General features: G+C 43.6%; 1 protein-coding gene across 6 annotated transcripts; it reads left to right on the top strand.

Annotated features, from left to right (window-relative positions):
• Positions 1 to 18422: 18422 nt before the first annotated feature.
• Positions 18423 to 95945, top strand: LOC130360590 (beta-galactoside alpha-2,6-sialyltransferase 1-like). Of its 6 annotated transcripts, none has more exons than XM_056563125.1 (6): positions 18423 to 18524; positions 63371 to 64008; positions 66879 to 66976; positions 85629 to 85730; positions 91266 to 91440; positions 95043 to 95945. In XM_056563125.1, exons 2-6 carry the CDS (start codon positions 63414 to 63416, stop codon positions 95291 to 95293), a joined length of 1221 nt encoding a protein of 406 aa, XP_056419100.1. In that variant the 5' UTR covers positions 18423 to 18524; positions 63371 to 63413; the 3' UTR covers positions 95294 to 95945. The 6 variants fall into 6 exon arrangements, with proteins under 6 accessions (XP_056419100.1, XP_056419097.1, XP_056419101.1 ...); XM_056563122.1 differs by lacking the exon at positions 18423 to 18524 and adding an exon at positions 38517 to 38851; XM_056563126.1 differs by lacking the exon at positions 18423 to 18524 and adding an exon at positions 58399 to 58489.
• The last annotated feature ends 28435 nt before the right edge of the window (positions 95946 to 124380 follow it).

The following is a 124380-nucleotide window of genomic DNA, read 5'->3' as shown; positions in this document are numbered from 1 at the left end:
TCTGTCTCTGTGCTAAATTCAGTGTTATACCACACGTTATACACCTGCCGGTGTATTAAAGAAAATAAATTTTTTCCTGAGTAAAAATATGCTTAACAGTGGCCTTATCATTGCAAAGGGCCTAAATACAAGCAAATAGCGTATCATATACTACCTTTTTTTTTGGCTCTGTGCTAAATTAAGTGTTATACCACACGTTATATACCTGCCGGTGTATTAAAGAAAAAAAGGTTTTCCTGCGTAAAAATACGCTTAACAGCGGCCTTATCATTGCAAAGGGCCTACATACAAGCAAATAGCGTACCATTTAGTACCTGTATTTTTGTTTTATACCACACGTTTTACACCTGCCGGTGTATTAAAGAAAAAAGGTTTTCCTGCGTAAAAATATGCTTTTTCAGTGTCCTTATCATTGCAAAGGGCCTAAATTCAAGCAAATAGTGTACCAAATACCACCTTTTTTCTGTCTCTGTGCTAAATTCAGTGTTATACCACATGTTATACACCTGCCGGTGTATTAAAGAAAAAAAAAGTTTTTCCTGCGTACAAATACGCTTAACAGTGCGCTCATCATTGCAAAGGGCATACATACAACCAAGTAGTGTACTATTTAGTACCTGTATTTCTGTCTCGGTGCTAAATTCAGTGCTATTCCACACATTAGTATACACTGGCTGGTGTATACAACAAAAAAATAGTTTTTTCTGCGTATAAATACGCTTAACAGTGCGCTCATCATTGCAAAGGGCATACATACGACAAAGGAGTGTACTATTTAGTAACTGTTATTCTGTCTAGGGCCTATATACTTTGAAAGGACAGCCGTAAGTAATCGCCTGCTGCTGTTCTATACCCTCATAAACGCACTAAGTATGTTAGGCAGGGAAGTGCCAGGACGTGCACAGAGAAGGCTAGAGGCCTACATATGTCAGGCAGAGTTGGCAGCAGACGTGGCAGCAGGAGTCGCAGCAATAGGCCTGAGCTCCCGTTAACACCCAGCGGTCGTGTCGTCGACCCATCTCTCCTCGTCAATTGGTTTGCACACTCATCCCCATCATCACAAGCGACATCTGACAACCCCAGTCAAGAGTCGGTGGGTTCCTCAGACACAACCCTCAATTGGCATGGCCCGAGAGCAGTTCCCGTAATCCCATTGCCTTTGTCCTATGCTGTTCCCGCTCCCAAAGAAGTATCTCATGCTTTGGGTTCAGCTTCACTATTTAGCGAGGACGATGTAATAGAGGACAATTAGCATCTAATGGGCAGCCAAGAATGTGAGGAAACATGCGTCCCTTGCTCCGCAATGCGGCCAAGTAGTGATGCGGAGAGTGACGCGGGAGGCGGTGTTTCAGTTGCTCAGAGTCCTGAGGCACACACTGTTGTGGAACACGAGGAGGACATCAGTGACGTGCACACATCTTTTGATGATGATGAAGCCGATCGCAATTGGGAGCCGGGTGCAGAAGCCGGGGCTTCATCATCATCAGGAGAAGAGATTTGCTCTTTGTCTATGAGGCAGCAAGGTGGTAGCACGGTTGGCAATCAGCGTGGTGGTGGCAGTAGTGGAAATTCAGGAGCCAAACGTGCCAGGGGGAGACCACCTGCTTTTCGGCAAGCTACCATTCAGGGAGTTAGTGGAACAGGGGTTCCTGGAGACGGCGCCAATAGCAGTGAAATAGTGCGAACTACGGGCGGAAAAATCAGCTACTCTGCGGTGTGGTTGTTCTTCATAAAGAATCTGGAGGACCTTAGCATAGTCACATGCAAAATCTGTGGGCAGAAAGTGAAGCGTGGCCAGGGTCCCAATCTCGACACCACGGCCCTGCGTCAACACATGATTCGCCACCATAAAGCGGCCTGGGATAACCGTGGCTCCGAGGTGGATGAGATGGCTGGTGTTTCTGGTCATTGGACAGGAGGGGAGGAGCAGGAGCAGTCAGAGGAACTGGAGGGTTATTACGAGGGAGGCAAGACAGAGGACCCAGACACACCGTGGCAGTATGCAGTGGAGATGGAGGCAGGTAGTCCCAGTGAGTCACTGTCACAAATGGCATGATGCATGCTGAGTTGCTTGCGTAGTGACCCCCGAATTGTCAAAATTTGTCAGCGCGATGACTTCTGGATCTCCACCTTATTAGACCCTCGCTACCGACCCAGAATGGGGGCATTTTTTACACTCACTGAGAGGGAGGACAAACTGACCTACTTCAGGGAGCTTCTACGTAGTCGGTTGGCCGATGCCTATCGCCCACATGGTCCATCCATTCGCATGTCTGACTCGGGGGGCCCTCTGCGCTCACCTTCCCCTGCCATGGCTGCTGGGGAGGGGAGGGGTGGCAGGAGCAGTACCGGCTCAATCAGCAGCAGCCTGAGTCTACAGTCGCTGATGAGTAGCTTCCTTCAGCCGCATAGTGAAGCTACTCATCAGCATCAGGTGGACATGGAGCAGGACCTGAACAAGCAGGTGATGGCTAACCTCGACATGACCCTGCCAACAACCGTTGAAGACTGGACTTCTGGGCAGCCAAACTCGATTTATGGCCGCAACTAGCGGAGTTTGCCCTGGAAAAGCTGTCCTGCCCGGCCAGTAGTGTGCCATCAGAGCGGGTGTTTAGTGCGGCCGGGAAAATAGTCACCCCAAGGCGAACTCGTCTGTCCACTAAAAATGTGGAGAGACTGACGTTTGTCAAGATGAATCAGGGATGGATCAGCCAGGATTTCCAGCCACCAATAACAGAGGGGTCTGAGTAGATTGACCATGCTCCTACAACAAAATTTTCTCTATTGTGGTTGGTTATGAAACCCTCTGGGGCAGACCTGGGGATTGTATTGCCCGCTTGACACATATGGCCCTTTGATTGGCTCTGACCGGCTGATTGGGGGACATCTATGCTGCCTAATCTGGGGGACATCTATGCTGCCTAATCTGGGGCACAACTATGGTCCTAATCTGGGGGACATCTATGCTGCCTAATCTGGGGGACAACTATGCTCCTAATATGGGGAAAACTGAAGCTTTGGCTTTGGGCCTATAATTTTTTGAAGTTTAGCAGTAGCTAAATACATGCTTAATGCAAATGTCAACATTGATCTTTAAATGTAAGGGGTTATGAAACCCTCTTGGGTATTGCGAATGACTGCTCCAGACTCATTATGTGTCTTTCACAAACTACTTGCCTCCCTGGTGCCTCAGGCCTCGGGCCTATAATTTTTTGAAGTTTAGCAGTAGCTAAATACATGCTTAATGCAAATGTCAACATTGATCTTTAAATGTAAGGGGTTATGAAACCCTCTTGGGTACTGCAAATGCATGCTCCAGACTCATTCTGTCTCTTTCAGGAACTACTTTCCTCCCTGGTGCCTCTGGCGTTGGGCCTTAAATTTTTGGATGTTTAGCAGTAGCTAAATACATGCTTAATGCAAATTTCAACAATGATCATTAAATTCTCGGCGCTCTGTCAGGGCCTTCTCCTACCCCGCCTGGGCCGATCTGAGGACCTCACTAACCAACTCACTAACTAATCCAATTGCTTATAGCGACGGGCGGTGTGTACAAAGGGCAGGGACTTAATAAACGCCAGATTATGACCCTCACTTACTGGTAATTCCTCGTTTTAAGATTAAATAATTGCAATCACAGATCCCTATCACGAACTGGTTTCAGAGTACAACACGCACCTGTCCTTGAAAGATAGAGAGACGCTAATCCGTTCAGTGGAGCGCTAGTGCAGCCCAGGACATCTGAGGCCATAACACACCTGTTATTGCTCGATCTCGCAATTGATCGGGCAAGGTAAGGGGTTATTAAAGCCTCTTGGGTACTGCTGAGGCCTACTCCTGACTGCTCCAGGCGCAATGTATGGGGTAATTAAACACTATTGGGTACTGTTATTGCTAAATTTACTGGTAATTTTATCAGTAATAAAATTGAATTTTGCAGAATGATAACCGTTACACAACGGAACGCTTGTTGCGTGTGATTTTTTAATGAAAAAATAAAAAAAATAGATGGAGAGGGATTAACTCTGCTTAATAATTTTTGGCGAATAGAATCCTTTTGCCATCTGATTTTTTGGAGACAGATGCACTTACACACATGTAATTATTTTTTTAACAAATTTCAAACATGGTGTGGTTTATTACTTTTGAGAAGAATGCCTTTGGGTGGTCCACCATCCTGCATTATAGAGTCTTCTGAACTGCTGTATATGCGCTTGTTTTTTTTTAAAAAAAAGGTATTTTGTCCGACAATTTCGATAAAATGTTGTGTTTTTTTGGGGTGGATTGTGAAGCCCGGGTGACGGGTGTGTAGTGTGTACTCGTGCATCAGTCAACTCCAGTCTGTGTCCGTTAGGCAATATATGGGTTACTGATGAAGCAGAGGTGGGGCCTTGGTCTTGGAATTTCAATTATTTAACCCCTTAAGGACCCAGCCATTTTACACCTTAGGACCCGGCCATTTTTTGCACATCTGACCACTGTCACTTTAAACATTAATAACTCTGGAATGCTTTTAGTTATCATTCTGATTCCGAGATTGTTTTTTCGTGACATATTCTACTTTAACTTAGTGGTAACATTTTTTGGTAACTTGCATCCTTTCTTGGTGAAAAATCCCAAAATTTGATGAAAAATTTGAAAATTTTGCATTTTTCTAACTTTGAAGCTCTCTGCTTGTAATGAAAATGGATATTCCAAATATTATTTTACTTTATTCACATATACAATATGTCTACTTTATATTTGCATCATAAAATTGACGAGTTTTTACTTTTGGAAGACACCAGAGGGCTTCAAAGTTCAGCAGCAATTTTCCAATTTTTCAGCAAATTTCCAAAATCGCTATTTTTCATGGACCAGTTCAGGTTTGAAGTGGATTTGAAGGGTCTTCATCTTAGAAATACCCCACAAATGACCCCATTATAAAAACTGCACCCCCCAAAGTATTTAAAATGACATTCAGTCAGCATTTTAACCCTTTAGGTGTTTCACAGGAATAGCAGCAAAGTGAAGGAGAAAATTCACAATCTTCATTTTTTACACTCTTGTAGACCCAATTTTTGAATTTTTACAAGGGGTAAAAGGAGAAAATGTATACTTATATCTGTAGCCCAATTTCTCTTGAGTAAGCACATACCTCATATGTCTATGTAAAGTGTTCGGCGGGCACAGTAGAGGGCTCAGAAGGGAAGGAGCGACAAGGGGATTTTGGAGCGTACGTTTTTCTGAAATGATTTTTGGGGGGCATGTTGCATTAAGAAAGCCCCTATGGTGCCAGAACAGGAAAAAAAAACCACATGGCATACCATTTTGGAAGCTAGACCCCTTGAGGAACGTAACAAGGAATAAAGTGAGCCTTAATACCCCACAGGTGTTTCACGACTTTTGCATGTGTAAAAAAAATTGTTAAAAAAATGTCAATAAAATGTGTGTTTCCCCCCAAATTTCACATTTTTGCAAGGGTTAATAGCAGAAAATACCCCCAAAAATTTGTAACCCCATCTCTTCTGAGTATGGAGGTACCCCATAAGTTGACATGAAGTGCACTATGGGCGAACTACAATGCTCAGAAGAGAAGGAGTCATATTTGGCTTTTTGAGAGGAAATTTTGCTCGGGGCATGTCGCATTTAGGAAGCCCCTATGGTGCATGGAGAGCAAAAAATACCCACATGCCATACCATTTTGGAAACTAGACCCCTTGAGGAACGTAACAAGGAATAAAGTGAGCCTTAATACCTCACAGGGGTTTCACGACTTTTGCATACATAAAAAAAAAATAATAATTTCACTAAAATGTGTGTTTCCCCCCCAAATTTCACATTTTTGCAAGGGTTAATAGCAGAAAATACCCCCCATAATTTGTAACCCCATCTCTTCCGAGTATGGAGGTACCCCATAAGTTGACCTGAAGCGCACTACGGGCGAACTACAATGCTCAGAAGAGAAGGAGTCATATTTGGCTTTTTGAGAGCAAATTTTGCTCGGGGGGCTTGTCGCATTTAGGAAGCACCAATGGTGCCAGAACAGCAAAATAACCCCCACATGGCATACAATTTTGGAAACTAGACCCCTTGAGGAACTGGTGTCTGTCAGATCTTTGGAACAGTGAGCTGTACAAAATTTTTTATTTGCACAGCCCACTGTTCCAAAGATCTGTCAGACACCAGTGGGGTGTAAATTCTCACTGCACCCCTCATTACATTCCATGAGGGGTGTAGTTTCCGCAATGGGGTCACATGTGTTTTTTTTTGCGTTTGTCAAAACCGCTGTAACAATCAGCCACCCCTGTGCAAATCACCTCAAATGTACATGGTGCACTCTCCCTTCTGAGCCTTGTTGTGCGCCCCCAGAGCACTTTGCGCCCACATATGGGGTATCTCCGTAGTCGGGAGAAGTTGCATTACAAATTTTGGGGGGCCTTTTTCCCTTTTACCTCTTGTCAAAATGAAAAGTATAGGGCAACACCAGCATGTTAGTGTAAAAAAATAATTTTTTTACACTAACATGCTGGTGTAGACCCCAACTTCACCTTTTCATAAGGGGTGAAAGGAGAAAAAGCCCCCCAAAATTTGTAAGGCAATTTCTCCCGAGTACGGCGATACCCCATATGTGGCCCTAAACTGTTGCCTTGAAATACGACAGGGCTCCGAAGTGAGAGAGCGCCATGCGCATTTGAGGCCTGAATTAGGGACTTGCATAGGGGTGGACATAGGGGTATTCTACGCCAGTGATTCCCAAACAGGGTGCCTCCAGCTGTTGCAAAACTCCCAGCATGCTTGGACAGTCAACGGCTGTCCGGCAATACTGGGAGTTGTTGTTTTGCAACAGCTGGAGGCTCCATTTTGAAAACAGTGGCGTACCAGACATTTTTCATTTTTATTGGGGAGGGGAGGGGGGCTGTGTAGGGGTATGTGTATATGTAGTGTTTTTTACTTTTTATTTTTTTTTGTGTTAGTGCAGTGTAGTGTTTTTAGGGTACAGTCACATGGGCAGGGGGGGTTACAGCGATTTTCCCACTGCGAGTTTGAGCTGCCGCGCAATATTTGCTGCATCGCAAACTTGCAGCCTGATTCTCACTGTAAGCCCCCTGCCCATGTGAATGTACCCTGTACATTCACAGGGGGGGACCTCCAGCTGTTGCAAAACTACAACTCCCAGCATGCACAGTCTATCAGTGCAAGCTGGTAGTTATAGTTTTGCAACAGCTGGAGGCACACGGGTTGGGAAACACTGAGTTAGGAAACAGACAATGTTTCCCAACCAGTGTGCCTCCTGTTGTTGCAAAACCACAACTCCCAAACATTCTCAGGCATGCTGGGAGTAGTAGTTCGGCAACATCTTTAGAGCCAGATGTTGCCGAACTACAACTCCCAGCATGCTTGGAGTTGTAGTTTGCAACATCTGGAGGACTACAGTTTGCAGACCACTAATACAGTGGTTCCCAATCTGTGCCCTTCCAGATGTTGCAAAACTACAACTCCCAGTATGCCAAAACTGTCCAGGCATGCTGGGAGTTGTAGTTCTGCAACATCTGAAGGGCCAGATGTTACAGAACTACAACTCCCAGCATGCCTGGACAGTAATGGCATGCTGAGGATGTGTAGTTTTGCAACATCTGGAAGGGCACAGATTGGGAACCACTGTATCAGTGGTCTCCAAACTGTGGACCTCCAGATGTTGCAAAACTGCAACTCCCAGCATGCCCAGATGCCAAGGGCTGTCTGGGCATGCTGGGAGTTGTAGTATACAGGGTCCCAATACAGCAATGCATGTCGCTTTACGGCGACGTGCATTGCTGTAGAGGGCCCGACCGCGGCTGAAGATCTACTCACCTGTCGCCGCCGCCGCCATCTTCCTCGCCAGGATCCGGGTCTTCAGGGACGAGGTAAGTACCGGGGCCGATCCCCAGCACTCCCCCGTCCCCCGCCGCGTCCTCCGGTCTTCCTCCTGTCCTCTCCAGACTTTCGGGGGCCGGGCAGGATGGGAGGAAGTAACCGCCCCCCCTCCTGCGATTGGTCGGTTAACTAACCGACAGATCGCAGGGTATAGGAGGAGGTGGCAGGTTTGCCACCTCGCTCCTAGTCTTCAGCATGGTCCTGGCTGTCTGTGACAGCCGGGATCATGTGAAATTACCGGGCGGTCGGGTCCCAGAGACCCGATCAGCCCGGTATCGCCGCAGATCGCAAGGGCGATTTCCCTTGCGATTTGCGGCGATCGCCGACATGGGGGGCCTACATGGCCCCCCTTGGCATTTGCCCTGGATCCCTGCTGAAGGATTTCAGCAGGGATCCGCTTCCGATCTCCGCCGGGTGAGCGGCGGAGACCAGGAAAAGACATGACGTATGCATACGTCATGGGTCCTTAAGACCCAGGGTGTTATGACGTATGCATACGTCATGGGTCCTCAAGAGGTTAAAAAAATTTAACATATTTTGTGGTTTATTATATTATAGAAGAATGTCTTTGGGTGGTCCACCGTCCTGCATTATAGAGTCTTCTGAACTGCTGTATATGCGCTTGTTTTAACAAAAAGGTATTTTGTCACACAATTTTAAAAAAAAAAGCGTTTTTTTGGGGTGGATTGTGAAGCCCGGGTGTGTACTCGTGCATCATCCAACTCCAGTCTGTGTCTTTCAGGCAATCTATGGGTTACGGATGCAGCTGAGGTGGGGCCTGGGTCTAGGAATTTCAATTTTAAAAAAAAAATTCAACAATTGTGTGGTTCATTATTTTTGAGAACAAAGTCTTTGGGTGGTGCACCGTCCTGCCTTATAGAGTCTTCTGAAATGTTGGATATGCGCTTGTGCTTACACAAAGTTGTAAATAAAAAAAATAAAAAATTATACAATTTTGTTGATTTTGGGGTGGATTGTGAAGCCCTGTGTGTACTGGTGCATCAGCCAACTCCAGGCTTTGTCCTTCAGGCAATAAATGGGTTCCTGATGCCGCAGAGGTCGGGCCTGGGTCTGGGAATTAAAAATTTTTGGATTGCGGGTGCTACAAAAAAAGATGGACACACCCTAATCCGTTCAGTGGAGCGCACCTGCGGCCCCGGACATCTGAGGGCATAACACACCTGTTATTGCTCGATCTCAGGAGAAGGGGATTCATCATCGGGAGAAGAGAGTTGCAGGTTGCCCTTGAGTCAGCAAGGCGGTAGAACGGTTGGCAGTCAGCGTGATGTGGCAGTAGTGGCAATTCTGGAGCTAAACGTGCCCGGGGGAGACCACCTGCTTCGCGGCAGCTTACCTTTCCGGGAGTTAGCGGGTTACCAGCACCGGTCGATGAAAGATAGAGACACGCTAATCCGTTCAGTGGAGCGCGCCTGTGGCCCCGGAAATCAGAGGGCATAACACACCTGGTATTGCTCGAATTGATCGTGCAAAGGTAGGGGGTTATTAAAGACTTTTGGGTACAGCTGAGGCCTACTCTTGACTGCTCCTGGTGCAATGTATGGGGTAATTAAACACTCTTGGGTAGTGTTTTTTTTATTTATTTACTGATAATTTTATCAGTAATAAAATAGAATTTTCCAGAATGCTAATCGTTACACAACGGAACGCTTGTTGCGTGTGATTTTTTAATGAAAAATAAATAAATAAATAAATACGGACAGGGATTAACTCTGCTTCATCATTTTGGGCGAAAAAAGTCCTTTGGTGGTCTGATCTTTTGGAGACAGATGCGCTTACACTCATATTGAATTAGTTTTTGTAAAATAATTTAAAACATTGTGTGGTTTATTATTTTTGAGAAGAATGTCTTGTTCTTACACAAAGGTATTTCTTTAAAAAATTTCTAAAATGTTGTTGTTTTTTGGAATGGATTGTGAAGCCCGGGTGTGTACTGGTGCATCAGCCAACTCCAGGCTGTTTCCTTCAGGCAATATATAGGTTCCTGATGCCGCAGAGGTGGGGCCTGGGTCTTGAAATTTCAAATTTCTGGATAGCGGGTGCTACCAATGAGAAATCTTTGACAAAACTTTCATATATTGTGTTGGTTTTTGGAATGGATTGTGAAGCCCTGGTGTGTACTCTTGCATCAACCAACTCCAGGCTGTGTCATGCAGGCAATATATGGGTTACTGATGCCGCAGGGGTGGGGCCTGGTTCTGGAAATTTCAAATGTTTGGATAGCGGGTGCTACCAATGAGAAATCTTTGACAAAAAATTCTCATTGTGTTGATTTTGGAGGGGGGATTGTGAAGCCCTGGTGTGTACTGGTGCATCAGCCAACTCCAGGCTGTGTCCTACAGGCAATATATGGGTTCCTGATGCCGCAGAGGTGGGGCCTGGGTCTTGAAATGTCAAATTTTTGGATAGCGGGTGCTACCAATGAGAAATCTTTGACAAAAATTTCATATATTGTGTTTTTTTTTTTTTTTTTTTTTTGCGGGGGGGGGGGGGGGGGGGGATTGTGAAGCCCTGGTGTGTACTCTTGCATCAGCCAACTCCAGGATGTGTCATGCAGGCAAAATATGCGTTACTGATGCCACAGGGGTGGGGCCTGGTTCTGGAAATTTCAAATTTTTGGATAGCGGGTGCTACCAATGAGAAATCTTTGACAAAAATTTCTCATTGTGTTGATTTTGGAGGGGGGATTGTGAAGCCCTGGTGTGTACTGGTGCATCAGCCAACTCCAGTCTGTGTCCTACAGGCAATATATGGGTTACTGATGCCGCAGAGGTGGGGCCTGGGTCTGAGAATTTCTAATTTTTGGATAGCGGGTGCTACCAATGAGAAATCTTTGTCAAAAATTTCATATATTGTGTTGTTTTTTTGGGGGGGATTGTGAAGCCCTGGTGTGTAGTGTACTAGTGCATCAGCCAACTCCACGCTGTGCCATTCAGCCACTAAATGGTCTCCTCTGGTCACGCTATGTCCACGCTATGTCATTCAGTCACTATATGGTCTCCTGACACTGATGTCACCACCAGTCTCTGTCATTGTGTTGCTGTGCGGCAGTGATTCTAAGAGCGATGCCGGTAATCTGCATGCTATTCTGAATAACAGTATTATTTCACTACCCCAGCACACTCCATATGCGTTTTAGGACACATCAAAGTGTTCTATACCCCTATAGAGGCTGTATGTAGGCTAGAAATAGCCTTTTTTTACATCGATTCGCCGCAAATAAATTCGGATCGAAACAAACTTTTCTGGAAAATCCGGTGAATCGGCCGCATCAAATTTTTGAAAAGTTCGCTCATCTCTAATTGAGAGCACAGGGTTTGGGGTTGGCATATTTTTTTTGTTTTGGCTATGCTCTGGGTCATCATTCTGGGAACATAACCTGTTTTATAATTTTATGTCCCACTGTACCCCTTGTCAGTAATTTACCCCATGTAACTGTTCTGTTCTGGCTCCATAGGCAGCTATGTAGAAGCTCAAGGCCCCTGACTGCGCTCCTGCTCTTCCGAGACTGGTGTGCACCCACAGAGCAGTTTACACCCAGATATGAGGTATGTCCTTACTCCAAAGAAATGTATTGACAAATTTATGGTGACATTTTCTCCTAATACCACTTATAACCATGGCATTTTAGTATACAAAATCTAATTTTTCCTTTTCACATCCCATTTTAATGAACATTTATCAAACACCTGTGGGGTGTTAAGACTCACTGTACCCCTTGTTACGTTCCTTGAGGGGTGTAGTTTCCAAAATAGTAGTGTGTTTTTTTTTGCTGTCCTGGCACTATAGGGGCTTCCTAAATGTGACATGTCCCCCAAAAACCATTTCAGCTAAATTTGCTTTCCAAAAGCCAAATGTGACTCCTTCTCTTCTGAGCACTGTAGTGTGCCTGCAGTGCACTTGACGTCCACACATGGGGTATTTCCATAGAAGAGATGGAGTTACCCCTTGTAAAAAAAAGTTACATTTGGGGGGGGGGGGGGGGAAAGCAGCATTTTAGTGAAAAAAATCATTTACACATCCAACTTTAAGGAAAAGTTGTCAAACACCTGTGGGGTGTTAAGGCTCACAGTACTCCTTTTTACATTCCTTGAGGGGTGTAGTTTCCAAAATAGTATGCCATGTGTGTTTTTTTTTTTTTTTTTGCTGTCCTGGCACCATAGAGGATTCTTAAATGTGACATGCCCCCCAAAAACCATTTCAGAAAAACTCACTCTTCAAAATCTTATTGTCGCTCCTTCCCTTCTGAGCGCTCTACTGCGCCTGCCAAACAATTGACATACACACTCGAGAGAAATTGGGTTACAAATTTTGAGAGGATTTTTCTCCTTCTACCCCTTGTAAAAATTCAAAAACTGGGTCTACAAGAACATGCGAGTGTAAAAAATGAAGAATTTGAATTTTCTCCTTCACTTTGCTGCTATTCCTGTGAAACACCTAAAGGGTAATACACTTACTGAATGTCATTTTGAATACTTTGAGGGTACAGTTTTTATAATGGGGTAATTTATGGGGTATTTCTAATAAGAAAGCCCTTCAAATCAACTTTAAACCTAAACTGGTCCATGAAAAATTCTGATTTTGTAAATTTTGTAAAAAATTGGCAAATTGGTGCTGAACTTTGAAGCCCTCTGATGTCTTCCAAAAGTAGAAACATGTAAACTTTATGATTCAAACATAAAGCAGACATATTGTATTTATGAATCAAAATTTTTTTTATTTGGAATGTCTATTTTCTTACAAGCAGAGAGCTTCAAAGTTAGAAAAATGCAAAATTTTCAATGTTCTCCCAAATTTTTTTTATTTTTTACCAAGAAATGATCCAAGTATCGACAACATTTTACCACTATTTTAAAGTAGAATATGTCATGAAAAAACATTCTCGGAATCAGAATGAAAAGTAAAAGCATCCCAGAGTTATTAATGCTAAAAGTGACAGTGGTCAGATGTGGAAAAAACGCTCTGGTCCTTAAGGTGAAAATGGGCTTGGTCCTTAAGGGGTTAAACTCCATTTAGTGTGGTTCTGGCCCCAGGGCATCTAAAATGGTGGATCCACATGTGAGGACATGGGACAAGGAAATCTGGGAAGGCGGGTAGGCGGGATGACCCTTAATGACATGCAGCATGCACATGCAGCCTATCAGCAGCCATCCACCCTGTGATGTCACAGCCCTATATAAAGAGAAAGAGAGGTTTTGGGTGTAATGCACAGCGACTCTAAAGCTTATAGGAGCCAATTAGGCTATGCACTAAAAGCCATTGTCACCTGCTATTAGTGCATAATAATACTGTACTGGGCCCTACTACACATAGATTCTGTACTGCTACAGTGGGGTGTACAGCAACTCTAAAGCTTATAGGGGCCAGTTAGGCTGAGCACTAAAAGCTATTGTCACCTGCTATTAGTGCCTAATAATACTGTACTGGGCTGTACTACACAGCGATTCTGTACTGCTGTAGTTGGGTGTACAATAACTCTAAAGCTAATAGGGGCCAGTTAGAATGAGCACGAAAAGCAATAGTCATCTGATTACAGTGCCTAATACAGGTTGCGAAGTGAAGCATATTGTTCTCTCATAAGTGTAACCTGTGCGTACATAGGTGGTGTAGGTTTTTTCCCCCGGTCAAATTAATTTTGGCCTACTTACTGTGAAAGGCCAGCCAAAGCTACACACTTGTTTTTGTAGCCTTATACAGTTTGTAGTGGAGCGCATAGTCCTCCTCTCATATGTTTAAACTGTATGTACACCTACGTGGTGTCCTTTATATATTTTCCTGTAAAACTAATTTGGGCCTAGTTACTGTGAAAGGCGAGCCAAAGCAACCCACTTGTTTCTGTAGTCTATGCGTAGTGGAGTGCATAGTCGTCTTCTCATCAATGTAAACTGTACATACACCTACGTGGTGTCCTTTATATATTTTCCTGTTAAACTAATTTAGGCCTAGTTACTGTGAAAGGCCCACCAAAGCTACACACTTGTTTTTGTAGCCTTATACAGTTTGTAGTGGAGTGCATAGTCCTCCTCTCACAATTGTAAACTGTACGTACACCTATATAGCACTGAAGAATTGCGAGGCATATTATGATACTATTTCAAATTTTATTCCAAAATTACGTTGCATGAAAGACCACGGCCGCCACAACGTGTTTCTCGCTGTAGACGATGATCAGGAATCGTATGGATACAGTGCATGATGTTTCAAAATATTTTCTTTAGGCTCCCTTTGTAGCATGGTGCCAATACAGCACTGATAGCGGCCATATACTTGAGTTGCATGGCAATCTGACCTTTAACATGATTAAATCCCACCTTCTTTCATTACGTCATCTCCCTACCAGTCAGGACTCACACACCTGTGAAGGTAATCTGCGGATAGGAGAGGGAGAGATCGTGTCTGTCTACCTCGATTTGTAAAAAAAACTGTTGGACGCTAGGCAGATAGGTTCCTTGCCGTCACCACTAGTAAGTAATTCTTATTAATGCCAAACTCAGGCGATATTGATGTACATAAAAGTCTAGTATAACCAAGAGGAAATATATATATATATATATATATATATATATATATATATATATATATATATATATATATATAAATTATTTATCATAATCGGTTGCCTACTATGGGAACAACAGTTTTATTTTTTATTTTTTCAAATTCAAAGTTTATTGAAGGTTTTCCAATAAGAAATTAAGACAATACAAACAATGTCAAATAGTACAAAGTAACAAGATAAATGATTGCATAAGTCTGCAAAGTAACAACGTGACAGAGGATGAATACATCAGTTCGTATGTTCTCAGGTCAACAGGTCTAGGTTGGACGCCAGAACAGTAGCAGAACAAATAGAGTCCTGTAAGATCTCTGTCAGTAACTCGTTAGCAATCACAAAAATGTCTGACAAAACAGAACAAAACAAAGCGGAGTAGGGTAGAGACAGGTAAAAGGGAGGCGGGGAGAATGGCTGGAAAGGGGGTGTCTGGGGGGGAGGGGGGGAAAGAGGCGTGTGGAGGGAGAGGGTAGAAGGGAGGATTAGAGAAGAAGGAGAGGAGAGGAAAGGTAGGAGAGAAGAGAGCACAGGAAGATGCGAGTATTGTTGGGATCCTAGGAGGAAAGGCCAGTTTACCTCGCGAGCAGGTGAGACTCCAGTCCGCCACGACACCCAGGCAAGGACCTTGGTTGAGTGGAAAAGGCGAGCCAGGTCACGGTGTGTGTGGGATGGGTGTTTCAGAAAGTGACTAGGGGTTTCAAGGGTTGGTGTGGAAAAAGTGCTACCTCGTGAGGTGTAGGGTGGTGTAACCAGGTGAAGCCTGGAAGGCAATCCAGGGTTGCCAGGTTGTTATGTAGCCGAACAGGTCATTGCGCAAGGCGGCTGTGAGTTCCTCCATACTGTGAACCTAAGACACTTCTTTAAGCCAATCCGTTACGGTAGGCGCTGCTATGGATTTCCATAAGCGTGGAATGACTGTTCCGGCAGCCAAAAGTAAGTAGGAAATCAGCCTTTAAGTGAATCTGGGCATAGTGGGGGGGGGGGGGAGTATGGAGAGAAGAGTGATTTCTGGGGTAGCAGCTAAGCATATTGAGGTGATGTGTCCTATAATGTCCATTGTTTGTGTCCAAAAGTCAGCAAGAGAGGGGCAGGTAAGCCAGATATGGAGCATGGACCCCCTATCCGAGTTACAAAGACAACATCTGTCTGACACTTCCTGGTAGAATCTCGCCAGTAAGGTGGGGACTCTGTACCATCTTGTCAGTACCTTATTGTTGGTTTCTTGCGCTTTGCAGGATATGGTTGATCGTGACAATTTCTGATGGCTGTTGTCCAATCACTATCAGTGATGAAGTGTCCCAATTCCTTTTCCCAGACCATTTTAAAAGGGAGAGGCCGGTCTGAGGTTTCATCTATGAGGAGGTTGTATAAAAAGCTAATCCTGTGGGGTATAAGGTGTGTGGTGATGCAGAGGCATTCAAATTTAGTTAGAGGGCGGTGTAAATGGAGTTGGTCTTTCATGGACTGGTTGTAATGGTGTAGTTGTGCATATTGGAAGTATCGCTCGGGGGTAGGGATTGTGTCAGGAAGAAGTTCCATCAGGGGTTTTAATGAGTTCCGATTTAAGAGGTGAAAGAGTATGGTTCCTTGACCCCGTCGGTAGTTCAGGTAATGGCTCGCGGAAAGACATGGTGGGAAGGTGGGGTAGTCAAATAGAGGGGTCAGGGGGTCGTCAAGAGGGAAAAGAGTGAATTTGGTTAGGTACTGTTTACAAGCACGGCATGTAGAGTACAGGAGGGAGGGCAGTGGCTGGAATATAGGCGGAAGGAGGGCGCCACAACAATGCCATCGGATCACCGTTTAGTGTCAGGCTTTCCAGAGCAACCCATTGCTTGTCAGCACGGTGGTGGCAGCAATCCAGTACTCTAGTCAATATCCCCGCTATGTAGTAGAATAGGTAGTCTGGGAGTGCCAAGCCCCCTTCACATTTCTTTCTTACTAAGACATATTTGGCAAGCCTGGGGTGAGATTATGCCCATACAAAGTTTGATTGGAGTGATGTTAGTTCCCTGAAGAAGGAACGGGGCAGATGAACAGGAGTACAGGAAAAAAGGTATAGTAACCGGGGTAGAGCATTCATCTTCATGATGTTCACCCTGCCGAACCAGGAGAAGTCCTTCCGTTCCCATCTGGTCAGGTCCCTCCGCAGGGAGTGCAGTATGGGGGAAAGTTCAGTCTATAAGTGTCTGACAGATTGGCCGGGACCTGGACCCCTAAATATTGGAGGGAGGAGGAGCACCAATGGAAGGTAAATGCGGTCTGCAGGTGCTGCATCAAGGACATAGGTAGTGTCACATTTAGTATGGTACAATTTGTAATTGCTAAACTGTGAGAAAAGACGTATCGTGGACAGGAGGGACAGAAGGGAGGTTATAGGGGAAGATCAGTACAGAATGAGATCATTTGCAAAGGCTGAACATTTGTAATGACTCGCGCCCACTCCCAGACCTTTTATGTCGGGGTTTTGGCAGATATAATTTAAGAGGTGTTCCATACAGAGTTCATATAGAAGGGGAGAGAGGTGGCAACCTTGGCGCGTGCCGTTACACATGTTGAGAGGCTGAGACAGATGACCGTTGATTCTAACCTGGGCTTGGGGGCGGGAGTAGAGGTCCAGGATCGGTTAGAGCATACCCCTGCCCAGGCCTATTTGGGAGAGGGTGGCAGACATGAATCCCCAATTCACTCTGTCAAAGGCCTTTTCGGCATCAAGGGAGAGCAGGAAGAGTGGAGAGTTAGTTTTGTTAGCATAATGTATAACGGAGAATGTACGAAGAGTATTGTCCCTTGCCTCTCTACCTCTTATGAAGCCGACCTGGTCAGGGTAGATTGGGGTGGGCATGTGTGACGAAAGACTGGTGGCTATCAATTTGGCAAACAATTTGGTGTCAGTTTTCAATAGGGAGATTGGACGATAACTGGGGCAGAGCAGCGGATCCTTGCCCTCTTTGTGGATTACCGTGATGTATGCTCGCAGGCGGGTGGGGGAGAGTCAGTTGAGATGGAGTTGAAAGCCCACCAGCAGGAGAGGAGAAAGGGCCGGATGTAGAATTTTATAGAATTTAGACACAATAACCATCTGGTCCCGGGCTCTTGATGGATGTCATAGAGTAGATGGCGGTCTCCAACTCCTCCCAAGTGAATGGTCTTTCTAGTTCCTGCACAACTGAGGGATCAAGGCGAGGGAGGGCTGTACATTCTATATATCGCTGCAGGGGGGTCAGCATGTCCCCTGGGGTAGATTGATTGGGTGGGGATGGCAAGTTATACAGGGTTGTATAATATTAGGGGTTAGGGAGTAGGGGGGATATCAGGGGTTAGGGAGCAGGGGAGGTTTAATGGAGTGGATAAATAGTGAGGATTTTTTTATCCCTTAAGGGCGGAGGCGAGCAGTCTGCCTGGTTTGTTGCCCCATTCATAAAATAGGCGACCAGTGTGTTGCATGTAGTATCTATGTTTGGAGGATAGAAGTGTGAGGATTTCACTGCGGACTTGAACAATTTCCCTCATGGTAACATCCAGTTGAGTCTGTTTATGCTGTGCTTCCAATGTTTGCAAAGTCTGCTAGAGATGAAGCAGTTTCACTGATGTCTCCCTCTTTAGGCGATAGCCATGTTTGATCAGGACACCCCTGAGGACACATTTCAAGGCCTCCCACTAAATCATGGGGGAAAAGTCGTCTGAGACGTGGTCCCAAAGAAAATTATCTATTGTGTCTCTGAGGTCCTGCATGCAGACAGAGTCTTGAAGCAAGAACTCATTTGAGTGCCAAGAGGATTGTGGTTTGGAGAAAGAGGGAAGCGTCAGCGAACAGCTAACAGGAGCATGATCTGACTGTATCTGCGAGCCAATCGCCGTATGAGTGACTGAAGGAAGTAGAAAGTGGGGACAGAAGATATAGTCTATTCGACTATAAGATTGTCTCAGGGCAGAAAAGAAGGTGAAGTCCTTGTCTTGAGGATGGAACACCCTCCACACATCGCTCAGCTGCATGGAGTGTAGCCTCATCCTCAGGGCACGCAGCTTATTATGGGGAAGGACCGAGGAGCCGATAGAGGTATCGATCTGTAGGAACAGGGGGAGGTTAAAATCTCCAATGCAAAGTTTTTCTGCGTCGTCAGGGTTTTAAGTAGGAATGGCATTTGGTCCCTGTTAGGGGCGTAAATAGAGGCAATAGTAAAGGCTTGGTTGGAAATCTTGCAGTTAACAAACACAAATCTGGCATGTGGGTCAAGGAGGGATGATGTAATTGTGATTGGAAGGGATTTATGAAAAGCTAGGGATACCCCTTTGGATCTGGATTTGTGGTTTGTGCTGTGAAGCCACGAGGTGTAGTATTTGGTGGGAATAGTGGGCACATGATCAGTTTTAAAATGTGTTTCCTGGAGCAAGAAGGTATGAGCTCTTTGCTTGTGGAATGCATAAAGCATTTTAGCACGCTTTTCAGCCATGTTAAACCCTTGTACATTCAGGGTGATCAGTTTAATGTCAGCTGCCATGGTGGGTGCATGTCGATGTAGTCTGCTTACCAGTGCGGTCGTGGCGGCCCGGTCTCCTCAGTCCACGGCGAGGAGAAGGTAGTATCTGAAGGATTCTAGGCAAAAAGGAGAAATAGAAGAGGATTAGTAGAGAAGGGGAAGAGCAGGGCAGAGATAGGAGTAAATTATTATATAAGGACAACACACTGGGGTAAAGACAACTGGGTAGATTTATATATCTATGTAGAAATGTACCCCAGGATAAGTATATGGGCCATTAAATTGTGAACTCCAAAATTAAATACAAAACAAGGAAGAACCAACGGAGTCACTTATACAAACAAGTACAGTGTCCAATGGACACAAATTTTATTGAAATGACAACAACAATACAAGTGAAGTAAAAAACATTTTTAAAAAGAGGAATACAGCAAAAAAGGGTGATATCACCGGTTCTGCCCACTAAACTGGGTATGAGTTCCTTAATTATGTAGATAACATATGGATTGTATCTAGAGGCAACCAGAGACAATAGTCAGGTTGCAATATGTAAACATACACAATGTATAGTATATGTATTGCACCTATATATTCATAGCAGCAATGGAGACTCCCAGACGAAGGTGACGTACCGAAACCTACGTTGGAGTGGTGCTATCCTGGTGCCTGCCCACTTGCTGCTCTCATTTGGTAATATTTTTATGGTTTTCTGTATCTGGCATCTGTTCCCACTACTGTATGTCTATGCACATGACACTTTGTCTTTTGTAGCACATTTTTACCTCATTGTGAGGTGTGCTGCCATTGCTGCTATGAATATATAGGTGCAATACATATACTATACATTGTGTATGTATACATATTGCAACCTGACTATTGTCTGTGGTTGCCTCTAGATACAATCCATATGTTATCTACATAATTAAGGAACTCGTACCCAGTTTAGTGGGCAGAACCAGTGATATCACCCTTTTTTGCTGTATTCCTCTTTTTAAAAATGTTTTTTACTTCACTTGTATTGTTGCTGTCATTTCAATAAAATTTGTGTCCATTGGACACTGTACTTGTTTGTATAAGTGACCCCGTTGGTTCTTCCTTGTTTAGAGATAGGAGTAACCATAAGTAGATGGATACAGGGGGTCTAAGGCGAAAAGTCAAGGAGGCCAAATGTAGGATTGGGTCCAGCCCAATCAGTGTACTAGTGGGGGTCAGCATGGAAGGTGTACTGAGGAAAAGGGCTGTACGGCAAAGGTGGAAGTTAAGTCAAAAAATTAGTAGTTGGGCTAGCAGCTCACATTGAAAGGGCTAAACTGAGGGTCAGGGTAGACGGATCCCGTCTGCAGAACTGAGGGAATAGAATCGGTAGTTGGGGAGCCAGTTAAATGGAAGGGCATAATGGGTTGGATAGAAACAACAACTGTCTCAGTGATCAAACTAAGTGTGGGGGGCAACATGGGCAGTGTAATGCTAGTGGCATATGGTCAGGGCAGAGGCCTGGGATGTGTGAGTCACAAAAAGATGCTAAAGAATAATAGTTAAAGGCATGAGATACAGTCACTTGGTTCAGGTCTTGCTGCTCTGGTTCGTGAAGCAGTGGGTCAGCTGCAGTAGGTTGGCTTTGTCATGCCTCTGTTGCAGGCACTCAGGAATCTTCACTCTTGGCCAGGTTGAAGGTAAGAAAAGTCTGTTCCAGTCAGGCAGGGGGACTTGGGGGAGTTTGAAGTTGGCCAGGAAGGCCGGCAAGTCCTCCGGTTTATGGATCGTTGCGGTGGTGTGTCCGTGTCGCACTGTCTGTGAGAAAGGGAATCCCCATCTGTAGTTGATCTGGGGATTCTATAGCATTAGGAGGAGAGGCTTGAGTGAGGCCCTGAGTTTGAGAGTGCGCATGGACAAGTCAGGGTAAAGATAGATCTGTGAGCCATTGTAGGTTAGGTGTTTCAAATCTTTGGCTTTGCGCATAATGTCCTCTTTGATAGTGAAGTGGTGTACTCTGCATATTACGTCTCTCGGCTTGGCAGGGTCAGGACTTTATGCCTTCAGGGGTCTATGAGCCCTATCTAGTTCTGTTGGGATATCAGGCAGTTTTTTTATGATCTCATTTGGAGAGTCCCAGCTAAATCTTGTGGGAGGACTGATTCAGGCAGTCCTTTCAGCCTGATATTGTTGCGACTGTTTCTGTTATCGATGTCATCAAGTTGGTTGATTAGTGCAGCTTGCTGGATAGATGTAGATTTCGCATGATCATGCAGGGCATGTAGTTGCGAGGACACTGATGTGCGGAACTCTTCCAGGTCCCGGACTCTGTTAGTCAGGTTGGAGACCTCCTCCTTGACAGGCTTGAGATCTCTTCTCCAGGCGACTTTGAGGTCAGAGGCCAGGGTTTGCATGTCCGCCTTAGTGGGTAGGAGGGCCAGCAATGCTTGCAGCTCCGGGAAGCGTTTTAGTGTGTTTGTAGCTGCTTCAGGTGAAGGCAAATCAGGTTCCAGGGTGGAGCGCAGGGGTTCACGGAGACGGTCAGGGGTGCGATAATGGTGGGTTGGACATCTCTAATCCGTGAGTGTGTCATCTGAAGATGAGTGGCCCGAGATGAAAGGGTCAGTTAGAGGAGCTTTCAGAGGTGTCCTGAAGAGGGTCTTCTTCGCGGGGGGGCTGGCGCCCCAGTAGTCTGGAGTGTCACTCTCAGCTGCGGAGTCATGGGAGTCATCAGTGGAGTCAGAGTCCATAGCTGTAGACCAATCAGTCACGTCTCGGGCAGGGGGGCCCAGGGCTAGGAGATGTGGGACATCATGGGGGTCTCTAGGTCTCTTTTCAGCTGGTGGTGTAGAGGCAGAGGTAGCTGAGGATTGTGCTCCCTGGGTTGGAGCTTTGGCAGAGCTTGCAGTGAGGTACCTGGATGAGATGCTGCTGCAATTGTGGCTGTGCAGGAGTGCGGTTGTGCTGCTGTACATACCCCTCTTGTATTTCTGAGGGGCCTCTACTCCCTTGCTGCGGTGGCAGGGGCAGGGAGGAGGCCGCGCTCGGTGCTGCCATTTCAGACGTCTGGGCACTCTGTATCATGGGGTGCCCATCTCCTGTAGCTGGTCCGTGCAGCTCATTTCGGATGGTCAGGTCCGCAGGAGCTGCAGCCGGTAGTGAGCGGTGCGGCACTCCTTCAGCATGTGAGTTCACAGCCATCTCTGTCCGCGGAGATGGTGTGTGCGCAAGCACCGGAAATGAAGGGGTCTGTGCTGCTGGTGATGGCGGCTGCTCGTAAGGGAGAGCAGGCTGCGTCGCTGTGGTGTGTCTCGACGGCACTTTGAAGAAGGCTGCTATTCCCCCTGGGTGTTCTCCAGACTGTGGGTGGTTGGATTTTCGGCTTCTGCCCTTGCTTTTGCCTCCCATAGCCCAGTTTTTTGCCCGATAGTGTTCAGCCCTGATCGAGCTCTCACGCTGCACGTCTCATCCTCAGTGCGCCAAGCCACGCCCCCCAGGAACAACTGTTTTATACATCGGATGAGCGGGGACCAAAAATGAGTATTGATATAATGGGGGAAGTCACAGTACAGCATGCACAAATGCCTAGATGTTACATATTATTTAGATACTTTGACCAGATAAAGTCCCTTGACGTGGAGGCCCTCTATTCCTCAATCCCTCATGAACAAGGATGTGCGACGATTGAATTCTTTTTAAGGACAAGTGGCCTTCAGTACAGCATGCACAACGGATTTATACGTGATCTTTTGGGTTCATTTTGACTAGGAACTATTTCATGTTTGAGGGAACTACGTATCTTCCAAAATGAGGCATGGCTATGGGGAGCCCATGTGCCCCCAGCTACGCAAACCTGTATCTAGGCTATTGGGAGGACCAGATAGTTTTTTCTGAGGATATGTCATCATGGACCGGATCCATTAATTTATGGATCCTGTACATAGACAACATTTTCCTCATCTGGTCATCCTCGGAACAGAGGTTCAAGGAATTTGTAGAGGTCCTGAACCATAACAATCTAGGTCTCAGGTTTACACAGACAATCCACAAAGAACAACTTACCTTTCTAGATTTGACCATCTATCATATCAGTAGATAGACAGATAGTCACTACTCTTTACCGTAAAAATACTGCTACCAATACGTTACTACAATGGGAGAGTTGTTATCCCTCTCCCTTAAAATTTGGGATCCCAATAAGTCAGTATATTCAGGTGAGACGTAATTGCTCAACTTTGGATGAATTTAAGAGAAGAGCTAACAAATTACGTATTAGATTAAAGAATAGGGGGTACCCCAACAAAGCCCTCAAAAAAGCATACCACAGAGCCCTCTTAATTAATTGTACTGAATTATTAACACAAAAAAAACGAGAAACTAAGACAGAGCCCCTCAGAATTGTAGGTACATTTGACCAAAAAGCGGCAGAGGTAAAACAAACGATTTCTAGTTTTTGGGAAATCCTGATATAAGACAAGATAATAGCAGATCTAATACCTGAGTTTCCATCTATAACATACAGGAGGGGGAAAAATCTCAAGGATCACCTAACACAAAGCTACCTGGCCCCAATCACTAGAGAAACCTGGTTGACAAATAGAACAAATAGAACTAGTGGAACGTACCCATGTGGTCGCTGTATTAGAAGTAAATCATTCAGAAGACATTTTGCTAATTGCAATACATTGGGAGTGGTGTACCTACTGAGATGTCCATGTCCAAAAAATGTAGGGAAGCCGTTTCGCCCATTCAAAAAAAGATTGCAGGAACATTTAAGCGATATAACACACGAGCGTAACACCCCTGTAGCAAATCACTTTAAACAATACCACCACAATAGATGGACAGATTTTAAAGCTCAGATTATCGAAGTAGTTAAACCCCCACAAAGAGGAGGGAAATGGGATCACCTGCTTCTACAAAGGGAAGCTGAATGGACGTATCGTTTGCAATCGGTTCGACCACAGGGGCTAAAGGATTTTATTTTGTACGCCTGTTTCCTGGAAGAGGGATACCAATAGCTTGTGTTTAATATTCTTATTATTTTTTCATTATTAATGTGTTTGTATATATTTTTGCTAACATTTTTACATATTAATAATCATTTTGTCTGATAGGGATTTTTCTAAAAGCCACTCTGCTACTTTATATGGTCAAAGGATCTAAATAATATGTAACATCTAGGCGTTTGTGCATGCTGTATTGTGACCACCATTATATCAATACTCAATTTTTGGTCCTGGTCCTGGTCATCCGATAAAACAGTTGCTCCCATAGCAGGCAACTGATTATGATAAATAATTAATATATCTATCTAATTTCCTTGTGGTTATACTAGACTTTTTATGTAAATCAATATCGCCTGAGTTTGGCATTAATAAGAATTACTCCTTTAAAATACAGTTACTAGTGGTAACGGCAAGGAACCTATCTGCCTAGCGTCTGGCAGTTTTTTTTTTACAAATCGAGGTAGAAAGACACGATCCCTCCCTCTCCATTCCGCAGATTATCTTCACAGGTGTGTGAGTCCTGACGGGTAGGGAGATGACGTAATGAAAGAAGGTGGGATTTAATCATGTTAAAGGTCAGATAGCCATGCAATTCAAGTATATGGCCGCCATCAGTGCTGTATCGGCACCACGCTTCTTGCACTGTATCCATACGATTCCTGATGATCGTCTAAAGCGAGAAACGCATTGTGGCGGCTGTGGTCTTTCATACAATGTAATTGAGAAATAAAATTTGAAATAGTATCATAATATGCTTCACAATTCTTCAGTGCTATATAATTAAATAAGTGAGTCAAAAACTATAATTTATCTACTATGTTGATACACATATAAGTGCGATATATGTATGTACACCTACGTGGTGTCCTTTATATTTTCCTGTAAAACTAATTTGGGCCTAGTTACTGTGAAAGGCCAGCCAAAGCTACACACTTGTTTCTGTAGTCTAATACAGTTTTAAGCGTAGTGGAGTGCATAGTCCTCCTCTATAAGTGTAACATATAAACACTCAGCTGGTGTATAAGTATGTCAGGCAGAGAAGTGCCAGAACCTGCACAGAGAAGTGACAGAGGCCTAAATTCATCAGGTGCAGGCAGAGGTCTGAGCTCCCGGTGTCAGCTAGCAGTCGTGTCTTGACCAGCAACCCAGCAGCCGTGATTGATTGGTTCACTCAGTCATCCACTTCATCCCAAGTGACATCCGACACCCCCTGTCAACAATCAGTTCCTCAGACTCAACCCTCAGTTGGCATGGCCCTCAGTTGCTGCTGCCACCTCCAGGCTCTCTCATTGTGCCGCCATATGGTCTCCTTATGCTAATGCTGCCACCTCCAGGCTCTCTCATTGTGCCGCCATATGGTCTCCTCATTCTAATGCTGCCACCTCCAGGCTCTGTCATTGTGCCGCCATATGGTCTCCTCATGCTGATGCTGCCACCTCCAGGCTCTCTCATTGTGCTGCCACATGGACTCCTCATGCTTATACTGCCACCTCCAGGCTCTGTCATTGTGTCACCATATGGTCTCCTCATGCTGATGCTGCCACCTCCAGGCTCTCTCATTGTGCTGCCATATGGTCTCCTCATGCTGATGCTGCCACCTCCAGGCTCTTTCATTGTGTCGCCATATGGTCTCCTCATGCTAATGCTGCCACCTCCAGGTTCTCTCATTGTGCTGCCATGGATACTGCAAAACATAATTAAGGGGCTGGTCCCCAGTTACAGAAATTTCTCCGCATCAGACCACAAGTAAGTATTGAGGATATGCATTTGCTGAAACCTAATTTTTCTTAGGATAAAATATATAGACCCAGAAATGTTTTGAAATCTAACAAGAGGAAAGGTGGGCAAAAAACACCATGTGCCACCTACACCACCAAGTATTGATGCGATGCAAAGACCTCTAAAAGGGGGAAGGGAACAACCTATGGTCCATTGTAACAGGTGGTCGTAAAAAGTTCCCCTGTAAGGCCCTAATCCCGCACTATTAATTCCCTTCTTTGTAAGTGTTACTCGCCCTAAAAAGGGCGGCCCCACACAGGAACCTCTCCCTATTTCCACCTAAAAACCCTCTCTATTTCCACCTAAAAACTCTTTCAAATGGCAGAGCTTTCTATGTGGCGCTGCCCTTTTTAGGGTGAGTGACACTTGCCAAGAAGGGAATTAATAGGGCGAGAGTAGGGCCTAACAGGGGAAATTTTACCCCCACCTGCTACAATGGACAATATGTTGTTCCCTTCCACCTTTTGGAGGATAGTTTTACTCGTACGAAAAAGGGTTGCCCCACACAAGAACCTTTCCCTATTTCCAACTAGGGAGAGGTTCCTGTGTAGGGCCGCCCTTTTTAGGGCGAGTAACATTTGCCAAGAAGGGAATTAATGGTGTGAGAGTAGGGCCTTACAGGGGAACTAGGGAGAGGTTCCTGTGTAGGGCCACCCTTTTTAGGGCGAGTAACATTTGCCAAGAAGGGAATTAATGGTGTGAGAGTAGGGCCTTACAGGGGAAGTTTTTACCCCCACCTGTTACAATGGACCGTACGTTGTTCCCTTCCACCTTTTAGAGGTCTTGGTGGTGTAGGTGGCACATGGTGTTTTTTTGCCTACCTTTTCTCTTATTAGATTTAAAAAACTCTCTGGGTCCATGTATTTTATCCTAAGAATAATACTAAAAGTCAAGTTTTATGTAATTAATATCCTCAATATTTACTAGTGCACACCAACACTTTGATAAATGAGACCGTTTTCTTCTGCCTACCTGCCTCAGCTACTATTCTGATCCTGCCACCCGCCTGATGCCACACATCTGATGCCCAGTTCTCCTTCTTTCACGCACTTTTGTCACCGGGTACTGGTATTAACACCCACCACCCCACTCTACCAAAGTGTGCCAAAATGCACGGCAGCGACGATAGTGGAGCTGTAACTATCGTCAGGGACAATACATGTCCTTTACGGCCCACTGGGTGAATGTGGTTCCTGCACAGCCACAACAGCAACTTGGACAGGTCACACAGCTTCCGCCTCCATGCTCTCAGGCGATTGGTCTTGTAACTGTGTGCAACTCCGCCTATTCGTCTTTCACCGTGTCTTCAACATCCAATGCACGGACAAGTCTCAGTGCCCCTCCAGCATACCATGTGTGCAGGGCACAGCAGTGTCACGCTGTTCTTCACATGGTTTGCCTTGGTGAACGAAGTCACACAGGGGAGGAACTGCTAAAAGTCATTCATCAAGAAATCGAATCATGGCTTACTCATGAAAACTGAGAATGGGAATCATGGTGACTGACAACGAGAAGAACATCTTGTATGCCCTTGCTTAATGGAAGCCTGAGCCATGCTCCCTGCATGGCACACGTGTTCAATATGGTTGTCAAGCAGTTCCTGAAGTGTTCCCCCCATCTGCAAGACATCCTAACAATGGGAAGGAAACTTTGCATGCACTTCAGCCACTCGTACACTGCAAAGCACACCCTCCTTGAGCTGCAGTGTCAGAACGGCATCCCCCAACATAGTCTGATTTGCGACGTTTCCACACGTTGGAATTCCACTCTCCATATGTTGGACCGACTATATGAACAGAGAAAAGCCATCACTGATTTCTTGATGATCCAAGCAGATAGGGGTACTCCCCTGTGTAACTTCAATGTGAACCAGTGGCAGCTCACATGTGACACCTGCCGTTTGCTCAGGCCCTTTGAGGAAGCCACATTATTAGTCATTTGCCAGGATTACGGGATGAACAACATCATTCCACTGCTTCATTTCCTGCAACACGTGTTGGAAACGATGGCTGGTCAGGGCACTTGGCGCCTACATCTCATGGCCACATGAGCCCTGTAGGGGCTGAACTGGAAGAGGAGGAGGAGAGGAACAGTGGAGCAAAGGCAAGGTTTTGCAAAATGGGTGGTTTTTATAGTCATCTGACAGGAGAAGATGAGCAGGAGCAGGCTGTGGAGCTTCAGGGTGATGAGGAAGACGAGACAGAGGACCCAGACACACAATGGCCATGTGGTCTCCTCATGCTGCTGGCACATTAAATAAAACAATTTATGTTAATCTATTTGAAATCTTTAATTTAAATTTTAAAAAATATCTTTAATCTTTTCAATTGTGAGGCCCTATGGTCTCGTCAGGCTGTTGTCACCTCCAGGCTGGGTCATTCTGCCACTATATGGTTTCCTCCTTCTGCTGCCACCTCCAGGCTGTGTCATTGTGCTGCCATGTGGTCTTCTCATGCTGCTGGCACATTAAATGAAACTTTTTAGGTTCATTTATTTGAAAGCTTCAATTTAAAAAAAAATATATATATATATCTTTAATCTTTTCAATTGTGAGGCCCTATGGTCTTTTCAGGCGGTTGCCACCTCCAGGCTGGTTCATTCTGCCACTATATGGTCTCCTCTTGCTGCCGCCAACTCCAGGCTGTGTAATTCTGCCATATTATAGTCTCCTCATGCTGCTGCCACCTCCAGGCTGTGTCACTGTACCGCCATGTGGTCTCCTCATGCTACTGGCACATTAAATAAAAGTTTTTAGGTTCATCTATTTGAAATCTTCAATTTAAATGTTAAAAAATATCTTTAATCTTTTCAATTATGAGGCCCTATGGTCTCGTCAGGCTGTTGCCACCTCCAGGCTGGTTCATTCTGCCACTATATGGTCTCCTCTTGCTGCCGCCAACTCCAGGCTGTGTCATTCAGCCACTATATAGTCTCCTCATGCTTTCGCCACCTCCAGGCTGTGTCACTGTACCGCCATGTGGTCTCCTCATGCTACTGGCACATTAAATAAAAGTTTTTAGGTTCATCTATTTGAAATCTTCAATTTAAATGTTAAAAAATATCTTCAATCTTTTCAATTATGAGGCCCTATGGTCTCGTCAGGCTGTTGCCACCTCCAGGCTGATTCATTTAGCCACTCTATGGTCTCCTCATGCTGCCGCCACCTCCACGCTGTGTCATTCAGCCACTATATGGTCTCCTCATGCTGCCGCCACCTCTATGCTGTGTCATTCAGGCACTATATGGTCTCCTCATGCTGCCGCCCTCTCCACGCTGTGTCATTCATCCACTATATGGTCTCCTCATACTGATGCTACCTCCAAGCTCTGTCATTGTGCCACCCTGCAACAGTGATTCTAATAGCGACACCTCTAATCTGCATGTCATACTGAATTATCTCACAGTATTATCTCAATAACCCATCACACACCCTATGTGTGTTACAACAAGGCAAAGTGTTATATACCCCTATTGAGGCTCTCTGTATGTCAGAAATAGTAATTTTTAATACAGATTCACCGCAAATAAATTTGGACCCAACCAAGTTTTTTCGGAAAGCTAGACGAATCGACAAATTTTTCAAAAATTCGCTCATCTCTAGTCCTGACCTTAATCAAATTTAAATGTTATGGAAGGACCTGAAGCAAGTGGTTTATAGGAAGTGAAGGTGAAGCTGTTTTTTGTGGAAGCATATGCTAGAATTCCTTCAAGCTGATGTGTAGGACTAATGTAGATTTACCTGAAACATTTAGATAACTGGTGATACCCTATACTAGAAGAAAAGGTTCACAAATTTTGGCCGCTCACAAATATAAGATATTGGATCATTCACTCCATTAAAGGGGTATGCTGGTGAAATATATATTTTTTTATCAACTGGTGCCAGAACCTTAAACAGATTTGTAAATTACTTCTATTTAAAAATCGTCATCCTTCCAGTACTTATTAGCTGCTGTATTCTACAGAGGAAGTTCTTTTCTTTTTAAATTTATTTTCTGTCTGACCACAGTGCTCTCTGCTGACACCTATGTCTGTCTCAGGAACTGCCAAGAGCAGGAGCAAATCCCCATAGCAAAGTTATTCTGCTCTTGACAGTTCCTGAGACAGACAGAGGTGTCAGCAGAGAGCACTGTGGTTAGACAAAAAAGAAATGTAAAAAGAAAATAACTTTCTCTGTAGCATACAGCAGCTGATAAGTACTAGAAGGGTTAAGATTTTTAAATAGAAGTAATTTTTAAATTGGTTTAACTTTCTGGCACCAGTTGATTTTAAAAAAAATTAAATAAATGTTTTATACAGAGTACCCTTTAACTCCTTATGCACAAAGCCCATTTTCACCTTAAAGGGGTACTCCGGTGAAAAACTTTTTTATTTTTTTAAATCAACTTGTGCCAGAAAGTTAAACAGATTTTAAATTACTTCTATTAAAAAATCTTAATCCTTCCTGTACTTATTAGCTGCTGAATACTACAGTTCTGGACAGTTCATAAAATGGACAGAGATGTCAGCAGAGAGCACTGTGCTTGTGATGTCAGCAGACAGTTCTGTGTTTAAAAAATAAAAGAATTTCCGCTGTAGTATTCAGCAGCTAATAAGTACAGGAAGGATTAAGATTGTTTAATAGAAGTAATTTACAAATTTGTTTAACTTTCTGGCACCAGCTGATTTTAAAAAAAAGTTTTTCACCGGAGTACCCCTTTAAGCAGAGCATTTTTTGCACATCTGACCACTGTCACTTTAAGCATTAATAACTCTGGGATGCCTTTAATTATGAATTTGATTCCGAGATTGTTTTTTTGTAACATATTCTACTTTAACATAGTGGTACACTTTCGTCAATACTTGCATCATTTCTTGAAAAATTGCCAAATTTCATGACATTTTTTTTTTTTTTACTTTGAAGCTCTCTGCTTGTAAGGAAATAGACATACCAAAATAAATTATATATTGATTCACATATACAATATGTCTACTTTATGTTTGCATCATAAAGTTGACATGTTTTTACTTTTGGAAGACATCAGAGGGATTCAAAGTTTAGCAGCAATTTTCCAATTTTTCACAAAATTTTCAAAATCAGAATTTTTCAGGGACCAGTTCAGTTTTGAAGTGGATTTGAAGGGCCTTCATATTAGAAATACCCATAAATTACCCCAATATAAAAACTGCACCCCTCAAAATATTCAAAATGACATTCAGAAAGTGTTTTAACCCTTTAGGTGTTTCACAGGAATAGCAGCAAAAAGAAGAAGAAAATGCAAAATCTTCATTTTTTTTTACACTTGCATGTTTTTGTAGACAAAAGTTTTAGAATTTTTACAAGGGATAAAATGAGAGAAAAATCCCCCCATCATTTGTAACCAAATTTCTCTCGAGTATGGAAATACTTCATATATGTATGTAAAGTGCTCTGCGGGCGCAGGAGAGGGCTCAGAAGGGAAGAGCGACAATGGGATTTTGGTGTGAGTTTTTCTGAAATGGTTTTTGGGGGGCATGTCACATTTAGGAAGCCCCTATGGTGCCAGAACAGCAAAACTCCCCCCACATGGCATACTATTTTGGAAACTACACCCCTCAAGGAACGTAACAAGTGGTACTTTCGTTAAAGTTGGATGTGTAAATCATTTTTTTTCACTAAAATGCTGGTTTTTCCCCAAATTTTACATTTTTAAAAGGGGTAATAGGAGAAAAGGCCCCCCAAAATGTGTAAAGCCATTTCTTCTTAGTATGGAAATACCTCATGTGTGGACGTAAAGTTCTCTGAAGGCGCACTACAATGCTCGGAAGAGAAGGAGTCGCTTTTGGAAAGCGAATTTTGCTGAAATGGTTTTTGGGGGGCATGTTACATTTAGGATGCCCCTATGGTGCCAGAACAGAAAAAATAAATAAATAAATAAAAAAAAAAACAACAACACATGGCATGCTATTTTGGAAACTACACCCCTCAAGGAACATAATAAGGGGTACAGTGAGCCTTAACAACCCACAGGTGTTTGACGAAGTCGGATGTAAAAATGAAAAATTTTATTTTTTTCACTAAAATGCTGGTGTTACCCCAAATTTTTCATTTTCATAAGGGGTAATAGGAGAAAAAGCCTCCCAAAATTTGTAACCCCATTTCTTCTGAGTGTGGAAATACCCCATATGTGGATATAAAGTGCTCTGCGGGCGAACTACAACGCTCGGAAGAGAAGGAGCTCCATTGAGCTTTTTGAGAGAGAATTTGGTTGGAATAGAAGTCGGGGGCCATGTTCATTTACAAAGCCCCCGTGGTGCCAAAACGTCTACATGTGACCCCATTTTGGAAACTACACACCTCAAAGAATGTAATAAGGAGTGCAGTGAGCATTTATAGCCCACTGGCGTTTGACAGATCTTTGGAACAGTGGGCAGTGCAAATGAAAAATTAAATTTTTCATTTTCACGGACCACTGTTCTAAAAATCTGTCAGACACCTGTGGGGTGTAAATGCTCACTGTACCTCTTATTACATTATGTTGCATGTGGCGGGGTCCACTGTTCTGGCACCATGGGGGCTTTGTTAACTCACATGGCTTTCAATTTCTGACACATTCTCTCTCCAAAAGCCCAATGGCGCTCCTTCTTTTCTGAGCATTGTAGTTTGCCCACAAAGCACTTTACATCCACATATGTGGTATCTCCATACTCAGAAGAAATAGGGCTACAAATTTTGGGGGGATTTTTTCCCTGGACCCCCCAGAATGATTTCAGCAGGCATCCCGGTCTGGTCCCCGCCTGGTGAGCGGCGGGGACCATAATTCCCACAGCCGTACAGGTATTCCCTTGGTCCTTAAGTACCAGGACGTCAGGGCGTACCTGTACACCCTGTGTCCTTAAGTAGTTAACCCCTTAAGGACTTAGTCCAGTTTCACCTTAAAGGGGTATTCCGCCCCTAGACATCTTATCCCCTATCCGGGGATCCCCGCTGCGGCACAGCGCTATCATTACTGCGCAGAGCGAGTTCGCTCTGCACGTAATGATGGGCAGAACAGGGGCCGGAGCATCGTTACATCATGGCTCCGCCCCTCGTGACGTCACGGTCCGCCCCTTTCAATACAAGTCTATGGGAGGGGGCGTGGCGGTCGTCACGCCCCCTCCCATAGACTTGCATTAAGGGGACGGGACGTGATGTCACGAGGGGCGGAGCCATGACGTCACGCTGCTCCGTCCCCCGTATCGCCCGTCATTACGCACAGAGCGAACCCTGGGATCCCCGCTGCGGCACCGGATAGGGGATAAGATGTCTAGGGGCGAAGTACCCCTTTAAGAACTCAGACCTTTTTTGCAATTCTGACCACTGTCACTTTATGCATTAATTACTCTGGGATGCTTTTACCTTTTATTCTGAGTCCAAGAATTTTTTTTTGATGACATATTCTAGTGTAACATATTGGTAAAATTTCATCGTTACTTGCATCCTTTCTTGGTAAAAAATTTTTTTGACATTTTGCATTTTTCTACCTTTGAAACTCTCTGCTTGTAAGGAAAATGGACATTCAAAATGAATTATATATTGATTCACAAATATGTCTACTTTATGTTGGCATCATGAAGTTGACATGTTTTTACTTTTTGAAGACATTAGTGGGCTTCAAAAGTATAGCAGCAATTTTAAAAATTTTCACGAAAATTTCATAATCTGAAGTGGAGATTTGGAACACACGGGTGTTCCCTAAATTTATTTTCCAGAAATGGATAAAGTGTAGTTTGGGGAAAATGAAAATTGCTATTTTAATACTGATATGCCAATTATTTTCCCAGAATGATAACCCAGAGTATAGCCAAAAGTAAAAATGATGCCTGCCCCAAACCCTATGCTCTGAATCATCATTCTGGGAATGTGATGTGTGTGGCCGTCGCTATTCTGTTACCTCAAATGGGCATCCCGCTCAGGTGGGGAGAGAGCGCTGCACATTTGAGGCAACTTGCAAATCCCCAATGCTGTTGACTCTTTGTCCTATGACCCATTTTTTTTAGGGGGAAAAAAGATATTATCAGGGGTCTTGGGAAAGAGTTTTTTTTTCTTTTTTTTGGGGGGGGGGGGGGGATGTTTGGTTTTAAAATTTGGAAGACAATGTACTCTGGACTGGTACAATGGAGAGGAATTAAAATTAGGGAAAAGGATTTAAAATGTTGTGCTCCATGGAAGTGTGATACTCCCTGAAGCCGTTTTTAATGCAGAGGATGATCGGGGAAAGTGTCACACTGAGTCGTGGTGTCCTTCCGAATCCCCCTCCTGTGACACACTCTGCATTTTTGCTGGATCGTCCCTTCTTTCCAGTGTGGTGGACCTCACCTGGAAAGTGTTGCCAGGGACGATCTGGGGAACCACAGTTCCAGAGGTGCTCTGACCCGCTCTTTGGCGGTCACCAAAGATGAGGGCCTTCAGAACCTTCTCTTGAAACTGTAGGAATGTCCCTGTGTTGCCAGCGTACTAGGACAGTACAAAAAAAGTTGTACGTGGCAACCTGTACCAAGTAGACCGTAACTTTTTTGTACCATGTCCGTGTTTTCCCCATGGCATCATATGGCTTGAAGACTTGATCAGAGAGATCAAAAAACCCCATATACTGATTGTAGTTAAGAATACAATCAGGCGGACCTTCCTACATGTTTGGTGGACATGCAGTGCCTTAACGCTTTTCTGGTCTAGAGTTCACCACCTACTCCATGATGTTCTGGACGTTGCTATCCAATGGGGCCCAGACCTTGCTCTGCTCTCCAATCACCTTACTGACCTTCCTATCCAATGCAAAACTATCGCATTTCACATTCTTGCAGCTGCTCGTCTTCTTATTGCATCTTCATGGAAGTCCAAACATGCTCCGGACTTTGCCCAGTTGCGGGCCAAGATAACATATGCCTGTGAAATGGAGAGAATGATAGCACGCAGACAGGGCAAGGAACAGTCCTTTATTCATTTGTGGGACAGTTGGCTGCGATATATTGCCCGTAACCAATCAGCAGCTCAATGAAGAAATACCCAATTTCCGCCTTGCTTTATGATTTTATTTTGTTTACTTTGTTCCTTTTATCCCTATTTTTCTTTTACTAGGTCGTGTTCTCTTACTAAGGACCCGCTCAATTAGTTGATCACTAAACATGCTCCTGGGTTCTATATTGTCAGCTACCACTTACCTACGGTTCGTGTGACATTTGTGACAAAACATTTAATCTAAGGGTTGCGCTCCTTCTCCTCCCTCCTCCCTTCCTCCCCATGTCGGTATCCCCTGTTTGTTTCTTTCCTCTCCCTCTCTCCCTTACCCAAATTTGATAGGTTGTACTGTAATCTGTGAGGTCACCCGACCGCATGCTATGCTTACTTGTGCCTTATATACCTGTAAAACCTGATAAATAAAGTTTTGAAAAAAAAAGAAAAAAAAAAGAATACAATCAGGCTTGAGGACTGGTCCCACGGTACCTCGCACAGGGACACGGGTGCTACCGTTCCCATGAATTGCGGTGAGCATAAGGACATACGTCTTGTCCTTATACCTGACCAGCAAAAGGTTTTCATGGGAAAAGGCACAGGACTCACCCTGGGGGATAGGTGTGTGTAGCGGATAGGTCGGAAGGCCTCTTTGACTCTTAGATCGTGGATCTGGTGGCGAGGGATGTGAAGAGAGGGATACTAGTGTATCCACGTAAAGGTGGTAACCCTTATCTAGCAATGGGTGCAAAAAGCCCCAAACGATTTTTCCGCTAACACCCAGAGTGGGGGGACATTCTGGGGGTTCAACACGGGAATCTCGTCCCTCATATACCATAAACCATATACCATAAACTTGCAAGTGTACCCTGAGGTACTCTCAAAGTTTATACATGTTCACGCCATACCGCGCCCGCTTGGTTGGGATGTATTGCCGGAAGCTGAGTCTCCCCTCCGCTCATGAGAGACTCATCAATAGTGACCTCCCACCCAGGGACATAGGCCTCCCAAAATTTGGCCCGAAGTGGTTGATGACCGGCCTGATTTTATACAGGCGGTAATACGCGGGATGACTTCAGGGAGGACATGCCGCGGGATAATGCAAACATTTCCGAATGGCCTCGAACCCGGGATGTGTCATGGCCATATTGTAGAGCAGGGTCTGGTAGAGGACGTCCCCACTCCAGTACTGGCTGACCTTTGTTTTTTTTAATTAGGCCCATATACAGCACGAGGCCCCAAAAGGTCCTCATTTTGGCTGCATTGATGGTGTACCATCCATTGGGTCAAGCTAAAAATGAGCCCGGGTTTGCAGCAACGAACTTTTGGGGGCATGCAGGTTCGTCTGGTCAACCATCAGATTGACAAAGTCGATCAGATTGACAAAGTCGAGAATAAAATAAAAAAGCGCTAAAACACGAAAAAAAGCACCTGCCTGGACCCCAAAAAACCATTGATCAGTGATAAATCACTGACAGCGGTGGGGCAGGCCGCAAACAGAGGTACGGTCCGTCCACACAGCACTGGCCTGCTACTGGTGGCACAGACTGACTATAGGTGCAAAAAATGTAATAAAAAAAAGATGCTTTAATCCCCGAAAAAGTGCCTGCACCATAAAAAAATGCTGATCAGTACTACGGGACTGATCAGCGGTGGGTGGGCTTTAGCTAATGGTGGTGGGCCGCTCATTTATACAGAAGAGAGCCTGGCCACACGATTAGCAAAAAAGAAAAAATAGGTCTGTGCCCAAAAAATGCTAGGGGAAGACCGCAGCGACCCTGTAGGGCTAAAGGTGCTACGGACCCACGGACACCTACAGTAATGGTACGCCACAAAAAAAAAAAAAAAAAAAAAAAAAAAGTACATATTTTTTAACCACCTAAAAAGTCTCCCCGCCTAACCTAAAGCTGTCCCTAATTGCTAAAAGTAGTGTTGCTCGCGAATATTCGCACTGCAAATTTTATTCACGAATATTGCATATTCGTGAATTTGCGAATATTCACGAATATAGCACTATATATTCGTAATTACGTTTTTTTTTTCACAGTACACATCACAGTGATCATCCCTCTCTGCTTTTTGTGTATGCAAATTTTCGCATATGCTAAATTTCGCATATGCGAAAATAAACCGCGAATATTACGAATATGCTAATTTAGCAAATATATGATGAATATTCGTCCATATATTCGCAAAATATCGCAAATTCGAATATGGCCTATGCCGCTCAACACTAGCTAAAAGTGCCGGATGGCACAGAAATAGCACTGAGGGGAGAAGATGGCTGCACAGGGCTCCGTCCTGCTCACCATCTCACAGAAGTGTGGTGGGCAGATTGGAGCAACATGCTCCTTCACCCACCTCCGCCCTCCCCATACTGCCATGATTGGTGCAGTCACTACGACCACCCAATCATAGCTGTCCTGGGGGGTGCCAACTCCCAGTACAATATGGAGAGTGATTGGCGGTGTATATTACACCACTGGTCATTCTCCTTTACCGCGTCATCGGGTCACGTGTGACCCGAATTACCTGGAATCACCACAGATCTTTGGTTTGTATTTACCGGTGACCTCCAATATGGGGGTTCTCAGGACCCCCCTCGGCGATATGCCGGGATGCCTGCTGAACGATCTCAGCAGGCATCCCGGCCCGATGCCTACATGCTAGGAGTTGTACTTTTGCAACAGCTGGAGGCACACTGTTTGGAAAACCTTCAGTTAGGTTCTGTCACCTAACTAAGTATTTTCCAACCAGTGTGCCTCCAGCTGTTGCAAAACTACAACTCCCAGCATGTACTGATCACCGAAGGGCATGCTGGGAGATGCAGTTATGCAACAGCTGTAGGTACTCAACTACAACTCCCAGCATGGCGAGACAGCCGTTTGCTGTTCGTGCATGCTGGGAGTTGTAGTTTTGCAAGATTTAGAGGACCACAGTTTAGAAACCACCACACAGTTTAGAGACCACTGCACAATGATCTCCAAACTGTACCCCTTTAAATCTTGCAAAACTACAAATCCCAGCATGCCCAAATAGCAAACAGCTGTCTGAGAATGCTGGTAGTTGTAGTTTTGCGACATCTGGAGGGCTACAGTTTAGAGACCAGCATCAGCCCTCCAGATGTTGCTAGGCAACAACTCACCGGCTTCCCTAGTCTGCACGGGAGAGCCGCACTAGGGAGACGCACCTCATAGCCGCCCGCTGCTGCTGATCGCCGCCGATAAGTGCCCGCTGGTCACATCACAGTTCCCCCGTTCTGCCCGGATTACCGTGGGTGGACAGAACGGGGGAACCGAACTTTAACCCCCCGCCCCCGATCTGCTATTGGTCAGTCGCTTCTGACCGACCAATAGCAGGACAGGAGGGGTGGCACCCCTGCCACCTCACTTTTATCCCTTCAGGGGGATCGGGGTGTCTTGGACAGCCCGATCCCCCTTATTTTCCGGGCCACCGGAGACCCGTATGACCCGGAATTGCCGCAGCTCGCCTTTCTGAATCGCCGACATGGGGGTGGGTCTCAGGACCCCCCCAGGGGTTTGCACGGGGCCCCTGCTGAATGATTTCAGCAGGCATCCCGGTCGGGTCCCTGCCCGTTGTGTGGCGGGGACCGGAATTCCCATGGGTGTACAGGTATGCCCTGGGTCCTTAAGTACCAGGGAGCCAGGGCGTACCCATACGCCCTGGGTCCCAAAGTAGTTAAGGACTCAGGAACGGGGGCGTACGGGTACGCCCTACGTCCTTATGGTGTTAAAGAAATGACCAAGTCTAATAACTTTCAGTCATTTGTATGCTGCTGTTCTTTTAGCTAACCTTATGTAGTGTTAGGTCGAATTTATGCAGAAATATAGAAGTAAATAAAATTTCAAGCACCACTGCAGGTCTATACAAAGTAACTTTACTTAAAATTTTCATTTTTATATGAAGTGAAAGTGCTCTGTACCTCCCAGTTCCTGCCCAGCCTCTCTTTATCAACTTGCAAATGTATGTTTTAGTCACTTATGGGTTCCTTGTTGCATCCCTAGCACTCCCTAAATGCTTTACACTTTATATGTTTATATAAGAGAAGAACGTTTCGTAATGGGTTAATACCTTAATTTTTTTGGTCTTCAGCCATGAAAGCTGTTGCGAAAGTAAACAAAAAAAAAAAAAAAATAGATCAGAGTACATCTGCAAAGAAGACACACTGAGCCCGGTAAGCATGTATATGTTGTCTCTTAGCTTCTCTTTTGCTTTATATACTGTAACTCATGTGCAACCTGTAGATATCTGTCTATTTAAGAACTGCAAGACCCACCAGCATTAATTGTGCAAAAATAAAAGTTTTCAATAACAATTTACTGTAAATATCAACACCTAACATTATTGTTCATAATATTTTGTACTATTATTACTATTGCTAATATGGTGTATTTGATGTATAAACAACATGTGCTGTTTGGTGTGAAATTACAAAGCATTGTTAACCTCTAAGGTTCCTTGGCTTAAGTATTGGTGAGTGTTCGCATGTGGCAGATTTATTTCTTAAGGGTAGGGTCACCCATGCGGTATTTTGCACTGAAGTCAATGGGTGGGAAAATGCGCAGCAGCAAATATGCAGCAAAATATGGCAGGTGTTACTCCACCCTACATGGTCACGGTTTTACGATATGGTTACTGGCCGCACATTTCTCGCATTTTAAAAACACGATAAAAAGAAAAAAATTCATGTGTTATAATAATGGCACGATGTCTACATGTAAACAAGTGCAGATTGTGTGTAGTTTTTTTTTCTTTTTCAAGCAAAGCTTCGAGCGTATCATAGTCAAAAAAATGTTTTTAATGACACAAAAAATTGTCCCCTCTTTTATGTTCTCCATGATACCGTTTTTTGGGGGGCTTTTCCCAAAATAGTGGGAATTAATGTATGGTTTTGTGGCATTTTTCCCCTGTATTTTTTTCATTCTTTGATCAAGTATTAATGTTCCCCACCCAAAGTGCCTCCAGCTGTTGCAAAACTACAACACCCAGCATGCCCGGACAGCTGTTGGCTGTCCGGGCATGCTGGGAGTTGTAGTTTTGCAACAGCTGGAGGTACCCTAGTCGGGAATCACTGTCTATATGTTGTCCCTTTTTAATCCACTTCTATGTTTAGCTAAAAAAAAAAACAGCATGAGTGAATCCGGCAGTATGTATGTACAATGAAGGGCGGCAATGGGGCTTTAAAGGGGTTACCCAGGATTAGAAAAATAGCTTTTTCTTTCAAAAACAGCACCACACCTGTCCTTAGGATGTATGTGGTATTACAACTGGGCTCCATTCAGTTGAATTAAACTGAGCTGTAATACCACACACAACCTGAGGACAGGTGTGGTGCTCCTTTTGAAAGAAATTAAGTAATGTTTTTCTAGTCTTGTCTTTGTGTTTAGTGCAACACTGAGCTAGAGGACTTCACGGTAAATATTTTTTAAGGGTACAGTGACACATAAAACATCTGATGCGGGTTTCCTGCAGCTGAATTTACGCTTGTGGGTTTTAGGCTGTGGAATTCTGCAAGCAGAATTTCAGCTGCAGGAAACCCCAGCTTTTACTAGTCATAGGGGACGCCATCAGGGGGGTATAGCCAGTACTCCAGTAAGGGGCCCAAGCTTTTTTTTACTAAACGCAGCACACCAAACAGGTATATCCGTGCAATGGGGATTTATTCCATAGTGTATAGAAGAAATACTAGGGTATACATAGTGTACAGAATAAATCATATTTCTTCTATACACAATGGAATAAATTGCACGGATATACTTGTTTGGTGTGCTGCATTTATCCAAGAAATATTGCTCTGGATTGATTTACCACAATCCTATACCTGCGTTTACCCGCTACTGATTAAATACTCTGGATGTGCTTCTTCTATCTATCTATCTCTCTCATATATATCTATCTCATATCTATCTATCTATCTATCTATCTATCATATCTATCTATCTATCTATCATCTATTTATCTATATATATCTATCCCACATCTATCTATCTCATATTTATCTATATTATATGCAGGGGCAGACTGCCAACCTATTAGGATGTTGTGCCGGGATGGAAAGAGGACCTGTAGCCAGCCCCTAACTCCAAGTTTACCCCCCTTTCACCAGTGCCCCAATTCATTTAAATGATGGGACGGGCTGCGGGCCCTATAAACTCAGCACAGTGGATGCCAGATGTAGCCACTACCTACTGGGGTATTACCCACCTGAGGGAACAATCTACTTGAGGCACTATCAACTGGGGGAATTATTTACCTGGGGGAACTACCTATGGCCTACCTTGGGGCATTACCTACTGGGGGCACCACCTTCAACCTACCTACTTCTTACCTACTGGGGGCATTAACTAATGCTTACCTACGTGGGGCATTACGTACCTGGGAGCATTTTTGTGGGAATTATTTGCTTTGTACATACTGGGGGCATTACCAACCTACTGGGGAATTCTATCTTATAGGGAAATTCCTTACTCCCTCATACTATGCAGTTCAGAGGGTTCAGAGATTTTCCGGGATTTTCTCCTGCTCTGGACAGTTCCTGACATGGACAGAGGTGTCAGCAGAGAGTACTATGGTCATGACAGAAAAGAAAATCCAAAAAAGAAAAGAATTTCCTCTGTAGTATACAGCTGCTAATAAGTACTGGAAGGAATAAGATTTTATAATAGAAGTAATTTACAAATCTGTTTAACTTTCTGGCACCAGTTGATTAAGAAAAAGTATTCCACCAGAGTACCCGTTTAAAGGGGTACTACGCCCCTGGCATCTTATCCCCTATCCAGAGGATAGGGGATAAAATGTTAGATCGCCGTGGTCCCGCTGCTGGGGACCCCCGGGATAGCCACTGCGGCACCCCGCCATCATTACTGCACAGAGCGAGTTCGCTCTGTGCGTAATGACGGGCGATACAGGGGCCGGAGCAGTGTGACATCATGGCTCCGCCCCTCATGACATCACGGCCCATCCCCTTAATGCAAGTCTATGGCAGACTTGTATTGACGGGGGCGTGCCGTGATGTCACGAGGGGCGGAGCCGTGACGTAACGATGCTCCGGCCCCTGTATTGCCCGTCATTACGTGCAGAGCGATCTCGATCTGCGCAGTAATGATAGTGGGGTGCTGCAGCGGCAATCCCCGGGGTCCCCAGCAGCGGGACCCCGGCGATCTGACATCTTATCCCCTATCCTTTGGATAGGGGATAAGATGTCTAGGGGCGGAGTACCCCTTTAAGGCTGGGTTCACATATCCGGCATAGGTGAACTCAGCCTAAATGTCGACACAACTGATGCCACAACTGATGACAACTTGTTATCAGTTGTATGGCATGCGGCGTCCATTGTTTTTGGGCAACGGACAGGGGAATGCAGCAAGCTGTGTTCCCCTGTCCGGTGCCCTGAGGCATGTCCAACCATCCGGCGTCAAAATTGAGACACTGGATCATTGTGAACTGTCCCATTCAAATAAGTGGGATCAGTTCTAGCATCAGTTTCCCTCCGGTGCATGCCGGAGGGAAACTTTGCCGGACGACTGATATATGTGAACCCAGCCTAACTGCATCCGATTCATCATGGTCTTCATTTGAATCCTATTACACAATAATAATTTGTTCTTCATATAAAATTTTACAACAATGATGTCATTGTTATTTTATAGTAACAAAGCAAACAAATATCCAATAGTAAATAATGAAACAAATGATAGTAAAAAAAAAAAAAGTATAGGTCTTCTTAGCTGTGTTGTGCTATGAGCTGCTTCTGAGCTGTGAATGTGCCATATGGAATAAGAAGTTAATTTAAATGACAGTAATGCTTTAGTTTTGCATTAAATAGCTAAAAATAGACAGCACCATGTATTCTGGCTGGCATTGTATGCTATTGTATCAGTTGTATGCAGAGCTATTATGTACATAGGTCAGTGTTACCCAACCAGGGAGCCTCGAGCTGTTGCAAAACTACAACTCCCAGCATGCTGGGAGTTGTAGTTTTGCAACAGCTGGAGGCACCCTGTTTGGGAAGCACTGGCATAGGTGATACATTTTCATTCTAGACTCCTATAATGACCACTGATATCCCTTTTTACCGTGGTCATTATTGGACCTTATTCCAGAGCCGTGGTCTCCAAACGGTTGACCTCCAGATGTTGCAAAACTACAACTCCCGGCATGTCTGGACAGACAATGGCTATCCGGACATGTTGGGAGTTGTAGTTTTGCAAAATCTGGAGGTCCACAGTTTGGAGAGCACTGTTGTAGAATGTCATGTTTTTACAGTATTCTTGGATAATGGCTGCACGGAAGATCATGCAGCTATAGGTTGGCACAGTTGGCACTTGTCAATGCTGTTTTGTCCTGTACCTGGAGATGTTCAGTCAGCACCAATTATAGGGAAAGAGTAATTTAAAAAAATCTTTAAAACAATGGAGCCCCCTTCATATGCCGACCTCATATGCCGACCTCCTATCCCGACCTCATATCCTGACCTCCTATCCCGACCTCCTATTCCGTCCTCCTATCCCGTCCTCCTATCCCGACCTCCTATCCTGACCTCCTATCCCGACCTCCTATCCCGACCTCATATCCCGACCTCCTATTCCGTCCTCCTCTCTCGACCTCCTATCCCGACCTCCTATCGCGTCCTCATATCCCGACCAGTAATATGTGTACCAGGTATTGAAATATCTCCAGCCATACGGAAGTTATGTGGGAACATACATTTCCCATTGATTTGCATGGGACTTTAAACAAAAACCCAACCCTCACAAATGGGGATAGTTAAGGGTTAAGTTAACTATCCTATATTTTAAGTGGACATATAAGTAACATGTGACCAAGTATTATCGAAATATCTCCAGCCGTTTGGAAGTTATGTGGTAACATATATTTCCCATTGACTTGTATGGGACTTTACACAAAAACCCCGACCCTGGCAAATGGGGGGTGAGTAAGGGTTAAATCACCTATCCTATGTTTGTTGTTGAGATATAAGTAACATGTGTGCCAAGTTTCATGTTAATATCTTTAGCCGTTTGGACGTGATGCTGGAACATACACACATACATACATATATACATACATACACACACACATACACACACACACACACACATACACACATACATACACATATATACAAACACACATTGGCCCTCATTTACTAAAGTCCAACCGACTTTTCTCGGTTATTGCGCCTAAATTTTATTTGCAACGTATGTGCGACTATTTATGTGACCAAATTTTAGTCGCACAACCGACACTTTAGAAAACACTCAGAGTGTTTTCTTTTCACTCTGAAATGGGCTTGTTTTATGCAAAAAATGGGTGTTTTACTGACAAAAACAAAAAACACTCGGAGTACTTCCAAAATCACTCGAGAAAAAGTATGAATTTGCCTCACACAATAACCGACAGCCAAGAGGCCGAGTGAAATTCCCAAAATGGAGTGATTTCTAACAAGGGACTGTTCACCATTGTGTTTTGTGTGAAAGTAACTTGTTTTCTAACCTGAAAACATTTTGTACAGTTCAACACTTTTATGAATAAAATATTGAATGCTTTTGTGAATGCTTTTCTTTTTAACACATTTGAAATATTAGGTTTAAATCAATTTAACACCCAAGCTGATAAACAAGGAGAATTGTTGTAATAGTTTGAAAAATTATAACACATGAATACTTTTGATTCATGGAAACATTTTTAAACAAACAAGTCTAAACCATTTTGACTCACACAACTAATTTCTTTAGCTCGGAGTTTGTGCGGCACAATTGACTAGTGCGACACAAAAAAACGTGCGACAGAAAAATAACCGACATGTGCGACAGAATAGTAAATAAGCCTGAAAAAAAAAGACGAGTGATATTGAAATCACTCCAGAGTAAACACTCCACTCATGGTAAATCAGGGCAATTGAGTTCTATATATATATATTTGTGGAAGATGTATTGCATGCATAATACGTAGGTGTTGGCTGCTTTGCATCCTTATGTTGGAATATCTCAGATGCTGATCAAATAACTCATTGTTTGAATGATTAATATGTCACCTAATATTTATTTTGGCTGAAGAGTTTATTTATGTAAACCTCATTATCATTGCTGCCTACATAATCTAATAGACTTCTCTGTATAAATAATGTACTTAGACTATTGACCCTGATGTCTGGATTTATAAGGATAAGATTTGTTGTAGCGGCTTAGGTGAATCTGCAGATCCACTGGTGTGGGTGAAAAAATTTACTCTGTCTGTCCTACAATACCTGGTCAGTTACTATTATTTAGGTTATTTGCAATAAGAGGCAATAGAAAAATATCACTATGTCTGGTGTTATTTTATTGACACTATGTCTGGTACTGTTCTATTGGTACTATGTTGTATTCTATATTATCTGAGTACTTTGACTGGCACTATTTTACAATTCTACTATACTATTCTAAATATCGGCTCCAGTGAAAGTAAATGGAACTGTACTATTCTATTTTATGTGTGATACTATTTTATTATTGTACTATGTCTTTATCTTTGGAGATTTTTTAAAACTCTTTTGTGTGGAGCCAGAGGATTATTGTTTCATATTAATACATATTTTATTGTACTATGTCTGGTACTGTTTCTACATGTACTGTGTTAACAAATAATTTTTGGCACTATGACTAATGTACAATTCTATTGATACCAATTTATATCTGGTAATATTCTACTGCAACTATGGCACTATTTATGGGCACTTTTTCTAGTAATATTCTATTGCACTATTTAGAGATGAGCGAAGTTACAGTGATTCGATTTGTCACGAACCTTGCGGCTCGGCAGTTGCTGACTTCAGCCTGCATAAATTAGTTAAACTTGTAGAATCGAAGGACTATATCTTCGCTCATCTCTAGCACTATTGTAACTTATGCAATTCTACTGGTATCTTGTCTGGTAATATGTTAATAGTACTTTGTCTGGAACTACTAATGTTGATACATGTGCTATTCTATTGGTACTGCTGTATGTCTGGGAATATTCTATTGGAACTGTCTGGTGCTATTGTATTGGCTGTAGCACTATGTCCCGTGAACTTTTATACTATTTAAAGTGGCATTCCAATGACAAATTAACTTATCCCCCATCCACAGGATAGAGGATAAGTATCTGATCCTGAGGGTTCCAACTCCTGGGACCTCCCTAATCTCAATTAGTGTTGCTCTCGAATATTCGCAATGCAAATTTTATTCGCGAATATTTTCTATTCACAGTATACATCACAGTGATCATTCCTCTCTGCTTCCAGCTTGTGTGGTTTAAAGAAGGCTCTAATACTACTGTGTGAGACTGGCGTGCGAATTTTCGCTTATGCTAATTTTTGTATATGCTAATTTTCGCATATGCTAATTTTCACATACGCGAATTTTCGTATATGCGAAAATAAAACGCGAATATTACGAATATGCGAATTTAGAGAATATATGACGAATATTCGTCCATATATTCGCGAAATATTGTGAATTCGAATATGGCCTATGCCGCTCAACACTAATCTCAATAAGAGAGTCCGACTCTCAGAGATAGTGCGCACTGTTGACAGCATGCTCTACATCTCATTTATACAGTGCATGCTGCAGTTAAAGAGTACCTTTCACCAAATAAAACGTTTAATATAATGTTCCTTGTGTAATTAGCAGAGACTTTCCCATTCACTTGCTTTTAAAATTATCAACATAAATATGTTTAAAATGTAATATAAAAAAACAGCCACTGGGTAGCTTGATTGTCAGCTGCACAGAAAGTGAAAGCTCCACAGTTCCTCACAGAAAGCCACACAGACTGAAAGCTGCAGGAGAGCCTCACTGATAGCAACACAGACTGAAACATGTACAGAGCTTGAGGTCTTCTATTCATCACAATGCTGCAACAATGTGAGGGAGGAAATGGTCCCCCAGCATTCTTCAGTGATGTCATGCCTGCTTCAAAACGCCCATTTTCTCCTGCTGGAAAATTGCACTATGCAAGCAAGAAGAAAGGTATGATACAGAGCTTTTTAAAGCTCTGAATTTGTTTTTAATGGCTGGATGGGTGTTAGGAGAAGTTAGGGAACATATCCTGAGTTAGTTTAGAAAAGTTTATTTGGTGACAGGTACTTTTTAAGAACTCTCACTGAGGGCCGGGGCCTCAATCTGAAAATTGCTAGGAAGTCCAGTGGTTGGACCCCCCCTTGATCACATACTTATTTCCCTTTCTGTGGATAGGGGAAACATTTTTTTTCTTTTTACCAGATACCCCCTTTAACTACAGGAGTTTAATATTTATTTTATGCATTTGTATAAAAGTTCAAGCATAGCGAAGAAATAAAGACTACCAAAATAAAAACAAAAAACTTTGGCTCAAGGATACTCAGTTTCATAATTAATTACAGTCTGTAATTTGAAAGGGGACCTGTCATCACTTTCATGCTGCAGAAACATCAGGGTGGTCTGCGGTGGCTTCTGTCGGCCTCGCTGACCTTGACTAATAGATTAATTCCTATACCCAAACAGGGAGAAATCTATCAATTAAAGCTGGTAGGGCGAGAAGAAGCTGCCAGGGACCACCCCAAACATATGGTTCAGGCTGCATGAAAGTGAAAACATGTTCCCTTTAGAGCTTATGGCACATAATAAGCTAACATTTATTTTGCATCCAAATAACATTTTAGATTTTGTTGTTGTTAAACCCAAACAGAAAAAAATAACTTTTGATATATTATAGATTAATCAACAAAAGAAGAAGGTCCGGCACGTTAGGTGATGGATAAAATAAGCTTTCCTTTATTCACAAATCTTTACACGATTCACATACAGAAAAGGTCTGACGCGTTTCACCTACGTTGAGGCTTAATCGTAGACTACGATTAAGCCTCAACGTAGGTGAAACGCATCAGACCTTTTCTGTATGTGAATCGTGTCAAGATTTGTGACCTTCTTCTTTTGTTGATTGGACTTTTGGCCGAGGGCGGTACCGGCCAGTCCCGGGCACAGGTGAGCAATCTGGATGTTCAGTGAGAGCGGTCTCCACAGTCTCCATTATAGATTAATGTATGCAGAATGACTTTCCAATTGCATGTTATTAAAAAAAATATGCTTCTTTATATTTAATTTTCCACTTTGAAAAAATGACCACTAGGGGTCTCCCTACCAGTCCTGGCCGCAAGCCCTTTTTTTATTTTTATTTTTTATAGATTTCAGACTCATACTGGAATCCGAAATCTCAGCTGTAAACTGCAGCTGGGACACAGACAAGCTCAGCGATGATTCCAGCCTGTCAATCGGACAGGCAGGAGCCAGCATTGTGCTCATAACACAGCATATCTGAGCTCCAATCTTTCTTCTCTCTGCATGTGCAGTTGTAAACAGAGAGGAGAAGACTCAGAGCTTTGTGATCACAGTCACACCTCCCTTCCTCCCTCACACTAGGACAGCTGAATGAGCAGCCAAGAAGACAATAAATCAGGTAGAAAGAGGGGATTTTGAATGAAAAGAAACACAGGAATAGTGTCAGTGACAGTCAGAGACAGATGAAGGGAGGGGGGATTAGGGAGAGTTTAAATCATGATTTGTACTGTTAAAAAGAAAAAATAGTTTCCATTTTATTCACAATAAAAGATAACAACTGGCACTGTCCCTAGCACAGGACATACTTCCCTTGAAGTAGCTGTGATGATGAGCTGTGAAGAGTGTTATAGTGGTACACTGTAGGCATAGCAACAAGGCTTCTAAATATAGAAGATCTGCGGCACTCACCAAGCTTGCACAAAGGTTCTTTATTTTTCTCTTTATTGTAAAGTTGGGGTAACAGGGTGAAGATGATAAGTAGGTGTGGACTGCTTTGCATCCATACGTTGGAAGGATCAATTAAGCTAATTGTTTGAATGATTAATATAGCTCATAATATTCATTTCAAGAAGATTGATGAGTCTATTTCTGTAAACCCCATTATCATTGCTGCCTACATAATCTAATAGACTTCTCTGTATAAATAATATACTTAGACTACTGACCCTGATATCTGGATTTATAAGGATACAAATTGTTATAGCAACTAAGGTAAATCTGCAGATCCAGTGGTTTGGGTGAAAAAAATCAAATAAAACTACTCTGTCTGTCCTACAATACCTGGTCAGTTTACTATGTAACTATCACTATGTCTGGTGTAATTTTATTGACACTATGTCTGGTACTGTTTATTGGTCCTATGTTGTATTCTTCTATATTATCTGAGTACTTTCACTGGTACTATTTTACAATTCTACTATACTATTCTAAATGTCTGCTCTAGTGAAATTCAATGGAACTGTACTATTCTATTGGCACTATGTGTGATACTATTTTATTATTGTACCATGTCTTTATGTTCTGAGATTTTTTTTAAACTCTTTTGTGTAGAGACAGAGGATTATTGTTTCCTATTAATACATATTTTATTGTACTACTTTTACTGGTACTGTGTTAACAAATATTTTTTTGGCATTGTGACTAATGTACTATTCTATTGATACCAATTTTTATCTGATAATAATCTATTGAGACTATGATACTATTTATGGACACTTTTTCTAGTACAATTCTATTGCACTATTGTTACTTATGCAATTCTACTGGTATCTTCTTTGGTAATATGTTAATAGTACTGTACTTTGTCTGGTACTACTTATGTTGGTACATGTGATATTCTATTGATACTGCTGTATGTCTGGGAATATTCTATTAGAACTGTCTGTTACTAATGTATTGGCTGTGGCACCAGGTCCTGTGAACTTTTATACTATTTAAAGTGGTTGTCCAGTGACAAATTAACGTATCCCCTATCCACAAGATAGAGGATAAGTATCTGATGCTGGGGGGGGGGTCCAACTCCTGGGACCTCCCTAATCTCAATAAGAGAGCCTGACTCTCAGAGATAGTGCGCACTGTTGACAACATGCTCTACATTCATTTCTATAGGATCATTAGAGATGCCTGAGTGCTGTATTATAGTATCTTCGGCGTGCTGTATAAAGCTTATAATCTCTCTATAAACCAGGCCCAGGTTAGGAGATTGCAAGGGATAAGGAATAAGTTGTTTTTTTAATGGCCGTTCTCTTAAATGGCACTTATATTTTAAATGGGCACTGTCATAAAAAAAAAATGAAGTTTTCTATGTTTTATTTGTGTTTAAACAAGCTGCCACTAGGTGTCTCCCTACTTGTCCAGAGCACATTTCCCTCCATCTCTTACACAGACTTTGGACTTCTGCTGGTCTGGCAGAAGTAAAAAATGAGGAAATGCAGTTGGAATGCTGAGGATATATATATATATATATATATATATATATATATATATATATATATATATATAAATACCTCCAAAAAAGAAAAGCAGCACTCCAATGGCAAAAAAAAAGGTGTATTTATTCACCCATCAAGTCAATGCGACGTTTCAGCCTCACAATGAAGCCTTTCTCAAGCTTGAGAAAGGCTTCATTGTGAGGCTGAAACATCGCATTGACTTCGTGGGTGAATAAATACACCTTTTTTTTTGCCATTGGAGTGCCGCTTTTCTTTTTTGGAGGTGTTTGAAGAAGGGTTTGGAGTTTGAACCTGTGAAAGCTGAGCACCCTATTTGGACTTTAAGTCCTATTTTACAGTGCCGGTTCCCTTATTCTTTCCTATATATATATATATATATATATATATATATATATATATATATATATATATTAGATAATATGATGAAGGAGCACCGTGACAAGGCTTCAAGCCTATAAGGTATCAAAGCGGGTGCTCAGCCAGCTCCAACCTTGACCACAGGTATATGAAAAACAGAAAATCCAATGGGAAGCAAACAGCGGCACTCCAGCAGTTTCAAGAAGAAGAAGAAATTCCTTTATTCACCCATATGGTGCTACGTTTTGACCCACTCAATGGAGTCTTTATCAAGCATATTCCATTGGGTATGCTTGATAAAGACTCCATTGAGTGGGTCGAAACGTAGCACCATATGGGTGAATAAAGGAATTTCTTCTTCTCCTTGAAACTGCTGGAGTGCCGCTGTTTGCTTCCCATTGGATTTTCTGATATATATATATATATATATATATATATATATATATTAACATAGTTAAGACACATGTACCTCAAAATAAATCATATAGTCACCAAATAATGCCAGTATATAAGGAGAAAATATTCTCACCCTACATATTGATATTATACTATTACTGACCAAATCCTGTATCTCCTGTATACTGAGATTAATATTACCAACAATACCAGTATAATAGGAGGAAATATTATCACAATACATATTACCATCATACTGTTACGGACCAAATCCTGTATACTTAGACCAATATTATAGAACCAATAGACAGTCAATTATAAATTGGTAACCATATAACAATATCACTGCATGTGCAACTATCTATTTATAACTACTGGGCCCAATGTATACTCCAAAACACAACTAATTACAAAAACGAAAAGACTGAGTCACTTATTACCATATAACATTTATAATTTTATTGATATACATTAAAATTGCATGAAGAGCATGTAAAAAGAAAGGAAGAATCTCCACTAGATTAGAAAAAACAGCGTCACTCCGGCTAATACACATAAAATAGATATCACTGTTAACATCATAGCATGCTCCCATATTGTGCCAATGTCCAGGTTGAATTCTCATACCACTGAATGTACTGTGCAACAAACAAAGAACATATAGAGACCAAACAAAAGAGTAATATACCATATGTTTTTAAAAGCTGGAGTAAAGCCACCCCAACGTTACAGGATGTCCTTCGCCCTGGGGACATCCTGTAACGTGCATTGGGGTGGCTTCACTCCAGCTTTGTACAAACATATGGTGTATTACTCTTTTGTTTGGTATGTAAATGTTCTTTGTTTATTGCACAGTACATTCGGTGGTATGAGGATTCAACCCGGACATTGGCACAATATGGGAGCATGCTATGATGCTTGCCACTATAATTATATTATTAATTATATTATATATTTATATGTAGCAAGAGCATCGAAGTTTCAGGGCAAGCTGGACAGCAGTGAATTTATAAGGCTTCAGAGGCGGCTCTAGACTTTTTGAAGCCTTAGGCCAAATTCTATCATGAAGCCCCTAAGCCACAACTTGTCTCCACAGAACCTGCCAGACAAACATTTTAGTAATAACAACCCCCTTAGATGCCCTGAGTAGGTAGGTGTCACCTGTAGGTAGCTATTCCCTGTAGATAGCTGCTCCCTGTAAGTAGTAGCTGCCTCTTATAAGAAGGGGTTACTCCCCTGTAGGTGGTTGCAGCCCCCCGCATATATTAGTAGAAGCCCCCCAATAGACAGTAGTAGCAGCAGCCACCTTTATGTAGTAGGAGTAACTCCTTTTAAGTAGCAATAGCAGTCCCCTTTAATACCTATCTTTAGATAGTAATAGCAGTCCCCTTTAGTAACCCCCTTTGGGTGGTAATAGCACCTCCCTTTAGGAAGTAGGGGCAAACCCCTTTAGGTAGGTTTAGTGGGGGCCCCCACTGTCAGAAATAAATAAATAAAAAATGCTTACCAGGCTCCCCTGTAGCATGTCCTCTCTTCTCTTCTCTCCTCCAGTCTGTGCTCTGGCGCGTGATGTCATTCATGTGCCGGAGCACAGACCGGAGCGCAGAGTTCACTTTTCTCTCCCAGCTCTACAACTACAGTATATATGGCCTACAACTATATATTAGGGCAGTATAGATGCCTAACACTATAAATATGGGGCAGTATTGGGGACAGAAAAGGAGTCTACAACTAAGTATGGGAACAGTATAGTAGCCTACATTTATATATCGGGGGGGGGGGGGGGGGGGAGTACAGTGGCCTAGAACTATATATGGGGACAGTATATGGCCTACATTCATATGGGGACCTTCTTTTACATATGGGGGCAGTATGGGGGCCTACAACTATATAAATAAACCCTGTCCCTTTTTCGTTATCTTAAAGGGGTAGTCCAGGAATTTTTTTTTTTATATCAACTGGCTCCAGAAAGTTAAACAGATTTGTAAATGACTTCTATTAAAAAATCTTAATCCTTTCAATAATTATCAGCTGCTGAAGTTAAGTTGTTGTTTTCTGTCTGGCAACAGTGCTCTCTGCTGACATCTCTGCTTGTCTCGGGAACTGCACAGAGTAGAAGAGGTTTGCTATGGGGATTTGCTTCTAAACTGGGCGGTTCCCGAGACACGTGTCATCAGAGAGCACTTAGACAGAAAAGAACAACTCAACTTCATCAGCTCATAAGTACTGAAAGGAATAAGATTTTTTTTAAAGAAGTAATTTACAAATCTGTTTAACTTTCTGGAGCCAGTTGATATATAAACATTTTTTTTCCCCCAGTATAACCCCTTTAATGTCCCAATTGCTTTTCTACACACAAACCAAGCCTTGATAACTTAATATGGTACCTGTTTAGATCTGGAGAAGTTTGTGGTGTGCAAACACATTCAGTGCTGCTTGCTCTATTTTATATCTGAGGGGTGTTAAAACAGTGTTCCCTTGTTGCTTCACATCTGTTGCAAACTTACAACTTCCATCTGATGTCAGGATTGATGGGGGTTGTAGTTTTGCAGCAGCTTTGGGAACATTGCTTCAGAATGATCAGGTAATGTGGATTGTAACTGAGGAATAATGTGCAGCATCACTCTGACCTTAAATCACAACTCGATGTGTTATGTGCTATGTATAGCTGCAAATCAGTAGATGGCATGTGCGTTATTCTCGATACTCATGTTACGTACACATATCACTTTCTGAAGAGGCTGTGTACTGTCCACCAGGATCAATAAAGGTAAACTAGGTTTTAGAATGTTCATTGAAGTATGTGAATATTCTTGGACATTATTATAGAGATTGTAATAAAAACACATTCAACACCACCTCTCTGCAACTAAGAACACAAGACCAGACTAAAACTACATAGTTGTGCTATACTGCAATAGGTTACATGTGTGTTTGTGCATTATCACTTCATCCTTTATGTGTCAGAATAAACACATGTTCTAAATCGTATCTTCCGTTTAGACCAATTAGCATTACTATTACTATTATTGTTATCATTATTAACAGTAAATACAGGATATTTTTCAGATACAATAAAATAAACATTTTTAGAAAATGTTAACTTATAAAGTTAAAATAAGTACTGACAATGGGGGGAACATAGAAAAATGGCAGGGACCAGGCAATCCTTATTTTTAGTTTTCTAAGTATAAACCCAGGTTGTTTTCATACAAAATATTTAGTGATAAGGATATTGAAGGGTAAACATTCACCTTAATATGTCATCTGAAATTGACCTATTGTGTCAGCTTTTTCTGTTAAAGAGTACCTGTTAACCATATTTTCTAAACTAACTCATATTTTCTAAACTAACTCAGATTATATTCCCTAACTACTCCTAACACCCTCCTGCCCTTTAAAAAGCTGTATATCATACCTTCCCCTTGCTCACATTATGTAAGCTTCTGGCAGGAGAAAGTGGGCATTCCCTGGCAGGCACGACGTCACTGAAGCCAGCGAGAGCTGAGCCTCGCCATGCCCCGCACACACTTCCTGAGTTTAGTCTCCTGCCAGGCCAGGAGGAGACCAAACTAACTGTTTTGACTTGTGCAAGGAACAGAACAGAGCCACCTAGTGGCCATTTTTTTCAATCACATTAAAAACATATAAAGGTTGAGAATTTTAACAGCAAGTAAATAGCAAAGTGTCTTATAATTACATAAAGAACAATATATTCAAAGTTTAGTTTGGTGACAGGTGCTCTTTAAAGCCAGGTTTTCTGACCACTGTGCGGCCAGTTGCTGCACAGATACAACAGAATGTTGAGAATTGTAGTTTTTCCACAGCTGTGGGCACAGTGGTGGGATAACACTGTGTTAAAGGAGTACTCCGGTGGAAAACAAGTGGAAAACAAATGTTTTTAAATCAACTGGCTCCAGAATGTTAAACAGATTTCTAAATTACTTCTATTTAAAAATCTTAACCCTTAACCCAGTACTTATGAGCTTCTGTATACTACAGAGAAGGTTGTTTAGTTCTTTCAAGTCTGAACACAGTGCTCTCTGCTGCCACCTCTGTGCGTGTCAGGAACTTTCCAGAGTAGAAGCAAATCCACATAGCAAAGCTCTCCTGGTCTGGACAGTTCCTGACAAAGACAGAGGTGCCATCATAGAGCACTGTGGTCAGACTGGAAAGAACTAGACAACTTCCACTGGAGCATACAGTGTGTTCTATCCCTGTTGTTTAACAAAATGTTTAACATGTCATAAAGCACCCCTCCCAACTTTTCCTGAGAGCAAACAGGGGCACAAATGGTGACGAGCAAACTTGCCCTGGCAAACTCTTAATTAAAGGGGTATTCCGGGAAAAAACATTTCATCCCCTATCCAAAGGATAGGGGATAAGGTATCTGATCACAGGAGGCCCCCTGCTGAGACCTCCCGCGATCTCCCTGCAGCACCCACATTCTGTGCGGGGACTGCGTCTCCAGTTTCGGAAACCTCCAGGTTTCCGGTACTGGGGACGTGACGTCACGCCACTCCCCCCTCCACTCATATCTATGGGACGGGGCGTGACTGCTGTCATGCACCCTCCCATAGACATGAATGGAGGGGGCGTGGCATGACATCACGTCCCCAGTCCTGGAACAAATTAATTATTTAAGCAGAATAAAGCCAGTGCATTGCCAGCTATGGGGACCTGCAATGTCCATGCATTCCTAGCCAGCCGCCCTTAGGATCTCGGCCCGAAGTTTATCTGAGTGGAGATCCTGTAGTGTGCATGGACCCTATGGCTGACATTTATCATTGTCTTTAGACTGTTTTTTGTGTCTACAAAAGGCACAAAAAGGCGCAAGCAGGGTTTATTTGCGCCTTTTTTGCTCCTTTTTGTTTACACATTTCTGCTGATTTGAGTTGCAATCCACTGATTTTGGCAATGCACATCATATAGAAGGGATTTATGAACTGCGCCTTTTTGTAAAAAGGCGCAAAAAAGGCGCAAAGCCACTGAAAAGTCTCTAAAACTAAACCGGCCCAGACCTGGCATAGCTTTTTGGTGTATGTGAAGAGAGATATTTCAGAAAATGTGACCTGCACAAAATTTATCAAATGCTGTGTGAACATTTAATAAATCTGGTGCTCCTACACATCACCAGCACACAAAAAAAGGTGTAAAAAAAATACTTCACTTTCACCGACAATGATAAATGCTTCACATACACCTACAATGATAAATGTGGGCCTATGAGTCTGTTTACAGTGAGGATGACCGATCATGTTAAATCTAATCCACCACAATCCTGCAGCTCAGTTTACATCTCAGAAGTTTCGTAGCAGAACTTTCGAAATGTGAACTGAGCAAAAGAATTTACATTGACATTAATGGGAGATGCTGCAAGGTGGGATTTCCATAGTGTGACCAGGACCTTATAAATACTTATATACATATTCACTATGTTCATTCCCTTTTTTCCCATGCAAAAATTTGTAATGAAATTCGCATAGTACACATGCGCCATTACATCTTTCACCTAAAAGAAGGGAGGGATCAGTGTCCTCTGACTGGTAGTGCTGATATTTGCATATATTCGCATATTTGCGAAAAAGAATATTGGTCATTACGAATAGAGATGAGCTAACTTACAGTTCAGTGACCCCTCGACCTACGATGGCCCCGACATACGATAATTTCAACATTCGATGGCCTCTCAGAGGCAGCATCAACATACGATGCTTTTGTATGTTGGGACCATCGCATAAACGGCTGTTCGGCAGCGCTGACTGCTTCAGCTGCCACCGGATAGCCGTTTATGGTGCCCCGTGTGATCCGGTGATGTCTCTTACCTGTCCTTGGGGCTCCGACATCGTCAGCGCTCTCCATCGTCGTCATCACGTCATCCAATAGGTGGGGCGTGCGTAGCGACATGATGGTGGCGATGGAGCGTGCGGATGCCGGGGAAGCAGAGGCCTTACCGGAGCGTCGGGGACACCTCGGGGACGCGGCAACAGCGATGGGTGGCGACATCCCGGGCAGCGGTGACGAGCGGACACAGTCCGGAGCAGCGGGGACAGGTGCGTACAACTTCCTCTAACAGTGGTCTTCAACCTGCGGACCTCCAGATGTTGCAAAACTACAGTTTTCCAACATCTGGAGGTCCGCAGGTTGTAGACCACTGTTCTATACTTTACATTGCACGGATCCCTCAACATGCGATGGTTTCAACAAACGATGGTCAGTTTGGAACGGATTACCACCGTATGTTGAGGGACCACTGTAAATTCGATTCGTCGCAAACTTCTCGGCTCGGCAGTTGATGACTTTTCCTGCATAAATTAGCTCAACTTTCAGGTATTCCAGTGGGCTGAGAAAGGTGGATACAGTCCTAGGAAAGAGTCTCCAGCCCACCGGAGGCACCTGAAGGCTGAACTCATTTATGCAGGATAAGTCACCAACTGCCGAGCCGAGAAGTTTGTGACGAATCAAATTTACTGTAAGTTCACTCATCTCTGATTACGAACATAAATCACTATATTCTAAATATTAGCAAAATCGGGAAGTGCCGATATTCGCGGTAAAAAATCACATTTCTATTATTCGCACGCAACACTATTCACATCTATTCCACATAAGTAATCCAGGAGATACATTTAAAACATATCTAAATACATGCTGAAGGCATAGCAGCTTTGCTGCAGTGAGGAGTGCAGGGAGGATGAGCAGCCTATTACTGTTGTGGCTTCAGGAGACTAGAAAAGCTGGGTGGCAAACAGTTTATGTGCCATTCAACTTTCTCAGTCTACTGAAGAGCTCCAATATGGCTGCTTCTCCATAAGTTATTCTCTTCATGAGACTGGGAAAGCTGGGTGGCAGCCAGTGCAGGGCTCTCAGTACTCCACCAGCTTTCCTAGTTTCCTGAAGAGATAATCTTTCTGGTGAAGCAGCCACATTGCAGACATGAAGAGAAGTAGCAGATGTCACTGAATTTCCTGAATAATTGTTTTCATTATTGATTAGTTAATTATTGATTGATTATATTGAGTCAAAATGGCTCCAACAAAATGCTAAAGCTATAGACAAAGTATAAAAGGCAAAAAAAAGCTGAAATGACTGCAATGCTTTTCCTCTCCCACAAGGATTAGGTAGATTGGGCAACGTTGGGTACTTAGCTAGTAATGTACTAAAAATGAAACTGGCCGCTGATATGAGATGCCATGGTGAGGGATGACTCCTCAAAGATTTTTAAAAAGATTTCTGAGGCTGAAATATTGGAAATATGAATATTTGATGGCCTATCTTTGCTGGAATGAGCAGCAACTCTTCCTTATATTTAAGGGGAAATTAGGAATCTGAAAATAAATACAATGCTATATAAGCAACATTGATGCATAAAAACTGTCACTGTAAAAAACAAGAAAATCTCTGTAAATGCACAATCCACAGCACTTACGGGCCAATGTTAATCTATATTACTAATAGTCCTACCAAATATAACCCCTTACAGCAGACAAATAAACACATAGGCCTAAATGACTGTGAACCCAACTATCGGCAACTTGGCCCATATTGTGATGTCACAGGGCGCAGAAGCTCTGCACAGGGATCAGTAAGCAACGTGTGCAGGATGCTACCAGCTGGGGCGCACTCACATGAGTATATGAATCTCTACTGAGCTACTTAATCATTCCGAAATGGACACTTTCAACATTGGGCAAATTCTGCATTTACATGCCTCTGAACACTAAATTACTTCTACTATATCTACAGAAGACTCATTCATTTGAAGTAATCACTAGTGTTTTTCAATGTACAGTTATTAGTGTCCTATGTGTTTACTTGTCTGCTGTAAGCGGTTATGTTTGGTTAAACTATTGGTAAAATACAGTAACATTGGCCCACAAGTGCTGTGGATTGTGCATATACAGGGGTTTTCAATATTGCTCATATAAGGGGTTTACTGGTACTACACATTGTGGATAGCATTAAAGCACGGTAGCATTTTATTTATGTTCATTTGCATCGAGGGGATTTTTCGGGTATCTTAAATTGCCAGTTGCCCCCATTTTTTTTGTAGCAAATTCCTGTATGGATTGTTTCCCTTGTTTTTTCCTATGTGCATCGGCCACTATTTCTACATTTATTATCTTGCTCCGGTGTAGTATCCTAATTTGCTGAATATATTTGTTATACTAGTGTGGTGAGCCATGGTGGTGAATGGCGGGACCACGGGGTGTAGTGGTGTAGGTGGATGGGCAGATGGTATTAACCCCAGGGGCAAGGTGTTATTAACCCCTAATGTTCGTGATGCCAGAGTGGTTTTTGGGTATCAGGAACCACCCAAACAATATCTCCGCTATCCCAATGACTAGACAGTGAAATGAGAGTCCACAACCAGATTATGGTTTAATGGAGGCTTTACTGAGGTCAGACTCTACAGCTCGGCCCAGAGACTCGACCAGTAACAAGGAAAGGGCCTTGCAGCTTGCTGGGACTTGTAGTACTTTTGGGTCAGATTTCAATACAGCCACTCTGACTCTAATTGACTTGGCTTTGCTAGAGACAGCAGACATAGATAAGTTGACTTACTGACAATGTGGCTGGTGTGCAGGCTTTGTGGCCTCCAGGTGTAATGGACACATGATCTGTGATGTCTGTGCTTTGCTGTTTCTCAGCAGAAAGAAAGAGATTGTAATGGCTGCCCCTCTTATAAAGGGGGGCTGACCCAGAAGCCCATAGGTTAAGCTGCAGGTCATGTGTTTTACTGGTGCTCTCTGGGTAACATGTGATAACATAACATGTGATAACTCAAAGGTCCTTTAGACAATTACATTAGTCCTCCAAAGGTCCTTTATACTGTCTACACATTAGCATACTGACTATATACCTATTACAATAAATAATATTGTACTAACACCAGGGGAGACACTGCAGGAGAGCCCCTAGATCACTGAGGGACTCAACCTGACAAGGTCTAAATGTAGTACAGGACTATGTTCTGTACTGGGACATTACACTAGTGATTAGGAGTCTGTTCTTCCATTCATTATAATGAAACATGACGGTGTATAGCACAAGGGACTTAACGGGGTCAGGGTAGTGCAAAAATAATGGCAAGCATATTGCGCTATAAAATGTAGCAATCAAAAACTGTATTTTTAGGTTACAGTATAATAGTCCAACTGGCCTACACAGCCACATAGGCAACACAGGAACATCCATCTTTACATATTTACTGTCTCTAATTCCCAAGGGGGACCTCTATTCTAGAAGGTCAAGGTCGGCCCCCTCTTCATCCTGTTTCTTTTTGTGGCCTTGCAGTTGCTCTCTCTCCCTGGTACATGGTGCTCAGCCTCCAGTCCGCAGCCCTGCTAGATGAGCACTGGTCCCAAATACCAACAAACACTGCTCCCGCTCATAGGAGGAGATTCTTCAAAATCTGTCCAGAGGAAAATTAGGGAAGCTGCCCATAGCAACCAATCAGATTGCTTCTTTATTTTTTAGGGGCCTTTTAAAAAAAATTAAAGAAACAGTCTAACTCGTTGCTATACAACAGAACCCCTTTTCCTCAGCATATGTTTTAATAAATCTCCCCCATGGTGCCCGCAGCTTTTCTTCTGTAGCTTCAAGTACCACAGTTCCTCTCTCTTTTTTTCGAGGTGGCTTCCTGAGAAGATTGGATCATATAGTCAGTTACTTCTTTCTGGCTTATCTGGGAAGGAGACTGCCTCTTCTGTCATGTGCATAGCTTCATGGCTAGTCCCATCTGCAGCCATGTTCCTCATTGGCACTCCTCTCAGCCGCTCATGTTCTAACCCAGCACTCCTCCAGTGGTGCCATGTTCCACTATCTATCCACTATCCACTATATACCACTATCTGCCCCCAGATGAGATCTGCAGATTCTCTCTCCTGCAGTTTATCTGGTACCATTCAGAGGATTCATGCCATTCTTGCTAGTTTTCTGTCTTCCAAAGGACTCCTTCTTGCCTCCAGGGGCCAATTGTTCTCTTGCTTCTAGGGGCCACCTGGCACAGTCTTTGCAATTCCTCCTTGGTCATTGTGAGCTGCTTCCACTGCAATGGTCTGGAGACTGGTACTCCTGGCAGGGTACCTTCTTCCCACAGCTTTTGAAGCTCTCTAACCCAATAGAGCCCACCTAGCACTTAACTAGGACCTCCTCCTCTTTCTTCCTATCTGAGTAGCCACATAGCCCTTTTGTGTTCTCCAGGTAATGGGCCTTCTCCCTAATCTTTAAAATCAGTAGCTGTATGATTAGGGCAGGTTTGGGAGCAGTAACGCTCTTAACTTCTCCCACGCCTTGCTCCTGCTTACAAACAGATGATTCAGGAGCCATAATCTTGGGATCTCCACCAATTAAACATTTATGGCAGATCTTGTCCCTCTGCCCTCAGTGTATAATGAGAGATCTCCTTACTAGTGATACCTAGTTCAAACAAGGCCAATCAAGATCGATCATTAGTCATTATGAAGGTAGCACTGTAAAGTTCTTTATGTATACACTGCTGCCCCTTTCACTGCTCTGTCTTGTATATATAAACAGATCTGAGTCACATAAAGGTGTATGCCGTAGTGAAAATGCATTACATGTATATCTACAGAGTACACAGAATTAATGCACAATGAAATGGGAAGTTTTTACCACAAAACCCCAGGATATTGTGCAACAGTATGGTGACAGAAATCGTTTAAACGGAAGTAAACATGTAATGTAATGAATGTACCCATAGAAAGAAATTCCAGTAAAACCCTCTGAGATTTCCATTGTAATTTCGACTAAGAAGTGGTTAATACAATTTATGATCAGTTTAGCTTTTAATGTAAAAATGAGCATTATGTATGTGTTAATTATGATTTCAAAGAACCCTGCCTGGGACTCATAATGATAGTATGAATGAAAGGTCGAGTAAGGAGACACAAGTTCAATACAGGGCTCGGCATCCTGATATTACTGTCTCTTTTTAGTATACATGTGGTACATTTGGTAAAAAGAAGGAGCTGAATAGAAGGAAGTATGACTACACAGGCTTTGTTTGTTGTTTGTAACCATTAAAGGGGTACTCCGCTGCTTAGCGTTTGAAACAACCTGTTCCAAACCCTGGAGCCAGGGGCTCGTGATGCCAAAGACCCACCCCCTCATGACATCAAGCCCGGTCCCCTCAATGCAAGTCTATGGGAGAGGGCATGATGCCTGTCATGTCCCCTCCCATAGACTTGCATTGAGGGGACGAGGCGTGACTTCATGAGGGGGCGGGTCACAAGCTCCCGGTGCCAGCTCCAGCGTTCAGAACAGTTTGTTCCAAATGCTGAGCAGCGGAGTACCCCTTTAAGTCAACTTTTTCAGAACCTCTAAAAACTCATTTACAGATGTGCCTGCATATGTGCACAGAGGCTTGCAGATTAAAGATATGACCTTAAACTATTTAGACATCTTCAAATCAGAATATATGTACAATATTATAACAAAGTTAATCAATGGAGCAGATTTATTGCACGCAGAGATTGTCATTTTATATCTGACACATTTATCATGTTTTTAAGACACTTTTTATGACTTATGCATCAAGAACATGGCCTCTTGGAAAGGCATGACTTCTTAAGAAGGACATGGCTTAAAGGGGTACTCCACTGCTCAGCGTTTGGAACAAAATATTCCGAATGCTTACAGCCTGCGCCAGGAGATTGTGACGCCAAAGCCCCACCCCCTCGTGATGTCACGCCCCATCCCCTCAATGCAAGTCTATGGGAGGGGGCGTGGCAGCCATCACACCCCCTCCCATAGACTTGCATTGAGGGGGCAGAGTGTGACGTCATGAGGGGGCCGGGCTATGACGTCAAGAGCTCCCAGCGTCGACATTTTGTCATTTTGTCATTTTGTCAGGTTCCCTTTGAGACACAATGTCACAAATGTATGAGAATATCTTCTTATCATGGTGCCATCATCTTTCAACCTTCATAGCATGTAACTAAAGTTGTACTGAGACCTGTTATAGAGATTTCCTTCAGGAATTCTATCCCTTTTGAGGGTGAGAATAGTACAGCATCCACTATAAGTCACTGGGGCCCATCGGTTATCATTTGCATCAGTCATACCATAGATCATTCACACCACTATGACATAATTTATAAATGGAAGCCACAGACCCGTGTGAGAAGAGTTTTTAAACCATAGCTAGACTCGATACAGTAGGTCAGAGGGTCCTGCCCATTGGAGGATGGATTTCATTTACCTGGATGAATCGTTCACCCAAACCATAAGAATTTATAGATAATGGACCAGAACAGCTCTGTTGTCTCTGCCTGTAATAGAAGTAGACGTTTTGCCATACCTTCTCAGGTATGAACTTCCAGATCCAACTTGACAAACTAGATCCAACTAGTCCTCTTCACACCGCCCAAGAGAAGTAATTTACAGTATACTATAATCATTGCGTTATTATTTACACCAAGATTGAATTCCAAGATGCTCATGGAGAATGGCCCTCAATATACAGCACTCGGTATAGTGGAGAGAAGAGATTCTTTAGTGAACCATCCTCTGCTACTCTGATGTTACTATACATCATGTTACTATACATATTGTACATTTTATATGAAAATATTAATAGTTCAATCTAAATACTAAAACGTTTTATCTTTTTTATTTAAGGTATTAAAGAACAGCTTATTTAATCTTCTCTGACCCTGTTACCATGTCTCGTGTCATAAAAAAAATAAGCCTCATCTGTTTAATGATCATTTGCGTTTCATTTTTCTTTTTCGGTGTTTTCTTTGAACGCCCAAAAAATGTTGTAAAGGATCAGAGTCCTGTAAAGAATCAGCCTACCTTTGTCTGGGGACATGAGACATTAAATGTTTCATTATCTGAAAAAAGCACAATAAAGGTCAATGAGGCCACACAAAAGAAGGCACAGAAAAATGACTTACCAACAGTAAAAAAATCCATAAAAAACAATGAAGACAAATTGTGGAATAAGCAGCTGACTTCCAATGACCTTATTTGGAGACTACAGAGACAGAGGACACATTACCAAGGACTGAACAGATACAAGGTGAAATTCCTGGGCACAATCAACCAGCAGCATAGCCCACATGACCTTCTGTGCCAGCTTAAACAAAGGGTGAACATGACAACACTGAAGACTTCTGACCTGCCTGAGAATGTTAGTTCCTGGAGTCAGTATCTACCCAATAAGGACATTCATGAGGCAGTGGGGAAACTAAAGCGGTGTGCTGTAGTGTCTTCAGCAGCATCTATGAAAGGTTCAAAGCTCGGAGAAGAGATAGGTGAGTGGAACAGTCCTTTTTTTTTATTTTATTTTTTTATTCCTTCTTTTTATTTGTTTTCCATTTCAAAGAACATTAATACAACTTAATAAGAGTACATAGAAACATTTATACCCCTATCCCATACCTTCCCCCTATGCATTCTCCCTTCCCCAAGCCAGCTACGTTATCTCCTCCCATTTACTCCATTCATTATAGATCTTACTGGCTACTTTATTTCCTCTATAATAGAAAGTCTTGTATGTTTTTATCTGTTCAACTGCATTTTCCCATTCTTTTACTGTTGGGCCCTCCGGAGCGGACCATCTTCTTAAAATTAATATTTTTGCAATCCCAAAGCTTTTTAAAATAACATTGTTTCTTACTCTATCCATCAAAATCTATTTTAGTTCTTAACTTCCTCTTAGCAGTTTTATACACCGTTGTCCAGAATGTATTAATCTTAGAGCATCCCCAAGCCATATGTATAAGATCCGCTTCATCTGCCTGGCACTTGGGACAATTTGGGCTAGTTCTTTTTCCTATATTATAGAGAAACTTTGGAGAATACGGGATCCTATGTACCAATTTAATCAGTGAGATTTTATGGTTCATATTTGAAGAGAGATATTTTTAAATACCTCCCCCATTCTTCTTCCTCTGTCCTTCCCGCTTCCAATGTCCATTTTTGTCTACTCTTAGGTCCTCCCCTATCCAAAGAAGCTTTTGTAAGACCTTTTTATATCTTGCCCAGTATTTTTTTTTTTTTATGTTACCTGTATACTAAATATATAATCCATTAACTTGAGTTTGTATATTTCCCATCTAGGATTACTCCTATCTTTCTCAAAGGCACTCCTCACATGATTATATAAGAAAAAACTACTCTGTTTAAAATTAAATTCCCTAACAAGTACATTCCAATCTACTATCTTATTATCTACTATTAAATTAATTAAATAAATAACAGTCCTTTAAATAGTCCTTTAAATTCAAAGTTGACAGCTGTATTCAAATGCATGTTAGAGGTACTACTGTCAGTGGTGCAGTGGGCCTGGCAGGAGATCCGTTGTCCCAAGAGCCAGAGGGCTTAGCTGAGCCTATGTGACTGCCAATCTGATCCTATTGATTATTATGGAATAATGCAGTACATAGGCAGTGCATTGATTTGTATGACCCATTTACACTAATGAAGTGTAAATAACAAAAAAATAAAAGTGTTATCCACTATATAAGTGAAGCCCTTCCATAATAAAATTTAAAACCCCTCCTTTCCCATTTTTCACATAAAAAAAGTGTAAACATAAAAAACTTGAACTTATTTTGTATCGCCTAATGCGGAAATGTCCAAACTATTTAAATATAACATTAACAAAATAGCACAGTGAATGGCCTAAATGCAATACCAAATTAGCAAAATTGCATATATATATATATATATATATATATATATATATATATATATATATACAGCATATATATATATATATATATATATATATATATATATATATATATATACATATATTTTTTTATATATATATATTTTTTCCTCACAAATAATTATTTCCAGTTTAGAAGTATATCTTATAGAAAAATTAAGGAAGTATTACAAAGTCCAATTGGTCCCACAAAAAACAAGATGGGTGTGTAAATGAAACCATAAAAGAACTATAACTAATAAAAGACAAGAAAGAAAAACAAAAGTGCAAACATTTTAATTTGCCCAGTCCTAAGAAGAGTTCAGTAAAGTATCTACAACTTCTAATATTTATTTGTTCATATCTGTTATAGATGTGTCATTTCCTAACATATTTCAAAATGTATGGGGAGATTGATTTACTAAGGGCAGTGTTTTCATACACCACATACAGATTTCATGCATATAAAGCTCTGCCTATTTTCACCCCTCTCTGTAAGTCCAGTAGATCTGAGGTTGCCCAGGTGTCAGTCCCATGGCTCAGTTGGCTAAGATTTCTGCAACATTGGCTGCCACAGATCAGGCCTACAGTCACATGTTAAGAGGGAAGCACCCCCTCTTGGCTAGCCTCGCCATTTGGCGGGATTGGCTTATTTTTTGGAAAGTCGCACATGTTTTGCACAAAAAAACACAACACATTTTTGCACACAATCTGCAATTTTTCAAAAGTCACGCCTCTCTTGGTTAATCTCCCGAAATATGTTCTGAGATGTTTGGTGTGGTGTGAGGTCACTAGCTTTTCACAACACCAATTCATGACTGTATGTACACTTTGCTTGAGTGTGCACTTTGCTTGTCTACCTGTGGCCACCCAGTGATTTCTATGTAAATAAAGCCTTTTGAGTGCTTTCATACCATGTTGTATTATAATGTTGCACTGGTTTCATGAGAAATTGGAATCATTAAAGGGGTGCAGCCACACCCCTTGTGATGTCACACCATGCCTCCCTCAATGCAAGTCTATGGAAGGGGACGTGGTGGCGGTCAACGCCCCCTTCCATAGACTTGCATTGAGGGGGCGTGGCGTGACATCATGAGAAGCATGGCCATGATGTCACGACCCCGCCACCTGCACCCATCGTTCTAAACGAATACCGGGTGCAGCACAGAGATTGCGAGGTTCCCAGCAGCAGGACCCCTGTGATCAGACATCTTATCCCCTATCCTTTGGATAGGGATAAGATGTCTATGGGCGGAGTACCCCTTTACATAAACTAAAGAAAAGGTAGAGGTGTATATATCTGTGTAGTGTAGATCTGTATCTCAAGTACGGTATATAACTGCTGAATGTAGACACATCTACCAATAGCATGAAATTGATTATAGCAGCAGCCCGTCCCATGTAAACAAAGACCTATGAATGAATGAATGAATTGCAAATTTACTACCAGGTGTCTTTTTGCATTTACAGACTCCCATGATGCTGTTCTTAGGTTTAATGCTGCACCTACTAAAGGGTATGAGACTGATGTGGGATCGAAAACTACATTCCGTCTGATAAATTCACAGGTAAATCTAAAGATGATTGACAAGGACAGAGCGACCTGACATACATAAAACTGTATGCTAAAATATGCCATGCTTCAGCACAGTTAGCTTTAGTTGCAGCGGCTCTAGTTAAAATGGGCACAGGCTCATGTTTTCTGTTGTAGCCTTCCAGCACTGCAGGCACCCAGTGTATGTTGAACTATGAGGTGTAACTTGTAGCTTCTGGGCTCTGATGCAAAATCTGCAACAGGGCGCCATGTGGCAATTATAATACTGGTCCCATATGGGTCCCAGGTGTGCCCTGTGCAATTGCTACCTCTGCATCCCCTATAGCTACATCCCTCACTAATTAGCACCTGAAGTTTTTCATGTTAGGCTCCTTTCACACTACCGTTTGTGCCCAGTAAATGACGACCTTGCGCTGTCCTTTTCTCCCGCTATCTTCGGCTGCAATAACAGAAGTCATAACGGACATTAGAGGAATCCCATTCAAGTGAATGGGATCCTTTTTGCCCGTTATGACTCCCGTTAGTCTCCGTTACAATAACGGACATTAATTGTGGTCAAAGTGGGGAAAAAAAAGAGCCCTTAACGTCTGTTTGTAATGGAGCCTCTAGTGTAGTGTGAAAGTAGCCTTAGATATATTAATATGGGAAAGTATAAACACCCAGGAAGATGGTGCTTGCTAAGTGATGCAACAACAGTACCTGTGAGTATTTGTAGTTTAATAGTCTAGGGCACAGAGTTCCAGTCCTGGAAACGAAAGAGAGAGAGGATGTTGGAGGACAATAGTAAAAAGGCCCTGGGAGTGTAAGCCTTTATAATTCACTTATAATAAACTTTTAACTAGAACTAACAACCGTTTATTAACCTTTATAATAATTTTAACATAAATACTCTAATAAATAAATAATCCATACTAATAATTTAATAATAAATATAATAAATTACTAAAACCCATTTAATCAAAAATATTACTAAAACCAACAGCTTATACAAGGTATCTATCCACCCAGATGGATGACCACCCCTCTAATAGACAACTGTGACAAAGAAAATGGGGGGGGGGGGGGGGGGGGGTAGAACTTTCTTCTGCTTACACCGGTCTGATGGGAACACCTGCAATGAGTCTGCTTATGTGGCTCCAAAATTCCAACTGTTCTCCTTATGGACCAATACTACTGGTAAGAAAAATCTAGAAAGGTAAAAAAAACAACCGGACCCCTACCTGGGAGGGGGGCAGTTTGGAACATACCGCTAGCTTAATTACCAGAAATAGGGACTTAAATACACTGATTATAATTAAATATGGAGGTACCTCCAATGTAGCCCCTCCACTAACCCTATGGGCCCTGAAACACTGGCTATACAAAGAGTATGTGTGATTTGGTAGATGGGGAGGAATGGCGATAAATGGTGGTGCTGCATAGTTTAGACCAGTGTCTCCTAACCAGGGGCACACTGATTGGGATATGCTGGTCTAGACTAATAAGAAAGCTTTGCATATACTTCTTCAAGACCCAGATAACCAGTGTGAATCCATTGAGTAGAAGCAGTAGTCTGACCATTGCAAAGATCAATCTGATGTCTGCATTTATAAAGGGTTGATGCATTTAATGATGGATGATCATTCTATATAAGGAGACAGGATAGACATCAGTCAATCCTACTTACTCCTTCCTTGCCAGAATGAGGGGGGGGGGGATGGGTACAGGTGTCGGTCCCTATTATCCATCCTTGATACCCTGGTGTATGTAAATTGCCCTTCCTGTACTATAAGTGTGGACAGAGAAAACGGGGGATACCACTAGTGCATAGCACTGGGATACCTCTTGTTAATAGTCATAAAGGTTGTCAAAGAAATGAGTATCAGCAAGTCAAATCTCATACTTCTATTTCCTATGCGTTTCTCTCATAATAGTGGTTAAATTCACAGGCATCCAAAATGATCAAAAGCCAAGTAAGAGATAATGTCTACATGTTTAGGAGGCATTAGACAGATAACACACAGCCTGACGAGGTGCAACATAACTCCGGGTGCTCGTGGATAATGTTGAGCAGCATAGGCCATATTCGAATTCGCGATATTTCGAATATACGATATTCGTGAATAAAATTTGCATTGCGAATATTCGCGAGCAACACTACTCGTGGAGTTATATCACACCTCATCAGGCTGTGTGTTATCTGTCTAATGCTGTGTAGACATTGACCCTCATTTACTAACAGCATTCCGACTCTTTTTGTTGGGTTGTGCTCCTAAATTTTGTGTAAAATTTGAATGTGCAACAAAACAACCCCGACAGAATCAGAAACACTCAGACTGAAAAGAAAACTACAAAATGGGCGTGGTTTTCGGGAAAAAAGGTGTGTTCCCTACATTTCATCCAAAATCACTCATCTTTTTTGAAAACCACTCTGAAAATCATGTGAATTTTCCGGGAGGAAAACCCAACACTTTAAAGCATGTATAAAGTTTCCGAAAGCAGCGTAAATGAGTAAATACCATGGAAAAAAAAGGTCGAAACAGCAAAAAACTCAACAAAACTTACACTCCACTCTTAGTACAGAGAGCATAGGCATGTGTAGCCTATTGCATTAGGGTGTACACCCTAAAGCACAAACTCACGCTGCGAGCATGCATATATATATATATATATATATATATTTATATTTATACACACACACACACACAAATATACTCTTGCTTGCATGCACACATACATAAACATAAAAGTCCCTGCACATTAGGTTGGCAGTATAGTTCCCCCACATTAGGTTGGCAGTATAGTTCCCCCACATTAGGTTGGCAGTACAGTTCCCCCAAATTAGGTTGCCAGTACAGTTCCCCCACATTAGGTTGGCAGTACAGTTCCCCCACATTAGGTTGGCAGTACAGTTCCCCAACATTAGGTGCAGTACAGTTCCCCATATTAGGTGCAGTGCAGTTCCCCCACATTAGGTGCAGTACAGTTCCCCCACATTAGGTGCAGTGCAGTTCCCCCACATTAGGTGGAGTGCAGTTCCCCCCACATTAGGTGCAGTGCAGTTCCCCCACATTAGGTGTAGTACAATTCCCCCACATTAGGTGCAGTACAGTTCCCCCACATTAGGTGCAGCACATTTCCCCCACATTAGGTGCAGTATAGTTCCCCCACATTAGGTGCAGTACAGTTCCCCCACATAAGATGCAGTGGTTCTCCACATTAGGTTGGCAGTATAGTTCCCCACATTAGGTGCAGTATAGTACCCCCACATTAGGTGCAGTATAGTTCCCCCACATTAGGTGCAGTATAGTTCCCCCACATTAGGTGCAGTATAGTTCCCCCACATTAGGTGCAGTATAGTTCCCCCACATTAGGTGCAGTATACTTCCCCCACATTAGGTTCAGTATACTTCCCCCACATTAGGTGCAGTACAGTTCCCCCACATTAGGTGCAGTATAGTTCCCCCAAATTAGGTGCAGTATAGTTTCTCCACATTAGGTGCAGTACAGTTCCCCCACATTAGGTGCAGTACAGTTCCCCCACATTAGGTGCAGTATAGTTCCCCCACATTAGGTGCAGTATAGTTTCCCACATTAGGTGCAGTATAGTTTCCCCACAGACATACAGCCTTCAGCCATATACAGTGTATGGCTGGAGGCTGTATGCTGGAGGATGTACTGCCCCACTTCAGTGTTCCGACCACCGCTCCTCCGGTCCAGCCTATAGACCATAGCAGTAAGTCCCGGGACTGGAGGAGCGGTGGTCAGAACACTGAAGGTGAGGTGCTGCCAGCTCGTTCTCCTCGTCGATGCTCCGCTCCTCCATTGCTATGGGCGCATGCACGGGACGTCAGTGACATCCCTGCGTGCACTACCTCCTGGCGGCCCCTGCGTTTTTAAAGTTAACGCTGGGGTCGGCGCAGAAAGGTAACAGGGAAAATCCTTGTGTCCCGAAAATATCTTTGTAACAGGGGAATGTGACGACATAACATAAATATAGCTTTCTTTAATTAAGTTTTAACTGAAAACATCCGAATAGGAAACTTATCCCCACATACCATACACAAAATGCATTAAACAAAAATAAATATGGTTACCTGCCATAAAAATAATAAGGAAATAAATAAAATAATTAAAATAATTCCATCTTGGAAATACCATTAATTTTAACCACGACACCTTATGCACATACAACAACCAATACTCACAATACATATTATATCATAACAATGAGAAAAAAAAAAAAAGGGGGCTTATTGCCTTAACTAAAAATAATTCCAACTTGTAAAAACTTTTTTTTTTTCTTTCCCTTTCTCTTTAAACTATATTAACACACACATACATGGATATATTACCATAAGGAAAAAATCCACTATAATATCAACTAAAAGCTGGTCCGACTGCCTTTACCCTACAATGAGATATAATACTATACAAAAATACATAAAACTATTTATACTTAGGAAATACATATAAACAAGAATAGAACCTAAAGAAAAAGAACCTACACTATGAACTCTCCCATCACCCACACCACCCTCACTGGACATGGTTAGAGTTCGTAGATCACAGTTTTAACTGAAACAGTCATTGTCCATAAACTGACCCAAGTCAGACCCAAAACATCACCCCCTCCCCCCAACAACCCCCACCCAACCTAAAATTAATCCCCCCCACTATTATTAACTAACTCAACAATGTACTAACTCACTACAACCACAGAAATAATATGAAAAACAAAGTAATACAGTACTACAAACCCCCACCAGGCCCAAGATTGGTTGACTGCAAGCCCTTTACATTCAAATTACAGAAAACAAAACAAAAAGCTAGAGTGACATGCATAGCCCACCACCAGGAAGAAGGATGGCAATCCTGAGAAAACTCAGTTTCAAAATGTTTTCCCTATGAACCTTACTTCTAACCCTATTGCTATCCCTTCATAAAACTGACCCTATACTCACCCTAACATCTATATACTGTCCCTAACCAAAATTAAGGTACATCAAAAGAAAATCCTCTCCATAGGAGAGAAGCCCTACTGGTACCAAGACTGCCATACTCCAAAGACCTGATCTTCCCGAGGTCACCAGTGATGTTCCTACACACCTCCACCTCGGAGAGGACTTTCTGTTGGGTCGATACTAAGCACCGTGCATTCCACGTGTAGTACCTAACCACTAAGCTAACTAAGAATAAAGTGCCCCAATCTCGGCCACCCAGGTTCCTGAATGCCCCATAAGCCCACTCCGGATAGGAAAGGCCGGCAAGTTGACTCCAGCTGATGGAAGCACCCACCCGGTTGTAGACCCCTATATTAAAGGGACAATGAAGCAGGAAGTGTTCCATGCTTTCCAGCGTGTCCCCGCACTCTTCTCGGGGACATCCCCGGTCATAAGAGTTCCTGTACTTCAGGTTGTCCCTCACATATAGCTTCCCCTGAAAGCAGCACCAGGCCAAGTCCCAAAACTTCTGGGGGATCCTTTTCATGTTTAAAAGATAACACCCCACCCTCTAGGTTCAACCTGTTCCCCCATAACAGTTGGAAAAACAGGCTGTAGACCCTAGTGTAGTAAGCCTCTGGTAAAATACATACACTGCTCAGATAGATAAACAAGGGGAGTACGATTTGATCAGGTGTACCCTTTCCCTGAGGGTCATAGACCAACCCTTCCACTGGTCCACCCTCTGAGTGGCATCCTGGAGCTGACCATCCCAGTTTTTGGTGGGATAATCATCCTGGCCGAATGTGATGCTCAAAACTTTTGCTGACTCTTGGGGACCTGGAAGGGTGTCCGGGAGATCAAACGTGGGGTCTCCCCCTCCCAGCAAGAGACTCTCACACTTATCCCGGTTGATCTTAGACCCGGATGCCTCCGAGTAGCGTTCCACCTCCTCTCTCTCTAGGACACGAAAATGGTGACATCATCAGCGTACGCCACCACTCTCTGGAGCGACACCCGGCTCCGCCAGAATCATCCTGACTCCTGCCAATGGTCCGCAACTCACCCTCCTAAGGAAGGGATCGATCGCGAACACATATAAGAGCGGGCTCAAAGGACAACCCTGACGGACTCCGGACCCCACCTCAAAAGAGCGGCCAGACCAACCGTTCACAAGCGGGAAACTCTCTGCCCCTGCATACAAGATCTTAAGGAAATTAACAAAAGTACTCGGTAAGCCATATCTCAGGAGGACCGACCAGAGGTACTCGTGGTTCACCCGATCAAATGCTTTGGCCTGATCCAAGGACAGTAAGTACCCCTTCCAGAGACCCGCGCTACTCCGCTCCACTGCCTCCCTGACACTGAGGACAGCACTTAAGGTGCTTCGGCCTGGAACAGTACAGTGCTGGGCCTCCGAAAGAAGCCGTGGTGCAAACTTCACCAGCCGATTAAACAGTATCTTGGCCAGAAGCTTCCTGTCCGTATTGAGAAGAGCTATGGGCCTTCAATTCTCAATCCGGCTAGGATCTTTACCCTTTGAGAGAAGAATCAGGGCTGACCTCCTCATTGACCTTGGCAGAGTGCCCGAGGAGAGACACTCATTGAATACCTCAGTCAAGAGGGGAGCTAAAGACTCCTTAAAGGTCTTGTACCACTCGGATGTTAAGCCATCTGGACCTGGCGACTTCTTGGGGGCAAGCCCCTCGATCGCCGGTCTCACTTCCTTTTCCCTGATTTCTTCTGCCAAAATGCCAAGAGAGGGGTCTACCCTTGGCTCAGGAATGGTTTCAGCCAGGAAAGCCGACATCCCGTCTCGATCTAGATCCTTCCTTTCCAAGAGGTGCGAGTAGAAGGATCTGACGACCTCCAGGATCCCTGATCTGGACTGATTCAGAGATCCCGTACTATCAATCAGCCCTGAGACTACTTTACTACTCACTGACATCTTACAGCTCCTGTAAGGGATTACAGCTCCTGTAATCCCTCTCAAAAACCAAAGATGTGTGCCTATCATACTGACACTTCATCAGCAGGGACTTCACTCTGGAGATATCCTCTCGGCTACCTCCAGTCGAGACAAGGAGCTCGAGTTTCCTCCTCAGACCCTGATACAAGCGATACCTGTTCAGGGACCTGAGGCTCGAGAGCTGGCGGAAGAACCCCGCAACCCGCTTCTTGAATATCTCCCACCACTCTGACTTACTACTAAAAAAAGGTCCAGTAAAGGTACCTGACTCTGAAGAAAATCCTCAAAGGACTGTCTTATCTCCGCTTCCTCCAGGAGGGACAAATTCAGCTTCCAATAACCTTTTCCCATCCGGGGGGTCTCTGAAACATTAAGGGAAAACAAAATCATACAATGGTCGGAGAACTCCACCTCAACCACGGACACTGCGGAAGAGACGGCTTCCTCCTTTAAATAAAACCTGCCTATCCTAGACCTGCTGCTACCTCGATGAAAGGTGAAACCCGCGTGGCCTGAGGGGCTCCGGATGTGGGCATCCTCTAGGCGAGCTTCCCTGACTATATTACTAAGGGCCACACAGTCATAAGCCAGCCGATCATTGGAATCTCTCCTATCTTGGGACCTCGTGACATTATTGAAGTCCACTCCAAAGATCACTTGTCGGCTAGTAAAAAGAAAGGGCTTAATCCTCATAAAGAGATCCTTACGGCCCCACTTTGTTTGTGGGGCATAGATGTTAATGAGCCGGAGCTCTTGTCCCTTCATGAAGACATCTAAGATCAGGCACCTCCCCATTTCTAACTCAATGACCCGTCTGCATTCGACCGGAGGGGTAAAAAGGACCCCCACCCCACTATACGGCTCAGCCGCAAGAGACCAGTGGGAGGGCCCGCGCCTCCACTCTCTTCTGGCTTTAACCAGAGAGGCTAGATCTGACAACCTGGTCTCCTGTAAAAAGAAAATGTCGGCTTCAACACGGCCGAGAAAATCAAAGGCTGCAAATCTAGCCGTATCAGACTTTATACTGGCACAATTAATAGATGACAGTGTCAGTGGGGTGAGTGCCGCCATCCTGGGTAATTGAGTTAGACGGCCTTACCCATTATTTTTTCTTGCCCTTCTTCTTCACCACCTCATCCCCTGAAGAAGAAGGAGCATTCTTACTTACTTATTCTTACTTACAAAAAATATCTCTTTTTTGACTCAGACTGATCCATCTGGCTCCCATCTCCATCTGACCCTGAGTTAGCCCTGGCCTCTGAGGAAGATGCCTCAACAGGACAGGACCCAGTTCCCCCCGGAGGCTCCAATCTCTCACACACCCCATCCTCGCCACCCCCCTCCAATGAGGGGGAGGAGATGGTATCAAGGACAAGGTACCTGTTCGATAGGTCAATCAGAGGGGGGGCAGGTAAGCTTCCTTTTAGGACCTGGCCTTTAGCACCTGAAATAGAGGACTGAGACTTCCTCTTTACAACTTTTTTGCCCTTGTCTTTTTTCGGCCTTTCCCTCCCCTCCTCATCCACACTTTCATAGAGGGAGGAATCAGAAAGATCAGCCTCTTTGCTTTCCTCTCCGCGAATCCTCCTAATCTCCTCATCCAACACATCATCCCCCAGGGTCTCAGCAACATCTGGGCACGCGACAGGAGCAGGGCCAGGAGCTACCCCCGCCACCTGAGAACTCTCCAGCTCCCTGCTCCTTCTGCGGTTTTCCTCTCGCTTAGTTTAGCAGGCCCCTTCTTGCTCTTCATTAACCCTGTTGCTCCTTCACCCATGCCCGTACCCTCCCCAGCTGGTGCAACCCTAAAGCTCTCCCCAGCTGGAGCGGCCACCACACGGGAAAAGGCACTGGGGCAACGGCTGAAAGGGTGTCCTAGGACACCACACAGATGACACCGGATCTGCCCACAGGATGCAGCCAGATGACCAGCCCCACCACACAAAGCGCAAACCTGCACAGTGCAGGCTGCGCTAAAATGGGTAGGACTACCACACCTGTGGCAGACATTAGGCTGCCCCTGGTAGAAGACTTGGATTCTGTCACGTCCGAGGAAGGCTGCCGATGGGATGTGGGCAACTGTGCTCCCTGAACGCTTAAGTTTGACGGAAAACGTCCAGGCCCCAGACCAGATCCCGTGCTCATCAAGATTTTTCTTGGGCATATCCATCACAACCCCATAACGACCAAGCCAGGTCATGATGTTGTAGCATGAGAGCGACTCGTTACGGGTCAAAACGGTCACTCTCTTGGTTTGGTTCTGCCGGGATATCGCTTTTACAGCGAAATCCCGCCAGCCGGGCTCGTTCTTCACCATCTCGTAATTCGACCAGAAAAGTTCAAGACCCTCTGGCCGAACAAAGCTGATGACGAACTCAGAAGAACCATAGGGGTGAATCAGAGCAAAAATGTCACTCGCCCTGAACTCCATCTGAAGGAGGAGCTCAACCACCCTTGCCCGGGGCGGGCACGCATCTTTACCCCTCCAAATCAGACGGGCCACATTCCTACGGTTACTATCCTGCCCGGGTGTCGAGATGGACCACATCACCTCCCCATTCTGTTCTCGAAAGGCACCCAGACCATGCCTCTCTATCCAGAAAGACAGGTCAACCAAACCCCTCCCTTCTACCTCAATTGACCTATCACCCTTACGAAGAGCCTCCAGGAGGCACCGCTGCAAGTGACCCCAAGAACCAGATGGAGACGGGGACGCTCTTGATTCCCCGGGAGCGACGCTGGCATAGCTTCTAGCAATCACCACCGGGGGGGGGGGCAGCCGAACCAGCCCCTACTTCGTCAGTACTCTTTACTGATCCAGTGACATCCTTTGGCCCACCTCCAGCAATCTTCTCTTGCACACCGCTAGCATCCCTCTCTTGCACACCGCTAGCACCCCTCTCTCACACCTCTAGCATCCCTCTCTTGCACACCGCTGACACCCCTCTCTTGCACAACACTATCACCCCTGTCTTGCACACCGCTAGCACCCCTCTCTTGCACACTGCTAGCACCCCTCTCTCGCACACCGCTAGCACCCCTCTCTTGCACACTGCTAGCACCCCTCTCTTGCACACCGCTAGCACCCCTCTCTTGTACTCCTCTAATTCCCCACTCTTGCACACTGCTAACATTTTCATGCAACATACCATCACCAAAATTTTCACTCTCTTTTACACTCTTCCCTTTCACACTATTTTCCTGGCTAAACTTTCCTGAGCTGGCCGGGTTATTTGTGTATGCCACGGGGGTTTGTGCTGCTGGTCCCGCCCCCGATGACCGCTTTTTCGGTTCTGGCGATGTTACTTCCAGTTCCAGTGATGTCACTTCCTTCAACGCCGATGATGTTCCCAGTGAGAACTGCTTCACACTGGGTGGGAGCTGTCCCTCCGGACGCACCCCCACCCCTCCTACAGCAGCCGACGTGCAGGGATTCCCACAGGGTCAGAGCAACCTTCAGGAGCCACCTCACCCGACCGCCCGGGCTTTTCTGCCAATCCAGACGCATGGACACTCCCCCTCCCTCACAGAGGAGGGCCCTGCTACGCCCAGATCACTCGGGGGACCGCCCCCCGAGCAGACAGCAACATCACCAAGCTCCGGCACTAGGACACGCCTCCCGCCCACCTGGGGTGGTCCTGCAGCACCACTCCGGTGCCCACCTTAAGCCTGCCCTTCCCTAGCAGCAGGACAGGTGGGCTCCTTGGCGTCTGCAGCCATCTTAGAAACCTTATCCACCATGTACCCCCCATGCACAGCAAAAGCGGGGTCGGGCAGACTGCGGGGCCCACCAGCCTGAACCACCTTTTCAGATGGCCCAGACTGCTGGAGAGAAGAATAAACAAGTCTGGTGACCTTTCCTTTTTTCCTTTTCTTAATAACACCTATTTACAATGGATGTCATATTTAACCCCTTAAGGACTCAGCGTTTTCAGTTTTTGCATTTTCGTTTTTTCCTCCTTACCTTTTAAAAATCATAACCCTTTCAATTTTCCACCTAAAAATCCATATTGTGGCTTATTTTTGGTGCCACCAATTCTACTTTGCAATGAAATTAGTCATTTTATCCAAAAATCCATAGCAAAATGGAAAAAAAAAATCATTGTGCGACAAAATTGAAGAAAAAATGCCATTTTGTAACTTTTGGGGGCTTCCATTTCTACGCAGTGCATTTTTCGGTACAAATTACACCTTATCTTTATTCTGTAGGTCCATAGGTTTAAAATGATACCCTACTTATATAGGTTTCATTTTGTCGTACTTCTTGAAAAAATCATAACTACATGCAGGAAAATGTATACGTTTAAAATTGTCATCTTCTGACCCCTTCTGACCCCACATCAAGGCAGTACGGCATCCTTGACACTACAGGGGTTAGAGCGGGTTACACCCCCAGTAAGGGGTGGGAATATAAGACAGAAGATTATGGACCCTGAGGTCTATTGGATTTTAAGATTAGATAGTCGCATTCCAAGGGGACCTAATAAGAGAATGGATACCATTTTACATTACTAGTCTGTTGATATAATTTGTAATGTGTGGAATTATTCCACTTTCTTATCAATATGCCCCTCAATTTAATAGCCACACTCTATTTTACACCTCTTGGCTACCTCACATTAATAATAAATTACATGTTTTTCTTTTTCATTTGTTTTTACAAGCCAGCTGAGTGGGCTGTGGCTTTTGCATGAATAGGGATTTTTATGTATAGTCCCTTTATGCCCCTCCTATTTTCAGTAAACAACAAAACCCCAAAAGGAGGTACTAGGGTCAATTTACTCACAACAATTTTAGGGGAACCCCCCTAGGGGAAACATAAACTAAGTACCCCCCAATTTAAAATGTACCTTTTATTATTCCATTTAAAATATAAACTGTGATGCACATAATTGTGTGATTCTGCAAGTGGATGTAATGACACCACCACTAACTTTTAAAACCACAGTTGCCACCAGACTCCTTGACTCCTGTACTTGTCTTTTATAAGCTCCTGAATGCTACAGAGTGAGCGTTTGGATAGCTCAATCTCCTACCTATTGGGAGCCGGTGGCTACTGCTTATTAAAATCACCAAAAATTAGCCAGCCCTTCCAACGTTTCACTGGCACCCCAGCTTCGTCAGGAAAGTATTTGTTTTTACAAGCCAGCTGAGTGGGCTGTGGCTTTTGCATGAATAGGGATTTTTATGTATAGTCCCTTTATGCCCCTCCTATTTTCAGCTCATGACATCATGGCCATGGTTTTTATAACAACTACATGTCATGATTTCCATATATTTCTTCAGTTGTGATTTGTTAGGATTAATAAAACACAATGTTTGTATACATGTTTTATTATATGTGTTTTGCTACATGGTCATGATGCCCTATGAATTTTTGTATGATTTGTGTTATCCCTTCTTTGCAAGGAAATATTGTGGCTGTTTATTTTCAGCCTAGATTCACCTGTGCAAATGGGGAGGAGGACATACACCGGGATCCACCTCCCTCATAGGGAGGTCCAGGTATGTGTTGTCCCCCATAAAAGGCTTGTATTTTGAGATGTAAGTTGTATGACTAAGGCCCAGTTGGTGGGCCAAAACACGTCACCATTGTCTACTATGTCCTTCTACTGAGATGATACTCGGCAAACAAATACTTTGTTCTGTACCTGTTTGCACTGGACATTCCACTCTTTACTGATTACAGTCACCCCTGTGATGCCACAGCCCTACAGTAGAGTATAGGATGAGTTTGTAACAAAGATAAGAAGGAACAAACAATTCACACTATTGTTGTCCTAGAAAATTTCATAAATCTATATATCAATATAATCCCAAAATAAAGCAGCACTACTTATCCAGTCCAACCAAAAAATTGGTGCCAGCGTCCCAAAGGACTTGATCAGAGTCCATCCAAGTTGTAATGCTGACATGAGATATTAAATCACTTTTTTGTTGGAGTGCTGCTCCTGTATCTGGTTCTTATATAAATATATATATATATATATATATATATATATATATATATACATACCGTATATACTCGAGTATAAGCCGACCCGAGTATAAGCCGAGACCCCTAATTTCAACCCAAAATCCCAGGAAAAAGTTATTGACTCGAGTATAAGCCTAGGGTGGGAAATACCTCATCCCCCCCGTCATCATCCAGACCCGTCATTAACATCCTCATCATCCCCTTGTCATCATCCCACACATCCCCCCTTCATCATCCCCTTGTCATCATCCCACACATCCCCTTATCATCCCACACATCCCCCCTTCATCATCCCCTTGTCATCATCCCACACATCCCCTTATCATCCCACACATCCCCCCTTCATCATCCCCTTGTCATCATCCCACACATCCCCCCTTCATCATCCCCTTGTCATCATCCCACACATCCCCTTATCCCACACATCCCCCCTTCATCATCCCCTTGTCATCATCCCACACATCCCCCCTTCATCATCCCCTTGTCATCATCCCACACATCCCCTTATCATCCCACACATCCCCCCTTCATCATCCCCTTGTAATCATCCCACACCCCCCCCCCTTCATCATCCCCACCCCCCTTCATCATCCCCACACCCCCCCCCTTCATCATCCTCTTCTCATCATTCGCCCTCAGTGGTCTTCAACCTGCGGACCTCCAGAGGTTTCAAAACTACAACTCCCAGCAAGCCCGGGCAGCCATCGGCTGTCCGGGCTTGCTGGGAGTTGTAGTTTTGAAACCTCCGGAGGTCCGCAGGTTGAAGACCACTGCGGCCTTCAACATGCGGACCTCCAGAGGTTTCAAAACTACAACTCCCAGCAAGCCCGGGCAGCCATCGGCTGTCCGGGCTTGCTGGGAGTTGTAGTTTTGAAACCTCCGGAGGTCCGCAGGTTGAAGACCACTGCGGCCTTCAACATCATCCAGCCCCCTCTCACCCCCTTTAGTTCTGAGTACTCACCTCCGCTCGGCGCTGGTCCGGTCCTGCAGGGCTGTCCGGTAAGGAGGTGGTCCGGTGAGGAGGTGGTCCGGGCTGCTATCTTCACCGGGGGCGCCTCTTCTCCGCGCTTCCGGCCCGGAATAGAGCCGTTGCCTTGACAACGACGCATCTGCGTCGTTGTCAAGGCAACGTGACTATTCTGAGGCCGGGCCCGAAGCGCTTAGAAGAGGCCTCCCCGGTGAAGATAGCAGCCCGGACCACCTCCTCACCGGACCACCTCCTTACCGGACAGCCCTGCAGGACCGGACCAGCGCCGAGCGGAGGTGAGTAAAAAAAAAAAATAAATTAAATTTCACCGGAGTACCCCTTTTAAGGATCTTTTTCTTTGGAGGTGGAGCCACTTGCCCCTATTTTGCTCAGAGGGAGTGGTGACATAAATAGATTGAGCAGAGGCTAGGTTCGTGACTCCCTTTCAAGAAAAGACCGTCAAAACTTAGCTCCTCCCACTCCAAATGCCCCTCTGATCACCATCTTATACACATCTCACTTTTAAAGGGGGTCACAATGAGTGGCATCAAAATCTCAGTAATTATAATTTTGCATCATTGGAGGGGGATGTGTTATAATATTAGACTTAATAGGTAGTAGTATCTTTAAAGATGTCTGAAGACAAAGGAATAATAGGTCATTTTATTCATTAATACCTGTTATATCCTCAGTCTATAGTCTTTTAGACAAATTACACTTTATGTGCAAACATGAAGATGTAATTTAATTTACATGTTAATATGTGCAATGCAAAATGTACTTTCACATCCATCAATCTTTTCCGGTATTAATTATATAAGGAAGTAAAATAACAAAGTATGGTTGAAAACACATGTCGATTAAGTTCAAGCAAGGAAGAAACATATACAGTGTGTTATGCAATGAAGTCTGGTGAAGTAATATGGTTTGTTACGAAATATATATTTCTACATGTTCCTTTTAAGATTTTTCTTATTATTTTATTAGCTTATATAAAAAAAAATAAAAAAAGAGATATACACTACTCAAAAAAAAAAAAATCACAGGAAAAAGGCCACACTAATTTGTAATTGATACAAGGGCAGATTAGGCACCTCTTCCCATTATGATGCAGATCAGCCACAATGCTATGTAAGGGCAGGTCACAAAGGTGCAAAATACTGATGAACAACCACTCACACGCCTTCTATTTAATACTAGCTGCTTAGTGCTATAGTTGTACCTAGATAAGGCATACACAGGGTGCCAGTAACATAATAATAATAACAACGTGTAGTGCACCATGCAGGCTTAGAACCTATTAGTGACGGCCATATTATTCAATCTGGCGGGCTGCCCACCATCTTTTATGTGCACCCTGTATATGCCTGATCTGTGTGCAACTATAATACTAAGCAGCTCCCCCCACGTGTGAATGGTTGTTCGTATGTATTTTGCACCTGTGGGATCTCCCCTTATATAACATTGTAGCTCATCTGCATCATAATGGGAATAAGTGCCTAACCTGCCCTTACATCAATAACCAGTAAGTGTGGCCTTTTTTCTGTGTAAGATACTGAGGCGAAAATATCAACTAATACCTCATGTTTTTCGTATGAGTATATATCGTTTTTGTGATGTGGTCTGGCCGTGTGATGCTGGGGGAGCCCGGGGTGTCAGTGCATTTGTGGGGTGCACAAACAGTATATTACCAGTCTGCTAGAGTTCAGATAGTATCAATCATTATATTGTGCATTGTGTTGGCACTTAGCAGCACTGATGTACCTGGGTGTGTGGACTGTTTGTGGTACATGTTGTGTAAGTGTGAGATTGAATTGTGTGTGAGGAGGGTAGAACAGGGTAATAAGGAACTGTAAAAGAACCCCTTGAGACCTCCAGACACCTTTCTTAAAAAAAAAATAGGGTTCATTGTGAATTGTTTTATCAGTGTTAACCAGTTACAGAAGATGCACAGGTGACTGTGTTGTGCACTGTTTTCTTCTTTGAAAATATGTTAAGGTTGTTTGCTGCGGTGTCTGTATGACTTTGGCAACAAGGTAACAGGGAATGTCACCCCTGAATGCCATGTGGCCATGAGAACCTAGCAGGAGTTACCATGGGGAGCCTGCTGTGTAATTGTGGTGAGGGTGTTGGAAGGGCAGATGTTATTAACCCTTAGGGCAGATGTTGTTGACCCTTAGTGTTCGTGATGCCAGGGCATGGTTATCCTCTACACCACCTGAGGTATAAACGCTGGTTCCTAGGCCAGGCGCGGGGCAAATAATCACTCCGATGCAAGGTTATAAAACAACAGCACTTTACTGAAGCAGACAGATGTTAAAGCCTTTCCAGCTCAGTTCAGGCCCAAGGAGATGACCTGTGAGCTTTAGGAAGCTTGTTGGCTCGCTGGGACTTGTAATAGACTAGAACTGACTTGTGCAACCCACGCTGACTTTAGTAAATGACAATTAACTATCTTGACTAGACTTCACCCCTGTATTTGGGCTTACCAGGCTTTGACTTTCACCTGCAGGGGTTACTGGTAGTAGATGCGTGGATGCGTGTTTAGGCCTTGGTCTCCCTCAGGAACCCCAGACAACTCTCAGGTCTTCACTTGACTGTACCTCAGCTAACAACAGGCTGGGCTAGCTCCTCCCTGCTATATAAGGGAGCAATTTGAGGGAATCCCATAGGTCACCAACAATTCACCTGTTCACTTGCATCTTCCTTGGTAACAGAGGTCTTAGCAACACAATTTAAAGGCACAAGTACCTCAAAAGAGTAACCAGCATATAACATAAGACATTATTAACACTTTAGAGTCTGTAGGAGGGATGTGGACCCAGGGGAACACTGAAAGGGAATCTGCCACACAGGACTGACAGGTGTACAGGAGGACAACTCCTGTACTGGGCCACCACATTATGGTAATGGTGCAGATGAGACCGTGCTACTGTTTTGTGGGTAAGTCCTCATGCTTGCATAAAAACAGGTGGGTACTGTAGTATAAGAGAGAAGCTTGGTAAGGCAGCAGGACTTAGCATTAGAGACTTTTCCACACAGAATCACAAACTGCAAATGTTAATCAAATGTGCGTCTCTAACTGAGAGCCGCCAAGCTTTGTAAGCACACACACACATATATATTTTTGTCTTCCCCAGTGAAAACGCCTTTGTGAAAACTAGAATTGACTGCTGGAGACAGTTTGAACTTAGTCAGTTTTGTTTAAACTAGTTTTCTCTACTTTAAACCAGTTTCAATTGACATTCAGTGTTTTGATTAGTAGTAAATTCTAGTTTGTACGAAGGCATTCGGAAAAATATTCTGGTTTGTAAGAAGGCGTTTAGTAAAAACTGGTGTCACTGGGGAAAAGCAGTCAATCCTAGTTTTCACAAAGGTATTTAGTCAAAACTAGTTTTCACCAGGGAAAAGGAAAATCTTACGATATAAAGTATATATATATATATATATATATATATATATATATATATATATATATATATGCCAAGCCTAAAGGGGTACTTCGCTCCTAGACATCTTATTCCCTTTCCACAGGAGATGGGATAAGTGTCTGATTGCAGGGGGTCCGGCTCCAGGTCCGATCCATACCAGGTCCGATCTTACTGGTGACCACAGCCCAAAGCTCTGGCCGACACGCCCCCTCCATATATCTCCATGGGAGATACAGGGATATGCGAATGCTGTATCTGCACCTCTTCCATAGACATGAATGGAGGGGTGCTTGAAAGCCTAGCACTGCCGCCATTCTAAACATAAATGTTGGATGGGCAAGCTGTGCATAACTAGCTTGCCCCCTGACTGGTGAGCAGTTAAGGGGTTAAGAAATATACAGGCAAGGTTTTTAGCCCCCTCCCCCGCCTGTAAAAACTTGTTGGTAACTATAGTGGTATGTCCCATGGGTGGGGGGGAAGGAGTGCACCAATCAGGGGTTTAATAGTTTCCTGGGCTTTCAGGGGCCCTCCCCTGGGTATTTATAGCTGTGGTGCCTCCCTTCCCCCCCTCAATCTGCCCAGGACCCGGAGTTTTGCCCTCCCTCCCTCTCTTTTTTGTATCTCTGTTTATTGTAAGTCACAGCTTGGCGGTAAGAAGACGGTGAAAGCGGGGTCAACCCGGGCTAGACCTCCACACAGGACAGCGTGGCAGCACCTCTCAGGTTGGCAAGAAGCCAATCGGTGTCTTTGTTACAGTTAAATTGTTATTTATATAAGTAATTTTATAAATAAAGCTGTAGCCGATCCCCACCCATAAAAAAGTTGAATTGTTGTTGTGTCAGTTATTATTTAATTAATTATTGTAATAAGGGGGAGGGGTAGTTATAGCCTGCTAGGAGCTAATTGGGTCTCAACAGTCATAGAATGATGGCGTGCCGGTCTGAAAATCACGGGGGTGCCAGCAGTGGGATCCCCCAACCCTGTCCCCCTCCACCATCAGACATTGTATCCCCTATTCTTTGGAGCGGAGTACCCCTTTCAAGAGTTTGCCAGCAAAGAATTATGTTTGTCATTTTATTGCTGCTACATCTCCTCAGCAGGGAGGTTACTTTCAGGTCCCTTTTAACACTTCTGCCAGCCCATAAAGTCATCATCCTCTATATTGAAGGGGTTACCTAAGGCCACTTTTCATGTTTAACCTCTCATACAAATTTGTAGCTTGAATGAGAGGATAGTGTGAGATGGAGCAGTAAATCCAAGTACTTTATGTAGAAGATGTGAACTGTAAAATGATGATTGATCTAGGATATAAAGTAACAAAAACCACAGGAACCAATTTTCTGATTTCTTGTAATGATTTCATACATGTCATCATAAAGTTTTTTTTTTTTTCCCACAGATTGTTACCCAGAAAGAGTTTAAATTTCTAGAAAACTCCATATATAAAGATGTGGTATTGATCTTGTGGGATCCAGCCCCGTACAAAGCTGATGTATATCAGGTAACAAGACATAATTGACTGATTTGACAGTTCAGTGCTGGTAGCAAAGTTAAGTCATGTAGGTGCATTGTGTTTGTCGCCACAGCAGTGCTGACCTTGACATTTTGTCCAAATATGTTTAAAGGGGTACTCTGGTAGAATTATTTTTTATTTTTATTTTTTTCAAATCAACTGGTGCCAGAAAGTTATAAAGATTTATACATTACTTCTATTTAAAAATCTTAATCCTTCCAGTAATTATGAGCTGCTGTATGCACCAGATGAAGTCTAGTTCTTTTCTGTCTGACCACCGGTCTCTCTGCTGACACTTCTGTCCATGTCAGGAACTGTCCAGAGCGGGAGGAGAGGTTTGCTATGGGAATTTGCTCCTGCTCTGGACAGTTCCTGACATGGACAGAGGTGTCAGTAGAAAGCACTGTGGTCAGACAGAAAATGAATTAAAAAAGAAAAGAACTTCCTCTGTTCCATACAGCAGCTGATAAGTACTGGAAGGATTAAGATTTTTAAATAGAAGTAATTAACAAATCTGTTTAACTTTCTGGCACCAGCTGATTTAAAAAAAGTTTTCCACCACATCACCCCTTTAACCCCTTAAGCACATGCACCGTAAATGTATGGTGCTGCATAACACCTCTTAGCGCAAAGCGCCGTACATTTACGGTGCGGCTGTGATACGAGCGCAGGAGCTGAACTCGCTTCATTCCCGGTGGGTCCCGACAGCTGTCAGCAGCCGCGGACCCGCCGGCAGTGGCAGACATCAGTGATCGCGCTGATGTCTGCCATTAACCCCTCAGGTGCTATGAGAAATACAGATCTCGGCATCTGCGGCAGTGCGGCACTTATAATGGCTGATCTGATGGCCCGCGGCACTGCCGTGGGGATCAGATCAGACAAGATGGCGGATGGAGGTCCTCCATCCGTCTCCCGGGGTCTTCTGCACTGGTCTGCCTTCCAGCAGAACAGAGCAGAAGATTGCCGAAAATACTGATCAGTGCTATGCCCTATGCATACCACTGAACAGTATTAGCAATCTAATGATTGCTATAAATAGTGCCCTATGGGGACTTAAAAAAAAGTTTAAAATAAATGTAAAAAAAGTTTAAAACATTTTTAAAAATCCCCTCCCTCAATAAAATTTTAAATCACCCTTTTTCCCCATACTAACCCCTTCCCGCTATAGGACGTATGCATATGTCCAATCATCTGACATGTTCGCGCATTTGGACCTACGCATACGTCCTAGCGATCTCCGGCACTGCCGCAAGCAGCCCAGGAGATCGGGGACAGGACCCGGTTGTTAATCACAGCCGGAGTCCCGCCGCAGCTGTCAGAGCCGCGATCGCGCTGGTCCCGGCAGCATTAACCACTAGGTGCCGTGATCAATCCTGATCACGGCATCTATGGTGTTTACAGGGGGAGCGCTCTCCCCCTGTTCTCCAACAGCGGCGCAGCGATATGATCGCAATATGATTTATTGCTATTGCAGCATGATGTCAGATCATGACCTCCTGTCTGCCTGCTACGGAAGCCTGTGATCGCACAGGCTGTAGTGTCTGCAGCTCATCAGGTTATACTGTGCTGCAGTACAAATGTATTACAGCATAGTATAACCTGTAAAAAGTGTAAAAAAAAAAAAAAAAGTTCTTCAATAAAAGTATGAAGTGTAAAAAAAAAAAAAAAAAAAGCCCCTTTCCCAATAAAAGCCCTGTAATATTGCCAAAAAAGATCAAAAACACAAATCATATACATAATTGGTATTGCCACATCCATAATGACGTGTACTATAAAACTATCATGTAAATTATCCTGCACGGTGAATGCCGTAAAAAAAACCTCCAAAAAAGCGCAAAATTCGCCAATTTTGGTACAAATAGCGGAATAAAAAAGATCAAAAGGTAGCACATATTGCAAAAATTATACCAATGAAAAGTAAAGCTCATCTCGCAAAAAATAAGCCCTTACTCAATGGCGTCGGACAAAAAATAAAAAAGTTACGGCTGTTGGAAATTGAATGGCAGAAAAAGAATTTTGCTCAGAAAAGGAAAAAGAACATAGAAAGCTATATAAAATGGGTATCGCCATAATCGTACTGACCCACAGAATAAATATAACATCACTTTTACCGCACAGTGAACACTATAAAAAAAATGAAAAAATGTTTCACAATATTTTGAAGTTTTTCACAAAAAATGTGTCAACAAAAATGGGTGCACCACCCATATAAAGTACAATATGTCACGAAAAAACAATCTCAGAATCGCTCCGCTCAGAAAAAACATTCTAAAGTTATTACCATTTAAAGAGATACATGTCAAATTTTTAAAAAAGAGCCTGGTCATAGAGGTAAAAAATGGGTCCGCACTTAAGGGGTTAATACATAAAAGATTTTAAAAAAAAGATAAATAATATACATATTTGATATTGTTGTGTGCGTAAATGTCCGAACTATAAAAATATAATGTTAATAATCCCCTACGGCGAACGGCGTAAACATAAAAAAAAGTTAATAATTTCAGTTTTTTGGCACATCAAACAGCAAAAATGTTTTATAAAAAGCGATCAAAAAGTCACATATTCGCAAATCTGGTGCCATAGCAAACTACAGTTGATGGCGCAAAAAAATAGCCCTCATAGATCCCTGAATATGGAAAAATAAGATAGTTATAGGTGGTCAAAGTAGGGAAATTTTAAACATATTGATTTTGTAAAAAAAAGTTTGAGATTTCTTAAAAGCAGTACAATAATATAAATGTATGTAACCATGGGTATCATTTTAATCATATTGACCCAGAGAATAAAGAAAACATGTATTTTTTACTATAAATGTGCAGCGCGAAAACGATACCCCCCAAATTTGCAAAATTATGATTTTTGTTTAAATTTCCTTACACAAAAAATATTTTTTGGGGTTTACCATACATTTTAGGGTAAAATGAGTGATGTCATTACAAAGTACAACTGGTCACGCAAAAAACAAGCCTTCAGATGGGTCTGGGAATGGAAATATGGAGGAAAAAACTAAAACGCAAAAATAAAATTGGCTGCGTACTTAAGGTGAAAATGGTTGTTAAGGGGTTAATACTCTGCGTTCTACTTACCAGAATTTCTGGTAAATCTAGTTATGTAATTTTGGTTATCACAGTTTTAACTATTGAGTCAAATATTAAACCCAACTCTCTGCATCATGCACAGTGGGCATAAAAAGCAGTGTGTTGAATGGATCATACTATATTTTTGTAGAACCCTGGAGTTCTGCGCCATTTTTTGCATATATATCTGTGGGTGTGTGTGTGTGTGCGTATATTTGTGTGAGTGTGAAGTCTTACAGTTTCATTGTAGTAAATAAAAATATATACGACCAAATTTTGCCCTAGAATCACTGATTTCATTGGGGGACATACTCAAAAACATGCTTTTACTTAGACTATGCCATCTAAAATTGCACCAGATTTTTAACAGTGACTGTTTGAAAATCTTGCAGATCTGTGCTAAGTCTACACTGATTAACCCTTAGAGGACACAGATATTTTTTTATTTTTGTTGTTTCCTCCCTGCCATAAATAGCTATTAGTCTATTCATGTTTTTTTTTTTTTTACCTACAATATAAGGGCTTGTTTTATGCTTGACCAATTGTGCTATGTAATGACATGACTCATTTTACCACAAGATCTATGAGGATGGCAAAAAATATATATATTTGTAGGACAACGTAAAATAAACCCCGAAATGTAGCAAATTTGGGAGGTTTTTCATTTCTACCTATTGAGCTTTATGTTTAAATTGACACCTAATCTTTACTGTGTAGGTGTGATTTCAATAATACCCAATTTATTTAGGTTTGTTTTATTTTACTATAAAAAAAAAAAAAAGACTTTATGTAAGAAAATTAGTATATGCCTAAATTGTCCTCTTCTGACCTCCATAACACATTTATTCTTTGGTATACGAGGATGGATGAGGGTAATTTTTTTGTGCAATGATCTATGGTTTTTATTGGTAGTTTTGATGGGTGTAACGGCTGTGGTAATTGGATCCACTAACCTGTGAGGAAGATGGCATGGGCAGTACCAGAGAGCGGAGTCTTAGGTGCTGCTGGTTTTCACTAGAGCCCACCACAAAGAGGGATGGACTTGCGGCAGGCGGCACCCAGGTCGCTACCCCTGATACAACTCGTCCCCACAGGCAGCCGAGGTATAACGAGGGACAGGAAGGATGAGGCACAGACTAAGTCAGGAAAGGCAGGAGGTCAGGGCTGGCGGCAATGAAGCATGGTCAGGTCACGTAGCAAGAGGTCAGAAGGCAGGCGGCACAGGAGCAAGGTCAGGATACGAAGAAAGCTTTCTCTTAGGCAACAAGGAAACAAAGATCCGGCAGGGAACAGTAGGAAGTACCAGAACTAAATAGGGTTGGTTTGAGACAAGCACCAATTATTGGTGCACTGGCCCTTTAAAATTAGAAGAGCCGACACTCGCGCTCCCTAGGAGGCAGGGACGTGCACACCAGCAGAGAGGAGGAGAAGAACAGAGCGGGGCTCGCAAGCGAGCGCCCAGCAACATGAGGAAAAGGTCCAGCGGGGACAGAAGAGGACAGGGCAGAAAGTAAGCAGCAGTCCATGGTTCGCATGCGGGCGCGTCCCACAATGCGAACCGTGGCACTGTCGGGAGCAGAGGGCAGAGCCCTAACAATGGGTCTTTTTAATTGCTTTATTTTTCTGGTATATGAACTGACCAAGAAACAGCAATTCTGCACTTTGGCATTTTTTTTACGTTTATGCTTTGCATTGTAAAGTTTTATTAATATTGTATTTTAATAGTTCTGACACGTTGACACACAGTGATTGTAAATATGTTAAAGGGGTAAAACTATTTTTTTTTTTTAAATCAACTGGTACCAAAAAGTTAAACAGATTTGTAAATTACTTCTATTTAAAAATCTTAATCCTTCCAGTAATTCAGCTGTTGTATGTTCCAGAGGAAGTTGTGTAGTTCCTTTCTGTCTGACCACAGTGCTCTCTGCTTCCACCTATCTCTGTATCATGAACTGTCCAGAGCAGGAGAGGTTTTCTATGGGGATTTGCTCCTACTCTGGACAGTTCCTGACACAGACAGAGGTGTCAGCAGGGAGCACTGTAATCAGAGTGGAAAGAAATTCAATAGGAAAATAACTTCCTGTGGAGCATACAACAGCTGATAAGTACTGGAAGGATTAAGATTTTTAAATAGATTTAATTTACAAATTTGTTTAACTTTTTGGCACCAGTTGATATTAAAAGATTTGTTTTACACCGGGGTACCCCTTTAATGCATATTTTGTTTACATTATTTTATTTGATAAAGGGGAAAAGGGGGGTGATTTAAACTTTTATTAGTGAAGGATTGTATTCAAATGTATTAACACTTCTTTTTAGCCCATTTACAGGGAACTTTTACCTGCAATAGTGTGAATCTAGCTGTAGAGTTACCGAGCTTTGAACTACAGTCTATTAGATCATGTAATATCATATAATATCTGTGTTGTCTCATATTTCTTCTCAGTGGTTTAAAAAGCCAGAATATAAATTTGGTGAACCGTATCAGAAATATCAAGTTGCGAACCCCGGCCAGCTGTTTTATATCATGAAGCCACAATCTCTGTGGCAGATTTGGAACATAATTCAGGAGAACGCACCAGAACGAATCCATCCAAATCCTCCATCATCTGGGACAATTGGTGGGTATATACTATAGATAGCATTATATGTGTGTGGGATTATAGCTTTTTATGGTTGGATTCACATATGCAGTTTTTAAAGGCAAACAAACCAGTGAATACGAAGAAGAGATGTGCATCTCTTTCCTTTGCGTTTTCTATGCATGGGGTCTTTATTGTACCTCTATCTGCCTTTGGTTTTATATGGAGGCATCTGGAAGAGACTCTGTATGGATACGACATCTTATCATATTTGTGTGAAGCAATTCTGCTCTAGAATTGCTCATGTGGGAGAATATCTCTGTACATAAGACAGCCATACTATGACTACACAGCCTCTGGGCACTGCCATAAAGGTGCATGGGGCCTTATGGTGTCTATTTAAAGAGGACCTATGGTCAGTCCAAAAATATGTATGTTTTTTTACATCACTTTATAGCCTTGGGTGCCCTGATTCCAACTATTTTGCAATAAAGTTTCTGCCCATCTTACAACAGGTGTTAACCAAAGTACAGATAGGCGACCAAATAATAAAACTGCTATATCTCAGGAATGGGCAAGTAAAAATACTGTTTGAATCAGGACATAAAGTAATATATATATAGGTCTTTGCACAAGATGGTGTAAAAGTGCTTCCCCTGTTGTCTTATAAAAGACTCTCAGAGGCTACTTTTAAGTTGTGTAACTCTTGGTCAGAGATTGTTGACTACTAGACATGCCTTTATAACACACTCAAAGACATTTTGCCCAGTTGACAGATTTTGGGAGAATTCCCGTTACCCTCCTGAAGATGTTGCTTTAGCAACGAAACACGTAGATGGGGCATTGATAATGTTTTAAAAAGCAAATCTCCTTGGTGTGCTGTACTAACCAGTGGTTCTGCAGGACACTCGTTGCTGATAGTGACTTATACATGTAGTGACACTACTCGAGTGATGTACTAAACACATTTAATACTATCAAACTGGGAGTTTGTGTTTTTAAAGTGATGCTTCCAATTGAATATTTATGATTGCTTAATAAAAGCTACATTTTAGGGGGTGGGAAATAAACAAGAGTATTATTGACCCAGGGCTTCTCCCTTGGTCAAAGGTGTGGAGATTTTGGAAGGAGGCGCATCATTGAGAGAAGTAGAGTGGTTGTTAAAATAAATTGCCTGCCATCCAGGCCATCTCACATGACAGCTGTTCAATGATCTGAGAGACATTAAAGGGGTACTCCAGTGAAAACCTTTTTTCTTTTAAATCAACTGGTGGCAGAAAGTTAAACATATTTGTAAATTACTTCTATTAAAAAATCTTAATCCTTCCAGTACTTATTAGCTGCTGAATGCTACAGAGGAAATTCCTTTCTTTTTGGAACACTGATGACATCACGAGCACAGTGCTCTCTGCTGACATCTCTGTCCATTTTAGCAACCATGCATAGCAGATGTATGCTAAGGGCATCATGGTGGCTCAGTAGTTAGCGCTGCTGCCTTGCAGTGCTCTGGGGACTTGGGTTCAAATCCCACTAAGAACAATAATAAATAAAGCGTTATTATTATTATAATAATGTCAGCAGAGAGCACTGTGCTTGTGATGTCATCAGAGAGCATTCCAAAAAGATAAGAATTTCCTCTGTAGTATTCAGCAGCTAATAAGTACAAGAAGGATTAAGATTTTTTAATAGAAGTCCTTTACAAATATGTTTAACTTTCTGCCACCAGTTGATTTAAAAGAAAAAAGAGTACCCCTTTAAGAGCGCAGCAATATGTTCAGGCCATCCTATGGCCATGGCTTCCAACTGGCATTGTTCAGCAACGTCTGTGGGCAAATGTTGTGCAGAATACCATATGGAACCTTAATACAGTGACCCCTCGACCTACGATGGCCCCGACACTACGATCCTTTCAACATGCGATGGCCTCTCAGAGGCAGCATTAACATACAATGCTTTTTTATGTCGGGGCCATCGCATAAACGGCTATCGGGCAGCGCTGACTGCTTCAGCTGCCGCCGGATAGCCGTTTACGGTGCCCCGTGAGCTCTGGTGATGGCCACTCACCTGTCCTCGGGACTCCGGCGCGTCCTCTTCGGGATCCTCTGCATCGTCGGTGCTCTCCATCGACGTCATCACGTTGCTATGCACGCCGTTCCATCATCCAATAGGAGCGGCGTCCGGAGCGTCGGGGACATCTCGGGGACGTGGCAACAGCGATGGAGGGCGACATCCCGGGCAGCGGTGACGGTCCAGAGCGGCAGGGACAGGTGAGTACAACTTCCTCTAACAGTGGTCTACAACCTGCGGACCTCCAGATGTTGCAAAACTACAACACCCAGCATGCCCGGACAGCCATTGGCTATCCGGGCATGCTGGGTGTTGTAGTTTTGCAACATCTGGAGGTCCGCAGGTTGCAGACCACTGTCCTATACTTTACAGTGCACGGATCCCTCAACATGCGATGGTTTCAACAAACGATGGTCTATTTGGAACGGATTACCATCGTATGTTGAGGGACCACTGTACCTCTATTCCCACTGTATCTTACCATGTATCCAGGCTAGTATTTGTTGGTCACGACTATTGCACAATTTAAGGCTGGTGTATAAAATCAAATAAATCTCCCTCATAGAGTCTGGACATTCCTCCATCCACCCATTTATGTAAAAGGTATAGGAAATAGACTGACTTGGTACAGCAACCAATCAATTCCAACCTAATATAATAAAGATATAATAAAAATATTTTGGGAAAAATAGAAAAACAAGATAGTCCCCCAGCACCCCTGATAGGAATGTAAAATAGTAGCAAAATAGTAGTCCGTGAGGACTGTGAATTTATGGAACGGTCTACCTCAGGAACTGGTCACAGCAGGAACAATTAACAGCTTTAAAACAGGATTAGATACATTCCTGGAACAAAATAAGATTAATGCTTATGAAGAAATATAAAATCTCATCCCTTCCCCAATATCGCGCCACACCCCTACCCCTTAATTCCCTGGTTGAACTTGATGGACATATGTCTTTTTTCGACCGTACTAACTATGTAACTATGTAACTATATATATATATAACTGCTTCCATTTCTATCCATAGATAAAGTGCATTAGTGAAGTGCACAGAAGTAAAAATACAAAAAGAATAACCGAAATATCCATTATGATGTTTACACCTAACAAACAACTACAAGTATATAGTAAATAGGAGGAATCACTCACTATATCCTAGCTAGGTAACTTAAATATCAAGGATACTAATCTGTTGTGTCAGTATAAATGCTGACATATTAAAGCTAATGAGCAACAAATTATTCCCTTTAAGAAACAGTGTTCTTGCACTTGAGTGTACCCCTCAACCTAAAAAGCTATAATTATGCCCATGTCCCCTAGGTTGTGTTCACACAGTCAGGTATTTTATTTCATTTATTAAATAAAAAGCCAGTGACAGATCAGAAATAAAAGATGCATATAGGGAGCCTTCTCCGCTTTCTATTTCTGGTTTTGTATTCACTAATTGCAATCAAAAGCCTGAACATGTGAACACCGTCTCAGATTGCAGTAAGTACGTTTTAACTAATATACACAGGAGACGACTATTTGCAACCTGGTTCCAATAAAAATTATTTATCTTTCTGCACAGGGATCCTATGGATGATGAATATTTGCGATGAAGTAAATGTGTATGAATTTCTGCCATCTTCACGTCAGTCGGACCAGTGTTATTATTTCCGGAAATATTCTGACACAGCTTGTACGTACGGAGCCTACCATCCACTTATATATGAGAAAAACTTGATAGGAAAACTCAACCAGGGACCAGAGGATGATATCTACAAGAAGGGGAAAATAACCTTGCCTGGACTTAAAAATATAGAGTGCTCGATGGGATAACAGATAACAGAAAATAAAGACTGTCATGACTTTAATCTCAATCATAACCATGAGAACACTGGAGAGTATTGGTTGTGCCGACTACCAGAGTCCTTACAAGGAATATTCTTGCTATGTCTCAAGTGAAGGGACTTACATTTTATTTATTTCCAGATGCTCATAAAGCACCAGCTTATTCCGCAGCGCTGTACAAAGATTATCACCACCCACAACAGACTGTAACTTATTTATTTAAATGTACTTGTATTTAAGAAAAAAATCATTATTTATATTTTATTGAAAATGGTGAGAATGGTAGGATGGGGTGCATGAAGAATTTAGTCATATAGGATTCATGTAATTCATATGTGGCACACACTTGCATAGACTGTTGATACACATGCACTCTTGCTAAACACAATGGGGGCCCATAATCAAATTTCATTTTCTTTTAAGGCTGGGTTCACACTACGTTTTTCAACTACGGTTCCCGCATACGTTTTCTATCAAAATCCGTATGGGGAAAAAACTGATGGAACAGTATGGGAAAAAGTAAACCGTATACGTTTTTAAACAGTATACTGTTTTTAAAAGTGCATACTGTTCCGTCCGTTTTTATAAAAAAAAAAAAAACACATAAGTTTTTGAAAATTCTGTCCATTTTTAATGGGAGGGGTCTTGGGTGGGGACTTTAGGATGCAAATGCGCATGTGCAAAGAAAAAACGCATACAGTTTTGCCGTATGGAACCGTATACATGTGCGTTTCCCATTGAGGTCCATGTTAAAAAAAAGGTATTCGGTTGCAATACGGTTTTAAAACTGGAGTCAAAACCGTGGTTGAACACGGTTTGGAGTAGTGTTAAAAACCGTATTGCAAGCAAACCGTGCGCAACCGTAGGCATCAGGGTGCATATGGTTTGCAATGCTTTGCCTATGTATACGGTTTTCAATACCGTTCCATACGTTTTCTCTAATGAAAACGTATGCGGGATCAGTAGTTGAAAAACGTAGTGTGAACCCAGCCTAAGCCATTATGCAGTTCGTCTGTTCTGTTTTATGTGCCATGTTATCAAGCAAGGTGAATGGATATTTGATAATGTGGTACATTATAGGTGGCTCTTTATAGATGTTCATCTTCTTTATGTGCCAAATATTAGTTCAAATTTACAAATTAGTGCCTATTTACAGTGCCAACATAATGCCACTGACACATAATCATTGAAGTGATTGCCAACTGCTGAAAGTAGCATAAAACAAAAGCATAAGCATGGAGGGATAGAGGGACACACTTTTGCCTGCTAAATCATTTGTAATATTGGTCCATAGTGAAATACTGTAATCAATGCTTTTGTTTTATTACAGCTACAAAGAGATACTTTGTCACCGTGGAACATTAGCCCGATCTGTGGGGATCTTGTTCAATAAAGTGGTCAATGGATCCCACCACATTTAGTGTGTTTAATTGATTAATGTACATGGCTAGCCAAAAGTTTAATTCGGAATATGTGGTGTAGCTATAGGGGTTGAAGCAGTCTCAATTGCGTTTGGATTACACTCCCCCCCCCCCCCCCAATCCAGGGGGCCCAAATGCCTTTTTGTAAGACATGTACACTGTTTGGGCCTGCTAACCACTAACCACTTGCACCAGACCTCTGCAACAGGAGCAGAACCAGGAGAAGACTGCTATAGGAGAGTGTTTGAGCCACATCAAATGCCTCACAAACTTACCATCAAGAAAATGGACATTGCCACTTTAAGAGAAGCCCAACATGGCCACTTTTCCCTACCATCTACTTCACCATTCATTACATCTGTCAGCATTGCTCCTCCACAGCAGCAGTATTCCTGTAGGTATAAGGGTACGTTCACACGTAAATATTTTCTGCTGCAGATTTGCTTAGCAGATTTTGCAACCCATTGAAGTCAAAGAACAGAAAAATCTGCAGCAGAAAATCTGCAGAAGAGAATATGGACGTGTGAACATACGCTAATAAGGCAGTGGGGAGTTAAAGTGTTACTTTCATTTAGAAAAACTTTTACTTGTTATGCAAACATCAAAAGGTTTGATCAGTTAGAGTCTTAGGGTATGTTCACACTGAGGAATTGGAGAGGAATTTCCACCAGTAATTCTGCTCGCTTTTTCCTCTCCAATTCATTCAGCAGTGAAAACCCCCAAGGAGTTGTGCAGAATTTCTGCCCCTCAGTTCACACTGAGGAATTTCCTCAAGCAGAATTCTGACGAGGAAGTCTGTTCCGCTTGAAGAAAGAACATGTTCTTTCTTTCAGGCGGAAGCAGCATCTTGGGCTAGGTTCAGACTACGGAATCTCCGGACAGAAAATTTCCGCCCGGAGATTCTGAGTTCTGCCTGCGCCGACTGAATAAGTCGGCGCTAGGACCGCGCGGACACTGCAGTCTCCCATAGATTGCAATGTGTTCCGCGAGGAATTCCGCCTGAAGAAAGAGCACCGCCTTTCTTCAGGCGGAAATTTCTAAGCGGATTTACTAAGCGGATTTTCCGCTTCACAAATTCCGAAGTGTGAATTTGTGAACGGAAAACCATTCACTACACTAGACATTTTAGCGGAATTTCTGACGAAAATTTTACGACTGAATTTCTGTCGGAAATTCCGTAGTCTGAACCTAGCCTCCCATAGAGATCAATGTTAATTTTTTTTTTCAGTCAGAATCATTTCCGCGCGGAATTGGTGCAGAATTGGCATGGAAACGGCGCGGAATTGGATAAGAGGATTACATATATATATATATATATATATATATATATATATATATATATATAATACTCTTCTCCTCCTCCGCTCCGCTTCATTTCCGCGTGTGGAATTCCGCTCGAATTCCGCTCCAATTCTGTGCAAAATCTCTGTGAGTTCTTGTGGAAAAGTAACAATATTTTGAGGCAGAAAATTTCTGCTTGATTTCTGCCCCAATTCCTCAGTGTGAACATACCCCTAGAACTGAGACCCCCACCGATCGTTAGATACAGAGGGGTGGCAGTGAGTTTCACTCCCCAACCATTGCCAGGAGATGAACGTAATAGACTATGATGGAGCCTGTCTCTTGCACTGAGTCGGAGAGAGTCCCGAGTCAGGAAGTAAAGCTCACTACCACTTGGCTATATCTAGAGATTTGTGGGGGGTCTAAGCACTGAGACCCTGACTGATTAAATCTTTGGACATGTCTACATCACATTTTAAAAGTTTTTCTAAATGACAGTAAACCTTTTAAACCCACACCGGATGTGACACACTCCACTTAACTGACTCAACTCTCACAGGCGTAACCAAGGAATTTCTCGTGACTTGGCAGACAGGCTGGCATTGATCCACTAATTTAGGTTCTTCTCTTTCCCCAGGAGAGGAAGGTGTATCAGGGACTTTTTTCTAAATTATTGGTCAGGATCTGACATGTAACCAGATGGAACCAGTCATTCAGGTTAGCAATGTTAACCCTTTGCACTCTTTAAAGCCTCAGCATATGCATGAAATAAAGCACAATGCAAAGACATACATTCCCAAACTTCTCCTGTATCTGAAATACACAATTTGCATCCAGCAAATCTTTATATGTTCAGCCACCCGAAAACTCTCCAGTGAGTAGCAGCCAGAACAACTGTACTGGGACAATACACAATTATTACCGTATTTTTCGCCCTATAGGTTGCAATTTTAAAGGTCCAATATCTAGAAAAAAAAAGGTTCTGAACCCAACAGTGATCTTCAACCTGCGGACCTCCAGATGTTGCAAAACTACAACTCCCAGCATGCCCGGACAGCCAAAGGCCAAATGCTGGGAGTTGTAGTTTTGCAACATCTGGAGGTCCGCAGGTTGAAGACCACTGGTATAGGAGGTAATACTCACGCATCCCCGCCGCTCCGGACCCGTCACCGCCCGTCACCGCTGCCCTGGATGTTGCTCCATCGCTGTCGCCGCGTCCCCGTGGTGTCCCCGACACTCCAGACGTCTTTTTCCTCGGGATCCACGCTCTCCGTCGCCGTCATCACGTCGCTACGCACGCTGCTCCTATTGGATGACGGGACGGCGTGCGTGATGACGTCGAAGAAGAGCGCCAGCCATGCAGGGGATCCCGGCACGGAGCAGACACCGAGGAGGCAGGTAAGGTCCCTCCCGGTGTCTTGTAAGCTGTTCACGAACAGCCCCGACTGAGCAGCCGGGTTAGTGTCACTTTAGCTTCAGACGCGGCAATCAGCTTTGATCTCCGCGTCTGAAGGGTTAATACAGGGCATCACCGCGATCGGTGATGTCCTGTATTAGCCGTGGGTCCCGGCCGTTGATGGCCGCAGGGACCGCCGCGATAGGTTTGTATTCACCGTATAAGACGCACCAACTCCCCCCCCCCCCAGTTTTGGGGAAGAAAAAGTATACAGCGAAAAATACGGTACACATCTGGCTGCAGGCAGTACAGTATTGCTAGTATGATATACATTGTACATTATACAGTATATTCCTCATACAGTACAAGTCAATGACATGAGTAAAATGTCGATATTTGCTCTAATTCTCTGAGGTCCTTGTCCATTCACATTGACTACTTTTAGTTGACATTGTTGTGAAGGAGCAGGAGTGTTGGGATTTTACAGACTGTAAGCTGCAATGAACCACATTTACTAATGGAGTACAGTGCATAATAAAATGCTTAAAGGGGTATTCCTGCTTTATACATCTTATCCCCTATCCAAAGGAGGTCCCCAGCGGTGGGACCTCTGCAATCATACATCTTATCCCCTATCCTTTTGTGGTAGCCCTTGGGGGGATATAATACAATGGGGGTGTTGCTTCGGTATATGAGGGGTTAATTTAACCCCGGTCACTCGTGATGCCAGGGTGAGGGTTAATACGCTGAGGTAAATCTTCCCAGAAACGATAGGTGCGTGCTTAAATGAATGAAGGTCCACAATAAGGATGAACTTGAACTTGCGAAAACTTTACTGAAGTACTTGCGGTACATCCAATTAACGGCAACAGTCTCAGTAATACAGTCTCTATACAGCTCAGCAATGATTGCTAGATGCTGTTGACCATTGACTTATCCAAGGATTAATAAAATTAGGATTTGTGCAGAGATCCGTCCGGATTTAGGGGTCTGTTTAGTTCCGGTGATCTTGCGAAGTTAACAGGGATTGAGATAACTCACAGTTTTGTATGAATGGCCGTTGGCGCAAGGCTTAGGCCTAGTCACTGCTGAAGATAGCTGTGCAGATCCTCCTCCATCAGCAGCCCACGAGGAAAGAGAGTGAGTAATGGCCGCCGCTCCCTTATATGGGCAGGGGCAAGGCCGTTTTGGAATGGTCCATGTCAGCTGTCACTCACCGTTACAATGCATGGTGGATGCATAAGTCACGGGAACCTCCTAAGGTCCTAAAGCAAAAAAAACATAGAGTTTCTACCTGATCACATGACCCGCAGGTGCTGCTACGCTGCGAACAGGTACATAACTAAATATATACATAGTTATACCCATAGTTATATAAATATCAAATAGAAGTATTATATATGTACTGACTAAGTGAGAGGTGACAAGGGGAAAACTAGACAAGGGGGGCCCCGATGTCCTAGGGACTCTGACTATGGGGACCTCTATACAGGTAACATATAGGATACGGTACCGGGACACCACACTTTGGATAGGGAATAAGATGTATAAATCCGGAATACCCTTTAATCGTGAGCATGAGAGACAAATAGAGAGTTGTCTGGCTAGACTCCAGGGAGTAATACACTGACACCCAGGGACTGTCACCAGACCAAGTGGCATGTAAATGAGCTGCTCTAGGCTAGAATTCCACAGTGGTTTTGTTCTGACATGTGTTTTTTTTTTTGTTAATAATGCCAGAAAAAAAATGCATGAAAAACTGTAACTGATTTTTTTTTGTATTTTTGTTTTTTTTCTGGTGTTTTTACCATTCTTTAGAAAAACTGCATTTGTGGTCCCTTTGGCAGTTTCCCTACGGCCCTTTTTTTGGAATTTCATAGTTTACCATTATCCCTTACAGGACAGGGCCTTTTTTTTTATTTTTATTTTTTAAAAGGTTTTGTGTTTTCCTCCTTGCCTTCTATTAGACATAACTCTTTTATTTTGCCATCTAAAGACCAGTATGAGGGTCACCAATTGTACTTGGTAATGACATCACTCATTTTCCCTCCAAATATATAGTGAAACAAACAAAAAATTATTTGTAGGGCAAAATTGGAAAGAAATTATGCAACTTTTGGGGGAAATATCTCATATGTGTATGACAAGTGCTTTGTGGGTGCACTAGAGGGCTCAGAAGGGAAGGAGCGACATTGGGATTTTGAAGAGTAAGTTTTTCTGAAATGGTATTTGGGAGGCATGCCGCATTTAGGAAGCCCCTATGGTGCCAGAACAGCAAAAAAGCAAACAAACACATGGCATACTATTTTGGAAACTACACCCCTCAGGGGACGTAACAAGGGGTACAGTAAGCCTTAACACTCCACAGGTGTTTGATAACTTTTCGTTAAAGTTGGATGCATAAATGAAAAAAAAATTCACTAAAATGCATTTTCCCCCCCCCCCCAAATTTTACATTTTTATAAGGGGTAAAAGGAGAAAATGCCCCCCAAAATTTGTAACCCCATTTCTTCTGAGTATGGAAATACCCGTCAAGTGCTCTGCTGGCAAACTACAATGCACAGAAGCGGAGGAGCGCCATTGAGCTTTTGGGGAGAGAATTTGGTTGGAGTCGGGGGCCTTGTGCGTTTACAAAGCCCCCCGTGGTGCCAGAACAGTGGATCCCCCACATGTGATTCCATTTTGGAAATTACATCCCTCACAGAATTTAATAAGGGGTGCAGTGAGTATTTACACCCCACTGGCGTTTGACAGATCTTTGGAACAGTGGGCTGAGCAAATGAAAAAAATGTTTTTTAATTTTTTTTTATGGACCACTGTTCCATAAATCTGTCAGACACCTGTGGGGTGTTAAGGCTCACTATACCCTTTGTTACATTCCATGAGAGGTGTAGTTTCCAAAATGGGGTCACATGTGGGTGATAATTTTTTAATGTTTATGTCAGAACCGCTGTAAAATCAGCCACCCCTGTGCAAATCACCAATTTAGGCCTCAAATGTACATAATGCACTCTCACTCTTGAGCCTTTTTGTGCGCCTGCAGAGCATTTTACGCCCACATATGGGGTATCTCCGTACTCAGGAGAAATTGCATTACTTTTTATTTTCACAAGCGGTAAAAGGAAAAAAAGCCCCCCAAAATTTGTATGGGGCAACACCAGCATGTTAGTGTAAAAAAAATAAAAATATATTGCACTAACATGCTGGTGTAGCCCCCAGCTTTTCCTTTTCATAAGGGGTAAAAGGAGAAAAAGCCCCCCCAACATTTGTAACACAATTTCTCCCGAGTACAGAAATACCCCATATGTGGCCCTTAACTGTTTCCTTGAAATTCGACAAGGCTCCGAAATGAGAGAGCTCAATGCACATTTGAGGGCTAAATTTACATAGGGGTGGACATAGGGGTAGTCTACCACAATGATTCCCAAACAGGGTGCTTCCAGCTGTTGCTAAACTCCCAACATGCCTGGACAGTCAGTGGAGGCTCCGTCTCCGAAACACTTCCGTACGATATGTTCTTCATTCTTATTGCGCTGCAGTGGAAAATTTTCTGCAGCTCAAACTTGAAGCAGGAAACTTACTGTAAACCCACCCGTGTGAACGTACCCTGTACATTTACATGTGGGGGGGCAAACCTCCAGCTGTTGCAAAACTTCAACTCCCAACATGTATTGACAGACCGTGCATGCTGGGAGTTGTACTTTTGCAACAGCTTGAGGCACACTGATTCGAAGGAGGGCATGCTGGGAGATGTAGTTATACAACAGCTGGAGGTACGCAACTACAACTCCCAGCATGGTGAGACAGCCGTTTGCAAGTTTTGCAAGATTTAGAGGGACACGGTTTAGAAACCACCGCACAGTGATCTCTAAACTGTGGCCCTCCAGATGTTGCAAAACTACAAATACCAGCATGCCAGACAGCAAACTGCTGTGTGGGCATGATGGGAGTTGTAGTTTTGCAAGATCTAGAGGGCCACACTTTAGAGATCACTGCACAGTGATCTCCAAACTGTATCCCTCCAGCTGTTACAAAACTACAAATTCCAGCATGCCCAAACAGCTGTCTCAGCATGCTGAGAGTTGTACTTTTGAAACATCTGGAGGGCTACAGTATAGAGACCACTGTATAGTCACCGGCTTCCATAGTCTAAACAAGGTTGGTCGTTTCTGAATAACCGATAGCAGGGATAGGAGGGGTGGCACCCCACCCACCTAACTCCTATCCTTCAGGCGGATCGTGGGTGTCTTGGACACTCCCGATCCCCCTTATTTTCTGGGTCACCAGAGACCCGTATGTCCCGGAATCGCCGCAGATTGCCTGTCTGAATTGACCGGCGATTTGCGGCGATCACTGACATGGGGGGCGTCTCAGGACCCCTTGGGCATTTGCACGGGATGCCGGCAGATAGATATCAGCAGTCATCCCAGTCCGGTGCCTGCCCAGTGCGCGGCGTCAACCGAAATTCCCACAGGCATACAGGTACGCCCAGGGCCGTTTGAAGGAATTTGGGGGCCCCAAGCGAAATGGACATGGAGGGCCCCCCCCCCCCCTGATGTTCACGCACGTCACGCTCTAGGGCCGGCGTCAGGACGTAGTAACGCCGGCCCTTGAATTCTGGGAGTGCGATGTGAGCGAACGTCGATACAAGGCCCCACGTTAGGTGCGGCACAGTCCCCCCCCCCCACGTTAGGTGCGGCACAGTTCCCCCCACGTTAGGTGCGGTACAGTTCCCCCCCCCCCACATTAGGTGCAGCAGAGTTCCCCCCACATTTGGTGCAACAGAGTTATCCCCACATTAGGCTAGCAGTGTTCCCCCACATTAGGTGCAGTATAGTCCCCACATTATGTGCAGTACAGTATAGTTCCCCACATTAGGTGCAGTATAGCTCCCAAATTAGGTGCAGTATAGTCCCCCACATTAGGTGCAGTATAGTTCCCCCACATTAGGCAGTATAGTTACCCCACATTAGGTGCAGTATAGTTCCCCACAATAGGTCCTGTACAGTCCCCACATTAGGCTGTAGTTCCCCCACATTAGGTGCAGTATAGTTCCCCACATTAGGTGCAGTATAGTTCTCCACATTAGGTGCAGTATAGTTCTCCCCACATTAGGCTATAGTCCCCCAACATTAGGTGCAGTATAGTTTACCCTACATTAGCTGCAGTATAGTTTCCCACATTAGATGCAGTATAGCCCCCCCCCCCACATTAGGTGCAGTATAGTTCTCCCCACATTATGCTATAGGTCCCCCACATTAGGTGCAGTATAGTCCCCCCACATTAGGTGCAGTATAGTCCCCCCACATTAGGTGCAGTATAGTCCCCCCACATTAGGTGCAGTATAGTTCTCCCTACATAAGGTGCAGTATAGTTCTCCCTACATAAGGTGCAGTATAGTTCCCCCACATAAGGTGCAGTATAGTTCCCCCACATAAGGTGCAGTATAGTTCCCCCACATAAGGTGATGTATAGTTCCCCCACATTAGGTGCAGCAGAGTTCTCCCCACAATAGGTGTAGTATTGTTCCCCCACATTAGGTGTAGTATAGTTCCCCCACATTAGGTGTAGTATAGTTCCCCCACATTAGGTGCAGTATAGTCCCCCACATTAGGTGCAGTATAGTCCCCCACATTAGGTGCAGTATAGTTCCCCCACATTAGGCAGTATAGTTCCCCACATTAGGTGCAGTATTGTTCCCCCACAATACATGCTGTACAGTCCCCCACATTAGGCTGTAGTTCCCCCACATTAGGTGCAGTATAGTTCCCCCAACATTAGGTGCAGTATAGTTCCCCACATTAGGTGCAGTATAGTTCTCCCCACCTTAGGTGCAGTATAGTTCCCCCACATTAGGTGCAGTATAGATCTCCTCACATTAGGCTATAGTTCCCCCACATTAGGTGCAGTATAGTCCCACCACATTAGGTGTAAGATGTTCCCCCACAGACATATAGCCTCCAGCCATTCAGTGTATGGCTGGAGGCTGTATGCCTGATTACTGCCCTACTTCAGTGCTCCAACCACTGCTCCTCTGGTCCGGCCACCATAACAGTAGGTCCCGGGACTGGAGGAGCGGTGGTCGGAGCACTGAAGCTGATGTGTTACTGGTCACTTACCATGCTGGCCAGCACATATCCTGTTTGCTGCTCCGCTCCTCCGCGATGCTTTCCAATGGGCGCACGCACGGGACGTCAGTGGGCTAACAGGGGTATGGGATGTCCTTAATAGGGATATCCTTAAAAGTGATGGGGAAATTAATCAGGGGGGGGGGGGGGGGGGGGGGGCAATTTCCCCATTCCACCCCCTCCCCCCCCCCCCCCCCGGATCCGCCACTGCATGCATTATATACACACACAACACACTGTACACATTACATACTGTAGATGCATGCATCATACACACACAACACACTGTACATATTACATACTGTACATGCATCATATACACACACATACTGTACACATTACATACTGTACACATTACATACTGTACATGCTTCATAGACACAACACACATACTGTACACATTACATACTGTACATGCATTATACACACAACACACATACTGCACACTAGTGTTGAGCGGCATAGGCCATATTTCGCATATGCGAAAATTTACATATGCGAAAATAAGCATATCCAAAAATTAGCATAAACGAAAATTCGCATGTGCGAAAATTAGCGTATGCGAAAATTAGCATATGTGAAAATTCGTACGCCAGTCTCACACAGTAGTATTAGAGCCTTCTTTACACCACACAAGCTAGAAGCAGAGAGGGATGATCACTGTGATGTGTACTGTGAAAAAAAAAAATAAAAAAGAATATTGGCAATTACAAATATATAATGCTATATTCGCGAATATCCGATATTCGCGAATAAAATTTGCATTGCGAATATTTATGAGCAACACTACTGCACACATGACATACTGTACATGCATCATACACACAAAACACACACTATACACATTACGTACTGTACATGCATTACATACACACAGCACACATACTGTACATGCATCATACACACAACACACTGTACACAGTACATACAATACATGCATTATATACACACACTGTACACATTACATACTGTACATGCATCATACACACACTGTACACAGTACATACTGTACATGCATCATACACACACATACTGTACACATTACATACCATACATGCATCATACACACACACACACACAGAATAGATCAGTGTTTCCCAACCAGGATGCCTACAGAGGTTGCAAAACTACAACTCCCAGCATGCCCAGACAGCCTCTGGCTGTCCGGGCATGCTGGGAGTTGTAGTTTTGCTACAACTGGAGGCACACTGGTTGGGAAACACTGGTATAGTTACACACATGCACTTTCTATAGTCATCCACAGTAGTAACACACTCACAGGCACAGTACAGAGACATACACATATGTACACACACATATATATACACACACACACACACACACACACACACACACTTATACACATATACATGCAGGGACACCTACTATAGTCAGGCCCCATGTTGTACAGCCTCTGTGGTCTCCTTTCCTCACAGCTCTGTGCTCTCTCCTCCCCCCTCCCCCTCCTCCTGCTCAGACGACTGAGAGAAGAGTCCGGGGCAGTGGGAAGATACCAAGTGCAGCGGGGGTGGGGGGAGCGGGATTGTGGTGAGGTGAGAAGAACTCCAAAGCTGCAAATGAGTTTATTTAAAAAAAAAATGTCAGACATTTGGGGGCCTTCTTGTTTGACTGGGTGCCTGGGGCCCGGAGCACTAGCTCCAAGAGCACGATTGTTAATACGGCCCTGGTGATGGGGGGAATTGCCCCGTTGTTACAGGACGGGCAAGCACTGGCTCTGCTCAGGGCCCCCCAGCCAGCTCGGGGCCCAAAGCACATGCTTGGTTTGCCTGTCCTGTAGCGACAGGCCTGGGTACGCCCTGGGTCCTTAACCTTGTCACGATGCCGGCTGGCAGGTAGTGGACCCTCTGTGCCAGAGAGGGATTGGCGTGGACCGTGCTAGTGGACCGGTTCTAAGCCACTACTGGTTTTCACCAGAGCCCGCCGCAAAGCGGGATGGTCTTGCTGCGGCGGTAGTGACCAGGTCGTATCCACTAGCAACGGCTCACCTCTCTGGCTGCTGAAGATAGGCGCGGTACAAGGGAGTAGGCAGAAGCAAGGTCGGACGTAGCAGAAGGTCGGGGCAGGCAGCAAGGATCGTAGTCAGGGGCAACGGCAGAAGATCTGGAAACACTGGCAAGGGACACACAAGGAACGCTTTCACTGGCACTAAGGCAACAAGATCCGGCAAGGGAGTGCAAGGGAAGTGAGGTAATATAGGGAGTGCACAGGTGATAACCCTAATTGGAACCACTGCGCCAATCAGCGGCGCAGTGGCCCTTTAAATCGCAGAGACCCGGCGCGCGCGCGCCCTAGGGAGCGGGGCCGCGCGCGCCGGGACAGAACAGACGGGGAGCGAGTCAGGTAGGGGAGCCGGGGTGCGCATCGCGAGCGGGCGCTACCCGCATCGCGAATCGCATCCCGGCTAGCAGCAGGATCGCAGCGCCCCGGGTCAGAGGACGTGACCGGAGCGCTGCAGCGGAGGAGGTGAAGCGAGCGCTCCGGGGAGGAGCGGGAACCCGGAGCGCTCGGCGTAACAGTACCCCCCCCCTTGGGTCTCCCCCTCTTCTTGGAGCCTGAGAACCTGAGGAGCAGACTTTTGTCAAGGATGTTGTCCTCAGGTTCCCAGGATCTCTCTTCAGGACCACAACCCTCCCAGTCTACTAAAAAAAAATTTTTCCCTCTGACCTTTTTGGCAGCCAGAATCTCCTTGACCGAGAAGACGTCCGAGGAGCCGGAAACAGGAGTGGGAGGAACAGATTTGGGAGAAAAACGGTTGAGGATGAGTGGTTTGAGAAGAGAGACGTGAAAGGCATTAGGGATACGAAGAGAAGGAGGAAGAAGAAGTTTATAAGAGACAGGATTAATTTGACACAAAATTTTGAAAGGACCAAGATAGCGTGGTCCCAACTTGTAGCTAGGGACACGGAAGCGGACATATTTAGCGGAGAGCCATACCTTGTCTCCAGGGGAAAAAACGGGGGGAGCTCTTCTTTTCTTATCCGCGAACCTCTTCATGCGTGAAGAAGCCTGTAAGAGAGAATTTTGGGTCTCTCTCCATATAATGGAAAGGTCACGAGAAATTTCATCCACAGCGGGCAGACCAGAGGGCAAGGGGGTAGGGAGGGGGGGAAGAGGGTGACGGCCGTACACCACGAAAAATGGGGATTTGGAGGAAGATTCAGAGACCCTGAAGTTATACGAGAATTCGGCCCATGGAAGGAGATCTGCCCAGTCATCCTGGCGGGAGGAAACAAAATGTCGCAAATAATCACCCAGGATCTGGTTAATTCTTTCTACTTGTCCATTGGACTGGGGATGATATGCAGAGGAAAAATTTAATTTAATCTTGAGTTGTTTACAGAGAGCTCTCCAGAATTTAGACACGAATTGGACCCCTCTATCCGAGACAATCTGCGTAGGCAACCCGTGAAGACGAAAAATGTGTACAAAAAATTGTTTAGCCAACTGAGGCGCAGAAGGAAGACCAGGAAGAGGAATGAAATGTGCCATTTTGGAGAATCGATCAACGACCACCCAAATAACAGTGTTGCCACGGGAAGGGGGTAAATCAGTAATAAAATCCATACCAATCAGTGACCAAGGCTGTTCGGGGACAGGCAGAGGATGAAGAAAACCAGCGGGCTTCTGGCGAGGAGTCTTATCCCGGGCACAGATAGTGCAGGCTCGCACAAAGTCCCCAACATCCGTCTCCAGAGTCGGCCACCAATAGAAGCGGGAGATGAGTTGCACAGATTTCTTGATGCCCGCATGACCTGCGAGATGGGAGGAGTGACCCCATTTGAGAATTCCGAGGCGTTGGCGTGGAGAAACAAAGGTCTTTCCTGGAGGAGTCTGCCTGATGGAGGCAGGAGAAGTGGAGATCAGGCAGTCAGGTGGAATGATGTGTTGCGGAGGGAGATCAACTTCTGAGGCATCCGAGGAACGAGAGAGAGCATCGGCTCTAATGTTCTTATCGGCAGGACGAAAGTGAATCTCAAAATTAAATCGGGCAAAGAACAGAGACCACCGGGCCTGGCGAGGATTCAGCCGTTGGGCCGACTGGAGGTAGGAGAGGTTCTTGTGGTCGGTGTAGATAATAACAGGAAATCTTGATCCCTCCAGCAGATGCCTCCATTCCTCAAGTGCTAATTTAATGGCTAGAAGCTCTCGATCCCCGATGGAGTAGTTCCTCTCCGCTGGAGAGAAGGTCCTAGAGAAAAAACCACAAGTGACAGCATGCCCGGAAGGAATTTTTTGTAGAAGAACAGCTCCAGCTCCTACTGAGGAGGCATCAACCTCCAATAGGAAGGGTTTGGAAGGGTCAGGTCTGGAGAGCACGGGAGCCGAAGAAAAGGCAGACTTGAGTTGTTTAAAGGAGTCTTCTGCTTGAGGAGGCCAGGACTTGGGATCAGCATTTTTTTTGGTTAAGGCCACGATAGGAGCCACAATGGTAGAAAAATGTGGAATGAATTGCCTGTAATAATTGGCGAACCCCAAAAAGCGTTGGATAGCACGGAGTCCGGAGGGGCGTGGCCAATTTAAGACGGCAGAGAGTTTGTCTGGATCCATCTGTAGTCCCTGGCCAGAGACCAAATATCCTAGAAAAGGAAGAGATTGGCATTCAAACAGACATTTCTCAATTTTGGCATAGAGTTGGTTGTCACGAAGTCTCTGAAGAACCATACGGACATGCTGGCGGTGTTCTTCTAGATTGGCAGAAAAAATTAGGATATCGTCCAGATATACCACAACACAGGAGTATAATAGATCACGAAAAATTTCATTGACAAAGTCTTGGAAGACGGCAGGGGCATTGCACAGTCCAAAGGGCATGACCAGATACTCAAAGTGTCCATCTCTGGTGTTAAATGCCGTTTTCCACTCGTCCCCCTCTCTGATGCGGATGAGGTTATAGGCGCCTCTTAAGTCCAATTTAGTGAAGATGTGGGCACCTTGGAGGCGATCAAAGAGTTCAGAGATGAGGGGTAAGGGGTAGCGGTTCTTAACCGTGATTTTATTAAGACCGCGGTAGTCAATGCAAGGACGTAGGGAGCCATCTTTTTTGGAGACAAAGAAAAATCCGGCTCCGGCAGGAGAGGAGGATTTACGGATAAAGCCCTTTTTTAGATTCTCCTGGACGTATTCGGACATGGCAAGAGTCTCTGGGGCAGAGAGAGGATAAATTCTGCCCCGGGGTGGAGTAGTACCCGGGAGGAGGTCGATAGGGCAATCATAAGGCCTGTGAGGAGGTAGAGTCTCAGCTTGTTTTTTGCAGAAAACATCCGCGAAGTCCATATAGGCCTTAGGGAGACCGGTTACTGGAGGAACCACAGAGTTACGGCAAGGGTTACTGGGAACCGGTTTTAGACAGTTCTTGGAACAAGAGGACCCCCAACTCTTGATCTCCCCAGTGGACCAATCCAGGGTTGGGGAATGAAGTTGAAGCCAGGGAAGTCCAAGGAGAATCTCCGAGGTGCAATTGGGGAGGACCAAAAGTTCAATCCTCTCATGATGAGATCCGATGCTCATAAGAAGGGGCTCCGTGCGGAAACGTATGGTACAGTCCAATCTTTCATTATTTACACAATTGATGTAGAGGGGTCTGGCGAGACTGGTCACTGGGATGCTGAACCTGTTGACGAGAGAGGCCAAAATAAAATTTCCTGCAGAACCAGAGTCCAAGAAGGCCACTGTAGAGAAGGAGAAGGCAGAGGCAGACAACCGCACAGGCACAGTAAGACGTGGAGAAGCAGAGTAGACATCAAGGACTGTCTCGCCTTTGTGCGGAGTCAGCGTACGTCTTTCCAGGCGGGGAGGACGGATAGGACAATCCCTCAGGAAGTGTTCGGTACTAGCACAGTACAGGCAGAGGTTCTCCATACGGCGTCGTGTCCTCTCTTGAGGTGTCAGGCGAGACCGGTCGACCTGCATAGCCTCCACGGCGGGAGGCACAGGAACAGATTGCAGGGGACCAGAGGAGAGAGGAGCCGAGGAGACGAAACGCCTCGTGCGAACAGAGTCCATATCTTGGCGGAGTTCCTGACGCCTTTCAGAAAAACGCATGTCAATGCGAGTGGCTAGGTGAATAAGTTCATGTAGATTAGCAGGAATTTCTCGTGCGGCCAGAACATCTTTAATGTTGCTGGATAGGCCTTTTTTGAAGGTCGCGCAGAGGGCCTCATTATTCCAGGACAATTCTGAAGCAAGAGTACGGAATTGTACGGCATACTCGCCAACGGAAGAATTACCCTGGACCAGGTTCAACAGGGCAGTCTCAGCAGAAGAGGCTCGGGCAGGTTCCTCAAAGACACTTCGGATTTCCGAGAAGAAGGAGTGTACAGAGGCAGTGACGGGGTCATTGCGGTCCCAGAGCGGTGTGGCCCATGACAGGGCTTTTCCGGACAGAAGACTGACTACGAAAGCCACCTTAGACCTTTCAGTGGGAAACAGGTCCGACATCATCTCCAGATGCAGGGAACATTGGGAAAGGAAACCACGGCAAAACTTAGAGTCCCCATCAAATTTATCCGGCAAGGATAAGCGTATCCCAGGAGCGGCCACTCGCTGCGGAGGAGGTGCAGGAGCTGGCGGAGGAGATGACTGCTGAAGCTGTGGTAGCAACTGTTGTAGCATAACGGTCAGTTGAGACAGCTGTTGGCCTTGTTGCGCAATCTGTTGTGACTGCTGGGCGACCACCGTGGTGAGGTCAGCGACAACTGGCAGAGGAACTTCAGCGGGATCCATGGCCGGATCTACTGTCACGATGCCGGCTGGCAGGTAGTGGACCCTCTGTGCCAGAGAGGGATTGGCGTGGACCGTGCTAGTGGACCGGTTCTAAGCCACTACTGGTTTTCACCAGAGCCCGCCGCAAAGCGGGATGGTCTTGCTGCGGCGGTAGTGACCAGGTCGTATCCACTAGCAACGGCTCACCTCTCTGGCTGCTGAAGATAGGCGCGGTACAAGGGAGTAGGCAGAAGCAAGGTCGGACGTAGCAGAAGGTCGGGGCAGGCAGCAAGGATCGTAGTCAGGGGCAACGGCAGAAGATCTGGAAACACTGGCAAGGGACACACAAGGAACGCTTTCACTGGCACTAAGGCAACAAGATCCGGCAAGGGAGTGCAAGGGAAGTGAGGTAATATAGGGAGTGCACAGGTGATAACCCTAATTGGAACCACTGCGCCAATCAGCGGCGCAGTGGCCCTTTAAATCGCAGAGACCCGGCGCGCGCGCGCCCTAGGGAGCGGGGCCGCGCGCGCCGGGACAGAACAGACGGGGAGCGAGTCAGGTAGGGGAGCCGGGGTGCGCATCGCGAGCGGGCGCTACCCGCATCGCGAATCGCATCCCGGCTAGCAGCAGGATCGCAGCGCCCCGGGTCAGAGGACGTGACCGGAGCGCTGCAGCGGAGGAGGTGAAGCGAGCGCTCCGGGGAGGAGCGGGAACCCGGAGCGCTCGGCGTAACAAACCTCATAAGGACCCAGGGCTTACCTGTATGCCCTGAGTCCGCTCCCGTTCTATAATGCGGGGCCACGCCGTAGCGTCATAGCAGGTCGGGTCCGGCCTCTAACAACGGCCCATGGCTAATAGCGCCCAGCACTGAACGCGATGCCGCGTGCTGTTAACCCTTTAGACGCGGCGTTCAAAGTTGATCGCCGCATCTAAAGTGAAAGTAAACTAATGCTGGTTAGCTCAGGGGGCTGTTTGGGACCGCTGTGGTGAAATTGTGCCTTTACCTGTCTCCTGGTGTCTGATCGCTGAATGACTACTCAATGCCTGGAATCCAGGCATGAACAGTAGTGTTGCTCGCGAATATTCGCAATTCGAATATTATTCGCGAATATCGCATATTCGCGAATTCGCGAATTTCGCGAATATAGCGCTATATATTCGTAATTACTAATATTCTTTTTTTTTTTTTTTTTTTTTTTTCTTCACAGTACACATCACAGTGATCATCCCTCTCTGCTTCCAGCTTGTGTGGTGTAAAGAAGGCTGTAATACTACTGTGTGAGACTGGCGTGCGAAAATTCGCATATACGAATTTCCGCGCGTGTTAATTTTGTATATGCCAATATTCACTTATGTTAATTTTCGCATACGCGAAGTTTCGCATATGCGAAAATAAAACGAGAATATAACGAATATGCGAATATTCGCGAATATATGACGAATATTCGTCCATATATTCGCGAATATTCGAGAACTCGAATATGGCCTATGCCGCTCAACACTAATGAACAGTCAAGCGGCAGAATTATCGATCAATGGTTTCCTATGAGAAACCATTTATCAATGTAAAAGATCAGTGTGTTCAGTGTTATAGCCCCCTATGGAAGCTATAACATTGCAAAAAAAAAGTGAATAAAGATCATTTAACCCTTTCCCTAATAAAAGTTTGAATCTCCCCCCCCCCCCCCCCCCCTTTACCCATTTAAAAAAGAAAAAACTGTGTAAATAAAAATAAACATATATGGTATCGCCGCGTGCGGAAATGTACAAATTATAAAATTATATTGTTATTTAAACTGCACGGTCAATGGCGTCCGCGCAAAAAAAATAAAAAATTCCAAAATAGCGTATTTTTGGTCACTTTTTATATCATGAAAAAATTAATAAAAAGCGATAAATAAGTCCAACCAATACAAAAATGATATTGCTAAAAACTTCAGATCACGGCGCAAAAAAATTGCCCTCATACCGCCCCATACGCGGAAAAATAAAAAGTTATAGGGGTCGGAAATTGACAATTTTAAGGGTATAATTTAATCGTATGAGAAGAGAAGGCGTCATTCTTACCGAAAAATGTACTGTGTAGAAACGGAAGCCCCCAAAATTTACAAAATGGCATTTTTTCTTCAATTTTGTTGCACAATTATCTTTTTTTTCCGTTTTGACATAGATTTTTGGGTAAAATAACTGATTTCATTACAAAGTAGAATTGATGGCTCAAAAAATAAGCCATCATATGGATTTTTAGGTGCAAAATTGAAAGAATTATGATTTTTTAAATGTAAAGAGGAAAAAACAAAAGTGAAAAAATGGAAAACCCCCAGGTCCTTAAGGGGTTAAGTACCAGGGAGCCAGAGAGTACCCATACCCCCCTGGGTCCTTAAGGGGTTAAAATTGTCCACTTTTTATTTTTCTGCATATAGGGATGTATGGGGACTGTAGTTTTTATCGGGAACATTTTTATTTTTATGGCACCTTTTGATTGCATTTTATTCATTTTTTCTATTATATGAAGTGAGCAAAAATATGCATTTCTGGATATTAGAATTTTTTTTGCGCTTGCGCCTTTGACCGTTTGGTTTAATTAATATTATATTTTAATAGTTCAGACTAGAGATGAGCGAACTTACAGTAAATTTGATTTGTCACAAACTTCTCGGCTCGGCAGTTGATGACTTATCCTGCATAAATTAGTTCAGCTTTCAGGTGCTCCCGTGGGCTGGAAAAGGTGGATACAGTCCTAGGAGACTCTTTCCTAGGACTGTATCCACCTTTTCCAGCCCACCGGAGCACCTGAAAGCTGAACTAATTTATGCAGGATAAATCATCAACTGCCGAGCCGAGAAGTTCGTGACGAATCGAATTTACTGTAATTTCGCTCATCTCTAGTTCAGACATTTACCCAGGCAGAAATACCACACAGGTTTAGTTTTTTTTTTTTATATAATTTTTTTTTTATTTGAAAAATTGGAAAAGGGAGGTGATTTAAACTTTTATTAGGGAAAGGATTTATGCATATTTATTACTTTTATATATATTTTTTTACACTTTTTTAGTCCCCATAGAGGACTATGACATGCAATCTTTAGATTGCACATACTGATCAATGCTTCTCCATAGGAGAGCATTGTTGAGTTTTATTGGTGCTCTGATGCTTCAGCCTGGCATAGCCGACTGCTAGGTTGGAGCAACGATTGGACTGCAGAGAGGAAGGTAAGACACCTCCTGTCTTCCTCTCAGCTGATCGGGATACCACAGTTTTGCCTTATTTCTTTCACTATACAAAAGCAGCTTGTACCATTTAAGTGTATCTACTTGTTTTTCCCATACAATCAGTGATGGTAGCTTAAAGGGGTACTGTGCCCCAAGACATTTTATCCCTTATTCGAAGGATAGGGGATAAGATGTCCGATTGTGAAGTTGTCACTGCTGAGACCCCCCTCGATCTTCTGCGCAGTCCCCGAGTCATTTGTTGCACGGACCGAACTCCATTCCATGACGGATGACTGACAACCACAGCCGTCATGCCTGCTTTAATCATGTCTATGGGAGGAGTCGTGACGGCTGTGTACTAGCCATCCCACCCCCTCCCATAGACATGAAGTGAAGGGGCGTGGCGGTGCCAGCCCTTAGATTGCGGGGGGTGGGGCTGGAGGATGTGGGGGAGATTGTTTGGGGGTTGCCAGCGGATCCCCCGTGATCCGACATCTTAGGAGATAAGATGTCTTTGGGCAGAGTACTCCTTTAACTGCAAACCACTCTCTCAAAATCATCAATCTGCCAAGTAATAAAATCTTGGCAACTAGCATTCCAGTTTGCCTATGGACCATTCTAAGGTCCCCCAGAACAAGTATTTAAAAGGCAAACATTAGGTCTTTTTTGCTTTACTAATAATCTTGCCATATATATCCTCCCAAAATGCTCTTACCCTGGGGCAACACCATTACATGCATGAACCCTGAGTCTTGCAGCTCATGCCGTGGCCAAGCATATGATTTCCATATAAAGTCCATAGTCCAAGTTCCAAGGAGTATAATAGAGCCTCTGTACTATTTTAAATTGTATTTATCTACAGTTCTCCTTTAAAGTTGCTTCTCCTGGGCTGTTCACAATCATTCTTCACTCCACGATTGTTCCTAAATCCTCTTCCCGTTTTTTTTGTTACTTCTAAATTGTATCGTTTGAGCCACTACATTGCATATAGCTTTAAAAAAAAAAAAAGGAAAAGGCTTTTCATGCATAATCCCCCCATTGATTCAATAATATTATGTGAACTAATTTTAACCCTTCGCCTTCTAAGAGGCATAACATTTTTATTTTTCCATCCACAGACACATTTGAACACATTTGTGCGACCAGACGTACTTCATTATGACATCTTTCATTTTACCATAAAATGTACGGTGAACTCCCCCCCCCCCCCCCCCAGAAAGAATAAAAATAATATATATTAGGAACATTGCATATGTGTGATACATTTTTTTCTAGTTGGGAATGTGACTAAAAGAAGCAATTTGGGACTTTTCATTTTTTTTAACTTTTACGACATTCACTGCATGGGACCAAAAACATTTTATTTTAATAATTTGGACATTTATGCACATGGCGATATCAAATATATTGATTTACTTATTTTTTTTTTTACATTTGCTTGATAAAATGGGAAAAGGGAATCATTTTTTATTGTGGGAGGGACTTTTATTGAAACTCTTTTTTTTTTACACTTTTTTGTTATTTATTGCACTCTCTAGAAATAAATAAAAATTGTCAAAAGTTATATAATCGAAGATTGCTCATCTTTTGCCTATTCTCTCCAGACCTCTAGCATTCCAAGTTATCATCCAGGTGGTCATTTAATAGACCAAGTGGAAGAGTAGGAAAAAACAAACTGCCCCTGCCCTGTTACTTCTCCCTACCCCAAGTCTCACCCCTCTGACCCACTATGTTCAATGTGTATACTGCAGTGTGCTCTTTCTAATCTAAAAAGTGATTAAAGATATTGGAGACCAATGGTTTCTTTATGTTAGCTCTCCAGAAATTCTACTAGGTCTTCCTTTTCCGAAAAATCAGAGAACCCAATGAACCTAATGGTGCATCTGGAATTGTCATGTAGATCTTGTAATTTTTCTCTAATTCAATTGGTTCTATTTAGTCACTACCTTGACTTTTTAAAAAGATTTTTTCACTATAAAAAAAAGTCTACGTTCTAAGTTCTATGTATCACTAAAGCAGGGCGCCACATCTACAGAGGTCATGGCACAGAACTACATAACCCCCCCAAATAGCTTTAATTTCTCAGATGTTTGAAGCCATGAACTCCCAGGAAAAATATGTAACTAAATAACAAATTAATTAATTATTATTTTATATTAATATTATAATATAAATGAATTTGTTTTAAATGGGTACCGTATATACTCGAGTATAAGCCGAGTTTTTCAGCACGATTTTTCGTGCTGAAAACACCCCCCTCGGCTTATACTCGAGTGAACTCCCCCACCCGCAATGGTCTTCAACCTGCGGACCTCCAGAGGTTTCAAAACTACAACTCCCAGCAAGCCCGGGCAGCCATCGGCTGTCCGGGCTTGCTGGGAGTTGTAGTTTTGAAACCTCCGGAGGTCCGCAGGTTGAAGACCACTGCGGCCTTCGACATCATCCAGCCCCCTCTCACCCCCCTTTAGTTCTGAGTACTCACCTCCGCTCGGCGCTGGTCCGGTCCTGCAGGGCTGTCCGGAGAGGAGGTGGTCCGGTGGCATAGTGGTTCCGGGCTGCTATCTTCACCGGGGAGGCCTCTTCTAAGCGCTTCGGGCCCGGCCTCAGAATAGTCACGTTGCCTTGACAACGACGCAGAGGTGCGTTCATTGCCAACGTACTTCTGCGTCATTGTCAAGGCAACGCCTCTATTCCGGGCCGGGATGATGAAAAGGGGATGATGATGAGGATGTTAATGACGGGTCTGGATGATGACAGGGGGGGATGATGTATTTCCCACCCTAGGCTTATACTCGAGTCAATAACTTTTCCTGGGATTTTGGGTTGAAATTAGGGGTCTCGGCTTATACTCGGGTCGGCTTATACTCGAGTATATACGGTACTTTGAAGGGCAATTTTTTTAAAGCAGCTGGTGCCAGAAAATTATACCGATTTGTAAATTACTTCTATTTAATAATCTTTCTAGTACTTATCAGCTGCTGTATACTAAAGAGGAAGTTGTGTAGTTCTTTATGGTCTGATCCCAGTGCTTTCTGCTGACACCTCCGTAATGTCCAGAGCAGGAGCAAATCCCCATAGCGAACCTCTCCTACTCTGGACAGAGTCTTCTGTGCTGGGTGTCTGCATCCAATCAATTAGCCCCTTAAGGACCAGGCCATTTTTCAATGTAGGACCAGAGCGTTTTTTGCACATCTGACCACTTTTGCTTTAAAGGGGTACTCCGGTGAAAACCTTTTTTCTTTTAAATCAACTGGTGGCAGAAAGTTAAACATATTTGTAAATTACTTCTATTAAAAAAAAAATCTTTATCCTCCTGTACTTATTAGCTGCTGAATACTACAGAGGAAATTCTTTTCTTGTTGGAATGCTCTCTGATGACACCACGACCACAGTTCTCTCTGCTGACGTTATTATAATAATAATAATAACACTTTATGTATTGCTATCCTTAGTGGGACTTGAACCCAAGTCCCCAGCATTGCAAGGCAGCAGTGCTAACCACTGAGCCACTGAGCCACCATGCTGCCCTTAGCATGCATCTGCTATGCATGGTTGCTAAAATGGACAGAGATGTCACCAGAGAGTATTGTGTTTGTGATGTCATCAGTGTTCCAAAAATAAAGGAATTTCCTCTGTAGCATTCAGCAGCTAATAAGTACTGGAAGGATTAAGATTTTTTAATAGAAGTAATTTACAAATATGTTTAACTTTCTGCCACCAGTTGATTTAAAAGGAAAAAGGTTTTCACCGGAGTACCCCTTTAACCTCTTAAGGACCAATGACGTCCTTCAGCAGGCATCCAGGGCAAACGCGGAGGGGGGCCATGTTGGCCCTTGCGATCTGCGGCGATACCGGGCTGATTGGGTCTCTGGGACCCAACCGCCAGGTAATTTTGCATGAACCCGGCTGTCACAGACAGCCAGGACCATGTTGGAGGCTAGGAGCGAGGTGGCAAGCCGGCCACCTCCTCCTATTCCCTGCGATCCGTCGGTTAGTTAACCGACCAATCGCAGGAGGGGGGGCGGTTACTTCCTCCCGCCCTGCCCGGCCTATGGAAGTCCAGAGAGGACGGGAGGAAGTCCGGAGGACGCGGCGGGGGACGGGGGAGTGCTGGGGACCGGCCCCGGTACTTACCTCGTCCCTGAAGACCCGGATCCCGGCGATGAAGATGGCGGCGGCGGCGACAGGTGAGTAGATCTTGAGCCGTGGTCGGGCCCTTTACAGCAATGCACGTCGCCGTAAAGCGACATGCAATGCTGTATTGGGACCCTGTATACTACAACTCCCAGCATGCCCAGACAGCCCTTGGCATCTGGGCATGCTGGGAGTTGCAGTTTTGCAACATCTGGAGGTCCACAGTTTGGAGACCACGGTGCCCTTCCAGATGTTGCAAAACTACACATCCTCAGCATGCCCTTACTGTCCAGGCATGCTGGGAGTTGTAGTTCTGTAACATCTGGCCCTTCAGATGTTGCAGAACTACAACTCCCAGCATGCCTGGACAGTTTTGGCATACTGGGAGTTGTAGTTTTGCAACATCTGGAAGGGCACAGATTGGAAACCACTGTATTAGTGGTCTGCAAACTGTAGTCCTCCAGATGTTGAAAAACTACAACACCAAGCATGCTGGGAGTTGTAGTTCGGCAACATCTGGCTCTAAAGATGTTGCCGAACTACTACTTCCAGCATGCCTGAGAATGTTTGGGAGTAGTGGTTTTGCAACAACTGGAGGCACACTGGTTGGGAAACATTGTCCGTTTCCTAACTCAGTGTTTCCCAACCCGTGTGCCTCCAGCTGTTGCAAAACTATAACTACCAGCATGCACTGATAGACTGTAGTTTTGCAACAGCTGGAGGTTCCCCCCTGTGAATGTACAGGGTACATTCACATGGGCAGGGGGCTTACAGTGAGTATCAGGCTGCAAGTTTGCGATGCAGCAAATTTTGCGCGGCAGCTCAAACTCACAGCAGGAAACTCGCTGTAACCCCCCCTCCGATGTGACTGTACCCTAAAAACACTACACTACAATAACACAAAATAAAATAAAAAGTAAAAAACACTACATATACACATACCCCTACACAGCCCCCCTCCCCAATAAAATTGAAAAACGTCTGGTACGCCACTGTTTTCAAAATGGAGCCTCCAGCTGTTGCAAAACAACAACTCCCAGTATTGCCGGACAGCCGTTGACTGTCCAGGCATGCTGGGAGTTTTGCAACAGCTGGAGGCACCCTGTTTGGGAATCACTGGCGTAGAATACCCCTATGTCCACCCCTATGCAAATCCCTAATTCAGGCCTCAAATGCACATGGCGCTCTCACTTCGGTGCCCTGTCGTATTTCAAGGCAACAGTTTACGGCCACATATGAGGTATCGCCGTACTCGGGAGAAATTGCCTAACAAATTTTTGGGGGCTTTTTCTCCTTTCACCCCTTATGAAAAGGTGAAGTTGGGGTCTACACCAGCATGTTAGTGTAAAAAAATAAATTTTTTACACTAACATGCTGGTGTTGCCCCATACTTTTCATTTTGACAAGAGGTAAAAGGGAAAAAAGACCCCCAAAATTTATAATGCAGTTTTAAAATGTCCTGGTCCTCAAGGGGTTTAGCATTAATAAATCTGGGATGCTTTTACCTTTCATTCTGATTCCGAGACTGTTTTTTCTTGATATATTCTACTTTATGTTAGAGGTAAAATTTTGTAGATACTTGCATAATTTCTTGGTAAAAAATTCCAAAATTTTATGAAAAAATTGAATATTTTGCATTTTTCTAACTTTGAAGCTCTCTGCTTGTAAGGAAAACAGACATTCCAAATACATTTTACTTTTATTCACAAATACAATATGTCTTCTTTATGTTGGCATCATAAAGTTGACATGTTTTTACTTTTGGAACAGATCAGAGGGCTTCAACGTTCAGCAGCAATTTTCCAATTTTTCACAAAATTTTCAAAATCGGAATTTTTCATGGACCAGTTCAGGTTTGAAGTGGATTTGAAAGGCTTTCTTATTAGAAATACCCCACAAATGACCCCATTATAAAAACTGCACCCCTCAAAGTATTCAAAATGATATTCAGTAAGTGTTTTAACCCTTTAGGTGTTTCACAGGAATAGCAGCAAAGTGAAGGAGAAAATTCAAAATCTTAATTTTTTACACTCGCATGTTCTTGTAGACCCAGTTTTTGAATTTTTACAAGGGGTAAAAGGAGAAACATCCTCTCAAAATTTGTAACACAATTTCTCTCGAGTAAGGAAATACCTCATATATGTATGTCAAGTATTCGGCGGGCGCAGTAGAGGTCTCAGAAGGAAAGGAGTGACAATGGGATTTTGGAGAGTGAGTTTTTCTGAAATGGTTTTTGGGGGCATGCCACATTTAGGAAGCCCCTATGGTGCCAGAACAGCAGAAAACCCCCCACATGGCATACCATTTTGGAAACTACACCCCTCAAGGCACGTAACAAGGGGTCCAGTAAATGAAAAAAAAAAATTTGATATGCCGGTTTTTCCCCAAATTTTAACCCCTTAAGGACCGAGCCCTTTTTCACCTTAAGGACCGGAGCGTTTTTTGCAATTCTGACCACTGTCACTTTAAACATTTATAACTCTGGAATGCTTTAGTTATCATTCTGATTCCGAGATTGTTTTTTCGTGACATATTCTACTTTAACTTAGTGGTAAAATTTTATGGTAACTTGCATCCTTTCTTGGTGAAAAATCACCAAATTTGATGAAAAAAATAAAAATTTTGCATTTTTCTAACTTTGAAGCTCTCTGCTTGTAAGGAAAATGGTTATTCAAAATATTTTTTTTTGTGTTCACATATACAATATGTCTACTTTATGTTTGCATCATAAAATTTATGAGTTTTTACTTTTGGAAGACACCGGAGGGCTTCAAAGTTCAGCAGCAATTTTGAAATTTTTCACAAAATTTTCAAACTCGCTATTTTTCATGGACCAGTTCAGGTTTGAAGTGGATTTGAAGGGCCTTCATATTAGAAATACCCCATAAAAGACCCCATTATAAAAACTACACCCCCCCAAAGTATTCAAAATGACATTCAGTAAGTGTATTAACCCTTTAGGTGTTTCACAGGAATAGCAGCAAAGTGAAGGAGAAAATTCAAAATTTTCATTTTTTACACTCACATGTTCTTGTAGACCCAATTTTTGAATTTTTGCAAGGGGTAAAAAAAGGAGAAAATTTTTACTTGTATTTGAAACCCAATTTCTCTCGAGTAAGCATATACCTCATATGTCTATGTTAATTGTTCAGCGGGCGCAGTAGAGGGCTCAGAAGGGAAGGAGCGACAAATGGTTTTTGGGGGGCATGTCACCTTTAGGAAGCCCCTATGGTGCCAGGACAGCAAAAAAACACACATGGCATACCATTTTGGAAACTAGACCCCTCAGGGAACGTAACAAGGGGTAAAGTGATCCTTAATACCCCACAGGTGTTTCACGACTTTTGCATATGTAAAAAAAAAAAAAAAATTTTTTACCTAAAATGCTTGGTTTCCCAAAATGTTTACATTTTTAAAAAGGGTAATAGCAGAAAATACCCCCCAAAATTTGAAGCCCAATTTCTCCTGATTCAGAAAACACCCCATATGGGGGTGAAAAGTGCTCTGCTGGCGTACTACAGGTCTCAGAAGAGAAGGAGTCACATTTGGCTTTTTGAAAGCAAATTTTGCTCTGGGGGCATGCCGCATTTAGGAAGCCCCTATGGTGCCAGGACAGCAAAAAAAAAAAACACATGGCATACCATTTTGGAAACTAGACCCCTCGGGGAACGTAACAAGAGGTTAATTGAACCTTTATACCCCACAGGTGTTTCATGACTTTTGTATATGTAAAAAAAAAATTTTTTTTTACCTAAAATGCTTGTTTTCCCAAAAAGTTTACATTTTTAAAAAGGGTAATAGCAGAAAATACTCCACAAAATTTGAAGCCCAATTTCTCCCGAGTACGGCGATACCCCATATGTGGCCCTAAACTGTTGCCTTGAAATACGACAGGGCTCCAAAGTGAGAGTGCCATGCGCATTTGAGGCCTAAATTAGGGATTGCATAGGGGTGGACATAGGGGTATTCTATGCCAGTGATTCCCAAACAGGGGGCCTCCAGCTGTTGTAAAACTCCCAGCATGCATGGACAGTCAGTGGCTATCTGGCAATACTGGGAGTAGTTGTTTTGCAACAGCTGGAGGCTCCGTTCTGGAAACAGTGGCGTACCAGACATTTTTCATTTTTATTGGGGAGGGGAGGGGGGCTGTGTAGGGGTATGTGTATATGTAGTGTTTTTTACTTTTTATTTTGTGGTAGTGTAGTGTTTTTAGGGTACAGTCGCACGGGCGGGGGTTCACAGTAGTTTCTCGCTGGCAGCTTGAGCTGCAGCAGAAAATTAGCAGCAGCTCAAACTTGCAGCCGGATACTTACTGTAATCCTCCGCCCATGTGAGTGTACCCTGTACGTTCACATTGGGGGGGGGGGGACATCCAGCTGTTGCAAAACTACAACTCCCAGCATGTACGGTCTATCAGTGCATGCTGGGAGTTGTAGTTTTGCAACCGCTGGAGGCTCCGTTTTGGAAACCGTGGCGTACCAGACGTTTTTCATTTTTATTGGGGAGGGGAGGGGGGCTGTGTAGGGGTATGTGTATATGTAGTGTTTTTTACTTTTTATTTTATTGTGTGTTAGTGTAGTGTAGTGTTTTTAGGGTACAGTCGCACGGGCGGGGGTTCACAGTAGTTTCTCGCTGGCAGTTTGAGCTGCGACAGAAAATTTGCCGCAGCTCAAACTTGCAGCCGGATACTTACTGTAATCCTCCGCCCATGTGAGTGTACCCTGTACGTTCACATTGGGGGGGGGGGGGGGGGGGAAACATCCAGCTGTTGCAAAA

This window comes from Hyla sarda, chromosome 3, assembly GCF_029499605.1.
Source record: "Hyla sarda isolate aHylSar1 chromosome 3, aHylSar1.hap1, whole genome shotgun sequence".
NCBI lineage: Eukaryota > Metazoa > Chordata > Amphibia > Anura > Hylidae > Hyla > Hyla sarda.
The sequence above is the reverse complement of the archived record's forward strand: the minus strand, read 5'-3'. Positions and strand labels throughout refer to the sequence as shown.

Coding starts and splice junctions, on each gene's coding strand:
- LOC130360590 (XM_056563125.1), top strand. CDS start 63,414: ATGTCTCGTGTCATAAAAAAAATAAGCCTCATCTGTTTAATGATCATT. Junction 64,009..66,878: donor AAAGCTCGGAGAAGAGATAG/GTGAGTGGAACA, acceptor TTGCATTTACAG/ACTCCCATGATGCTGTTCTT. Junction 85,731..91,265: donor ACAAAGCTGATGTATATCAG/GTAACAAGACAT, acceptor ATTTCTTCTCAG/TGGTTTAAAAAGCCAGAATA.